The sequence below is a fragment of the Orcinus orca genome, chromosome 15 (genome assembly GCF_937001465.1).
Source record: "Orcinus orca chromosome 15, mOrcOrc1.1, whole genome shotgun sequence".
In the NCBI taxonomy this organism is placed as follows: Eukaryota; Metazoa; Chordata; class Mammalia; order Artiodactyla; family Delphinidae; genus Orcinus; species Orcinus orca.
This window is the reverse complement of record NC_064573.1, coordinates 11,447,208-11,591,386: the sequence shown is the minus strand read 5'-3', so window position 1 is coordinate 11,591,386 and position 144,179 is coordinate 11,447,208. Positions and strand designations below refer to the sequence as shown.

At 35.0% G+C, this 144,179-nt stretch overlaps 1 pseudogene; it reads right to left on the bottom strand.

Moving 5' to 3' along the window:
* Window positions 1–56,392: 56,392 nt before the first annotated feature.
* Window positions 56,393–135,197, bottom strand: LOC125961280 (serine/threonine-protein phosphatase 2A 56 kDa regulatory subunit gamma isoform-like; annotated as a pseudogene).
* Between the last annotated feature and the right edge of the window lie 8,982 nt (window positions 135,198–144,179).

Here is a 144,179-nt window from a genome sequence, read left to right as displayed (position 1 = left end):
GCACAAAGACAGAGACTGTGCCCTAGTTTCCTGGATCACTTCTGATGCAGACTGTTGGTTTGGGTCCACACAAAGGATGCTGACTTATCCATTGTTCAATATGAAAGACCAAGGACAATGTCAATGTTAAGCACATATTGTCTCTAGTACTGAGACTCTAAGAAGATGCTGGGCTGCCCATGTGGTGGTAGGGGGCTGATGAGACAGCAGTTTGTCCTTAAGGGATTAAGTGTTTTTAATTTATTCACGTAGTCCCAAGACATTTAAGTTGTCAGACAGGTACCTGCAATATGTCAGGGTTTATTAGCTGCTCTTGCAGGTGGTAGTGTGATAACACAGTCAAGGCTTTTGAGACCAAATTCTGACCTGCCAGCCAACGAGATATCATGTGCATGGTGAAAGCTTTGAACATCAAGGGAAAAGGCTCTCATGCTAAATCCTTAACAACCACTGGTTGCAAATGAAAGGGGGATTTAGGGAAGTGATTTTCATGTTGTATTTTTCCTATACTTTTCCTAATCTGGAGAATCTCCTGTCATTTATGTGCTGGGGAAGTACACACACATAACATTCATTCCTACTCTACTTTTAGATGAGAAACAACAACCCACCGCAACCCACCGTGAGGTCATGTTAGCTCTTCTTCACCACTGTGCTCAAATCCTAGTAGTTGAGTCTGGATGCCTTTTCCATCTGTGGTCTGGACAACACTGTGGTTTGGGCACACGTAGCCATCAAAGCCATAACAGTTTGATTCTCTCTCCTCCCCTAAATCCCCCAGCATACTTAGAAGGGTGCATATGTCTTTGATCTCTCTCTAGGGGTAATGGAGATACCGGCCTCTCCTCTAGTCATCTTTATTCTTAGAACAGCTGAGGTCAGGGTAGAGGGCATGGGAAGGATTGGTGACACATGGAAAGAAAGTGTTACCATGCCCAAGGATTTGCATTTACTTTTTGTTTTGAGCAGCAAGCTGGCAGCGCATGACTCAACCAAACTTCTAGTATTTGAGCCTGCTCAGTGCTCTGCATTGTAGAGCAAGATCTTCCTGGCTGACACCATCTAGTTCAGCCTTTAAAGCCCTTGGCTCAACATTTCACATCCACTTTCCATTTTTGGTTGAGATTATGGAGTTTCTGGCTGACAGGCTTGGTTCACATGAGGTGACTTTCTTTGAGGAGTTCACCTACATCTAAAGCATCTCCTGCCCCATTGTGAAGGTAACATTGTTTGAGTTCTGTCCCCAAGCTAGAGATGTTTTACAGATGCTGAGGCTGACTTAAAGAATGTATCTAGATTTATTTGGGTCAGTTTCTCATTCTATAGAGGCCACCTTCCTCAGTATTGAAAACTCAGGCAGTAAGGGCCCCTGAATATTAGTCAGTGCCTCATCTGTGGTTTCCTACAGGAGTCGGTCTGTCCCATGGAAATCTCCCACATAGGAGCAAAGCTCCCTTACAGCAAGACCTGCTGCAGAAAATGTTGACTTTTTACTGTCTTCTCTGAACGGATCTAAGATTGCCATAATAGACATGATGGATACAAGAGCTGTAGGACAACCCGGCTGCTTCCAGTCTTCCTGAACAGTATTATGTGCCCTGCCTCCTCATCTCACCAGCGACCGAGGCAAAATTCAGATGTTTCACTTGGTTTCTATTCATAGTTGTCCCATGTTTCCCCTATTTTATGTTCAGTGTGGAAGCACGTTTTTGTAACTATTGTCCAAAAGCAAGAAGGAACCTGCTGTTCATCTAGGACACATTTTAAGACTAATTGTTGCAACTGATGGTAAGAAGGCAGTTTTTCCTTAACTGCCAGAGGGATCAAGTACTTTGCATCCACTCCCGAAGAAATCTCAGGAAATTTAAATTGGATAGCAGGTCCCTGAATTTTGTCTGGGTTCATTAGCTAACAGGACACATTGACGAAGAAGTCCCCTACCCAAAGGACTGTTGGCCGTCACTGGGGCACAGTTTGGGCAGCTCTCTGGTACTCTGCCTGTAACCACCTCCCCAACTCCCCCTTTCTTTAACTGGCAATAAGATAGAGAACCATTTACTTCCCACTGGACTACACAATATTGTCCAAAGGTTTGCTACCGATTCCCAAGGACTTCCCTTAAATCTCATTAATTGGTCCACAAGGTCCTAATACTTCCTTTTTCAGAAAGTCATGTCACTCTCCTAATTCCATCTTCATCATTAAATCTATCAAGAAAATGGAAAGGTTTGTGATTTTATTCTACTTTCAAGCACACAGTTTGTATACTCTACTTTCGTTGATGGCAATAGAAGACACAAACCCCAGGTCAGGGAAGAAAGATGGGTTATTACTCACAGCCATAATAATAGCAAGAGTATCAGCCTGTTTGTATCAGTTCCTCAGCCTCAGTTCCCTCAGGGTATTAAGATAAGGACCAGAGGATGCCTGTACTAAACTGCATTACAGGAGAGGAACCCTGAGGTTTGGGATTTCAAATCTTCTCTAAATAGCATAAGCATGACTTTCCTTTGCTGGAGGAAGAGATTATCTCTATTATACTAGAGAGTAAGAATATGTACCCTTTGCCACAAAAGGGTGTGCTATCTCTGTTTTCGAAGGCTGTTGCTATACCAGCTATCTTGTAAAGATAGTCTGGAACAAAGAACAGTCAGTGCTTGGCTTGTAAGACTTGCAGAGTGTGAGAGACCCATGGAGAATTGCCTTCCAACATTGAATAATTCAATTAAAAATCAACTCAAGATTAAATAATGCTTCTGGTAGAGGTAAGAGTAATCAGCAAGTTTTAAGTTCTCATTGTAACAAAATGTATTAGTTTGATTGCCTTACATTGTCTCCTTCCAGCTTCTAGGCTTCGGTAGTAGCTCAAAACCTATTGGTTTCACAGATGCATTTTGTCTCAGGTTAACTGGCCTCCACTTGGGGTCCTCAAGCTCTCCGAGAAGGGCATTTTGGGAGCCTGGTGTTTTCATAATTTGAGTTCACATGGCCCCAATATTAGGGGAACTTTTTAAAAGTAAAATGCCAATTTTAGAGATTTACATAGCAAGGACATATTGATAACAACTCAAAAGTCAAGGAAATGGAACATTGGTTCGTATGCAAACAGTACTAAAAGAAGGAACATTTTTTAAAAACTCTGTCTGACCCATATTGTGGCATATACATAAACTCTATTCTTACAGGCTAATCAGATTGTATTTTCTGTGAAAATCTGTTCCACAAAAATGATGATATATGACAGGAAATGTCTCTTTAAAATGCTTATGCTTAACATGACTCAAAACCTTAAATCCTCAATTTGGAAGATAACAGTATAGTTGGGCCTCATGCCCCATTTCCTCCTTCATTAATTTTTGCTAAGGGGGGTTTCTGACATGAAGGAGAGAAGTCCTAGGGCTGCGCACAATGCTTTGCGCATATTTTAATACAAAGCTGCCAGATGCTTCCCCTCCAAAGGAGGGATGAAGGTCAATGGGTAAGTGTGCTTGTTGTGAAGCATTTTTACTGACTGCATTACACCTGCCATGTCAGCAGTACCCACGCTCACCTCTGAGGTTCAGCAGAGGGAGGATAAAGGAAAGGTGAATTTCAGGTGGTAATTTAGTGCAAAAGAATAGCACTCAGGGAATAAAGGTGGTGCTGAGAACTCTTTATGCCCTTATAAAAAGGTCATCGCATAAGGGGTATCTGTCTCTCTCTCTCTTTTTTGATATCCCTCCAAAAGGAACAAAAGGTGTGTTTTAGATGCAAGGTACATTTTTCTCCTAGTTATTATTCTACTTGACACCTCTGAATATCCTGTTTTCCCTCCAGCTAATCCAGGAAACTTGTTTCCTTGATGTTAAAGAAATACTGTATAAAATGATCGTATCTATGTGTGCTTGTCTGTGTGTATGCACGTGTGCTTGTGTGGATGTATTTGTTGTGCAGTTGTGATCAGAAAGCTTGGAAGCACTTGGGCAGTTTGATTTCTCTTTTTTGTTGTTGTTGTTGTTGCTGTTTGTTTACAGTGACTGGAATTCTGATAATTGTCTTATATTCCTTCTTTTGTCTCTTGGGCTCTGGAATCTTCTCTCTTCTTCACTGCCCTGCTCTCTGTGGTTTATGGCCTGGATTTAGCTGAGATCAAGAGACTGGACGGTAATTATGAAGCAGAGGATGTGCTTGGAGCTAGAGAACCAATTAAAGTGAGTTTAGTAAGATTAAATAATGTTCAAGGTAGAAGAACATTTATTCAATGTAAATGCAGATACTATGGTAATCGACTAAGTTCTTTCAAATCTGTCTTTCTGCATATCAGTGTGACTGCAAGTGGCATAATGAGACTATAATTTTCATTAGTATAAATGCTCACTGCCATTTCATGTGCGTGACATAACTGTCAAATTATGGTAGGCCCCTGGGTGAGGCACACAGCGGGGGTCTCAACTAGGATTGATCCCAGGAAATGAGCCAAGGGATTAAAGAGAAAAGGGTGAAGCAAAATCCTGAGATGGAAGTTAGGCAAGAGAAGCTTTGAAAATGAAGATGGGGCCGCCAAACAGAGAAACCGGGGTCTGAGCATTGGCTTTGGGCAGGGTTCAAGCTTGAGCTTTGTCAAAAAATAAAGCGAAGAACAATACAGCTTTTCTTTGTTTTGTTTTGTTATAGTTAATGCCTAAACTTATTTACTTGCCTGAGTAGGGAACTCATGCTAATGAAGGAATTCTCTGAGTAGAACTCCAAAGGAAAAAAAAAAAAAATCAGGGTCTTCAAACTGTTACAAACAAGCCATGCCAGTGTTTAAGCCATTTAAGTTTTGAAAACTAGAACTTTTAATAAAGCAGAATTCACAGCTGGTTAGATTTTTTAAAAATTATTTATGGGTAAAGAACATATTTTCACTTAAGGTCTGACATACCAAGGTTACCCAGTGTTCTTGGTGGTTTTATGATTTTCTACTGTTGGAACCAATTATGAAAAAGCACAACACTTAGTTTTATTTATCACTCATGCAGCTATAAATGAAAAATTTTAAAGAATCACAAGAAAAATGAAATGAAACAGGAGGAGCATTTAGGTCATGTTGTAGGTTGGGTTTTCTAGAAGCAGATGCTAAAATGGGGGCTGGAATGCTTATCAGGGATCAGTTCCTTTGAAAAGGAAGAAAGGAAAACAAGATTTGCAAAGGACAAGTCAAATTGCAATAGAGATCTAGCCAAACTTCAGCTAACCTGGGTAGGTTCTCAGATTTATATCGCCATTGAAGTGTTCCACATCAGACTAACATGGCCACGCCCTTTACCCTTGCCTTGTTCAGTCATTGCATCATGGAATTCTACAGGAATGGGGTGGCCTCCAGCCAGTCGGCTCTCTGAAACTAAGGCAGACCCTAAAGTTGCTGGTATTTGGACTCTGTCTGCTGACCAGATAACCCATAGCTAGGTAGCAAGTCCTAACCTACTAAATGTAAGATACAACCCAATAAAAACATGTGAAACGATACTTTACAAATGAACATATAGAATGTCCCGAAATGATCATTGCATACATCATTACGAGGGAGTATACTTGCCTATGTCATCATTAATTGGGAAAAATCAAATCACTACACAGCTACCTAGATGACTGCTATTACAAATCAGCTTCCAAGAGTTGGAGAAGGTGTGGATCAAAGAAATACTGGTAAATGGCTGATGAGATTTGTAATGGTACAACCAGTACTGGAAAATAGTTTGACAGTTTCATCAGAAGCTAAAAAACAAAAGCAGACTACCATGTAGCCCACCAGTTTCACTTTTTGTATTTACCCAAGAGTAATAAAAGTAGCCACACATATGTGTGTACGAATGCTTATAGTAGCTTTGTTCACAGTAGCCAAATATTAGAAATCTGCAAACATCCACAAAATTCATCAAGAGATGAATGGGATATGAATCATCAATGCAAGAAGGAAAAACCTGATAAATCAATCTTAAAAAGATGATATGCTGAGCCATAAAAAAGAGTATTGTATAGTTCTATTTACATGAAACTCTAGAAAATGATCTAATCTATAGTGACAAATCTGGTCAATATTTTCCTGAAGCTGAGGGTTGAGAAGGGGTTAACTAGAAATAAAGGAGTACAAAACAATAATTTGAGCTAAGAGAAATCTATACCCTGATTTTGGTAATATAAACATTTGTTACAATTTATCAAACTGTGTACCTAAAATAGGTATTTTATGTAAATTATACTTTAATAAAATTATTTAAAATCTTATCTGACATTTTAAACATATTTATTGTGATACAATTTACATACTATAATATCCATATATTTAAAGCATACTGATGTGTTTAAAGTATATTACAGAGTTGCACAACCATAGTCACAATCTGAGTATAGAATATTTTCATCACCCTAAACGAAACCTCGTACCCATTAGTAGTCTTTTCTCTCTTACCTCTTTTTCATTTTCTCTCTATATAGAATAAAAGTATGCAGTAGTACAATGTAGTTCATTTTTATACTATTTTGTAAGAATTTACTTATGCCATTAAAATTATTGGTAAATCTAAAGGCTGTATAATATTGAACTTTTTGAATGTATCATAATTTGTTTAAACATTTCTCCATTATGGGATATGTAGATTATTTTATTGAAGGCTTTTGAGAAAAGCATACAATGAGATATAGAACATATTAATATAATAGCTTTTGTTTAAGTGAAGACAATTATATTATTTTTTGCTCCCTTATTAATCTAGAAAAATGATCCCAAAGAATGATAATATATAATAAAGAAGAGTGGATATGAGTACAGACTGTTGAGAACTATTCACATTTTACATCAGTACTTCTTTTAGTACTAAATTTGTGATTAGTGAGGTTTGCATGGACTAGGTCTTAGGGAGAGCTTTTTAAATTAAGGAGTCAGAGAAAACTATGAATTTTTTGAATCATTTGTTCATAGATAAATTTTGAAGTAGAAAAAATACAGCAAAACAGTCAGTAGAAAGTTATCCATTTGCCTTCTACGGAATCATTGCATTCCGTCAGCATATTTCATGATTTGAAGATGTGAGAGTCATAAAGGACCAACACACAAAACAAGATTTCTTCTTTTCTTTACTTGTCTGGTTCACAGTGTTTCAAGAGAAATAGTGGATGAACTTAGGGGAGGTATGTCATCCACAGGACCTCATCCTAATCACAAAGAAGGGAAGTTCTGAGATGCTGGCCTTTTGTCTCTACATGCTATTGATCTTCAGTAGCATGGCGGTTTTCTGCTTGAATGATCTCAGTTTACTAGATCTTTTCACATGAAACTTTTTTGAATTGTCAAGGAACTCTATGCCTGCTGCTACTGGCACAATACTGTTTTGAAGTATTTGAAGTATTTGAAGTATGTTTTGAAGTATTTGAAGTATGAACGGTAATGAGCAATTGGTATTCTCCCAGGATACGTGGATAAAAAATAACTTCTGTAATCAAAAGTTTGAAGGCCTGGGAAAATCTTTTTACTTAGAGGTTACTCTTTAAGAAAACAAATCAATTATTTTCAAATAAATGGAAGATAAACTTGACATTGCTATCTTATTCGTAGAGACAGTTAGGATTTGTCTGTTAATGTATACAGGTCAGCCATCTCTTAGAATTGTCCCACTGAAGGGATAAACATTCTTCAATTTATAATATTATTTGAAATGTCAATCGGATCAACCTTTTAATTCATGTGTTAATTTTGTTTGCAGTTTTAGTATGCTTTGTTGTCATTGTTAGAGGTAGGGTGGTAGATAATTTAACCTATAAAAAGACCTATATATAGGTTGTAAAAACCTGGATAAAGAGATTTGTTGATTAGTACTCATCTCCTTGAAAAATTAACACTTCCATCTAAAGGACCAATCCAATCCTGTTCAGTTCTCTGTGACTGGCTATGAATATTAAAATAAACATATATCTAAGAATGTATTTGTAGTCTCAAATACTGTTTCTGGATTAGTTGATTCACGACACCTTTCTCTGTACAGTTTTTTGTTTTTTTCCTAGTCTAGGTTGCAGGGACATTTGAACATACATAAGGATTCCTTAAAATATTTCTCTATGCCACAAATAGATTCTAAAATGAATTTATAAAATTTAAAAATTTGATCTTTTTCCAAAACCCAAGGGCCCTATGGGGAAAATGATGGTATTCTGGGAATAGGAATGCCTTTTTGAAAAAGGATTAGTAAAACCCATGGTATGGCTATTACCTTTAACAATAAGATCAGTTTGGAGATTTGATAGATATATAGTCAGAAAAAATGTCTTCAGCCTCCTTGAAAGAAGATCTCTGGAACCCCCAAAATTCATAGACTGTGGGAAGATTTTTATTAATGAGAATTAACAATCTTTTGTTTCTTTAGGAAAACTGAATTCTGAGTGTATGAAATAAATAACCTTTTAGTGTCTTAAGTTCAGGGAGATCTAGTGATAATATCTTGCCTTAGAGCTTTCCTTAATTTGAAATGCTGTTATTGAAACTCATTGTTGTGGTGCTATTAGGGGACTTGATGTAACTCCTGCAGATTTAGGGAATTCGGTGGTGCTTCTTTGCTGGAGTCATTTGTCTTCTTTGATCTTGGAGGCATTTTTCCTGTACTTCTCTCAGATTACTCTGTATGTTCTTCCTGAGGACTTCTCAGAGTTTGATGTGCATCACCTATGACAGCTGGGGGACATAAGTAAGGTGCATATTAGCAGTGGAATTTAAGGGGAGTTCAGATTAGAATTCAGTAGATCTGGAGTAGGCACTGAGGACATGATCTATACTTTAAGTAAGCAACCCTCCTGATTAGGTGGTTCACAGACCACTCTGGAGAAGCACTGTTTTTGCCTTATGTTAGGTCTGTATTTTACCTTTCCAATTAGGACTACCAGGTTCTTGTGAGTGCTTTGTGAAGAACTCAAGGCACAGTCCATGGTTGGCATTGAGAATGCATTTCTTAAATGAATTAATGCTAGATCCAACTTCACCAATAGCCTCACTTGCTGCCTATTCATGCACTGTGGGTTCTTAGTTAAATACCTTCCTTCCTTCCTTTCTCCCTTCCTTCCTTCCTTCCTGTCTGCCTGTCTGCTTTTGTGGAGATAACACGAGTAGCTTTTGAAAACCATGAGACTGTATAGAAATAGTAATTCCTTCCATAGTCAGTTTGTACATGGTTATTGGAAATTTACCATTCAGGGGTCACTATCTTATCTGTCATATTCCACTTCAGAGCAATTATTTAGGGAGATGGTTTCTGTCTTGGTAGATAAGATGCAAATACCATAACATCTATTGAAAATTAAACGGGAAGACAGAGGTAAATTGAATAACTTAGCGGTGTGATTAGTTTGTTTGATTAGAAGTTCACAGATCAGCTCTGCAGTCTTGGGTGTTGAATGCAGGTTTTAAAGAATTAGAATGAGTTACAATACACTTGATGCAAGTTAAATATGAAGAATGGCATGTCATGATAAACTTAAAAAGCACTGCATATGAACTGTATTTTTAAAATATGGCAGTACAGTTAATTTAATAGCTTGAATTTCTCCCGTATCCTAAGAAAAAGGCAAAATCCAATAGGATATTATTTTTAACCTACAAAGAAAGAAAGCAGCAAAACTTAATTCAAATTTAACTGAGCCCATGTGAAATGTGTAGTTATGAAAAACTGGAGCCCCATTCTAAAACCTTTTTAAAAATAAAGATGGATGCTTATTTGTATTATAAATTGTAGCTACTTTTCTTGAATTCACACAAAACTTTATACAAAATATTCTTTTTGAGTTCTGTAAATGTCAATGTTATTTGTAGTTAGATAAATTGAGAAATGATAATTACTGAATGTTCAGTAATTTAGAACTCTGAAAGCTAGAAAATTTTGTGAGGGATATTCTAAAATATCCAAAGAATATAATAAGTCAACAGCATTTAAACCAGTCCTTATACAGATTTGGGTGAACATGTAAAATGTGAAAAAGTTAACACCTTTTGGTCGAAAACTTTTTGATGACTTCTCATTGCTTTTAAGATAATGTGCAAAACTTTTAACAAGGCTTTCAAGAAATTTTGCCAGTTGGCCTCAGCCTCACTGCTCACATCTCATTCTTTCCCTTCTTGACATCTTCCCTCCACCCCCAACCGTTCTGACTTTCCCTCATTTCACCAAAAGAGCTATTCTCTTTGCCTCAGCACTTTGCCCATCCCTGCTCAGCTCCTGTACTTGCCCTCTTTCCTGTCTGCCCTTCCCTGACCCCTCTGTTGTGACCTCCGATCTACTTTGACTAATGAGTTTTATCACAATCCTTCTAATTATCTGCTCAATTGCTTGTCTCCTTGGCTATGGAAGAGCAGATTTCCTACCCCTCTTCTTCATTGATGTAGATGTAACAGTGTTTCACATGTAGAAGGTGCTCAAAAGGTATTTATTGGGTGAATAAAAATTTAGATGCTTTAGTTACCGAAAACTGTATATCTGAAAAGATATATACAGTCTGCCTTAACTCAGAAGTCCCCATACTACCCCAACAGGAGGTCATGCTGCCTCTACTCAAATCATTCCAGCAATAGTTAATTATTTTCAACCAGCAGATTCCTTTTTCTCCCATAGAAACTTCCTTTTTTATACCCTCTGAGTTATGAGACACAATCTTTTTCACCTCCTAAACTATCTTGAGTATATACATTTTCAGGTTTCCTTCAAGACTTATGGCATTATCTCCTTACCTGTATTCACTGCTTCTACAGCCATGGACACTTCACTCTACATTCAAGGCAATTTTTCTAAAATGGCAGTTAATTCTATTATTTCTTTGCTTAATTAAAAGAAATTTCCCATTATATAGATGTTACTTTCTAAAACTCATTCTCATACCAATTTACAGTGTTTGCCAGACTGCATACCCTACCATCTCTACTACTGTTTTACTTATTATTTTTCTTTAGAGCAACACCCCTTTTAACTTAGATTCATGTAAAAAAAAAACCTTTCTGTAAATACTACAGGTGGAAAACATTTTCACTTATGCTAACAAAATGCAGCAGTTAAAAGAAAAGCAATGAAAACTTGACAATATTATTAAATTCTAGCTTGGAAATGCTGTTTGTTGATGACACATAAAGTGGAGATTACTCCTTATTAAAAAAAATATAAAGCAAATCCTAGTGAGGTGTTAATAGACATGTTACTAATAAACCAGAATATTTACTCTAAGATAATTGAGAATCAAAGGAGAATTGAAGGGAGAATAATTTTAGCTTAGAGATTTCATATTATTTGATGTTTTGACCTAATACTATGAATTAATATAGCCTCTATCTCCAGTAGTGGTTTTCTCACAATTTAGGTCTTGGCCTTTTCCTCCACCCCTTCACTGTATGCCATGAAAGACCCTTGATGATCTAAATCTAAATCTCACCTTGTATCGGAGCTTTGTGTCTCTACGTTATCTCTCATGTACCTGGTATGTCTGCCACGCTGAACTACTGCTAATCTTCTAAACCAGTGTTTCCCAGTCTGGACACTATTGACATCTTGATTCAGATAATTCTTTGTTTGAGAAGGTTGTTGTGTGCATTGTAATTGTCATATTTCCAATCATATACAAAACTTAGAGTGGATCATAGAGCTAAATGTAAAAGCTGAAACTATAAAACTTGTAGAAAAAAACACAGGAAAAATTCCTCTGACCTTGGAGCAAAGATTTCTTAGACACCACACCAAATAAGAATCCATAAAAGAAAAGCAGTAAGTTAAACTTCCGCAAACTTTAAAAATCCTCATCGTAAACACTGTTAAGATAATAAGAAAACAAGCCACAGACTGGGAGGAAATATTTGCAAAGCATATACTTGATAAAGGACTTATATACAGAGTATATAAAGAAGCTTCAAAGCCTAATAAGAATCAAACAAGCTGATTTTTTTTAAAAAAGGGTAAGATATTTGGGAAAAAAACCACTTCACCAAAGAAGACATACAGATGGCAGATAAGCTAATAAAAAATGCTAAACATGGTTAATGTTAGGGAAATGCAAATTAAAACCATATTCTGACACAACTGAATGCCTATTAAAATGTCTAAAATTAAAGACGGCTTCCCCGGTGGCGCAGTGGTTGAGAGTCCGCCTGCCGATGCAGGAGACACGGGTTCGTGCCCCAGTCCGGGAAGATCCCACATGCCGCGGAGCGGCTGGACCCGTGAGCCATGGCCACTGAGCCTGCGCGTCCGGAGCCTGTGCTCCGCAACGGGAGAGGCCACAACAGTGAGAGGCCCGCATACCGCAAAAAAAAAAAAAAGAAAGAGACAGATCATGCCAAGTGGTGAGGGTGTAGAGGAACTGGAACTCTCGTGCACTGTTAGTGAAAATGCAAAAAGTTAAAATTATTTTGGAAAACAGTTTGTCGGTTTCTGAAAATTTAACCATATACTAATCTTTGATCCAGGTATTCCACTCCTAGATATTTAACAAAGAGTAATGAAATCATATGTCCATACAAAGATGTACAAAAATGTTCATAACTGCTTTATTTGTTACAGCCCCACTCAAATGAGAAACAATCCAAATGTCTATCAACAGGTGAAAAGATAAAACAAAGGTGATTATGAAAACATATAGATGTGTCTAAAAATAATTATTTTGAGCAAAAGAAAAAGTCCAGAAAGAGTGTACACTGAATGATTCCAAATATGTAAAACACTGTGGTGTCAGTGAACAGATCAGTGAATGTCTTGAGACAGGTCGGTGAAACATTTGGGGAGAAGTAAGAGGAAGGGAATACAAAGGGACACAGGGAATCCTTTGGGTGTAATGGATATGTTTATTAACATGATTGATATGATGGCTTATAGGGTGTTATACATTGATAAAACTTATCAAATTATACATGTCAAATGCATGTGGTTCAAGGTATATCAATTATACCTCAATAAGCTATTAGAAAAAAACAGTTTACTCTTTATCAGATCTCTGTTAGACAGTCTGGTGCATAGTCTTTAATTCTTCTGAATATTACTGAAGGGTATACATTAGCATATTCCTTTTAAAAGTGAAGAAATAAAGTTCAGAGAGATTATATGAACTGCAGGTTATACAAGAAACGAGTTGCACATTTGGAATCAAACTCATGCTTTCTGGCTTCAAGCCCAAATTCTACCATGCAGTTTTCTCTTTCTCAGCCTGAGCAACTCCTTCTCCCCCTTGTTTGCTGGCCACTCCTCCAGTCTTTTAAGTCTCCCTAGCTTGGGCCTCATATCATTGAGCAGAGGGTCTTCCCTGGTGGTCCAGTGGGTAAGGCCCTGCACTCCCAATGCAGGGGGCCCGGGTTCAATCCCTGGTCGGGGAACTAGATCCTGCAGGCATGCTGCAACTAAGACCCAGTGCAGCCAAAAAAACAAACAAACAAATAAATAAATGAGTCTCCCCAGCTTGGGCCTCATATCATTGAGCAGAGGTAAGCCATTGCAAGTATACTTGTTCCCAATTCTTGACCCACAAAATTTGTGAGCCTAAAAAGTGTTGTTTTATGCTACTGATCTTATAGAGGTTTGTTATACAGAAATAGGTAACTGAATACTTATAAATCTAAAAGACCATGATTCGATGTCAGCTGGGTCCCCCCCTGTATTACCATTGCCTGAACACCAGGATTCAGGAAAGATTTCAAGACATCAACTTGAAAGACACATAGCTCCTGGTTGGACTAAGAATAGGCTTTACTGGAGAGAGGACAAATTAACAAAGTGAAGTCCCTAATGGAAGGGACAAGTCCCGTAATTTTCCATCCTCCCTGGTGGCACATGCCAGGGCTAGTGTGCTCTGCTGAACAAAGGGTGTATGTCTGTGTTCCTGTGGGCTCACTCCTCTGCTATCCTACTGTAGTAGTTTGCTAGAACTGCAGCAACTAAGAACCACAAACAAGTGTATTAAACGACAGGAATTTATCTTCTTATAGTTCTGAAAGCTAGAAGTGCAAGATCAAAGTGTCATCAGACTTGGTTCCTTCTGAAGACTGTGAGGGAAGGTTCCTGGCCTCTTTCCTTGGCTTGTAGTTGATCATCTTCCCCCTCTGTCTTCATATCATCTTCCATTTGTATGTTTGTGTGTCCAAATTTCCTTTTATAAGGACACCAGTCATACTGGATTAGGGCCTATGCTTAATGATCGCATTTTAATTTAATTATCTCTGTCAAGACCTCATCTCCAATTATGGCCATGGTCATATTCTAGGGTACTAGGTGTTAGGACTTCAGCATGTGAATTTGGAAGTGAGGACACAATTCAGCCCATGACATCTACTTTTTTTAATAGTGCAAGCATTGCAAAGTATACTTTGTTACAAGGCAGACTGCATTTGAGGGACCTTTTTTTTGTTGTTGTTGTTAACAAAAGTTCTTAGGGAATGCCAGGTGTACTCACCAAATTAAAGCCTCCCAAAATTTAATATTAAATAAGATTAGGAATGTATAGATTTTCTAGTATCAGTGACAAAAAATGTATCTGTTCTCCTACCTTGAGATGGAGGACAGAGCCCCAGACTTGGATTCCCTCTGGCCCTAACCAAGTTTGAATAGCTCTTACACCCTTGGACCCAAGTAAACAGAGATATGCCACACAAGCTGCAAACAAATTTACTGTAGAATATAGGGATCTCTCTCTCACTTAATCTATCAATAAACTCCTGCTTTCATTACTGATACTGTACAGGCTCCATGTTGCCCTTTATCCGTACAAAGGACCACCTAAAAGGTGAGTGGTGTGTGCAACTGCCATCTTTTGAAAGAGTCACTGACTCAGAGTAAGGGAAGAGTTCGTATGGTGGATATATTTAAGTAAGAGGAAGAAAAACTGACTTCTCAAATCATTTCTCTTCAGTAGCAGGGATGCAATAGATTTTTATGTAATCAGGGACTGTTTTCCAGTGCATTTACTTGCTTTTCTTTGTTCTCTCATTTGTTTTGGAGGTACAAATGGTTAGAACAGAATTCACATTAATTAAACAATTGAATGTGGCTGCTGAGGTTGGTTGGAAATAGGAAACATTACATATTGCTCTTCTGTAGATCCAGACATGATGTGATGGAAACATGTTTCTGATTATTTACCTTGGCAACTAAATGTATATTAAATACTTGACTTGTATTTAGTAAAAGTAGTTTTATTTTAATGGAAATATTTAATATAGTTTTTTTAAAAAATTTTTTATTGGAGTATAGTTGATTTACAATGTTGTCTTAGTCTCAGGTGTACAGCACAGTGAATCCGTTATTCATATAATCATATCCACTCTTTTTTAGTTGCTTTTCTCATATAGGCCATTAGAGAGTACTGAGTAGAGTTCCCTGTGCTATATAGTAGGTTCTTATTAGTTATCCATTTTAATTTTTTTTTTTTTGGCCACGCTGCACAGCGTGGGGGATCTTAGTCCCCTGTCCAGGGATCCAACCTGCGCCCCCTGCAGTGGAAGCGTGGAGTCTTAACCACTGGACAACCAGGGAAGTCCCCTATTTTATATATAGTATGTATATGTCCCAGTCTACCAGTTTATCCCTCCCCCTCTTTCCCTTCTGGTAACCATAAATTTGTTTTCTACATCTGTGACTCTATTTCTGTTTTGTAAATAAGTTCATTTGTACCATTTTTTTAGATTCCATATATGGATATTTAATATAGTTTAATTATATTTCAAACACATGATGTTCAGCCAGATTAAGAGTCTTGTTTTGATTTTGATACAGATTAATATAACTTGTATTATACCATTTAATTTTAATAGATAATTTAAGGAAATATTTAGAAGATGTAAAATAAATATGCAATTTTTTATAGTTTTGTTCATTTATAGTTTTCCAAAAATTAAATAAACATTTTTATATTTGCATATGGTTACTTCTTTTTGGTCCTTTAGATCAGGGGTTAGCTAACTTTCCTGTAAAATTTCAGATAGTAACTTGTTTAGAGTTGTGGGCCATACTGTTTTCAGTCACAACTAGTCAACTCTGTTTTAGTAGGAAAACAGCCATAGATAATACATAAATGAGTGAGCTTGGCTGGTTCCAATAAAACGTTAACTACAGACACTGAAATTTGAATATCATTCAATTTTCATGTATCATGAAATATAATTCTTTTAATTATTTTCAACCATTTAAAATATTTTTAAAAATTCTTAGCTTGGAGGCTTTGCTAAAACAAGTGTCACTGATAAGAGCTGATCGAACCCTATCCTGGATCATTATTCTCAGTATAACAAAAATTTTGTGGAAACTTTGATTATAACAACAAAATGAGTAATTTTGCAGAATTGAAATCAATAAAAATAAATTTTATAGAAGAAATACATAATTATTTATGAATTTTCTTTGCCTGTCTTTTCATCCAAACATAGCCAGCCCATCAACAAAACCAAGAAAGATGCAAAATAGATGTATTCCACTTTGATATTTTTCCAAATGTTAGTCAAATAGAAAACATTGCTTTGTACATTTTGTCTGAATGAATGCGTATTTGACAAGGTTGGAAGATGTAACATATTTTATTCAACAGTTCGTCTCTTGTTTTATAATCTTTGAAGCTAACATACTGTTGAATAAAATATGTTCTGGATGTTTTCTCTCCTTAAGTGCTGTTTTAGCATGTTCCCTGCTTTCCTGTTTGCCCTGACCTAGTGATTCTCTTTCTGGAATTTCCTTCTTGGTTAACCCTGGCTTTTGTATCAGCCCGTATAATTTTTTGTACCTCTTAGCTTCTCTGACAAATTTCTCAGGAATGTGTTCCAGAGCCAGACCTCTTTATTTCCTTGGTAACAGTCTGTTGTGAAGGGTGGAGAATAAGTGATGGGAAGAGGCAAGGATTGTCCTCCAAAATTTCCAGTTAATGAAATGAGCATACGTGTCCACCTCCAGATATATATATAATCAGTGCTTTAAACAATAAAAGCTTTTCTTTCACTCACACACAGGCCCACTGCTGCTCAGGAAGGGTGGATCTGCTCCATGCAGACCCTCGTGGATCCAGGATCAAAGAGCGGTGATCATGACAGTCACAATTCCAAAGGGGAATATCTGCAGGTTCTTGCATTCTTGCACAGGCAGTTAAGTGTGTTGTCCTTAAAAGGCACTTTCACATGGCTAACACCCATTGGACAGAAGGAGCCACATGGCTCACCCATCTCCAATGGGGCCAGGAAGATGGAGAGACAGGAATATTCGGAAAACAGCAGTAATAAGTACCACAGATATAAACAAACCTTTAAGTGCCTTAACAATTTTTCTGTTTAGGATGCCTTAGTTCCTGGGGAACCTCGTTGCTTGACTAGGTACAATCATAGCATGTCTTTACTATTTTTTGTTCCCCAAAGCCCTAGGTTGTCCCCAAAGTCAGGGTACCTCAGGTGAATTAACCTGGACTGTGAAATTTAAAAAGTGTTAAGATATTTATTTAGGCATGTTGCTTTGTTCATTTTGTCTCCTTTTGTGGGAGGAGGAGATGACAGGCATTACCCATAAACATGGTTTTTAAAAGTATGCTTGCTCTTTAGTTTGATTATTTCTTATATGTATTTCAGTTTTTATGTTACATAATTGAAAATTGTAGCAAAATGTATTTCTGGCTCTACTGAGGGCAGTGAAATTCCATCTGAGTATTTGCAGTATATCCTCTGATGTCTTAATTTAAACATTATGATTTAAAAACATTTTTAGTTTACATTTCACTCCAGCTAATGCAGTTTTAAAGGATGCAATTTGGGACTGATAATGCTTAACATAATTCATTTTTGATTTATTTACATTTAAGTATTAATTTATTTCTGCTAGTGAGACCTAGATATGAACAAAATAGAGCTAATTTTCTTTAAATGAGCATTGAGTTCTTTGGCAGCATTTGATAGCATTGCCATATAGCTAAGCATAGTAAGTCAAAAGGTGTTTTTGGTAAAATAAAAAGTAAACAAACAAAAAATGCTCATCCCTTTAATTTTTTGTAGGAAGGTGAGGAATATAAAGGTCATAGTAAAGCAATATGGAGTGCTGATAAAAGATGCCAACATCTATTACCAACATTAATCAACATCCATTGTAGGCTTAGGCACTAATTAGGCACCCTATGTTTGTTCCTTACCTCATTTAACCTTCACAGCTGCTCAGTGAAGTAGGCATCTGTTATCTCCACTTCACAATGAAGTATGTAGTCACCTGCACTAGCAGATTACAAGAGTAGACTCAAACCAAGATGCACTGGACCCTGGGGCTTTTTTTTTTTTTTTGTCACATTATTCCCAATTTCAGTATTATTCCCAGTGACATTTAACTGGGAAATCTATTCCCTCCTTGCCTGAACCACAGAGGGAAATAACAAGCTCTAGACCGTCCCACACTGTGTAGGTATCTCAGAGGGTCTGCTCACACAGTAGTGATGATGGGGGTTCCCCTCTTAGCAAATACTACAAATCTGCAGACCCTAAAAGGACATTTATCTTGAGATATTTGGTCGAAACAGTGATTGGAGAAAATAAAACCTCTCCTTAGTTCCTGAGGAGAGTCTGTTTCTTCTGAAAACTGAAGTGGCTGGGTAGGGGGATAGATAGGAAGTGAAGGATAGATATGGATTTGCTATGAAGTGGCGCTTATTTTACGGAGGAGAACATTTCTTTCTTTTGTCACAAAATATGATGCGATAAGAATTTTGGCTTTTCCTAGAGATCATCTGATACAATGCCTAAGCCACATTTTTCTTACTCTATGCGTATTTGCTTTCTGTGCAGAAATAGCCATGGAGAATTTCTGTCACAGAATATCTAATTTCTGAGGTGCTCTAATGGGGAAGATCGAGGAGACCAAGTTGGATTATTCAGGGATGAAGATGCAATCTTTTCTTAAACCTTTTCTTGCCTTTTGTCCATTTCAATATTCATTAACACCTACATTAAAGGATAAGGAGGCAAAAGGAGGTAAAAGGAAATTCTTTGCTTTCAGATGTTATTAATCTTTCATTAATGATACCTCTGATCAAAACCATGTTTAACCCCCCCCCCCTTTGCTGGGAAGCTGATGGTTTCTCGGTTTGTCAGGTATATTTCTATTCTACAACAACTGGCTGTTGGTTACTGTACTGCAAAATTAAAGTCATTTTACAGGTTCCTATATCTAATGTTGTTTATTTCTTAATATGCTGCATGCCACACTGATTATTTGTGATCTGCTATTATTTATGCTAATGATTTGTTATCATCACATTGTTTCTATGTATGTTTCAGTTGGTGACTGTATGAGATGTCTCTATTTAAAAAAAAGTGTTCTTTGGATTACATACATTGAATTCCTTTTAATAGTTGCTAGAAATATAACACTGTCAGTTATTTGGAATTAAAACAAAAGAAAGGCTATAACATTTAATAAAAAGATACAGTGAGCCACAAACAGGTATATTTAATCGTATTCAGAAATTTCTGGACTTGTAAGGAAGAAGTTCTTTTGGCTGAGTTTTATGTTTCTACGGATTAAGGGCTGACTTTCACAGAGACTTGTGCCTTTCACCCATTGTCCTTTCTACAATGTACTATTCTCACTCTTATAATCAAGTAACATGTGGTAGGAGCGGAATAAAATATGTTGCTGATGATGATTTGGCAAAATAATAATTATAATGAATATTTTACTGCCAGTGCCAAACACTGTGTTATTTGCAATTAATGCATTATTTAGTCTTCACACGTGATGTATGAGATTCGTATCATTACTGTTTGCATTTTATAGATGAGACAACTGAAGGTTAAGAGAATTTAATTAGTCAAGCTGGTGAGTGGTGGGATCAGAATTTAAACCTAGGCAATCAGATTTCTGAGCACATGCTGTTAGCCACTGTGCCAAAGAGCCTGAAATGTATGCTAAAGATCGCCGAGGCATCCTGTGTGAGGTTAAGGAACCTGTAACTTTAATAAGATTGTCTGACCACTTTTGGTATAATCACTGCAGCAGTCAGCACAGCGTCTAGAAAGAGGAAAGACAGAGCAAGGATTTATCAGTATTTAAGCAACACTTTAAAGAGATGATTGTCTGATGCTCCATGACTGGAGGATACTCATGGCCCTTGTACAGCGAACATCTTCCCAGTTGCCTTCTTGTCAAGCCACCTTTCATATGTAAGTTGGTCTCCAAACTGGATATGCCTTAAAATAGAGTAACCTATGCAGATGAGTACTTTTGGATGAAAATAAGTTGACATGCTGGCTTATGGATGCTTCTGTTGTATTTTTGATCACGCTGTTCACCCCAATGGAAAGCGTGAACTCAAGTTTCTGGATCTGAGCAGAGGAGTTTGGGTTCTGATGCCTGGTAACTCGGTTACAGTCCTTCCCAATTGTGAAATCTTTAATACTTGGAGGGCCACATCTCCTGGTTTTTGATGTTTCTGCAGGCTGCAGGTACAATCAAATGTGTTTCTAATCTTGCAAAAACAAACAAACAAAACCAGCACTTGGAAAATACAATTTTGGTTTAGGTACTTGTTCCACTCTTGAGTGGGGCTCCAAGGATCATCCAGTGTATCCCCAAGTCTGCTTTTCTACCCACACATTTCAATTTAAACCTCTTATCAAAATGCCCTTTGCCAGCTCTTTTGAACAAGCTTAATAATTTTCATAAAGGAAGCTGGCTACCAGATGATATTTTGGCCTGGAACATTGGTTCTTAAACTTGACTGCAAATTAAAGTAACTCCAAGGAGTTTTTAACAATACTGATGCCAGGCCACATCTCATAGCAGTTCGGTCAGTATCCCTGGGGTAGAACCCAGGACTCCCAGGTAATCCCAGTAAACAGCCAAGTGTGAGAAGTATAGATCAGATTGAACAGATAGGAATATATCTTAAGTTAAATAGTTAATAGTAACAGCTTTCCCCTCTTATATAGTAAAAAATTGAAACCAACTAATCTTCATTATTTTTTATTTACTCTTTTAAGGAAGTTAAAATGTGAAATAAACATAATCAAAATAGAGCTTTGGTTAGATTTTTCCAATTCTAATATTTGTGTTTGTTTGTTTAGCTCTTTATTCATTATATTCATTTGCAAATTTGGTTTTGGGAAACAAATCTGAATGGATTTATAGTAAACTAAGGGACGTATATTCCTGTTGTAGCTCTGGCATAGCCTTTCTTTATGATTTGGAAAAAGCCATAATAGTAACACTCAAATCCCTAATACTAGTTTGTGACTACATTTTAATAACAATTTAGTGAAATTATAAAAGGGTTCATACATTCATGTTTATATACATGCATTACTGTTTTTATTAATCACTCTGATATATTTTTAATATTAATTTTATGGAAATAAAAATAAAGGGCAGCCACTTTGCAGAATTTCAGGTAACATTGTTTACATCATTGCCTATGCAAATGGTGCCTTTTAGAATTATGCAAAGGGGAGTGAGGATAAGTAATTACTTTGGTTTTGTTTGTGTTTTGTTAGTGTTCAAGATCCTTCTTGAAAAACAATTTCCATGTGCCCTTTTGTAGATTTCCTTCTTCCTCTCTATTTAAAATCACACACACATACACACACACCCCTCCAGGACTCAGTTACGAAGTCGAAGTCTAAGAATAATTGATAGTCAGTGACTGCTCCCAGGTGACCCGCAAGGTATCTCACCTTGGCTTCTGAGACCTCAGCTTTATGGAATACCTCCCCTCGAGGTCCACATGAACTCTTCATCAGCTGAGATATTGACTTTTACATACTCATATTTCGTAACTTCTTTGAAAGACTCGCCAGTGTTGGCCATCTCTTTCCTCAATGTCCACAGCACTGCCCTTTCCTCATTCTCCTCTGGAAATACTGCCTTCTTAACTCACTCCTCTTTCTCCTTCTTTTCTTGCTCTACACATATAATGATCCCTAGTTTACCCTTCTTTCATGAAGGTTTTATTCATCTGATTGGATGCAGAAAATTGCCATGTAGAAGACCTAAAATCTCTTTTTCTAATTCCAGTATTCCTCTAAAAATTCATACCTACGTTTACAACTTCTTTCTGAAAGCCAACATCTACAAAGCTCTTCTGTCCTCTCTGCACCTAAACGTAGTTGAGAATCATTTATTAAGTTGAGCATAAAGTACATCATATGCATTGCCTAATTCTGTCTGTTCTGATGCACGGATGTTACATTTACCAGCGTATGGCTGTATTAAGATCCAGTGGAAAGAAGCATAAACCAAGAATTGAAGAGCCCAGCCCTATCTCAGTCTCCTGTATTGTATAACTTTACACATAGCTAACTTCTTAAGTTTTATTTTTCTGATACGAAAACAGTGGTTGATTGGCAAAAGGAACTCTAAATGGGTAACTCTCATCTTGAACCTACTAGTATTATCTTAGAGAATTAATATTTATTTCCCCCCTTTGAATTTATCTTGTATTATCTTTTCTATCCCATGTAGGCATCTCTCATTTGTTTCAGTAAACTGGTGGGCTCATGACAATCCTCAGGTTAGTTTAGCTTCTCCACAAACTTCCTTTCATGGGGGTGGAATTGACTGGACCTTGTGCAAAAAGACATAGACTTCAAAAGTTCTTGAAAGTATTTTGTTCATTTCCTTACTTGAAAAGTACTCACAGAATTGCCTTCTTTACTGGCTTCCCCAGGAAATGCCCCTCATTATGACTAGGCTGAGTTGGACCCCTGAGGTTTTCTTTAGTCCACACTTCTTCCAGACTGTCTGCTGCCCTCTCACGCCTCTTTAATTTGCTAAAGTGTTAGCAATTAGCACTGATTTGCTTAACGAGGTGCCAAGCCAGCCACATCAGCTTTTATAAAAAGAGAAGCTCAAACATTGGGAGGTCTTTATTTTTCAACTTTTTTGCCTTCTTTTGCCAAAATTTGCCACGGGGATTTCTGGCTTGCCTCTTAGATTGCATGTGACCTTATGTAAGAAATCAGATAACCAGATAACAAATGGGAATTACATGAGCATCTGGAAGAAATAATTAATCTGAAAACTTTAACACTTATACAATATCAGTGTTCCTCAAGCGTTTGAAAGAACAAAAAGTATTTTATTACTCTGAAAGGAATACATTGTAACATGCTTTTTATCCTCAAATAATTAAATGATCTCTGTTGATCCCCTTAGGCAGGTGGTTACTGACTTCCTAATTGTAAATATATTTCTCCCTGGCCAATAGCCAACCTACCACATGATATTCTCCTTTATTTAATATTTATTTAGTGAGCCGCAGTTATGTGCAAAGCATTATATTTCCAGGAAATTCTCTGGGGTTGTCCCTTTTCTTAGCCAGAGTCCTCTTGCTTCCTTTGTAGATCTCACAGACACATTGTCTTTAAATTAGCTCACATGGGGGGCTTTGGACTCTCTGTATTGAAGAAAGACTATTTTCTGTTTATTAATTGTTGGTTTGGAGAGGAAGAAGAGGCTACCTTATATCAAGAGTGAGGGAGCTCAGCTGGTAACCAGTCATGCCTCACGTGTTCACCAGACAGCACTCATGGCCCCGCAGACTATATTATTTTAATGATTTCATAAACAGTATTAATGAGGAATTACTAAACAAACAAACAAAAAGAAAAAAGAAATATTCCCTGCCTTTCAGTGGACTGATGCTGTGGTGTTTACAGCAGAGAGGAGGTCATTGAACAATAGGCTCCTTGTTTCCAAACTCAACACCCAGAAATCTCTCTTCCAGTTTGTTGTTTGTTTTTCTTATGTAAAAAGATTAGCTCAGGAAGTTTAAGTATTGGAGGAATACAGTAATTAACAATATTATGATTATACTAAGAGAGAATATTGAAGAGAGATAAGATTAGCAAAATTCATAAACAGTGTGCAACAGTAATGTGGAGTTAAAGAAATTTATCAAATAACTTTTCAAGGTACAAGTCTGGATCACTGGATTACACTTTTGTCTCTTTTTTCTCACCACCTTTTCTACCTACTACATACTTGACTCCCATTGCTTTGCCCAGGCAGATAGATACCCTGTACCAACTACAGAAGGTGGCAGATGCTGGTATACTTGGGTAGGAAAAGGGAGAAAATAATTTTAATTGCCTTGTTATGCAGTATATCTATATAATAAGCCTTCATCTACAAATATAATCTCAAAATAATGGATATCAAGATCTTATAAAAAGCCAGAGTGAAAAAAATAATACTTATTGAAAATCTTGACGGCTCTACAGCCAAATCACTGAGCTTGATACTTTATTTATTTATTATTATTATTATTTTTGATCTTGATACTTTAAATCATAGCCTTAAATCATGATACTTAAATCAAGCTGGGCTTCAGTACCTGAGTTGATCACAGAGTTGCCTTCACTAGATTATGTTTTAACGTTATCCACCGAGCTTTTATTGAAGAACACTACACCTCAAGAACCGTATCAAAATAGGAGTATACTTGCCATCAAAGTGTTAAGGGCTCTGTCCTCTGTGTCCTTCCTCATCTTCTTTGTAACGTCAGGAATGTCTAATAGGAAAGTGCTAAGAGCACCCATGCTTCCTACAGGAACTGGCTTTCTGTCTCCTGTCTGATTATGCAAGTAATCATCTTTCTTTTCACTCTGGCCACCAAAAAGATCAGAGTAAAATTTGAAACTGCAGTATAACAATTAGGTTTGACCTTTTTATCTGCATTTTAAAGTCTTCTATTCCCCGGTTTTGATTTTTCTTTTTCTACTTTGTCATTATTTTCTTGAAAGCACTTGAATAATCTGTGAAGTAGGCAGTGTAGTTATCTCCATTTTCCTGAGGTAAATTTTTACTATATGTTGATTAAGTGACTTTTCCAAGATTTCATTGTTAAGACTGAAACCTAGATATTTGTGTACAAAGTCACGTTCTCTTCACATGAAGCCACATGAAGCTGGGGTTGCTCAGTGGGAAGGGATGAGGAGGGTGATGTTGCTCTCCTTGAGACATTCGACAATGTTTGGAAATAATTTCAGTTGTCACAAACAAGGGGAGGATCGGTACTGGCATCTAATGGGTAATTCTACAATTTACAGGTCACATCTCCCCTTCCCCTAACTGTAAGGAATTATCCAACTCAAAAATGTCAGTAGTGCTAAGGTTGAGAGACCCTGCATTAAAAGAGAAAAACAAATACCATATACTAACACATATATATGGAATCTAAAGAAAAAAAATGAAGAAACTAGGGACAGGTCGGGAATAAAGACTCAGACCTACTAGAGAATGGACTTGAGGATATGGGGAGGGGGAAGGGTAAGCTGTGACAAAGTGAGAGAGTGGCATGGACATATACACACTACCAAACGTAAAACAGATAGCTAGTGGGAAGCAGCCGCCTAGCACAGGGAGATCAGCTCTGGCTTTGTGACCACCTAGAGGGGTGGGATAGGGAGGGTGGGAGGGAGAGAGACGCAAGAGAGAAGAGATAATGGGGATGTATGTATATGTATAGCTGATTCACTTTGTTATACAGCAGAAACTAACACACCATTGTAAAGCAATTATACTCCAATAAAGACGTTAAAAAAAAAAAGAAAACCGTAAAAATAAATAAATAGAACCAGTAGAATAAATAAATAAATAAATGATTAACTCTCTTCAATAGTACTTTTAAAACAGCTTTTGTGTAAGTTGTTATGCCTTCTTTCTCTTTTGTTATTTTACTTTCAACACCTTTGTTGGTTGTCTACATTTTATTAATATTTTACAATATACTAACTCTTTTATTACTTAATTTGATAGTGTTTTTCACTTTTCATTTTATTTAATTCAACTTCATGGTTTACTTTATACATTATTTAACAAGAAAATGAATTTATAAAAGAGGAATATAAAGTCTTTTGACTCCTGAAATTGAGAATAATATCTCTGGTGATGGGAAGTGCACAAGGTCCTTCTTGTTCCGTAATTCTCTAGACTAGGATAATACTTCTCCAGCAGGACTCCCAACTACTTGATTGTGATCTTCCAATTAAGCTCATCCCCTTCAGTGTTTAATCTCCAAAAGAATTGCTTTTACCTTGTTACCTTATAAAGAACACTGATTATTGAAAATGACTTCCAATTGAATTTTCTTTTTTTCTCACAAGAATTTATCCTCTTGAAAAGACAGTATAAATCTTTTGGGAAAAATGCCTTCCTCTCTGTGCTCTACACAAAAGCAGAGAAGGATATTGTGTTGAAACTACAATAAGTTAAAGCATAGATAGGTTCTAGGCAGAAAGATGAGGTAGATGGATAAGAAAAATATATTTTTAAAGATGCTGGTTCAGTGAGAACACAGAATAAGGAGATCCACCCTTGGAATGGTTATCTGGAAAGTTCTCTTTACAAAGTGATTTTTAAGCTGGGAGCTGAGAGTAGAGTAGGAGTTGTAGATCTTCTACTGAAGGATGCTGGGAAATCATTTCAGGCACTTGTGCACGAGAATATGAGAGTGACGACGTTGAGATGAGAAAGCATTTGGTGAAATTAAGGAATGGAAAGATTGTTATTGTGACTGGAGCTTGGTGAGGATGCAACAGGATTTGATTTGACAGAACTTGGTGATGGACCATTGTGGTGGCAGAGGAAAGAGAGATGTCAGCAGTAACTTCCAACGTCCAAGTGCAGTGACTGGCTGGATAATAGTGCCACTAACTGAGTTGGCAAAGACTAGAGAGAGATTTACCCAAGAAGATGAAGTGGTCAGTTTGGGCTATGTTTTGTTCTGTTTGTTCGCCCATTGTTTGGTTGGCTGTTTGCCTATTTTCTTTCTCTTTCCCGTGCTTTTTCTTTCTTTTTTTCTTCTCCTTTTAGATATCAACATGGATATTTTAAATAGAAAATTAAATATATGAGTCTGAAGTTCTGTAAGGTAGCTGGACTACAGTTTAATTTTGGAGTCCTTGACATATAGATTCCATTATAGCCATGGGAATGGATAAGATCACCTAGAAAAAAGTTTCCAAAAGAATACTGACAGCTCAGAATGGAGCCTTGGGGAATTCTAACATTTAAAGCTCAAATACAGGATGAGAAGGAGAAGGAGAATCAGGAGGATAACCAGAAAAGTGCATTATCTGGTGATCTTGCTACAGAAGCCAATAGAAAGGAGTGAGTGATTAAATGTAATATATTTGAATAACATAGAACTTTATAGTGTAAATCTAGTCCTAAAAGTGAAGAATCAAACTCTCTGTCTTGGTTGACAGATTATTTTCTAGTTTTTAAAATAATAGTATTTATTCATCTTACTGGTAATAAATTGATAGGGAGTATAAAGATGGAAATATAAAGCTGGACTGAGAGAAAAAGGAAAAGTAGATTACTGCTTAAATAGTAACCTGATAAAATATATTAATGAAAACTTACAAACCAAAAGGAGATTATAGAAATATATTAATCATAGGTTATCACACTATTTATTCACATTTCTTCGTGGATGGAAAGGTTATATATTGAAAAATACATATCCATGTTATTTACGTATATTTGCGTTACCTAAAATATCATAGAATTAAACCCACACATTCTGTTATCTGCAACTCTTAATCCATAATAGCTCTTTGATATCAAACTAGCCATCCCATATCAATCTTGATTGATGCCTTGATGTGTTTGTTTTTTTTTAATATACATGGTTTGACTGGGGCTGTACTTCAAAGAGAAATCAGTCTTTTAATGGAAAAGAGCTTTTTCCTTGTTTAGAAGTAAGTATGTGAAAGTCCTAGACTAGTATAGATTAAAAAACAGCTCTCACAGTGCCAGAAGATCAGACAGAGGGGCAAACTACGTAAAATTCAGAGGTCTAAATCCTAGTCAGCTTCCAAGAGACTGATATTTCTTTGCCCACATCATTTGAAAATTTTGAATCTTGGTTTGAGAAGAAAGTAGTAAGGCAGGATTTCCTGAGTTTGCTATTACATCAGGATTTCTGATTGTCCTGAAAAGATCTGAGTACAGAAGCTCAAGCATTTGAAAATCCCTTCAGTTTCGCACTCAACAAGGTGAAATTCCCATTTTCCCAAATTTGTATATTGGTAAGTTCTGAGCTTGGAATAATTTTTTCTGATTCTTACTTACAAGGATCATTATTTCAGTCCCTCAACAAAAACCAAAAATGCTTTCATATTATTTCCTGAACATCAAAGCAAATCAAAGTGTCTTACTATTTACAAAAGAATACTTAGGCATAATAGAGGGTAAAGTATCAGTTTTGCTTTTGAAGCAAGAACTATAGGTAAAATTTTTTAAACTAACATTTTGGGAGTGAGTGAAATAGTGTATTTTTTTTCTGTCAGGTGGGTAGAATGCTTAGATAAATTATTTATTATCATCTTAATATATTCTCTTATATCAGTAATTATTTACATTTTAAAAAATTCTTATCATGTGAATAGTTGAAATAATTTAAAATATGGCCATAAAATTCCCTCAATTAAGTATTATGGAGGTTCAATAAGTATATTCTGACTTTTACTTAACAGCTGTATCATCAGAAGACTATACTCTAGAAACTAAAGTTGTTCTTAAAGAACATGGGCTGGACACCTGTTTATTATTGCAGGTCTATTACAGCAGCAATATTTGAAATACAAAGTAAAGCTTAGAATAAAACTTCCCATACAGGCTTGAATTGTCCTTGCCCATTTTATTTAAGTCCAGAAAACAATTGCAAAAAGGAGATCATAATTATGGTGAAAATTATGTGGAAAACATGGGGATGTATACACAAATATCATTCTAATAGTAGAAATATGGGTAGTATATGTTGGTTGTCTAATTTGTGTTCCCAGGAGCTATTTACTGTCTATCAAGGAACCCAAATTAGGACGGCTCTAATGATTAGTGATGTTGAGCATCTTTTCATGTGTTTGTTGGCAATCTGTATGTCTGCTTTGGAGAAATGTCTGTTTAGGTCTTCTGCCCATTTTTGCATTGGGTTGTTTGTTTTTTTGATATTGAGCTGCATGAGCTGCTTGTATATTTTAGAGATTAATCCTTTGTCAGTTGCTTCGTTTGCAAATAGTTTCTCCCATTCTGAGGGTTGTCTTTTCGTCAGCCATAAAAAGGAATGAAATTGAGTTATTTGTAATGAGGTGGATGGACCTAGAGTCTGTCATACAGAGTGAAGTAAGTCAGAAAGAGAAATACAAATATTGTATGCTAATGCACATCTATGGAATCTAAAAAACTGGTACTGATGAACCTAGGGGCAGGGCAGGAATAAAGACACAGACGTAGAGAATGGACTTGAGGACCCAGAGGAGGAAGGGGAAGCTGGGATGAAGTGAGAGAGTAACATTGACATATATACACTAACAAATGTAAAATGAATAGCTAGTGGGAAGCTGCTGCATAGCACAGGGAGATCAGCTCGATGCTTTGCCTAGAGGGGTGGAATAGGGAGGGTGGGACGGAGGCTCAAGAGGGAGGGGATATGGGGATATATGTATGCATATGGCTGATTCACTTTGCTGTACAGCAGAAACTAACACAACATTGTAAAGCAATTATACTCCAATAAAGATATACAAAAAAAAAAAGAGAAACAAAAAATAAAGTGTACAAAATGATGATTTGAAAAAAATACCCAACAAATTAGGACGGCTATCTTCCTTTCATACTGCTCGCTATGGAAACTAGCAAAATTCACTTTGTTGGTTATGCTACTAAGGAGAACAAATCATTGAAACATTGTGGTAATGTTAGTTAAGGCTCCAAATTCATTATCTAAATCACACAGGCCTCAGATATTCCTTTTAATGCAAATGTGGACCTTGACTGTGGATCCTTGAGATTATCCTATAGGTCAGGAGCAAAGTACTCCTATGTCTGTATACATATATATTCACTTTCAAATGCAGACATCAGAGTAAAGCAGCCACACCCAACATCAACAATATCTTTTCTTTTAGTATAGCCATGGCTCTAAAGAAGTTTAAATAATATTTGAAAAAAAAAGTCTTTGTTCTCAGGATTTCTTAGGTACTTTGGAAAAATCCTCTGAATATTTTGGGAATAAAATAAAATACTTTCTTTGGATATATACACATTCATTATCATTTTTTTTTCACTAGAATACCCTGAAGTTCAATACAGAGTTATATTTTAAATCTTAGCCAGAACTAAAACATTGAGAGACAATAAAAAGTGAAGTGAAAATCAACTTCGTTCATTCTATGGTCAAAACTCTATTTTTTCCATAAGAGAACACCTAGGAACTGATCATATGGAAGGAAAAACATTGAACGAAAGGGCCTAACAGTCCATTGCTTTTGAAGAATAGAGTGCAAATATATTTGGGGCCCTGCCAACCTCCCACTTGAAGATAAAATTAGTTATGCCAAACAAATGTCTAACTTTCTCCTGTATAATTTTCTTTATGGGGAAATGACCTGACAGCATGGATGCTTAAAATGGGCTCTCCCACTTGACTGTTTTATTTATGATGCAATAGAGTACACATCTTTAAATTTAATGCTTTCTGAATTGAAACAGCAAAGGCAGATCTATAAAAAGAATGTCTGCACAAGCCAAAGACACGGAGTTAATGAGATATTATTTTACCACTCCTTAAGAAATGTGAACTGTATTGACACCATGGAGAAGAGTGAAAAGTAAAAGAACATTGAAATAAAAATGAACCAAACAGAATGTACCTCTTTCCCAGCCTCAGAGATAGTAACTACAAAATCACATTACTCCTTTCAGACATCTGGCCCTGAAATACTTCCTGGGCACCTGGAGTAGTAAAGATCTGGTGTCGGGTTTTTGTCTTCAGTCAATTCATTAAGCTGCAAGGGGCCTAGTATATTAGATCACATTAGTCTCATAAAGTTGCCACCAGTGTTAAACAATAAGTATGTTTGGAAAGGGAAACACATTTCTTTTTTTCTCCTAGAAAACAGAGCATTTTCCTTTCAGAGTTAGTCTTTGTTTTTTTAGCAGAGCCAAGAAATGGGTTCTATTTATCAAGCTATATTTTAAATAGGATTTAAAAATATAATAAAATGAAATGTTTTACTTTCTAGTTAATAAATTTGCTTTTGTAAGTTAGAAGTAAATGAAGAGGACTTATATTTAGTCCAGACAGAGATAATACGTTGGTGAGAGTGTAGATTAAGAATTATGTTTAGGAAAATGAATTAACAACCTATTCCTGGCTACAGAGACAATGCCTCATTATATATAGAAAGTGTACATAAAAGTAAAAGGGAGATGCTTTTTCTTCTTTTTTTTTTCCATTTTGTAGTACCATATCTTGTTTACGTGGTCAATACCCTTAGAATCCTTCTGATGTAAGTGGAAAGCATGATGTCAGTATAATGCTTGGTTTGATGTCGACAATTTGAATATGAGCATGTATTCTCCAACTCTGTGAATGTGAAGATGTAATTTGCCTGTTAGGAAATAAATGACTAGGCAGCAGGCCTGTAATACATTCTTTCTTATCTGGCCAGTTCTTAAAGCAGATAGTTCCTGGAGGTTAACAGTCTATACTCCAGGATTAAACTAAATGGTTTCACTGATTGCCTTAGCTGTACCTGATATGACAGAAAGTGCAATAGGCCAAAGAGGTATTTCAGGCTGTTATAGACCTATAAGCAAACTGATTTTCAATCCCAATTTCTAAATCGAACCGGGACAATTTACATTCTCATGTAATGGGATACAATATACATACAATATACATTTACACATTGCCACAAGGGTATTTTTAGTTCACTAGCCTAGTCCCATAATCTAGTGAAATGGAACTGGAACTTAACAACCATTATGAGGAACTTAGTGAAAAATAAGATGAGATCATAAGAATTGCCTTCTTAGAGAAAGGAGGGCAAAAGAGTTAAAAGCATAGCTACCTATAAGACAAAGTGGGTCTGACTGATAAATTCATTTAAAATTCAAAGCTAAGACCAGTCTTTGAAATTTCTGAGGATGATGTGGGCTGCTGAAATTGGGAGCATTCCTCAGAAGGTGGACGATAAGTTGCTACATGTCACAGACCCAGCCCAAAAACAAGATGCTCAGAGCCTAGGGGCTCATTTTCCTCATCTAGAAGCCCTTTCCTTTTGCCCAGTTGCCTTGCTATATTGTTGGCAAATAAGCCCTAAATAACTAGATAGTAAAGAACACACTTCTAGATAATAAAGAACACACTTAAGTGGAACCCTTATTTATAGAAATTCCTGTGTGAATGTAAAGTGGGTCATGTAGATGCCCACAAAATACATGTAGCTGAGGGCTCAGGGAAACAGACTTCTAGGGCAGATGCCTCAGTCCGATCCCAGAGCTGGTTACTTGACTTCTTGAAATGAGCAGGCATGGGGGTGCTCAGCCAGGCACTGGTGAGCAGAGTCACAGTGCATTGTTGTCATCATACCTGATGAAGTGGCTGAAGTGATAAAAAACTGCATCCAATGGCAACAGGAAAGAAATCACTTAGAAATGGCTGGGAGTAAAATTCCCCAAGGACAACAGTCTGCATGCAACTTTCAAGTGGATTATATTGGACCTCTATCAGGGACACCGGGAAGCTACAAATGGGCGTTAACTAGGTTTGACACCTATTACGCTCTCAGATTATCCTGTAACAGAAGCAACTTTGAAGAACACAGTGAGAGGTTGGAACATCGATTCTCTATTATTCAGCCGATCTGGACATAATATTTCTGATTAAGCTGGGCCTTTTAGTCCTACTAGCATGCAAAATGGGCAAAGAATACTGCATGGTCATGCCTCGTTCCTTATTCCCCGTTAAGCAAAGTGGGCCATCAAAACAGGCATTAAGTCAAAACATCTGGTAAAAAAGTTTTTTAAGGATTGGCATAGTTGTTTAAATAACATGTATGTCAGATTGATTATGGGAGGACTTGGAAGTTTTCTAGGATTAGGAGATGGCAGGATATAGGGGAGAATGCAAACAAATAGCTGCAGGTATTACTGACTTACCAGATTTTACTTTTATTTACCTGATATGATGTTCTCAAAACGTGGGGTAAATGATTTTCTTGTGTAAACCACACCATATACAATACCACTATATTTGACACTGAGTTTTGCTCAAAGTATTTTGGATTGTCATAACTTCACTGCACCTTCAGTAGTCAAATTAGTGCTGACTGTGACTGTGGCCCCTCTTGTGAGTATTGTTATTCTTTATCTGTCAAATCCTAGGATATCTGCGTGGAGTTTGAGCTAAGAAGAACCATTAGCAAGACTGCTATTACTGTTGGATATTAGGTTAAACACAATATCTGAGTGGGTAACCCTAACTGTGGGGGGAAAGTGTGTGGGTCAAAACAGGTAATAAATAAAACATGGGGGTGGGAATATACCAGATGGGAAGTGCCCTCATTAGTGGACCTCATCATACTGTTTCCATGAGGGCACTCTAGGGCAAGAGGCTTAGATCTGGAGCTGAGCAATTGGCAGTGTTGGGAGAAACATCCAGAGCTATGTTCTCTGGAGAATGGAAATTGAATTCCTGCTGCTTTATGGGCTCCAAACAAATAGTTAATCTGGATAATCTGAAAAGAAAGAAGTGGCACAGCACCTACTAATGATCCAATTTACAAGGAGCTGACCAACTAAATGAATGCAGTACCTAATAGTGAAGGACAATTGGATGTCCAGGTGATTTCTAAAGAACACCAGAAGCTGGATATCAGTGAAATAATACCTGAAAAAGCCTGGGAAAAAAAGTCACTTTAATTTTAAATGCAGAAAACATGTCTTGAAAGAACAAAGGTGATATATAGACATTTTCAGATAAAAACAGAGAGATTTCACTACCAACTGATCTTTACTAAGTGAAATGTAAAAGTATGTGTGTCCTTCAGGTAGAGGGAAAATTGTCCCAGGTCTAAGATGGAATTATGAGCAACGAAATCGGCAAATGTGTGGATAAACCTAAGCAAACATTGACTGTATGCTATAAAAAATAATAAAGATGTCTACTTTGGAGGGCAAAAACATTGTAAAACTATAAACTTGCATAATCATAATATTTGTTATTGGTTATGGGAAAATCCGAACGAACTTTTTGGCCCACCCAATAGAAAGGATTGATCACAGTTTATTATTCCAAGACTCTTACACTGTTAAGGGAGAGTATATTTATGAAAATGCTATGTTGGTTATGCAACTTAGAATTTAAAGATAACCTTTAAAACAATCAAAATAGGGATCACGAGTTGCAAAAGAGTAAAGTAAAAATATGTAAAACAAAAATAGTGAAAGTAGATAAAATGATACCAAAATTATTAGAGTGTTTATATCTGGATGGTGTGATTATGAGTAAATATTTTTATACATTTTATCATTTTGACGTGTGATTCAAATTTCCTACATAGAATATATTCCTTATATAGTGAAAAATATGTATAAGTTCATCAAAAGTTATTGAGGACTTGGATGGTCTAGGTAGTGAGTGAACCTTACTTCAGGGATTTAAGATTTTAAACCAATTTGTCAGTCATATTTCCACATCACAAAGAAACTACCTAATTTGAAACATAATTAAAACATGTAAAATGTCAATCAACAGTTTTAAGTGAGTCTGTGTTTCAAAATGAGAAGGATTTTTTCCATTTAAAAATTGGACCCTGGGGGCTTCCCTGGTGGCGCAGTGGTTAAGAATCCGCCTGGCAGTGCAGGACACACGGGTTCGAGCCCTGGTGGGGGAAGATCCCACATGCCGCGGAGCAACTAAGCCCGTGCACCACAACGACTGAGCCTGTGCTCTAGAGCCCACGAGCCACAGCTACTGAGCCCACGTGCCACAACTACTGAAGCCCGTGTGCCTCGAGCCCATGCTCCACAGCAAGAGAAGCCACCGCAGTGAGAAGCCTGTGCACTGCAACAAAGACCCAATGCAGCGAAAAATAATAAAATTAATTAATTAATTAATTAAAAAGAAATTGGACCCTGTAGATAAGAGGGCTTTTTAAATAGTGTTAGAAAAAGAATGTATTCATTCAAAAGTATTATTTCTAATATATTTAAGTTCATATAATATCAGTCTTTTGTTTCTCCTTTATGGACTAAAGGACAAGCTTCATTGCAAGTATTTTTGTTTCTGTTTTTATTTATTTGTTTGGACTCTGTAGTCATCAAGCTATTATTTATAGAATAAATATTATTTATGTATGTGTATATTATATTACATTATTTATAGCATAGAATTTGGTGAGTTTCTGTTTTTTTCTAACTATATTTTTATATGTTTATTTCTGTTTCTAACTATATATTATTCTCAAATCGTATGCTTAGAAAAGATGTGTTTATTCATGACTGCTGATGAACAACTGATTTACCTGTTAAAATGTGTTTTTTCCCTAAAAGAAAACAGTTTCAATGACCTTGTGTGAAGTGCTGAGGGACCATATTATATTTGTGATTAAAAGAAACAGAGAAATAGAGACAGCAAATGAAAGCTATCAGAAAGATTGTATCTGTGTAATTCTCTAGCTATATTTAACTCACTGGGTGCAGGCACAAAGTAGGTGGAAATTTGGGTTTAACCATAATTAGGATTTTTCCAAGGGAATGACAGAAATAGAGAGGGAAAAGGAATTGAGGGTTGGATAAAAGTGAAAACTTCTCATGAAAGACAATGAACTCTAAGCTGGGCTAGGATGGAAGTAAGAATTCAAGGAGTAGTGGAGAGTGAAAAGCAGATTCAGTGGACAGAGGTCAAGGCGGGATTGAGTACTTTTGTAGTGTGGTTACTAAAGTAAGTAAACTTGAAAGAGAATAGATAGTGCTCATATTGGACTGTTCTAAATAAACATCTTAAGGTGATGCAATGATTGCCAATGACAAGTCTGTGTTATTGTGACCACAGTAGTGGATAGCTGATAGAGGGTAGACTAAATAGAAATCAGGGAGTGAAAGAAATGAGAATCCAAATTCTGAGGAAGGTCATCTTCATGGAGTTTGAACTGACCAAAAATAATTTTGGTGTTAGTGGAGGGGAAGACAGTGATCCAGGTGGTAAATCTGAAGGAAATTAGGAGTGTATTAGGAGTCCCTGAGAGCTTGGTAGACTGCAGCCATGAAGGGTCACAGGAATCTAGTGTGGAGCCACAAGCCTCAGAGGAGCTGATGTTTTTGAGAGAGGAGAAAGTGCAAATGATTCTAGAAGCAGCAAGGTGGGTCAGAGAGGACATCACCTCCTTTTCTGGAGGAATATGAGAAAAAAACGCCCCTCATTTTAACGTGCTACAGAGGTGGTGCATCCTCAGGACAGTATCTGCATTTCAAGGAAGAACAAGAAAATGAAGAGAATGTTCAAAGCAGAGTTTGAAGATTTAAGGAATTTGCTGATGACAAATGATGCATTCCAGAGGACACCCTGGAAGGGTTTAGGGAGCTCATAGAGATACAGGAGATGCCACCAATTTTGAGGGTATACAAACTGATACAGGGATAGCAATTTGGGTGATGATGGGTAGGATCTTTGAAATTCTGTGAACTGAGGCAAACCAGAATATGAGGAATGATTTAATTGATGCTGAGAGTGTTTTAGGGAAGAGTGAGTAATCAGTTCTGATTATAGTTTTCAAGATTTATATTTGATAGGTGTTCAGTATTGAGGCTGATGAAAGGAGGAGGGGAAAATGGCATGAGGGAAGGATATTTGCTATTAGCAGAGGGCCCTGTTGTTGCTAGGTGACGGGCTTTGACTGGCTGTCACCCAGAGAAAGTCACAGGCTAGCATTACTTCGTGAAATTTTATTAACACCTAGAAAGACAGCCATAACACCTAGAATGTGATCGTTTTTATTCAATTGCCTAGAACAGCAGTCCCCAACATTTTTGGCACCAGGAGCCAGTTTCGTGGAAGACAATTTTTCCATGGACCGGGGGAAGGGAAGTATGATTTCGGGATGATTCAAGAGCATTACATTTATTGTGCACTTTATTTCTATTATTATTACATTGTAATATATAATGAAATAATTCTACAACTCACCATAATGCAGGATCAGTGGGAGCCCTGAGCTTGTTTTCCTGCAACTGTCCCATCTGGGGGTGATGGGAGACAGTGACACCCGAAATGTGTTGCTTATGTCCAGTCTACTCTGTAAGATGCAGCTTAATTGTCACTTGCCACTCACTGATAAGGTTTTGATATGAGTTTGCAAGCAATTGATTTATTATGGTCTCTGTGCAGTCAGACTTCTCTGCTAATGATAATCTGTATTTGCAGCCGCTCCCCAGCGCTAGCATCACTGCCTCAGCTCCACCTCAGATCATCAGGCATTAGATTCTCATAAGGAGCACGCAACCTAGATTCCTTGAATGTGCAGTTCACAGTAGGGTTTGCGCTCCTGTGAGAATCTAATGCCACCACTGATCTGACAGAAGGTGGAGCTCAGGTGGTAATATGAGCGATGGGGAGCGACTGTAAATACAGATGCAGTTTCGTTCGCTTCCTCGCCCGCCGCTCACCTCCTGCTGTGCCAGTTCCTAACAGGCCATGGACCAGTAGTGGTTTGTGGTCCTGGGGTCAGGGACCCCTGGCCTAGAGTAAAATGACAACTTTGATTTTTAATATAAAATGGTGCCTCTAACTATCACGTAGAATAAAATACTCACAGTAGCCATTCTCGGGGAGATAACTCAAGAAATGCATGCCTGCTCATCTGGAGATCAGAGCAAAGGCAGATGAATTAAGTGTTTGTGACACCAGAGTAAGCATATTGCACATGAGGGGTAAATGATCACGCCGAAGACTCTAGAATGTCTAAGTCTGAGGGTAAAAGTCTTTCTCCTCTGCACAGGGTTCCCATGGTCCTGCCCGAATTGACCTTTTCAATCTCATTTTTGATAATTTTACAGCTGACTACTCCCATTCTGATTGAAACATTCTTTAACTGTGTGATATATTCAAACAGAGTTCAGTCAACTCAGCAGGTTTTGAAATCATTCTCTCACTTTACCATGAAATTGCACATTTTTACTTGCAATTAATTCATTGTGTGTTAATTTACTGTTGATATCTCATAAGACAATTTTTTTCTTGTGATACATACACTTGAATGACTCTTCACTGTTGCTCTATATGATAACAATACGGTACAAGCCTAGATCTCATTTATTTTGATATCCACAGCACATAGCATGGACCTGATAAAGATATTCATACAGTGACTTTGGAGTATTTATTAAAGCGGGTACTAGAGGGTATTTAACACTATTTCTCTCCTTGATCTTCAGCACATGATGTGTATCACATTGTGTCTTGGTACTTAGTGTAGGATTTAGAGACTCCTCAAAGGAATATTTTTAGAATATTTTATAGTACATAAGTGTGTCTACTAATACCTTATTCATATATTCAAATCCATGAGCACATCAAGATCTATATCTGTACACATGTCTGTATTTATATAACTGTAATTTATTTTCCATCCTAAATACCTCACATTCTTCAGAATTCCTAAACAATGACAGAATATATTCCTAGTAATAAACAATTTCCTTTTTACCCAAATCCAGGCTTGGGATATTAAGTGGCAAGCCTTTTTTTCCCAAGGTTTAACCTTATAATCGGCTGTTACTTCAATTCTCTGTGCTGCAAAGTTTATACAGTAGCATATTTCATTTAAACATTTTCCTGGATGGGCCCACCTTCTCTACTTTTAAATAAGATAGTTATCACCTATCTTTTTTAAAATTGAAGTATAGTTGATTTATAATATTGTGTTAGTTTTAGGTGTACAGCAAAGTGATTCAGTTATGTATTGATGTATATATATATTTTCAGATTATTTTCCATTATAGATTGTTACAAGATACTGAATATAGTTCCCCCTGCTATAGAGTAAGTCTTTGTTGCTTATCTATTTTATATATAGTAGTGTGTGTATGTTAATCCCAGCCTCCTAATTTATCCCTCCCCCCGACCTTACCCCTTTGTCTGTCCAAGTGTTTTTACTCAAATGGCATTACTTCAGTCTTTTTTGTGGCTGAGTAATGTTCCATCTTCTTTATCCATTCTTCTGTCAATGGACATTTAGGTTGCTTCCATGACTTGGCTATTGTCAATAGAGCTGCTATGAACATTTAAGTGCACGTATCTCTTTGAATTAGAGTTTTCATCTTTTCCAGATGTATGCTCAGAAGTGGGATTGCTGGGTCATATGATAGCTCTATATTTAGTTTTTTTAAGGAACCTCCATACTGTTCTCCATAGTGGCTGCACCATTTACATTCCCACCAACAATGTAGGGGGGTTCCCTTTTCTCCACACCCTCTTCAGCATTTATTATCTGTATACTTTTTGATGATGGCCATTCTGACCAGTGTGAGGTGGTACCTCATTGTAGTTTGGGTTTGCATTTCTCTAATAATTAGTGATGTTGAGCATCTTTTCATAGGCCTATTGGCCATCTGTGTGTCTTCTTTGGAGAAATGTCTATTTAGATCTGCCCATTTTTTGATTGAGCTGTTTGTTTTCTTTGATATTGAGCTGTATGAGCTGTTTGTATATTTTGGAAATTAGTCCCTTGTCAGTTGCATCATTTGCCAATATTTTCTCCCATATAGTAAATATTGCTCCCATATTATAAATACTGCTGCTATGAACATTGGGGTGCATGTGTCTTTTCAAATTAGAGTTTTCATCTTTTGCAGATATATGCCCACCTCTGGCAAACCCGACCTAAGATTGAACTCCTTTTAAGATAGGTGATAACTGGTTTAGCAAAAATCAACCCACAAAAAAACCAAAAGCAAACAAACAAAAAAACCAGATAACTGGTTATCACCTATCTTAAAGGAGTTCTGTCTTATGTCAGATGTGACAGAGGCAGATATGGGACAAGGATTGATGTGCAAGTGAGTTATTAAGAAGGTATCTATAGTACAAATGAATTGATAAAGAGTTGGGGAAAAAAGACGGGAGGGATAGTGGCCAAGCATGCATGTGACTTTAGGCAGAGTCCCACAGTTGATAGCCCTTGCCTAATTCCTCAAGGAAACTCAGATGTGTAAGGATGCCTAAGAGCTGTTCCTTCCAGATCATGGCTGAGGTCTTTCTTGGTCTTGTACCTGTCTTTCACTTGTTAAGGACCTCCCGGAGTGGGGGTGGGCAAGGGAGAGTCCTAGGCACTCCTGCTCTCCAAGCATGAGCACAGTGGATCCATTAACCCTAAAACAGTCTTCAAAAGTGGTTTCAGCTTGAGGAATTTGGAAGCAAAACACATGGAAAATGGAGAAAGTTCACAAAGGAACAAGACATGAGATATGAGCAAAACTGGGCAGAGTGCCTAGAGTGTCCACTGAAACTTCCCTTGAACTTACTGCATCAGAGATCATTTTCTGATTCTACACATATTTATTGACTATTTGCTATGTGTCTGGCATTAGACTGAATGACGAGAACAGGAGATAGGTAAGGACAAGTTCCTGTCACTGAACAATTTATAATTTGGTGGGGACAGGGAAGGAGAAGAATGTGTGCAGAATGACAATCAATGCTATAACAGGTCATTTTTCAGGAGTTCTAGAAGCACAAATAAGGGGTACTAGTTGACTATGGGGTAGGGTCTTAGGGAAGATTTCTCTGACGAAGTACCTCTTGTTGAAGTATGAACAGGATTATTCTAGTAGTTACATTCTTTTTCTCATTCTTTTACTGTCAGAATTTTCCCACACTCTAACAATTTAAAGTTCTGCTATGTGGTTTCCTGGAGCACAACTCTCCTAAAACCTACCACTCATAGGTTAATTGATAAACGACCCAATGATCTTTGCTCAGCTGTTTTTTAAAACATCAGTTGCTGTAGCATTTTATATATATATTTTTTAACACTCCAGTCATCACGGAACTCTCTAGTTTTGCTGGTGCTGCCCTGCCCTGGCTTTCTTTGTGCCCACCTAATCTGCCTTTTTGCCCAGGTTGTTTGTTCTCTTTTATTTACTTCTCGTGTGTCATTTACTAAGGTTTACTCTCCTGCCCTCTGCTCTGCTTGCTGGTGTTTGGTTTTCCCCCTTGAGCAGTCTTTCCTTGTGCTTCAGGAGTCTTCATAATGATCAGGTCCAATTTTTTTTTTAAGCTTAACTCTGTTCTTTCTCTGAAATCTTAGTTTAGTTCTACACACTACACTTTAAAGAAAGACACAGTCAAAGGACTAAAAGCACATCAAATGATGTTGAACCTAGAGAAGAGAAAGTTCAATGGGACATGAAAAGTGCCTGCAATTATAGAGGGGCATTTTGTGAAAGAAGGATTACATTAATTTTTGTTTCCACAGGGAACAGCTAGCACCATAGCCTAGCATTTTAAGGAGACACATTTTTGAATCAGTATAAGAAGGACATTTATAAAAATTAGATTTGCAAAAGTACATTGAATTGATAGCAAAATAGGGAATTTTCCTGTCATTAAAGGATGTCAAACATGAGTTGAATGACAATTTGTTAGGAGTGATGTTGAAAGGGATTGAAGCCTCAGGTGAAGATAGAGCCTTATAGGTGTTAAAGTCCGTTGCAACTTGGAGATAATATCGTGCTATGATCCCCTTGGGTTTTCCATTGTTCTTTCAAGCCAAGCATATCTCAAATATAATTCATCACGTTCCTTTTTAAGCTGGCTTTCCAGATGACTTCCCATCTGCCAGTCAAACTGTCTTCCCACAGATCATCATACACGCTTGACACTTCAGCACCATCACTGGCTCATTTTTCTCTTTTGTTTCTCGTTTCTAGCCAGTCTTCCAGTCCAGTCAGTTTTCCCTCGGTAAAATTTCTTCAATTCATCCTTTATTCTTCCTGTGGTAACTGTTGTGATTGAGCACCTTACCTAGAACTCTGGCAAGGATAAAATTAATTTTATCTTACAGCATTTTTGGCTCCAGAGTCTCTGTCCCCACAATCTACTGTGTAGAACATCCCTCAAGAACTTTAAAAACTTCATTTTCTGTAATAAATAAGAGGGATATAAATAACAACTATTCAAATAAAATTAAACTCCTTTAAACTGATTTTAGACCATACTAAGTATCATTTCATCAACTTCCCCTTTAACCAATGTTCCATTATGTTAAGAGCATAAACCTTCCATTAAACAATGTTTGATTATTCCCTAAGTTGAGCTGGCCTTTCTATTAAGAATTGCAAGAACACTTTATCTTGAATACATCTTTCTAATTCTTTCATCTGTGCTTTAGTTTCAACCCTTTTTGTACTTTATCTCTTTGTAAAAACAAATTTCGTTTCTATTTTTTTCCAGAAAGTAGCCCTCACTTCTGCTTAATATATGCTAAATAAACTAACCTCTTGAGAGCAATACTCTTGTACTAAGCACAGTGCCCAGTATTTCAAAACCATTTGTTAGAATATATATGTTACAGTTACAGATTTAGCATACTGTTCACATGGTTTTTAATTAATATTAAGTGAATCAGGCACCAGCTTCTCCTTTATCATAGGTACAGCTGAGGCAATCAGGGAATATTGTTCACTGAAATATTCTGACTTGCAGTTATTAGTGCTTTGTGGCTCCACATTTATATTAAAAATCCACACATAAATTAAATGAAAAAGTCATAATATCTGACCCTGTCCCCTATTTTCCTATTTGGCATAATATATTTGGTTATCTTTTGACCCTATGAATAATAACATCAAAAATCCTACTGATGCAGGAGGAAAAGACGTTTAGTTTCTGTTTTACTTTGTTTTACTTTGACAGTAGAAGGCTCCCTATCATGATGGATCTTAAGCACATTCTGTAGCTGCAGGTCTTTGGGATGACCCTTACATAACTGGTGTGGGAAGCACACAGGTTGGTGTCATCACAGAGACCCACCAGCTAGGTCTCACTTGGCTCTTGCAAAGCACCACTAGCAATGCTGTGGAAGCACAGATCTCTTTTGAAGTCCTGGGCAATTTCCCCCATCATATGCTGGAAGGGATGCTTCCATCTGATGTTAAGGAGGTGTCACAGCACTAGGCTGTAAGAGATGCCTTCATGCTTAGCAGAGGGTCACCTTTGCAAGCAGCTTTTGTATCTAGGCCCTTCCTGGTTACTTCAGCCTGTTGTCAATGACATATTTCTTCAGTTTTTTGCTTATTCCTTTCTCTTTCAGTTACACATCAGCTAGTGAGGTACCTCAGACTCTGGGAGGCAAGAACAATACAAAGAGTGAAGTAAATTGGGGATGTGGTGCTGCATGCAGATAAGCACCCTCCTCTCATCTGACCTCCTGGGCTTCAGCTGCCCAGAGTAAACCTGACCAAAAATAATTACTTAACAGCAGCAGAATCAATACTCCCAATACTTATCTAACTGTTCTTCCTACCCAATTTTTAACTTTTTAATTAAGTGAATATTCTTTAAAAGATGAACACTTGGAAATGAAAAATTTCAAGAAATACTGTTTTTATGTAGACATGCTAAATTGTTCAGAGCTTCAGATTCTCCACCTTTAAATAGGCTTGATACAGGACCATGTTTGTTACATTCTGTGGCCAAAAATGTGCATTAAATTGAAGAGAAAATTTAGTACATGCTCAAGCAGATTTCTTCTTTTTTTTTTTGGCTTTAAAAAAATTTTTTTTAATGTTTATAGAAGTTATCAGTTTAATCCTTGATTTTTGAAATAATTTTAAATCCAAGAAAATTATTATTATTATTTTAAATTATTTTCTTAAAAATAGGTTATTGCTCACATAGATCTATAGAAAAAGGATCTTGTTTATTGCAGTTGGATTGTAATATTAAAGCTGAATTAATAGTGTGTTCTTCAGCTCTCGAGACTATCCTGTGAATAATTCATACTATCTAATATACCTCCTTTTAATTTGGTATCACCAGGACATTTACTTTATGGACTGAATATGAAAGCAGCTTCTTCTTATCTGAGGATTAATTAACTATGAATGGGAAATGATCTTGTAAGTTAACTTTATGCTTTATTTTTTTCCTTTATCATTCATAGGTAAGGAAATGACAAAGGATTATTTTTTCCTTTTGGTCATCATTTTCTTTTTTCAAAAATATAGAAATATATATTCTATGGATGATTGCTATATTGTGGAATTGTAAGGACTCTATATCCGAACAAACATTTGTCTTTGGTCTTATCTTCTGTTAGTAATTTTACTCTCAAGAAAAACCTATGTCTGCAATCCAGGATATTTTTATTTCCTCATTTTCACCGTGGTTCTTAAATGCCCATGGTGTCCAAAGGGTTCCCCAAGAATGTGTAGTTAAAAAGCTACTTTTCTGGGCTTCCCTGGTGGCGCAGTGGCTGGGAGTCCGCCTGCCGATGCAGGGGACACGGGTTCGTGCCCCGGTCCAGGAAGATCCCACATGCCGCGGAGCGGCTAGGCCCTTGAGCCATGGCCGCTGAGCCTGCGCGTCTGGAGGCTGTGCTCCGCAACGGGAGAGGCCACAACAGTGAGAGGCCCACGTACCGCCAAAAAAAAAAAGCTACTTTTCTTTTCTTCACAGATATTCTTTTAGCAAGTGTGAAGATAAGGAGCCTTAGGGGTTTTTCTTCTCCCTCTAAAAAAATACTCAAAGTTCTTCATTTGATTGTATAATTGTGAAGATGATTAACTTCACAGCAACAGCAGAACTTTAATCCCAGCACATGAATAGTACACTTTGATCTTATTTATGACTATAATACTCCACCCATTCATTTAAATATCATAGGAAAATCAGTCGACTCATGGGAACATGAGTTTCCTTCTTGGCCTGATTATAATAGGTATGGTATGAATTTAATGAGTTTAAAATATTAAACATATTTTCTTTAAGTAAAGATTTATTCTTTTGTTCTCATGATACAAGTAGATTTTATAGTATTTTCTTCTGAAATATTTTTATCCATTAACTTTTTCATTAGGACTTTATCTTAGCATCTTTATAAATTATGAAAATCCTAAGAAAATATGTTTGTCATCAAACATAAATAATATTAAAATCAGTGTTCTCTGACAAACTACTTTTTATCCAACAGTTTAAATTCCAATACTTCCTATGGGCAAACTAAAAGGATCATTATGAGGTCAATATATTATTTTTTAAAGAAAAAAGAAGAAAGAAAAGACTAAACTGGACAGTAGTTCTTGGGGATCTGGGACCAGTAAATGTTAGAAGAGGCCTACTTGAAAAAAATTTTCTTATGAAAATAAAAATTTTGGTATCTTCTGTCAATAATTTTAAAAAAGGATATAGCAAAATATTTTTCCAGAATTCTGTTCTTTTAATAGTTGAAGTAAGAGGCAATGTTGATATCTATTGGTTTAACCTGGGAAGAGTAAACAGAATTAAGTACAATCATCAAATGTAACACACAAGAAAAAATGACATTGAGGCAAATACCCCAAGAATAACTGGTGCAGAGAAAGGAGTAGGCATGTAGGAATCAATTGAAATTTGGAACCTGACTCCTGTTTGTCTATAAGAATTTAGTGTCCTTGCTGAGACTCAATTTCACCACATGAAAATTGGAGATAATCATTAAGGATATCCGTCTGTGTGTGTGTGTATGTTATATGTGCGTATGCATGTAGCAGTGATCTTTTCCAGTATGCTGTAAGGTGTTTCTCCGAAATCGTAACCCATCTGCAAGATTTTTTAATAGACTGTTTTTTAGAGCAGTTTTGAAGTTACAGCAAAATCAAGTGGAAAGTGCACAGTTCCCATGTACCCCATGTCCCATACTTGCACAATCTCCCCTACTATCAACATCTCATCCATTGAAGCATGTGACTGTGTCCAGTATGCATTTAAGAACTTGTGAACTTTTATCTGTGGATCCTGAATTAGTAGGCTCTTTTGTTGAAACAAAGAATAAGATATAATCTTCTACAGCAGTGACACTTCTGGTTTATATTATGTATTGGTGACTTCTGTTTTAAAGAGCCTGTTTGGTAATATTTAAATCAAATTAAAAACCAAAATCTTCTCTATTGCATTTGAGAAGATTTTACATACGAGGTATGTTTTCAGGCAATAAAATGTGTTTTGATTTCTTTAGTGCGGTGAAAATACAAAACTCTTGTTTGTGTAGCTGTTTTATTTCTGTTTTACTTCTGACTTATTGAGGCCATATTTGGCTGTCTAGTCACCTGGCTGTGGAATAGCTTATCACCTCTCGCCACCAGTAGGGGCTTTCTGCATGCTTCCAGGCATAAATAACACATGCAGGGCAACAAAGATGTTCCACAAAATAAAAATAACAACAGTAAAGAAAGATGGGCATGAAACCAAATGGATATTAAATCAAGTACCTGAAGTCCTTATTTATAAACAGAGTTCAGTATGTATTATTAGATTTGTTTTATAAAAACCATTTAAGCATTATAACACTAGGTTATTTAAATTTTCTTTTTCTTTTTGAGGGAGGGTACTTTGAAAAACTCAAACTGGTGTTTTCAAGCAGGAGAAAGAGTGTCTGAAAATGTTCATCCTTAAGCTAATTGAAAATTAAGTCATAAGTCACTGTGAATTTACTCACAATGGATTTGTGAATTCTGAAATTAATTAAGGGCACTTATGTGTAGCACTGCTCTTGGTACTAAAGTTGAAGTATCTTATTCGTTCATCATTTAACAAATATGTTTTTAATATTTAATATATATGCCAGACACTGTGCTGTGCACATGGTATTCATAGTGGACTTTAAAAACAAATTCTGTTCTAATGGAGCTTACATTCCAGGGGCTGAAGGGAAACAGCAACTAAACATATAAACACATCAACAAGATAATTTCAGAGAGAGAGAGATGAATGCAATGAGGAGAATATAACAGAATGCTGTGACTGAGGGAGACAGGGAATGAGTTGGGGCTTGTTTATGTGGAGTGAATTGCATAGAGTGGGCATCAGGGAAGATCTTGGGATGAGAGAGCTCCAGGCAAACAGAACAACTATAGCAAAAACCCTCAGGTGAGAACAAAGCTGCACTGTTTGAGGAGCAGCAGAGTGGCCTGCATGCCTGGAACAACTGAGCAGAGGACTATTGTGGTAGGATACACCCTCTGAGAGATTGTCAGGGTCCAGATTAAGGACTATGGACTTTATTCCAAATACAATGAGAAGACAGTGTTGACATTTCACTTAGGCGAGAGGAAACATCTGATTTATATTTTTAAATGGCCACCCTGGCTTCTGCAGATTTAATGGATTGTAAGGGAGAATTCTAAAGGAGAGAAGCAGATGCTAAGTAGGAGACAACTGCAGCAATCCTTGGAGGGATAATGGTACCTTGAACCCTGGGTCATAGCAGTAGAAATGGAGAGAAGTGGGCATAATACGTTTTGAAAATAGACTTGACAGAACTTGATGATGACTTGGATTTGAGAAAGAATAAAGAAAAAAGAAAAATCAAGAATAGCTGCCAGGATTTGGAAACTGAGAGAATACTGTTTCCATTTGGTGAGTTGGCAGTGGCCGTTGGAAGAACAGATTTTGGTTTAGCAATCAAAAGTTCGGATGTGGACACAATAAATCGCATCTCTGTGGAGATTTCTAGTTGGAAGTTGGAGAAATGAATCTGGATTTCAATGAACAGGATATAATATTACAGTTTAGATCAGGATTAAGAAGACATTTTGTGAATTTATTTTTATAAATCTTTCTTTTTTAAAGTTTAACATTGTTTCCCTAGTTTGGTATCAAAATATTATAGCCTTTGAAATAAAATGACTTAAGGCAAAGTCTTCTACAGCAGGTAAATCATTAGAGCTTATCCATGTGTCATAAATTCATTGTTAATGTATTATTAGAGCAAGGCAGACAAGAACACATTTACTGATGAAACACAAGACATTTTCTTAAGGAAAATAAATAGTTGAAAGGAAATAAAATATATGTAAGGGCAAGAAATTCTTTTGATACTATTTGGAGATCTTTTTTGAGCTGCCAAAGGGATTATTAAATAGCATCTCCAGTTTACAAGGAAGATAAAATGTAGGTCCCACACATTGTCCAAAAAACTTTTACATTTGGGTGTTAGCGATTCATTGCTACTATCTTGGCCAAACCTGTATTAGGAGAGATGTTTTCTCCCAAATGCATTTACTTTCTTAGAATCTTGTCAATTTTTAAGCTTTGAAGAACTCAGTTTATAATGTATGGATTTAGATTAGAAAGCCTGGGAAGGAAATAAAATTATATTTGTCACAGATTCAATTTCTCTGAAAGAAAGCCCCCCCCCAAACCAAACAAATAAACAATAAAAAAATCAAACAAACGTAGATTTGCAGCTTCTTTGAATATATATTATCTCCAGTTTAGAAAGCGTAATCCTTAAGGGCAGTGACCTAGTTCCATCAAAGGCTACCCAAGTGTTACTATCAAACAAGTCAGGATGGTTTTCATTTTCAGGTCATAGAAAATTACCAGTTCTCTGGAAACAGTAAGTCTTATCTTTATGACTTGCTTAATGTGCATTGGGCTTTCTTCCCACCCTGTGGAAATGTGCTCTGCTAGTCTTCTAAAAGAAGCCAGGTACAGAAAAACCAACCAAGGTTTGCCACCCTCAACTTGAGCCTGTAGGGAGGTGTCATAGATTTTCAGGTTATTGGAAATCAATGCTAATTGGAATTCTTCTCAAAGCAGCAAAAATATTACCTGGAGCAGCCTTGCAGACATATCTAGGTTTAAGTTTAACAGTCCCGCCACTGAACTAAATATTGTCTGGAGAGAGACTTTTGATCATGCTTATATTTCAAAGGAAGATTCCTACTCCTTGAATTTGTATCGTATTTCTAAGAGTCTGTGAACCTAGAGAACTAATCATTCCTGGTTGATGGGACACAGAAAGCAATACAATTTGCTTTGCAGTAACATTCAGTTGATGTTTTCTGAATCAGTGATGCTCAAATAACAATGCCTATTCAAAAGATTACATGTGCATATTTGAAAGCAAAGTTGACCTGATTTCTACTATCACAAATAGTAGAAATCCTCAAAGTCTTTCCTGAAAGCGCATATACTCCTGCACACATGCAGGCATGCACAGGCACTTCAGGAACTGAAGCTTGCCTGGTAAATCATTCAGTTCCAAATTCATTAGCCCCCCCAAAAAGCTGAATTCATTTTGAAGTCCAGGAATGTTAGAAGAAAGCAAAACCAAAAACTGCCTGCCCAACTTTAAAACGGGGTTTTGAAAATTAAGGATACATCAGTCAGTGGCTTATACCTTTAACCTTTCACTTCTGAATAACTTTCTGGTGCAGGGCATCACTGTGCCTGTTTCTAGCACAATGTATCATTTCTAAACATGTAAATTTCTTGGATTCCAAGAAAGGAGTCCTGGAGGAAATGAATCCTGATTAAATCTAAAGGCATTCTAGAGTTGTGTAATTACTGTTAATTATAAAATTATAGCTGTTTATGTTCCATTCTTTCCGAGTAAGAGAGTAAAAGTGTGTACTGATTCTTAGGCTTGTTCAGGTACTGCTGGGGTGGTATATTTGTGTTCCAGAATTACACTAAAAGCCATAAATGGCCAGGGAAGTCACCAGAATGACTTCAAATATCACTTAATTGTGAACATGCTTATAGGAGAAACTTATGTGAGCAAATATATTTTTTATTACCATGCCATTTTTACTTTTCCAGGTGAAGGTATGCTACAAAGGATTTTCTTAAAGTCTTATTTTATACACAGTGCTTACTTTTAAAAATTTAAGTCAATATTAGCCTATAAAATTTTAGAATGTTAATATGAAACATTCTCGGTATAGATATTGTGCTTCCTGACGGTGGTTCCTTAAATGTTATGGAGGTGATGAGCACTGCATTGACCTCACTGCTTATGGTTAGGGGTTTTACAGCCTCTAGCTCTGAGATGACAATATGGGTTATAAGTTCCTGTCCATTAAGTATATCTATCCAAGAATATAAAAGAAACCTGTTTCTCATTTGTGTAATCATTTCCCATGTCAGGAACCACGTACCATGTGGCAGACTGAAACCTGGAACTTCTGGCTCCAACATTTTGGTCTGAGGACAATTAAAGTGACTATACCAATAATCTGTTAACTACAAAGTTAAAGAAACTGTGAATTGTGAAAAAGATTGTGAAAATCCTTTTAGTGTCGTTCCTGCTTCATCTGGCAAAGGCATGAACTTTCTGTAGCTCTTTGTACTCTAACTTCATGGGCTGCTAGGTGGCTGAATTAACAAGATGAAAAAACCTATGCTCTTAAGATCACTCCATTCCCCTTTCTGGGTTCTTATATTCATTCACAGATATTTAAGAAGCCAGTTTTGTGTCATATTCTGAGGCTTTCATGGTTATCAAAAGCAGACAATATGACTGATTTCATGGAGCTTACCATCCAGTGGAGAAATCAAATATTAATCAGTTGATCACTGAAATAAATATAAAGTTGAAAAGACACTAGAGAGGACAGTATTATGAAAGCATATAATAGAACAAGCAGAAATCATCCAAGGCCAGGAAAAGCTTCCCTGAGAAAGTGATGGTTTAAACTGTGATGTGAGAGTAGGTAGGAATTAATATATTCAATGAAAATATAATAACAAAAGGAAAACATGTCTTGTGTGATGCTGATTTGTTTTCTTTTAAAAATTATTTGTATTAGAATAGTTTTAGATTCATAGGTAAGTTGTAAAGATAGTGCAGAGTTCTCAGATGCTCCACACCCCATTTCCTCTATTGTTAAGATATTACATCAGTGTAGTTCATTCCTCACAGTTAATAAGCCTATATTGATACATGACTATAAACTAAACCCCATACTTTATTTGGATTTTATTAACATTCCCATAATGGCGATTCCTCTCCCAGATCCCTTCCAGGATATCAAATTGAATTTGGTCCCCATGTCTTCTTAGGCTGCTCTGGGCTCTGACAGTTAATCAGACTTTCCTTGTTTTTGATGACTTTGACAGTTTTGAGGAGTACTGCTCAGGTGTTTTGTAGAAGGTCATTCTACTGGGGTTTATCTAAGTTTTGTATCACGTTTAGACGGGGGTTATGGGTTTTGGGGAGGAAGATCACAGAGGTGAAATGCCATTGTATCCTCATCGCATCATATCAAGGGGCCGTGCTATCAACAATCCACATGAATGTTCACTGATGATATTCACCTTGATCACCTGGCAAAGGTAGTGTTTGCAAAGTGTCTCCACTGTAAATTTACTTTTCCTTTTTCATACTCTGCTCTTAAGAAGCAAGTTACCAAGTACAACTTACACTCACAGGATTTGGAGATAAACTCCATTTCCTTGACCAGGGAGTAGCTACATAAATTTTTTGGAACTCTTCTGTGTGGTAGATTTGTTTTAACAAATTTTAAAATTTGTTAAGTTTTAAATGGCTCACAATTTAACCATAAAAATATTGACTATACCTTTATCTGTGCAATGTGGTTTAAGGGGATTTTAAATACAGTATATTTGGCTGTACGTTTCTGTATTTCCAAAATGTGTACAATGAATGTGGTTTTATTATAAGCAAATGTCATTTGAAATAAAAAAGAAACCAAGATGTGAAATAGTCTAGCATATTTAAATTTGGAATCTACACATATACTGCAATTAGATTTTTCTTTAAATTTTTTATTTTGAAATATATTCTATGAAGAGTGTGTATAAATTACATTTACAGCTTAAAGAAATGAAATTTATGATAAACATCAGTGTACCCATCATCCAGCTTAAGATATAACAATACCTTAGAAGCTCCACATGCCCCTTTTGTGATTGTAATTCTCTTTATTATAAATGGATTGTCATCTTGATATTTGTGTCCCTCGGCCCTTTGTTTTGTTTTGTTTTATAGTTTTAACAAATATTTATGTATGCTTAGACAGTTTTCATAACAATATAAATGGAAAAGTACTTGTGTCTTTTGCACAATATTATATTTGAATGATTCAACCATAGTGTTGTATATAATTGTAGTTCATTTTCACTGCTGTATAGTGTTCCAATATATGAATTTATCAATAGTATATTTATCGTCTCTACTATTGATGGCCATTTGAATGATTTTAGGTTTATAAACATCATGAACAATGCTGCTACAAACATTCCTGTGGAATGTGTCTTGGTGCCTGTGTGTAAGAATTTCTATAAGGTATATATCTAACAGTTAAATGGATAGATTACAAAAAGCTACATTACTAAAATATGCCAGATTATTTTCCAAATTTTTTTGCCCAATTTGTATCTCTGCCAACCGTGTATGAGTTATGATTGTGCCATAGTCTTGCCAATTCTCAATATTCTTAGAGTTTTAAAATATTGCCAGTGTTTTGTGTGTGAAATAAAAAGTGGTTTTAATTAAAAGCAGTTTTAATTTTACCTGATTAGTATTCAAAAAGAGCATGTATTTTCTTTTTTAATTGGCCATTTCTTTTCCCACATTTGTGAAACACTTATTTTCACGCTGCTTATTTTTAATGCAGATTGCCTTATTTTCACGCTGCTTATTTTTAATGCAGATTGCCTTTATTCATATTGATTTAGATTTCTGTGTATATTCTGAAATCTTTTCACTGGTAAGTATTACAAATATCTCCCAATTTTGGGTTTGTCTTTACATATTTGTTATTCTATTTATCATGACTTTTAATAAACAGAGGTTTTTCTATTTATCAAATATCCCTTTTATGGTTTATATTCTTTGTTTAATCCTTTAAAAAGAGATTATCCCAACCACGTGATCCTAAAAGTGTTCTCTATACTTTCTTCTAAAAGTTTATTTTTCTTTTACGTTTATCTTTTTGTTTCATGCAGAATTGATTTTTGTTAATGATATGAAATAAGGATTTTTAAAAATAAATTTGTTTATTTATTTATTTATTTTTGCCTGCATTGGGTCTTCGTTGCTGTGTGCAGACTTCCTCTAGTTGCGGCGAGTGGGGGCTACTCTTCCTTGCGGTGTGCGGGCTTCTCATTGCAGTGGCTTCTCTTGTTGCAGAGCACGGGCTCTACGTGCACAGGCTTCAGTAGTTGTGGCCCGCGGTCTCCGTAGTTGTGGCTAATGGGCTCTAGAGCACAGGCTCAGTAGTTGTGGCGCACAGGCTTAGTTGCTCCACGGCTTGTGGGATCTTCCCGGACCAGGGCTGGAACCCATGTCCCCTGCATTGGCAGGCGGATTCTTAACCACTGCACCACCAGGGAAGCCCAGAAATAAGGATTTTTTTAAACTTGCTTTCTGTATAGTTAGTGCATTGTCCCAGCATTATTAAGTGGTCCGTAATTTATTCCCTATTCTTCAGTGTAAATTCTTTATATATTATACTTCAAGTTTATTTAGGTCTATTTCTGGGCTTTCCGTGCTGTTCTCTGGTTATTTATCTCTGCCAAGATCAGACAGATTTTCATCAGTTTGACCTTATAATCAAGAAGAGGTTGTCTTGTATAATTAGAAGTGGTTTCATTATTCTCAAACCTTAGCCTCCTGATATCCACAGTATTGTCAACTTTATATGTTCACAAAAACATCCCTCTTAATTGAAATTGCATTGATTTTTAAATCAATCTGAGTAGAAGTAACATTTTTAATACATTGTAACTTCCTATTTATAAAATACATATACATGGATATATAATATAATAATATAAATAATATAAACAACAATAGTATATAATCATGTACATATTTGTATAGATCTCCTTTAATATATTTAAAGTAATTTTATAGTACTTACTTAAAGGTCTTGATAACTTTTGGGAAACTTATTCCTGATAATTAATGTATATATATGTATAAAATTTATAATTAGTAATAATATTATACAACATATAATTATATTAATTATATAGTTTATTAATATATAATAATCAACAACATATAGATAATATATAATACAACGCTGACAATATAAATGTTAATTGTTATATATAACAGTATATATATTTATATAGGCTTCTTTTAATATATTTTAAAGTAGTTTTATAGTACTTACATAATAGCCTTGATAGCTTTTAGGAGACTTATTCTTGATACTTCATATTATGCACTAATATTGTGACTGGTAGGTATTTTTAATAACACTTTCTAACTGTGGGTGGTATATAAAGTGTAATTAAAATTTTATATTGATCTTTTATTTAGCAACAGTGCTAAAACTCTTTGTAATCAAATAATCTTATGGATTATTTTTAATATAAATAAGCTTATCAGCTGGGAAAAGTGGTGGTATTTTCCTTCCTTTCCAAATTTTGTACCTGATCTTTATTTTAGTTGTCTCATTTCAATTGCTGTGATGTCTAGTACAGTATTGAATAAACATTATTTTAGCTATCATTGTAATCTTGTTCTTGATTTTACATTGTTATTTTATATTATTAATATTTGTTTATAATTATATATCAAATGTATATCAAAATAATATAATTATACCAAACTACTGGTGGCTGCAGTTTCTTTTATGTTTGATTTGTATATTAGATCAAGAAATGTCCTTTAGTGTAGCCAGAGTGAATCTGATTCAGATGGTAAGATATGTTCACATTAACTGTATTTGTTTTGTGAATATTTTTAAATATACTGTTAGTGCTAAAAATAAATACTAATATATGTATAAAAACTATATTTCCATATATATTGATATAGTTCAATATTTAATCTAGATTAAACATACTAAGAATCTATGTTACATATATTGATTTCAAACTTTTCCTCTATGTAGAAGCTACACATTTAACTAAAGTCTGTGTTACTCAATTACTCAGTATGTATTTGGTCCCTTGCAGATTCATGTGTATAGTGGGTAGTAGGACAGAGAGAAAACTATTTGGGCAATGGATTCTGAAGAACATTAATATAGAGCCTAAGTGTCACTAATCTTACCCACATAGGTGTCTAGGAAACTATTTCTCTCTAACTCACACATGTGGCCATCACCAAGTTCCAAAAGAAATCAACAATATTTCACTAATATACATGAGGTTGCAGATTCCTTAGGTCCTTCGCTGGGGAAAGGTTACCCATTATTGTTTCCCTTTGAAGGAGAGAATGAAAAGAGATACAGTGCAAACTAGGCTCTTTCAACCCTCCTCCTGACCTTTATCCCTGCATCCTACTTGTTTTAAAAATGTCTTTTTGATCACTCAATGGAAATTGAATTTGGAAGAAAATGTTTCCCTGTAAGTAACCATTGTTGACAGGGGTTCAAAGTGAAACCAGTGAAAGTGTTTTAAAAGGCGACATCCTATCCTATTGTCAGATTTTGCTTGGATTGTAAAATATTTGCAAGTTGAATGCAGAACAATCTTGGAATTGACAATAGTATTCATCCTGCTTTCTTTCCGCTTTATGTACAGAAAGTTATCTTGTTGTGTGTGCATGTACATGCATACGTTTGAGTGTGTATGCATGTGTGCTTTCGCCTAGCTTTTCCTTCCCTGGGGAGTGAACAGCCCTGGTAACCGCCACTGTTACTTTGTCTCTCTAGCTCCTCAATTTCTGTTGCATCACTTTCCAATCGTGTCCAGAGAGGATTGTGATATTGAAATAGTAGTATTATGTAAGAATTCCCTGGCCACATTACCTACTCATTCTTATGTGAATTAAAATGACATTTTAAATGGCTGAATGTACAGACTGCACAGAATAGCTAAGAGTAGGCAAAGAAACATGTTTTTTTCAAATTCAGCTATTAAGTTGTAAGATAAAGAATTACGTGTATTTAAACAGTTTTTTCAATAAATGACCAGTGTTTATATATGTATGCCCCCCTCCATATTCTTTCCCATTCATTCAAGAAAAAACAAGATAGAACAAAACAAAAAGAGGTTGTTCTAATATTCCAAAAATATATTCTTTGAGATGTTTGTACCGCATCTATTCTGAGGAAGGACAGTGAACAAAATACTTTGTTGATCCATTCTATTCCAGTAGATTGGGACTAAAAGTAGGACAGAGTTTTGTTGAAATTCAGATTTATTTTGAGGCTAAGTCTATTTCTTTGTAAGGATAAAAATAAATCACCGTAATTAAATGATTTTAATGATGAATTTTATGTTCTTTTTTGTGTCTGGGACATCCTTCTCTCTCTTTTATGGCTTAAATTCTTTCCCATTCTCATGAACCAACTTCTGCCCCATCACTTGTACAAAAACACCTCAATCAATCACCTAATAATGACTTTCTTTTCTTTAAAAATCCAGTGGCTTTCTTTCAGTGTTTGTCTACTATCTTAAAGCTCTTGGAGCCTAGGATTCCTAACTGTTTAAAAACTTAGTAGCCATTTTTAAAACAGTTTTAGTTTTATAGAAAAATCGAGGAGAAAGTACTGAGAATTCTCATATGCCCTCTTCCCTCCCATACATTTCCCCCATTATTATTATCTTACATTAGAGTGATATGTTTGTTCAATCAATATTTTTTAAAGTTGAAAAGTATTTTTATTGCAGATAGTTTCATACACAATGTTAGTGATATTGATTTCCATCCCCTCCCACGATGGAGCCACATTCCGATCTCATAAAAACATTCAAGTTACACGATAGACGTTTTCATGTTTCTCTCTTTTTTAGTACCTGGGGGTTTGCTTTCGCTAGGTTTTCTATTTTAACCCACGCTTCTTCTCATTCTTTCATTTTTAGCTTCTCTCTCAGTTTCTCTGCTTTAAACTGCTGGGTGCAGTCATCAAATAGTTTTTGGTTCATCTCCATGAAGAGTTTCAGCGTGTTGTATTGATATATCAAGCCACGCCTTGTCTTGTTCCAGTGGGTCTTTCAGTTGTGGTACAAGGATGGAAACATGATGGGCAGAATCTTTGCTGCATTGTCACTGATTAGACTCATGATGTACTCGTTATTCCAGCAATATGGCACTTACTCTGCCACCTGGAAGTGGGGGCTAGAGACACACTTGGCTAAACGCTTAATGATCTTCACAAACTCTTGACAGTTCAATGACATCTAGAATCTCTTCTAATTCATTTAAGAACATTACTTCTTTTAGACTGTGAGTCTTTGGCCAGTGCTTGAGAAGTGCCATCACCACTGGTTCAGTGAGGGTGCTGTCCTTTTCTAAAAACTGAACGACACAGTGTGCCAGCTGAGGATGGTAAACGATCAGAGACTTCACTTTTTCCAAAGGTAATAACATCTTCAATAAGAAAATCTTGTGCTCTTCTTTCAGTGGTAAGGCAAATCCTTTTTTTAATATTTTATTGAAATATAGTTGATTTACAATGTTGTGTTAATTTCTGCTGTACAGCAAAGAGATTGTTATACACACACACACACACACACACACACACACACATATATTCTTTTTCATATTCTTTTCCATCATGGTTTATCACAGGATAATGAATATAGTATCCTGTGCTATACAGTAGGACCTTGTTGTTTGTCCATCCTATTTATACTAGTTTGTATCTGCTAATCTCAAATTCCCAGTCCTTCCTTACCCCACCCTCCATGCCCCTTGGCAACCACAAGTCGTCCTCTATGTCTGCGAGTTGTTTCTGTTTAATAGATATGTTCATTTGTTGTTTCTGTTTAATAGATATGTCATTTGTGTTGTATTTTAGATTCCATGTATAACTGATATTATATGGTATTTGTCTTTCTCTTTCTGACTTACTTTGCTTAGTATGATAATCTCTAGGTCTACCCATGTTGATGCAAATGGCATTATTTCATTCTTTTTCATGGCTGAGTAATATTCCATTGGATATATGTGCCACATCTTTATCCATTCATCTGTTGGTGGACATTTAGGTTGTTCCACGTCTTGGCTGTTGTGAATAGTGCTGCTATGAACATAGAGGTGCATGTAACTTTTTGAATTATAGTTTTGTCTGGGTCTATGCCCAGGATTGGGATTGCTGGATTATATGGTAACTATTTTTAGTTTTACAAGGAGCCTCCATACTGTTCTCCATTGTGGCTGCACCAATTTACATTCTCACCAACAGTGTAAGAGGGTTCCCTTTTCTACACACCTTCTCCAACATTTATTACTTGTAGACTTTTTAATGGTGGCCATTCTGACTGGTATGAGATGGTACCTCATTGTAGTTTGAGTTTGTGTTTCTCTAATAATTAGTGATGATGAGCATCTTTTCATTTGCCTATTGGCCATCTGTTTGTCTTCTTTGGAGGAATATGTATTTAGGTATTCTGCACATTTTTCAATTGGGTTGTTTCTTTTTGTTACTGAGTTGTATGAGCTTTTTGTATATTTTGAAAATTAAGCCTTTGTCAGTTTCATCATTTGCAAATATTTTCTCCCAGTTCATATGTTGTCTTTTTGTTTTTTTTTTTTCTTGCTGTGCAAAATCTTATGTTCAATATTGATGAACCAATATTAAAACATTATTATTAACTAAAGTCTGTGGTTTACTCTTTGTGTTCTACAGTTCTATGGGTTTTGATATATATATATATTGTCATGTTTCTACCATTATAGTATTACAGAATAGTTTGCCTAAAATATCCCTTCTGTTCCACCTATTCCTCCCTGCCCACTGTCTCTGATAACCACCATTTACTCTCTGTTGCTGTGAGTTTGACTTTTTTATATTCCACACGTAAGTAAGGTCATGCAGTATTTGTCTTTCTGTGTCTGGCTTATTTCACTTAGCATAATGTCCTCAATCTCCATTCATGTTATTGCAAATGGCAGGATTTCCTTCTTTTTAAGACTGAATAATATTCCATTATAGGTATATACATATGTGTGTGTGTGTGTGTGTGTGTGTGTGTGTGTGTATGTATACACATACCTCCCATTTTCTTTATCCATTCATCTGTCAAGGGACACTTAGGTTATTTCCACATCTTGGGTACTGTGAATGATGCTGCAATGAATATGTGAATGCACGTATTTCTTTGAGATAGTGATTTTATTTTTCCTTTGAATATACCCTGAGAAGTAGTATTGCTGAATCATATGGTAGTTATAGTTTTAATTTTTTGAGGAACTTCCGTACAGTTTGCCATAATGGCTGTACCAGTTTATAATCCCACCAGCAGTATATAAGGCTTCCCTTTTCTCCTCATCCTCAACATTTGCTATCTTCGACATTTTGATAAATATCCATCCCAAGAGATGTGAGGTGATATCTCGTTGTGGTTATAATTTGCATTTCCCTGATGATTAGTGATAATGAGCATCTTTTTATATACCTGTTGGCTGTCTGTATGCCCTCTTTAGAAAAATGTCTATTCAGGTCCTTTGCTCATTTTGTAATTGGGTTATTTGTTCTTTTGCCATTGAGTGTTATGAGTTCCTTTTATATCTTGGATATTAACCTCTTATTGTACATACAGTTTGTAAATATTTTCTCTCGTTCCTTTGGTTGCCTTTTCATTTTGTTGATTGTTTCCTGTGCAAAAACTTCTAGGTTTGATATAGTCCTACTTGTTTATTTTTGCTTCTGCTGCATGTGCTTTTATTGTCATTGAAAACAATCACTGCCAAGAACAATGTCAAGGAGATCTTGCCTCTTTTTTCTTCTAGGAGTTTTACAGTTTCAAGTCTTCGGCTTATATCGTGAATCCATTTTGAGTTGATTTTTTTTATATGTTATCCTTCTTTTCTTTGCTCGAAATATAAGCATTCTACTCTTTATGTATATTTTGGCAACAACTGTATTCTGTAAATTCCCCACTTGTATTTGTGGCCCTGGTTTCTATTCATTTAATACAAATTCAGTCATAATTTTTGTATATTTGTAACATTGACAATAAAATTAGGTTTAAATTAACATTGAGCCAGCTATGTTTTCACAAGGCACCACAGTGGCTGAAAGCTAATGTGTTTTCTTTTATTTCTTTTTCTGTATTAGCTAAAATGTTTTTGTGAGAAAGTGCTTTTCAGTTCATGGGTGTTTATACTACTTTCTGTTGCTCAACACACTTGTTTTAATCCTCTAGTCATGGTCTAAATGATATAATATGCTAGCCCACCGGGCACAACTAGACTTGAAAAAAACAGTTTCATGCTAGGTGTGGCTCATATGAGCCTTTACTGCTGGACCTTTACAAAATCATCCCAGAATATCTGCTTAGTCAGTAAAGATAATTTGTCCTAGCATCTCAAAATTTGAAAAGTTATCAGGAAGAAGAACATAGTGCATGAAAGTCATAATAATTTTGCCACCTGAAGGATACAGGTTAGAGGTAAACTTTATGATTTTAATAAGAACATGCAAGTTGTCCCATTTTTTCTTTTCATAGAGCAATCTCCAGCTTTCTACATTTAATTACACTTGGCTTTGGAAGACCTCATAGAACTTCCGAAATGCTGTGCATCACACCTCTGTGGAACTTGAGGAAATGATTTTATTTTCCCTTTCTAGTTTTATTCCATTGGGGTAATAAAATAAAGACTTTAAATTTGAGATTTATGACTGCCTCTTTAAGCAGTGCTGGGACTTCTGTTAATGGTCTGACTTACTAGATTGAAAACTTTATAAAGGGCTATATTTTTTAAATGCATGATTGTAAGACTGTGTTGTACAATTATGCACACATGAAAGAAAAATACAGAGCTAATAAGGATATCTGTGAAATGCATACTCCTAGAAACACCAATCCTCACAATATGGACAGAATTCTTTATTTTCCTCTAAACAGAGTTGATCACTGTTTTATAATCCTTATGGATAGCTGGCTTGTCCTAATTATCTTCTCAGTCCTGAAACATGTATTTCTCATATAGCAGGTATTCCATTTAATAACTACTGAAATAAATTTTATATACATAGAATTTTCTCCAAATACCAGAAGACTTAGAAAAAATGGGAGAAATTATGCTGTTCCACAAAATATATATGTAAAAGGAAACATTTGAAGGAAAGTATACTTAGTGCATTATCATGAAATGTAGAAATACAAAGTTGGAGTGTTAAATTATTGCAAGGATTTGGAAGTAAGTCTGACATATTTTGTTTTAATTACGTGCCTCAATACTCACCACATAAGACCTCCCACTGTGTTGATCACATGATGGTCAACATTATTATCAAATATTTTTTATTGCTAGGCAAGATATGGAATAGAATCTTGAAATTATCTAAATAATTTAGTGTACATAGACTCTAAATTCAAATATGTCAGGCCAATCTAAATAATTCAGTGCACATAGACTCTAAATTCAAATGTCAGGCCAAATAATACACTTTCGACATTTTATTCATTAAAGTATTTCTCAGTCTCAGCTGTACTCAATGATGAAATTAGCATAAATCATCACTTCTGACTTTTGTCTCAAGCCTTTTGAGAAGAGCAATTGAATAAAAAGGGAAATTGTTTTGCTAGATTCAAGTAAGTAATGTAAAATATTATTCTGATTCTCATACATTTTCAGACACTTATGAGAGCATGCAATGAAATAATAGATGTAAGATGCTTAGTCCTACACTGATGCAAGGCAAATATGCAATATTTGTTTGAAAACATTGTTGTCAGTTTTAAGTGGAGCTATCCTTCCTTTAGAATTCTAAATCATTCCATTAAAAATTAGAGACAATACATTGGAACACACAATGAACTCCAACCTGTCTTTATAAAAACATCTCTATACTTGCCTTTTGATCTGCTGGAAAGGGTTTTCTGATATACTGTATATTGATTATACATAAAACATATTAAATATATTAATTTTCTCCTTTTAATAAAGAGGTTATTTTCTACAGTTGAGTTTAAATTTTAAATTGACCAGTAAATATAAATTTAGTTAGGATTTCATCTTTTCATAGAGAAGACTAGTCTTAAAATCTTCACAACTTAAAGTATTTTACATTTGTATAGGTACCAACCAAGATATGTTGCTTTATTATTAGTGATTCAGCTTGAGATCTCATAAATTCATAATTTCAGTTGGTAGTGCCTAAGAAATATTTGTATTTTTTGTTAGTTTCAACTGATGATAGACTATAACAGAAATTAATAACATCACCAGAACTATTTACAAATATCAAAAATATTATTTAGATATAAGAGAAATCATAGATATAGTCATGCTGCCAAATCATGTCACACAAATGCAAGGTAACGGTCAGCATATATATGTGAGGACATTCTTACAGCACTAATTCCATGTGTCTATGAGTGAAATCACTGCACACAAATATTCACATCAAAGGTAGTATTTTACTTTTGTAGCTGAGATATGTTAGTGCTGTTTCGTTTGGTGTGCTTTTCTATCTTACCTACCTGTATTATGATTTTGGGGGAGGGAGGAGGAGATATAAATGTTTACATTTATTGTGTTATATGATGGCATCTTGTTCTAAATGTGCAGCTCTTCCTCTCTCTCTAACCCTTATGTTTGAAATGCATTGTTGAAAACAACATTTTTCCTTCTCTTGCCTAAGAGGCTTGGGGACTAAAAACATGCAATTCCAAGTAAAGGATTAGGAGAGAAATGAAGTATTTTTGAGCTGAAGGGTATCATTAACTGAGGCACTGCTGAGATTGCAGCAGTTCAACACCACCATGTCAACCAAAAAAAAAAAAAAAAGTTTAAGATACTGTAAAGGAATCAGCCATTAAAGGAAAGATAAGAAATATCAGAAAAAATTCTGAAAAATGATATAACTACTCTGGTTGATAGTACAAATCGTGAATAAATCGTATACTGCAAGGGAAACATGAAAATAGGTTAGTATCTAGGACATTGTATGCTGAATTCCTAGAGAAAAAAAAGGTGATAAACATATTGTCCCTTGCATTTCCTACAGCAGTAGAAAGACCTAATCTGTTGAAATTGTTGACTTCTATTGGACTCTAATAGGAATATGTTGTTTTCTGAAGGCTAGATTACTTATTTATGTTTTAGAAATGTATTCTCTGTGGATTTAGTCAATGTCTTCTTTTTTTTTAATCCCCAAATGATTGTACAGCAATGTCAAGCATGTCCACAGATTTGTTGGGTGACACTGAAACCAAAACTTGCTCTCAGTTAATGATTGAAGTTATTAATTACTAATTAATTATGAATTTCCAGTATTGATATTTTCAACTTTCTAAATTATCACATAACCAAAGGTATTAATTTCAACTCAGAAAGTTTGGAGAAAGAGTATAGAAAATTGATATTTTCCCTATTCAGGAAGGAGAAGGGGATAAGCAAGAGTCTCACAGGAAAGTGAGATGAAAATGCTGGAATAATTTCTATATCCAGCAATTAGTAAACACGGTTAGAATTCCCTAATTTTATTTGTAGTTGGATTAATTCCTATTATTTCATAAATGTCAGTACTTGTATATACACCCATGTATAAAACTCAAATCCAAATGATGAACTTCCCACAGCATCTGCATAAGCATATTTTGTTGATTTCCCTCTCTTCTCCCCACCCTTAGACTCGAAACTCTTTGATGCTTCCTCTTTACCCCGTTCTTAAGCATTTGACACAGCCACCAAATGTCAATAGCTCATGTGTATATTTTGAATAAAATTAAAACAAGAACTGAAAATGTTCCCATGACTGCCACAGCTCATTATGACAGAGTTGTGAAGATGTACCTTTTTGACATAAATAGATGAAAGTTGAGTATGTGCCAGGGCTTGGTTTGAAGCCATGCCTTCTTTCATTATTTCTTATTCTGGATAGGAAACTCCAAAAATTAAGCTTCTATAACGTGTCCTAAACTATTATCCTTCTCAAGTTATTCCAAAAATTTGAAGAGGAAGGAACACTTCGGAACTCCTTCTATGAGGCCAGCATCACCCTGATACTAAAACCAGACAAAAATATCACAAAAAGAAAGATTACAGGCCAATATCACTGATGAACATAGATGCAAAAATCCTCAACAAAATATTAGCAAACCAAGTCTAACAATACATCGAAAGAATCATATAACATGATCAAGTGGATTTAACCCAGGGAGGCAAGCATGGTTCAATACCTGCAAATCAATCAGTGTAGAACATCACATTAACAAATTGAAGAATAAAAAATGTATGATCATCTCAATAGATGCAGAAAAAGCTTTTAACAAAATTCAACATTCATTTATGGTAGAAACTCTCCAGAAAGTGGGTATAGAGGGAACATACCTCAACATAAGAAAGACCACTTATAACAAACCCACAGGTAATGTCATACTCACTGGTGAAAACCTGAAAGCATCTCCTCTAAGATCAGGAACAAGATAAGGATGCCCACTCTTGCCCATCTTATTCAGTATAGTATTGGAAGTTCTAGCCACAGCAACCAGAGAAGAAAAAGAAATAAAAAGGAATCCAAATTAGAAAGGAAGAAGTAAAACTGTCACTGTTTGCAGATGACATGCTATACATAGAAAATCCTAAGGACAGCATCAGGAAAATACTACAGCTCATCAATGAATTCAGTGATTTCAGGATAAAAAATTAATATACAGAAATCTGTTGAATTTCAATACACTAAAAAAAACTATCAGAAAGAGAAATTAAAGAAACAATCTCATTTATAATCACACCAAAAAGAATAAAATGCCTAGGAATACACCTACCTAAGGAGATAAAATACCTGTACTCTGAAAACCATAAGATGCTAATGAAAGAAATTGAAGATGATATAAACTGATAGAAAGATACACCTTATTCATGGTTTGAAAGAATTAATATTGTTAAAATGACCATACTACCCAAGGCAATCTACAGATTCAATGCAATCCCTTTCAAAATACCAGTGACGTTTTTCACAGAACTAGAATAAATAATTTTAAAAGTTATACAATTTTAAAAGTTGTATAAACTAACACAACATTGTAAAGCAACTATACTCCAATAAAAATTAATTAAAAAATTTGTATAGAAACACAAAAACACCTGAATAGCCAAAACAATCTTAAGAAAGAACAGAGCTGGAGGTATCACACTTCTTACTTTCAAATGATTTAGCAAGATGATTGATAAATTAATGGCTGGATGGCTGGATGGCTGGATGGATGGAAGGAGAGAGCAAATATGGAAACATGCATTTAATTGTTGAATTTAGTGGTAGGTACTTGGATTATTGTATAATTCTTTCCAATTTTTGGCATGCTGGAAAACTTTCAAAATTGTAAAGCAAATACTAAAGGAAAACGCAAAAAGTGCTTTATATTGGCCTTATTAGTAGCAAATCCAAGACAGGGATTTTTGAGCAAGTGATATATATAAGGGAGTGTGCTTATGCAAAATCTTTGACAGAGTGAAGGAAAAATATATAGATTGATGCTAACAAACTTAAAGGTTAATGATTTTAAAGTGGCTATTTGTTTTTCCCATAGGTAATGAATTAATAAAATAAAAACTAAAATTTTCTGATGAAACGATGATTTTTATAATTCCAGTTTTTGCTTGTGAGTAATCATTCTAGTCAAGAAATTGTAATTCTTCAAACTGACTCCCCCCCCTTTTAAAGTGTTATTATATCCAAATAAGATTGGCATTAAATGTTGGCTGGAACACTCAAAGCTCACATATAGATAAAACAGTATGATTTGCCTGTTTGTAAAGCATCATATAGCACACACACATCATACAATTCAGAACTGCATGAAGTATGCCACTGTTTGAGTATAACATGGCATTTTTCGACTTGGGATTATTAGATCATCTAGTAATAGTGGTTCTTGAAAATGGAGGGTCTCAGAGGTTAAATGAATTGCATAAAACCAGTCATTAGTCGTTAAGTCAGAGTTCAAGTTCTGACTTTTGGACTACAGATCTCATCTAAATCTACTCTGCCACCCTTCATTCCCAAGTAGTTTGGATCTGGGTGGACCCTGAATTAATAAAATTCTCATTAGATCTTTCCCCCTCCCGGCTGCGAGAAATTAATTTGAGCTACTGGAATTGGCAGGGACAAATCTCTTTCCTTCCTATAAAAAGAAGATCAAGTTGATATTACATTTCTGGGCTTGAAATAAATCTAATAGTATAATAATAGTCAGATTGAAAACAAATAAATGTTATATTTAAATGATTGAATTTCACTAAGTTAGAAAGCTAAAACATAATCATTACTAAATAAATCCTACAGCTTCCCTAAGAATCTTGGATATTTAGATACATATTAACTGTTCAGCTGGAGAGAATGTTCTTTTTTCTTCACCCATATGTATGAACTATTCAAGTTATTATCTGATAAGGTTACTTTTAAAAATCACTATACTTCTGAGGTGGTACACTTAATATTGAAAACCTGGAAAATTATTATTTGCAAAAAAATATAAAAGCTAAGTACATTTGCTGTGATTTAGGAAGTACTGTTAACTATCCCTGAATAAACTGCTTCTATAAATACGTTTTTATTTTTTGTTTGCTTATTTGTTTACAGGTTGATAAAATAAAGTTACACATGACACAAATCTGTTTATTTTGATAGCTGAATCACGACTTAACTACTTCTAAAATTATACTAACCAATGCTTGGCTATTAAGGTTGCTGTCTATTTCACAAAGTGCAGGTTTAATTCACTGTCAACAAGGTTGGTTCATTCATGTACGGCATTACATAAGATTCTAGGTTCTTTGTTAAAAAACATAAACGGGACTTACTGCCTTCTCCATTTTAGAAAATGCAACTATTTTCAACCTCCCTTTTTGAAGACTTGTTATCTTTATATTGTATTTATGTTATCAGTAGGGAAGATGTAGATAAACATTCGGCTTTGGGGTAGAATGGAAGGGGTAACAGGTGGTTCTAAAGGTTTTCTCTAGACTCAGGGATACCATAAGCTTTCAGTCTTGGTCCATTCACCTTGTAATGTGAATCCAAGAGATTATTAGGAGCACACCTATATACCAGATTCAAGATCAGTGAAACTCCAGTTAAGGAATACACACCTGACATTGCACCTGGTGGCCATGATTGTGTATTAAGTCCTGAGAACCAGCACTGATGAGACCCAGATACTTAAAGGGTGGAGAGTTGTCTGTATTTCACAGACTGTGTTAAGGGCCCATCGTGGACACCTGTTGGGCTACATGACTAAACAGGTTTAAACACTAAAGGGATTCCAGAGTCCTGTGTTGGATTTGTAAACACACACTCAGTCCCATTTCTCATGTCCAAGCACATCCCAAATTCCGATTGACTTGAGCATCACGAAATGGGCTCAGGTTTCAGAAGACTCCTGTTGTGACATTTCAGGATGTGCCATGATGTTTTCTGTCTTCCATCCTGTCTTTTCAATAGCTGTCTTTGGTGCTGAGTACAGCCTATTGTGCCTTCTCAATGCATTTATAAATCTGAATCCAGACCATCCTACTAAATCTAGCAGAGTTGGTGTTCAGGAGGGCTAAGATTTTTTTTCCCTATACATTAGAATTTCTTTTCCCCTATACTGATATTTTCTTACCTTAATGAACATTCTGTTCATACTATGACTCCATGTTGGATAAGCACCACTTACTCCCTTCCTCAAAACATACACATAAAATCACATACTTTTAAGCCCATGCTCTGGAGATCTGCTGTAACTTGGAGTGACTAAAGAAATAATGTACCTTGAACCACATTCAAATGCGTTTAGTCATCAAGCTATTGGAAAGAACAGTGGCTTTAAAAATTTAACAGTCCTTACAATCAGCGGAAGTGTTTTTTCGGCTACATGGCCGCATCCTACCAATTCTTATTATTTATGGGTGAGGGCAGTGAGGTGCTTTCCTAACAAGCACCTTCTGTGATTCTTATGAAGAACCTCAACATGCATGAAGTTGCTTGCTTATGTTTAGTTTTCTGGTTTACTCTTTTTGTGTGGAACACCTTAAGGATTTAGGGGGGAAAAAAAACAAGAGATGATTTCCATGTACATTCTTAATGTGACATAAGATGGCTTTTATAGATGTGAATTCAATACTCCTCTTTTAATCTTGGGATGAAATGTGGCTATAAACTGTGGTATATAAAGATAATTGCATGCACTAGAAATCTTGGAAAGAAGATCTAAGCTTCCTTTCTCATGGGAGATACTAAGGACTGTATTATCCTGTAAAATGGATAGGAAAGGGATCCCAATAATATGTTATACTTGCTCTCAAAAGACGCAGCAAGATCCTCAGCATAACATAACTGCGCAGAGACCCACAAACAGTACAGAGCAGGCCGCTGCAGTGGGCGTATAGATGCTATCCTAGAAATAAATAACAGTGGCCATTCTACTCTAGAGTCTACTATCATGACTAAAATTATAAACTAGCAATGTTTAATCCAAATACTATTTAAAACTTAGAGGGAATCTTTTTCCTAAATTGTATATTTACAATGGGCAAAGCAATTCAGAATGGCTGAATGTGAAGGACAAATATATTCAAATAGCATAACCAATTAATATTCAGTGTTTTTGAAATAGATTGTGGTTAACTCTTGCCTTTCTTCTTTTATAAGAGTGTTGATTTGATCATTTGCATTTAGAATCTTTTTGCATCATATCTGTGTATCTCCATCTGAGAGTAAAGACATTTAGAGTGAGGAGGGTTGTTGGGAGGCAAAAGAACAATTGGTTGCCTAAAGAAAGGAAAAAGAGACTATCTAAATTCTTGGTCAAACATAAAGGGTACTGTATCCCTGACTATAGAAAATATTTGTGTTAAAATAAGTCATTTTTGAAGTTAAAGTATCCCACCTTTTCTGCATATGGTAATATATTATTTTCTATAAAATCTGTTGACTTACAGGAGATTCCCAAATACTCACAGTTGGGAATCACTAGGAAGAAAGATGTGTGGTCAGTGGCTATAATTTATTGAAAAATATATATCAATACACACACACACACTCCATATACATCCAGCCCTCCAAAGCACCCTGAGGAGTAGGCATTATTAATCTTCATTTTATAGATGAGAAATCCGGGGCTCAGCATACTTAAGTAACTTGCTTGTGGTTACACAGCTAATAAATGCTAGTACTGAGTTAACAGAAAAACAGGTCTGCATGGTCCCACACTTATTCTTTTTTTCCCCGTATTTGTCATTTTATTTTACTTTATTTTCATTGAAATATAGTTGTGTTAGTTTGGGTGTACAGCAAAGTGATTCAGTTTTACATATATAAATATATATGTATTCTTTTTTTATATTCTCTTTCATTATAGGCTATTACAAGATATTGAGTAGAGTTCCCATGCTATACAGTAGGTCCTTGGTGGTTATCTATTTTATATATAGTAGTGTGTATATTTTAATCGCAAACTCCTAATTTATCTCCCCCCTCCCCACTACCCACTTGGTAACCATAAGTTTGTTTTCTATGTCTGTGAGTCTATTTCTATTTTGTAAATAAGTTAATTTGTATCATAAGTGATATCATATGATATTTGCCTTTCTCTGTCTGGCTTACTTCATACTTATTCTTCACCATTATATGCTGTTCCCAGAGACAGAAACGATGCCAAGAGGTAGAAACAGAGGATCTGAGTCTCATTGTTGACCAAGAAATCCAGAAAACAATCCCAGACAGTCATAGAACCATATTACTGTTGAGGACCCAAATGATACCTTAAAACAAGACCCCTTTAAGTGGGATAACTTTAGTGAGTTTCTCTTCTTCGGAAAAAGAATAAGTAAATAAAATAATTAAAATGAGGCATGCAAGTGGGAAAAACACTTTTTCCATCAATGCCTTTCCATCAAAGATACATGTAAACAAATAATTTCAATGCAGTACTTCACGTAGCAGAAATCAGTATTTTGGGATACAGAGAAGAGGAAAAATCCAAAGGCTGTATGTGACAAGGAATATTTTGAAAGGAGGTACCATTTCAGGTGGGTATACAAGTAAAGGTCGGAACTTGTTATTTGTAGGAAGGGGGAAGTCATTTTCTTGCTAATGCAAGAAAAATGATGTGCTCTATTGATATAATTAAGTACAAACGTTGTGCATAATTTGAGGACTCCTTCACCTTTACAAATCACTTAAGTGACCCTACATTTCTAGGGGCTTCCATAACTTCTGAACCATGAAACCTGAGTGATTAACAGTTTGAAAGAATTAAGTTACATTTCCAAAGCAAGACAGAGGTTTTTATTTTCATTTGTCAACTTTCTCTATTAAAATGAACCCCAGGCTTTCAGAGATCACTTCATGGTTTTGCCCTTTTTCCTGCTGATCCATGTTGCCTTATACTGAATTTAAGGAGACTCAAGGTAGGTTAATTAAATTTGCTGAAGCTCTTTGCAAAGCCACACTGGGGGCAATTTAATTTTTTTTTCTGTTTAGCTGGTTGAGAAAAGAAATTCAGGCACAACTGTATAAAATACTGTTTTAATTAGATCCAAAGAGAAATGTGGCCTTGGATTCTTATTAAAGTTCCTTAATTATGAAAATTAATTTTAAAAGACATAGTAACTTTGTTTTACAAAAGTGAACATGTTTGTGAAGTTACTTTGCACTGTCCATGAGAAAAAAGGTAATGAGTCAAATTTTGTTCCTTTCATTATTTTTGTCAGTAAACAAAGTCTCAAATCAAGACAGGGTAATTTTCAGGAACTCCTGAAAAAAAATAAAATAAAAAAATAAAAAAGAATCAGACATAAATTCACATCTCAAAGTGTTAAAATTTTCCAAAGCAAGAAAGGGGAGCCACCCACTATGTATCCAAATGAATTTCTGAAGAAATACTTGAGCATATTTTTAGGCAATTAATATATATAGTTTGGCCTCTCTTTTCTAAAATATATTTCTTTTTAATAAAGTAAAAATCTCAGTAACAAAAATCAACAATAAATAAATTCAGTGCTAAATATTATAAACATTTCTCACATCTCTTCAGATGTCTAAGTAAATTATCATTGAAATTGTCTTTTCTCAATGAGATTGGTGAATGATTTCTGTGCTTTGGCAACTTGTACTTTCTCATCCCAACACACAACAAAGAAATATAGATCCACATGCCTGATAAGTTGCAAAACTCTAACTAGTTTTATGGTTTCCATATATAAAATTGACTTAACATTAAAATAATGAATTTAGAACATCTTCACTATATCAGTGCACTGTGATGTAACCAAAATATTGCCTGTGATACTCCTGTGTGCACCATAGCCAGCTTAATTGTTTGAACAAAGTCAGTAACTTGTCATTGGTTTAAACATCCAATGTAATACAGTATACATCAGTATATAATACAGTATTATATACAGATTGTATACAGTAATATACAGTATACAATCAGTATATTCCAGAACTAGAAACACATTCAAATAGAGATAGAGGGATAGATTTCAGAAAAATGTTTACACACTTACTATACTAACATATTGTCTCTCTGCTCTCTTTCACAGACATACATACATTACAAGTACATACATACCCTACTCTTTTCACTTTGCATACTCCAATTTGCATTATGTGAATAGTGCTACAGTTTGAAGATTAGTTATGCTAAATTCACTGGATAGTTAGATATATAGATAGAGGTATAGATATCAATATAGATAGAGATGTAGATATAGATGTAGATGTATACATAAATATTGATTTTTTTGATTAGCTACTTGAATTTACACATATAGATACAGTTTGAGATAATGGATTTCTATGTTATTTCTCAGATGTGAATTTTTCATACTTTCCAATAATTTTGTCCACTGTTTACTATTTATGGTTATAATAAAATCTTGTCAAAATAAAGCATAAATAAAATATATTTCATTTCAAATTTCTATTAATTTTTGAAAATCAAGATTTGGCATGTAATTTAACAGACTACTTGGTGGAAAGATATGGCTTTGGAGCCATATCTGGACTGAATATATGCTTCGTCACTTAGAGCCCATGTAATGTAGAGAAAGTTGCTTAACAACTCTGGGATACAACATCCATATCTATAAAAAAGAGGATAACTCATACTTATCTCACACTCTATAAATGTTATTGTTTGACTCAGAACCACTTATTCTCATGTTCTTATGTTTAATTCTTATGTTGAATATAAACATTTATTATTGTAGACATATATTTATATTTTTCTATCTCTCAAATTCTTTTTCAGTTCATTCAATGCTAAATTTCATTAGTGAATGATGAAACCATCATATTAAAACAGAGAGAAATATAAAAACACTGAGCTGAACTGTATGAGTTTTAAGTATTATTTTGATGTTTATATTTGTTTTACTGTTGGGGAGTGGGAAATTATCTAATGAATATAGTCTGAGGAGAGATTGATAGCACATCATGGTAACACACATTTAAGTTTCTACCTCATCTTGTTTTCAGTATTAAAAAGGAGCAATGACCAAAAACAATTCCTAAAAGTGGTTTTCTTAATTGTTCACTGTTCATCATATCTATAAAATCTCCTCTAGGATTGAATTTATTACTTTGCCTTTGTGGATTAAATTTGCTTTGCTGTATCTCCAGTTTTTCATCTTGTCTTTTAAACAGTTTGCTATCAAATTGTGGCCTGAGCTCACAGGGCATTATCTTCATGAGGAGAGTTCACCTCTGTAACACTGGAAAGTTGTGGAACTGAATTCAGGCAAGATGAGAAAGAGGTTTCAGGATTGTGTATTAAATTCTAAGGTATTTTCATAAAATAACTTGGCAAGTGTTCATAATTAGGATATCCTCTCATTGTTATTGGGTACTTTATAAGAGACTATCTGGTATCAAGCTCAATGAAAACAATCATAACAATTTCTTTTCTGAAGTATATATATAGGTTAAAAATAATTTATTTTTTCTTATACATTAAAGTTGCATAAGTCACTTAATCCAAGAGTTCCTTTCACACATTTTATGTAATTTTCTTATACTCAGACTTTTCCACTCATGTCAAGTTAAAGTTTCAAGTTGAACACATACACTGTTGACCTGAAACAAATAGACTGCCAGTTATTTCTCCAGCAAAGATGGGTTTGTTTGGGATTAGCAGAGAGTCGCAATTCAGGGTCTGCAACCATGGTAAGCCAGTTGTGTGTCCCTGCAGGGGAAGGGAAGGAGGTCATTTTACAGAGGGGAAAAGGAAGTTGGAGGGCTATGGTAAACAGAGTCCATGGCTTTTCATTGGCTGAATCCTTGCCAGGAAAAAAGGGTAGTCTTTCTTCATGTTGGGCTTGGCTGTTGTCACAGGATATGAGAGTTCCTCTTTCTGGTCTCCCAACACCATTTAATTGAGGTTTCTGTTTATTAATTTTTACAATACTTTCCGTAAGCCAAAAGGACCATGTTTAAGTAATAGTTTTCTAAGAAATAAGAATAAACATCTTAAGCTAAGCTGGAAAAGTAATTAAAATTGAAACCAACACAACCTTTTTTCTCATTCTAAGAAATTTCCACTCAGAACTAGGCATGTCATTTTAAGGCAAAGCTATGTTGATATATATATAGAATATTTTGAACAATAGTTTGTAGTCATTTTGCCAGAATGGCAGTAATGCCATTGATCTAGTGAAAGAATTTTGTCTCATTTTTATAAATTTTTATCATTTATTTGCTTAATGTAGTGATAATCTGATGATATGAATATAGCCAATTAAAAATCATCCATTTTTTTTAGATTTACCTTCATAAAAAATGAAGAATATGTTTTGACATTTGCAAAAACTTCACTAGTATTTTGTGAGTGAAGTTAGCAAGAGGCAGAATTCTTTTTTGCTGAGTTATAATTGCATATAAAATAAATATAAATATGAGAAAAGTAAGAGAATTCCAGAAATGCTGGAACTCTTGGAATATCCTTGGGTGTAAGCTTGTACAAACAATGCTGCTGTGTTTGAGGGGATAAGGATTGCTTTAAAGCCATTCCTTATTCAATTCCAGAAAGATAATATCTAGGGGAGTATATATGTTTTCACTTAATCTCCTTATGCTAAGTGTGTAAGAGAAGAAATAGCCAGTGTGGGCTGTTATGTGCTCAACACTCACAATGAATTAGTTTAAGATGCATTTTGAACTTCAAGAAATAAAAACGATAGCTACAACTCTATATTAATATACTTTTTAACCATTTAAGTGGCATGCATTTTCAGTGCTAAACAGAAGGCCGTAAAAATCAACACTAGTATATTATTTATGCTTAGGTATTAATTGCTTGGGGATATAAAATGTCATTATTATTTTTATACCAGCTAACTGAAGTGGAAAAATGAGATAATTCTCACAAGCAGAATTCACATTTGCTTCAATTATGTGGATACTTCGGATGAAAAAAACTTTTATGTTATAATTACTACATCTTTCAACTTTATTTCATGTCTTGTCACAACTTTAATATGTCAGTTCCGGTTCTACCAATGCTAGGTTGTTTTTTTTTTCTTAGCACAATATGTTGTACTTTGCCGAGTATGTTCTAAAATTAAGTATGGAAATCTTAGGTATCAAAAGGCATTGGAAGAAATAGGATAACAGTTTCAAAGTTATCACAAGAAGGTGTAAATCTGTGGTGACATATACAAATAAGCATCTTAAGGATAGTCTTTTTAAAATGGACTCTTTTAAAGGTCCTTGTTTAAAGTATCTAATGCAAGCAGATCGAATTTTGGAAGTAAGCATCATCAGTTACTTGGTAGAACATGTGGTTTAAAGATTTCTTACACAAGGCACAATATTGCACAGCTTTACAAGGGCATAAATATAATTTAACACACAGTGATCTAAACCTTAACTTGATTTATGACTGCTGACAGCATCTAAGCACAAGAAATAAAGGCAACAAACTTTCCTCAGTCGTTGGAATGCTTAATGTTAATTTTGTGTGCACGTAATTGGTTTTTTTTACCTTGTACCATAAAGAAGGTTTTCCTCCATTATTTTCAGTTTTCTCTATATCACATTTCAAGGGCATTAGTATTTGAGGCACATTTTTGCTAATCCCCTTTTCCATGCTTGGCCCTATCTAGGACAAAGGACACATTTTCCCCCAAATCTTGGGAGACTAGTTTACATTGAAGTCGAAGTGTTCTTATATAAAATAAGATAAACGAGTTAGCATTAACTGTTCTATTTTTACTTAGAACTTTAAAAATTGAGAGACTGGTTAAAAACAAAATTGTTATAAATGACTGTGATTTGGAGGAGAAAAATATATATATTAGAATGTTCAGTATTCATTCAATAAGTATGCCTCAATTAATGACTGCAGTACACAATAAATGTTAGTATATCAATCAGGTCACCAAAGAGAATTGCATTATTAACATTCATTAACTTTGTAACAGATAACTTAATTGTACAAATAACCCAAAGCTATGTAATTAGGATGTGATTATATTCACATTTCTTTATGACAAAATGAACTTATAGTTCAAGTAACTGGTGCAAGTAAAAAGGAAAATGTGAAATGAGGTTATAAATCAACTATTAAATACTTATTCTCCTTTGCTACTGACTAGGTACAAAAGGATGTTTTAATTCTCTGTGTTTTAATAACAATTTTCTATTAAGTAATTTTGTAGAATTGAGCTCAATAATAGTCCCTCTTTTCACATTATAGTCAAAATGTTCCCTCTTTTCTCATTATTTGGGAAAGGCGGGACTGTTTTCTTGTTGCTTTAATTATGTTTATATTATGTGTATATTCATGGGCTAAAATAAGGAAAATTTAAACATTAGGATGTACTGCCTTTTTTTCAATCTTATTATAAATCTTCATTTCTTGCAGGGAGGGAGAAGTAGTCATTTATGGGTTAATTAGTCCTAACTCCATCCTTGGACAAAGAGATGTTGAGAATGCCAGCATCTGATAAAGACTGATGAAAGCTTAACTCTTGGTTTCAGGTGAAGTACTCGTGCTCATCTAGTATTTATATCTGTACTTCAACATTCTGGAACAGGACATCCATATCAAAAAAAAAATAGTTTACTGGAAATACAATAACTAGTACACTCCTTTTTATTGTGGCAGATAATTTTCTTTCCACTCAAAATTATGCACAATTTAGAATTTTCTATGCTTTAGATTGAATAAAGAACTAGTTTGACAAATAAATTGAAATCATATGAATATCTTAACCCCGATTTATTAACTATGGTACAATTGGAAGTAATGAATAAAACTCTCTGACTCCTAAATCATTGAATGAGAGAAGCAAAATTTAGTAGTACAGTCTATTCTAACATCATTTATTTTTGTGTTGTCCCCCAATACCTGTCTTTTTGTAATCCACAGCGTTGCTTGACATAGGTGAACTCACTCTCTTTCCGATATTTATTTGAGCATATTTTAAATTTCAAAGCCACCTGGCAAGTCAGCTCAACTTTCATGACTGTCTCCCTTCCAGCAAGATCTCCCAGGTTCACCTTATTAAGAAGAGATAACGTGTACCGCAGGTCTCCGATATGCCTGGCCCTAGGCTACCATTCATCAGTTCTGCTTCTCTTTAAATACAGTTTTCCATATTTTTGGTTTTTCCATGTCATGCTTATTAATTTTCAACAAAGAGATGAATGTTTGGAATGGCTACCAAGATATGTTTGTTTTAACACTCCCTGGTAGTTCTAGAGACAAAAATTCCAAAGGTTTGAAATCTAATTTTAGCCCTAATATTAGATTAGCAGTCTTAGGGTACTTTACTATTGTAACAGCCCTAAAAAGATTTTATTTTAGAATTTTAAATTTTTTAATGAAAAGTGATATATGTATACAGAAAAATGCACATACTGTAAGTATACAAATTAAATTTTTGCAAAATTAACACACCAGTGCAACCAGATAGAAATAAGAATTAAATCATTACCAACACCCAGAAGTCCCCTTCCACTCACTGCTGACTCAAGGAGAGCTATTTTCCTGACTTCCAGCAGCATAAGTATTTTTTACCTACTTTTTTAATATAAATTGTATCATAGATACTTTTCTCAGTGACTTCTTTTACTCCATGCTGTGTGATGCTCATCTAAATTTTTTCATGAAGTTGTAATCTTTCATTCTCTTTGCTAAATAGTATGTCATTTTGTGAGTAAACCATGATTTCTGTAGCACTGTATTTATCCAGTTTTCAGATATTATGAATTATACATTTATAAGCATATACATTTCTCTTGGGTACATACCTAGGAATGGAATTGTATCATATGGTATTCATATATTTAGTTGTTTTTTTAAAATAGCTTTACAGTATTCCAAAGAGTGTGAGCATTGTATGGAAGTTCTTGTTACTCCAGATGTGTGTCAACACTTAGTATTTTCTGTCCTATGACAAATGAAGTTGAGCACCATTTCATTTCATTTCAGTCCCCTGAAATTTGAATAAATCAACATATATACACTACCGAAGGTAAAATAGTTGGCTGGTGGGAAGTGGCAGCATAGCACAGGGAGATCAGCTTGGTGCTTTGCGATGACCTAGAGGTGTTGGATAGGAAGGAGGGAAGGGAGGCTCAAGTGGGAGGGGATATGGGGACACGTACATGCATATGGCTGGTTCGCTTTGTTGTGCAACAGAAAGTAAAACAGTATTGTGAAGCAATTATACTCCAATAAAGATCCATTTAAAAAAATCTTAAGTTATTTGGATGCTTCAGAATCCAATGATAACATGGAGAAATGGTATGAGTAGTCCATTAATTTCATAGTGATTATATTTGTTTCATTTTGGGATTTTCTGTTTCTAGTTTGTGTTTGTTGAGGACAACAAATAACCCACCAGTTTTTCATTATGTTAAGCTCCTGGGAAAGGAAAACCATTATTGCTTCTTTTTCTTCTATTTCTTAATTTCCAAATTACTTTTTTTGCATTCATGGGAAATAGAGCCCAACTATATTCTGGATGAGTTTTATCATAACATACAATTTCACCTCAACCCATAACAAAAGAAACATGCACTGAGAGCTAAGTTACTGAATATGGCAGGGCTACTTATAGTAGCTTTTAAAAATACCTCTTCCATCATTCATATTTCTACAACCATTATCTGACCTCAGTTCCCATTAATTTTCATATTGTTTTAATAGAACACTTTACTACCTCAAACCTTCTTTCCAGTTTCTCCAGCTGCTAATCTGTTTGTTGCTTTGCTTCCAAATGGTTGTAGTGCTTTGTTGATTTAGTTTGCACCATTTGAGTCTGAGAGATGTGTTATAAGTATGTGCATGAACAAGTTTATGTGCGTGAACAAGTTAATCCTACTTTCCATGCACACTTTGTGGTTGCTTTGTTAGAAGTAGTTTGGGGATGGTGGAATTTGTGGGGCTTGCTTTTTTATAGAAAGTATAAAAATCACCAGAATCAACCCCATTGGTTTTGACTAATTTCCCTTTACACAAGCTGCTGCTGTCCAATGCGACTATGAGTTTTGCCACTTCTGCCAGAAGTATGACTTCTTCTCTGTTTAGGAGCAATTGTTTCATACAAGGAGTAGTATTTTTTCAGGAGTAGTAGAAAGGGATTCATTCTAACTTGCTTTTGTTACTGAGAGACCATCTGTGACAATTGAGGACAGGGATAGAGGAAAACAACACCCTCTCTTTGTCCCCCCATACCCCACTTGCTTACAAATAGTTGAGACTATCTATATGCACCATCCTGACCCTGTCAAACTTTCATATTGGCTCATATGAGTCAGCAGCACAGATTTGGCTTCCTGAAAAACAGTTCTGAACATGTTAGCGACCTCAGAAAACTTCAAGATTTATCTCGATTTCTCAGACTGCTTTAAAGAATACTCCCTCTTTAAAGTCCATTTCAATCTCACCTGCAGTTATTCCTTCTCTCATGCTAAGCTCCAGCCAGATAAACCCTCTCGCCATCCCTTGAGGATCCTTTCTGTTTCTGCATCTCCAAATCTTTGCTCTAATCTGATTTTGGCTTTAAGTATCTTTCCCTCACCATCTTCACTTATCCAAATTCTATGTCTCTTTCAACTTCAGAGGAACTGACATCTTCCTGTTCAAGTGTGTGTTGGTCTCCCCAGCTTCAAAGCTTATCTTCTTTCAATTTGTTGAGTATATTTTTTTTCCACCCCACCATACTTTCTGTGTTCTCATAGAAGATTTGGTTATACAAGTCTTGACCACAAGTACATTCCTTCCATAATTTCTAACAGCATAGTTTCTTGCATGTTGTGGAATTCAACAAATATCACAGTATATTGTTTAAGATCTTCTTTTTTCACATTATGCTGTCTCTGAAATATGGATCATTATTTTTCAGTCAATGACATCTTGCAGTCACAGTGGCTAAGGAATAAGTGTGAGCCAGTTGTCCTTGCTTATGCATGCGAGAACTCCATCAAAGCTGGTCATGTTTTTGTCACTTCAATCAAGTTGTGTGCATTGTTGTCACTTTAAGTGTTGATTTTAATTGCCATTTAAATCTTCCAAAGATTACAAATTGCTTTAGCACTGAAACAAGAAGTTATTGTGTTCAAAGAAAGGGAGAGAAAGAAAGCAGTGGGGCATCACATTGGTAATAGCGAAACAAATAGTCTTCACGGGGGAAAATGACAGCTATTCCATATTGTCCTGCAAAGCTACCTCCAGCTGCTTTATAGCCACTGAGAAAGGAAAATACCCACGAGCAGATAATGTTTAACTATCATACACATGGGAAATGATCACCAGTCCCATGCCAGGGAATGCAAACTGAATACAGTTAAAAATTACAAAATTCCTTTGAATAGATGAAAGAAACCTTAATGTAATGAAAGGATTGTGTAACCAATTAATTTATTACATGGGCTTATTGTTAATGTATGCAAGATTTGAATTCACAAGGTTTTTTTTCTTAATTAGTGATTCATAAAGTAATGGCATATCTTATAATTGATGGCTTATTAAAATCAAAGGTGAAGGAATGTATGCTAAAAGATTGAATGAAAACATGCAAGGATAAATGGTAAAATCTCATCTTGGTACTATAATTCTGAAATTATGTTCCTAATACTGCAAGTCTTCAGCCCAGGACATAATTTGGGCTATACTTTCTCTGATTAGAAAAAATATAGGAAAATCAACATTTATTCGGACTAAATAACTCTTTTTGAAATGTAGTTTGTTCAGTAACACACACACACCAGCTGTGTGTGTACATATACATGAAATATGATTGTGGGTATATTTTGTCAATAATTGATTGTGCTATTACTTTACAACATGAAATAGAGATGAGCCATTTTTTTCCCTTAATGTGAACATTTAGAAATCAGGAGATGTTCCTCTATAGATGATATACCTATTTCATAGTGGCCCAATACATATAAAACATACTGCCCGAACTCCCCAATTCAATGCACTCTACCTGATAACCACAAAACATGCTGATAACTCTATCACAACTAAAATACTCTTCATGAAGAGATGAATGATAGAAAATGAAATTTACAAGTACATGCCTAGTTGACATATTTATAATAAAAATATATTTGTCGAGGGGTATCTTTGTTTAAAAAGTTGAACTAGACTTAGTTTTCCCCTAAAGCTGCAGCCCTACTGAGAGTTGCTTGAATGTTTTTCCACTCCCACTTGAATTTTAGAGATGTAACATTCTCCTTTCCCCCTGTTTAGTGCTAACATTTATCTGTTTTCCCTCTGAACTTAGTATTAACTCCAAACTTGTGGGGAGGGACGAATCATGTATCACTTTATACATACAACCAAAACCAAAATCACTCTTGAGATAACCTCTTTACAATTCATTAAAGTTATTTTAGTGACTGAGGTAAGAAAGAAAATGCTAAAATGTGAAGAGTTTCAAAAAAGAAAAACACAGTTAAATTCTCTGCATTTGAAATTTAAGAGAAATTTCAGGTAGCAGGCAGAGAGAGGAAAGAGAAAAGAGAGATTCACAGGACACTTGGTTTGTGCCTTAAAGACATTTAACAACAGAGGTGTCTAATAAAAAATTGGTTATGCTTCTGCAGAACATCCCTCTCCCCATCAGTGTTCACTCTTCCTTCCCCAGGCTTCCTCCCCTACCTTAAGCCACTCTCCATCTCTACCTCAGTGATCCCCAGGAAATGCCATTTTCTACAGAGAAAGCTGAAGGGTTGTGTGTGTTTGGAAATGGAGGAACGTGGCTAGGATTCATATCTGGGTCTAAGGTGAAGAACTTTACATACGAGAGAACAGACAATCCATAAGCTAAACTGATTCCGTAGCAGTAGAAGAAAAGTTCCAGAATTCATCATGAGAATGTAAGCCTGTCTGCAGAAATCTTAGGGTAGGCACTGAACTTCTGTTTGGTGTAGGATTCGAATGGTTCATGATGGTTGAGGTTAATAGATTGGAACTGAACTTACTCGAGTGTTAAAGGCAAAGAAAGAAAGCTCAAAAGACATCTTGGTTATATTTGCATGACGGGGGCAAGAAATCAGGCTGAACTGGCGTAGCTGTACCACCGATTTGTCTTTGTCTGTATCAATCACCTTAGACAGAAGATTATCCGTGTAGAGATCAATTAAGCCAATCACATAAACTGACCAAAATTCTCATTACTTCTTTTGATAACTTGCAATACAAGATGGGTATTTTTCAATAACTGAAAATATCTAAAATTATAACTCTTTGTCTGTTTCTGAAAATTTCGACCCCAACTGTCTCTGCCTTGCTTTTTAGCTGGCTTGGGTGGTACCTGGTTTAGGTTAATAAATATGCAATTTTCACATTAAAATTAGATACCAATTAAATCCAAACCTTCCCCATTTCTAATCATGAATTCTCTGTTTTCAATCCTGTCACTTCCTGCTTTGCTCAAAACTTCACATAATTAAGGAATAAAATTTATTTTATAATTTTTCTGTAGTCTTGAGTTTTAAGTATAGGGAAGAGAAAAAAACTTTACTTGGCCCTAATAAAACATGTGTCAATGTAAATGCATTTTTAGGGCACAGCGAAAAACATCCAATGAGATTGACATATTAAAATGAATGAATTCTCTCCAAGGTGGTAGTTTATTCAAAATATCTTAATTGACTTAAGATTGACTGACAGGATGGAGGAGCATCTGCTTGCTGGTGACTGAGGTTAATTTTAGAGTTCCATTATTCATGTAATCTCTCAGCATCATATAACTTTGTCATAATTCTTGTGTTTGACTTCATATATGAAATTAGTGTCCTTGTTGGTAGTGAAGCACAGATGATAAATTTTCTATTGTCCCCATAGTCCTTTGACTAATTTAGACTTAATATGCAGTAACTTATTTCCTAGTTTTTGAAAAATTGAATTAATTGCATGATTGGCCTTTTTCAGAATTCAGTGCTATTTTAAGTAACTTGTTTCTGATTTTAATACCAAATTCTTATTCAAAATTAAAAAGACCACTATTTAAAGGAAACTATTAATGTTATGTGGAATGAAATTTAGTGCCATAGGTTTCCTTAAGGAGCCAATTTACATATTCTGGTTTCTGTTAATACTACGCAGTCAGACTTAAATATGCTTGCATATTTCTTTCCAAAAATAATTCTGACTCCTGACAAGTGGCCATAAATTAACCTATTATCATTTACTCTTGTGTGTTTATTATACGTATATATGTATATATACACTGTGTGTGTTTATGGTATGTGTGTATGTATGCGTACTCTGCAGTCATCCCTGTAAGCATGCTGAGGTTCTATGTTTTTCATTTTTTCTGCCGTGTGTAAGTTAGGATAATTATAGCTTTATCAAAGGGAGAATCATATGAGAACTAGCAATACAGTGACCACAATATGTAAATACGGTATGTGTTGGCATTTTATATTAGACCAGACTTTGAACTGAGCTATTCCTCCCAGGGAAACAAAAAAGCATAAAATAGTTTTTCCTTCTTTGGAGGACATAACAGGTAATTACTTAAATTAGCAGCAAATGCAATATTTTAATAGCTCTGATGTGTCTTCTTCATGATACCTTATCAGCATGTTGTTGCAATTTAGCCTTGAAAAATAAGTAGTAATGAAACTCGTGATTGGAAAGAGACAAGGTATTATTAAGAAGATACTGAAATGGGGTATGTAATTATGACCAGGTAATGTTACTGTGATGTGAATATAAGAGTAAAAAAAATAACAGTCTGGAAACTAAATACATACTAAGAAAACCACTCTGTGTTAGCATGTTGATTTAAAAGGTGATAATGTACATGTTTGCATATATAGTGCTAGAAAAAATAAGATAAAAACATAATACTTAGAAATAGTGCATTTAGTTTCACTTTTTAAATTAATTAATTTATTAATTAATTACTTTATTTTTGTTGTGTTGGGTCTTCGTTGCTGCATGCGGGCTTTCTTTCATTCATTGAATCGAGGTGGGGCTACTCTTCGTTGCGGTGTGCTGGCTTCTCACTGCAGTGGCTTCTCTTGTTGCGATGCACGGGCTCTAGGCGCGCGCGGTCTCAGTAATTGTGGCTCGTGGGCTCTAGAGCACAGGCTCTGTAGTTGTGAGCACAGGCTTAGTTGCTGCGCCGCGTGTGGGATCCCCCCGGACCGGGGCTCGAACCCATGTCCCCTGCATTGGCAGGCGGACTCCCAACCACTGCGCCACCAGGGAAGCCCCTAGTTTCCCTTTTAAATTTGAAAAATTGTCATCATTTTGATATAATTTGACAGAGAGAGTTTTAACTGCTCTTTAGTTTGTCTTCTTTAAATAATTACTATAATGGAGAAATATTATAAGGTGTATACACAAAAAATAAGATCATAAAGCCAATAAGGTAAAAATCATAATATTCTCATTTCTAATGTGTTTTATGTGTGCAGATTGGGTATACAGAATCTAAGATATATAAAGGAATATTGGCTCTTAGCATAACATGTAAAATATTTTACAGCAGTTTCACTTACACATGTAGACATCTTTAAAAACTAATTGTTTAACTTTTGATTGATTTTAACTAAGAAACCAGGATTACCTCTTTTAAATATGTGAATATCCCCCTAAAAATATATGAATAAATTAATTAATTACCTTTAATAAAGATATTTCAGTATGTTTATTACAATTTAGAAACTTAAATGTATGGTACTCTAACTTATTAATAAATTAATCTTTCTGATCATTTTAATATTTCTTGATTAGCAATAATATATATTTTAATGTAATAAATTATAGCTAGGATTTAGATAATATACAAAACAGAAATCAGAAAATTGACATTTTCAGTAATATACATTGATAGAGAATGTTTTCATTGTTATTAAAGAAAAAGGAAAAACGTTTTCATTAATTCAAGCATATTAATGAGAGATTAAATTTATTTCTGTAATGCTGTCAGCAGTTACTAGGTTTTTAACATGTTTTTATTGAAGTAAAATACATATAACATAAAATTTAACATTCTAATGTGTACAATTCAATGGCATTTGTTATTTTCACAATACTGTGCAACTACCTCCTCTATCTGATTTCAAAACATTTTATCATCCCCAGAGAAAATCCTACAGCCATTAAGAAGTTTTACCCCATTCCTCCCTCCCCATAGCAGACTGACAACTACCAATCTGTCTTCTGTCTCTGTGGATTTACCAATTATGAATATTTCATATAGCACTTTGGTGGTTCCTCAAAAAGTTAAATATAGAATCACCATATGACTCAGTAATTCCACTCCTAGTATATATTGAAAACAGATAGTCAAGCAAATACTTGCATAGACATGGTTCATAGCAGCACTTTTTACAGCAACTAAAAGGTGGAAACAACCTAAATGTTCATCAGTGATTGAATGTATAAACCAATTGTGGGATGTACATACAATGGAATATTATTCTGCCTTAAAGATGAATGACATATTGATATATGCCACAACATAGATGAAACACTGAAAATATTATGAAAACACCATGCCACTTGAAAGAATCTGCTATAAAAGCTCACATATCACATAGCTTTTAAAAAAAAACTATGGTAAGAACAGTTAACATGAGATCCAACAATACATTTTTAAGTGTACAATACAGTATTATTAATTATAGGCATAGTGTTGTACAGCACATTTCTAGAACTTAATCATATTGTGTAACTGAAGGTGTCAAAATATGTCAAACTGTACATGTTAAATAAGTGTTATTTATTGTATGTCAATTATACAAATATGTGTGTAAGCATATATATATTTGTATGTCATTATTGGCATATAATAATCAACAAATATGTATTACACAAGGGGAAAAATAAGATTCTCATGAAAATATAAACTGAATATGTGTCAAAGATTTTATTCAACTCATTAATTAATGAGGAAATTATTAAAATGTTAAAGTGGCTTCAAAATGCATTTGAGGAGCTGAATATTTATAAACAATAAATGTTGTTTGCTGAGTCAGATTCCAAACTGGTTAATGTTCTGCACAGTCATAACAGTAAAATGTGGATATTTAGAGACAAAAATATTTGCATTTCCACTAGACAAAAATCTGTAACTTCACATTAGCCTTTACAGAGCTATGAAGTAGCCTAGTCAACAGTAAGTGAATCAGAGGCACAGCCCAGAACAGCACCTAAAGAACCTCCAGTAATCTTTTGTCTATTTCCAAGTTTCTCGTAATTTTTCTACAAATAGATTTCTCTCTGTCTAATGTTTATATTGTAAAATGCTTCAATTCATAATTCGAAGTATTTGCTATAAACAAAAAATAGAATTTTGAATAAGTTCAACAGAATTCTCAACAGTTGTTATAGTGTTTTTCTAAAATGTTGTCTAGTTCATATCTCAGGGAATAATACATTTGCCCTAAGGCATAAAACAAGAAAAATATGTTAATAGTCTTGATCAAAAACCCTAAGGTAGGGGCTTCCCTGGTGGCGCAGTGGTTGAGAGTCCGCCTGCCAATGCAGGGGACACGGGTTCGTGCCCCGGTCCGGGAAGATCCCGCATGCCGCGGAGCGGCTGGGCCCGTGAGCCATGGCCACTGAGCCTGCGCGTCCGGAGCCTGTGCTCCGCAACGGGAGAGACCACAACAGTGAGAGGCCCGCGTACTGCAAAAAAAAAAAAAACAAACCCATAAAAACCCTAAGATATAATGTAAATACATTGATAGGACCTATTAAATAATACCTTGTTTATTTATATTTAGATGAGAAAATTCTTTGCTTTTATTTTCTTATATTATAAATCTTTATGTTCATTTGCTTTCTGCTAATCACCTAAAGTTTAAAAATTAGCTCATTTCCCATCCGATATATATGTCAGTTACATTTTTCCGTATCAATGTAATACAGTCTATATCCTGCTGAAACTCATTTAGTATAATTGTGTATGCTTCACTTGTCTAGAATTCATCTGTGTATAGCATTTCAAAGAAAATAGTTATGTGGTAAATTACTTTTTATCCTCAGATGAGATCAGTTTTTATAATAAGTGAAAATTTCATTTCTTCCAATTGTCATATGCTTTATTACTTCAAAAAATACAATTATGCATGAATGAAGAGGGAATTTAAATTAATTTGTGTATTAAAGTTAAGTCAAAGTCCTGACCTCACACTATCTTTGAATACTTCCTGAAGTTCCACAATATGTTAATTCACTTAACAAATATTTACTTATGTAATGTGAGCTATGTGCCAGGCATTGTTCTAGGCTAAGAACATAAAAGACCAAAGCTCCTTAGAAACTACATTCCAGTGCATGGAGACATATATACCAATAAACTAGTAAGTAAACAGTATATCAGATGGTCCTAAGTATAAGAAGAGGAAACAAAAGTGGGGAAATATTAGGGATGCAGATTAGATAGTTGTAATTTTATTTATATATTTATTTATTCATTTTAATCTAAAATGCTTTATTAATTTTTAAATTTGTCTTTTAATTGAAGTAGAGTTGATTTACAATACTATTTTAGTTTCAGGTATACAACATAATGATTAATGTTTTTATAGATTATACCCCATTTAAATTTATTATAAACTAATGGCTATATTTCCCTGTCCTGTACAATATATCCTAGTAGCTTATTTATTTTATGCATAGTCGTTTGTACCTATTAATCCCCTACTTTGCTATTACCCCTTCTACCTTTCCACCTCCCCACTGATGACCACTAGTTTGTTCTCTACATCTGTGAGTCTCTTTCTGTTTTGTTATATTCATTTATGTCTTTAAAAATTGTACATATAAGTGATAACATACAGTATTTGTCCTTCTCTGTCTGACTTATTTCACTAAGCATAATCCCCTCTAGATCCATCCATGTTGTTGCAAATTGCAGAATTTCTTTCTTTTATGGCTGAGTAATATTCTTTATTCATTTATCTGTTGATTAACACTTGGGTTGCTTCCGTATCTTGGCTGTTGTAAATAATGCTGCTGTGAATATTGGAACATTGGGTCCATGAATCTTTTCAAAGTAGTGTTTTCATTTTCTTCAGCTATACACTCAGGAGTGGAATTGCTGGATCATATGGTAGCTCTATTTTTAGGTTGTCAAGGTAGGTATCACTGAGGAAGTATGATATTGTGATTTATAATAAGTATGTAGTTGGTCTTCCTCCCCATTTCTGACACAGAGATCCTAAAATACTTAGCATTTCCTGAGGGCTGAGAGTCATAATATTTTTTATCTCCCTCCTGTCTTTTGTGTTATTTTCATATATTTTACTTCTACATTTATAGCAATCCCAAGCCACTTATTTTTGTGCTTCTATTGTCTTTTGAAAATATAGTAACCAATTGAAAATAATCTAAATTTATCAACATATTTAACTTTACAATATCTTCATTTCTTTCTGAGACCTTTTATATAGTTTTTTTTTAACATCTTTATTGGAGTATAATTGCTTTACAACAGTGTGTTAGTTTCTGCTGTATAACAAAGTGAATCAGCTATACATAAACATATATCCCCATATCTCCTCCCTGTTGCATCTCCCTCCCACCCTCCCTATCCCACCCCTCTAGGTGGACACAAAGCACCGAGCTGATCTCCCTGTGCTATGTGGCTACTTCCCACTAGCTATCTATTTTATATTTGGTAGTGTATCTATGTCCATGCCCCTCTGTCACTTCGTCCCACCCTACCCTTCCCCCTCCCCGTGTCCTCAAGTCCATTCTCTATGTCTGCGTCTTTATTTCTGTCCTGCCCCTAGGTTTTCAGAACCTTTTTTTTTTTTTTTTAGATTCCATGTATATGTCTTAGCATACAGTATTTGTTTTTCTCTTTCTGACTTACTGCACTCTGTATGACAGCCTCTAGGTCCATCCACCTTACTACAAATAACTCAATTTCATTTCTTTTTATGGCTGAGTTTATATAGTTTTACTTTAGCCTGAATGGCCAATAACTACATTTCTTGATCTCTTGGCAATGAACCTGTTTGGCTATTGCTCTTCTGAATGTGTGCTTATTTCATCTTATTTTCAGTACGTTAAAGCTGTTCCATTTTTTTTCTGGTTTCCATTATTTCTGATAACATGTTAGCTGACACTTTTATTATTAGTCCTTTTCATATAATAGCTCCCACTGCTGAGATGCTTTCTAGATATTTATATTTACTTTAATTAGAATTATAGAATGTGCTGTCCTTAAGCTTATTTTTCTATTTATTTATCTTATATGGTTTTGTTAAACTCTTGGAACTATATGTTGCTTTTAAACAACTTTGAAATAATTTTAGCCAATATTTCTTCAAATATTTGTCTGTCCCTTCCCCACTTTCAGCTCATTTTCTCTAATGCATATGTAAGTTAGACTATCTTATACGCTTACAGATTATTGAAGTTTTATTTTTTCTCAGTTGTTTTTTTCCTTGGGGAGGGTTGTTTGCTTGCAGAATTGCTCTCTAGTTTTCTGAACTTTTATTCTGCATTGACTAATCAGTTGACTGTTCCATGCAATGTTATTTTTGATTACAGATATTTTATTTTTATGTCTAATATTTGCAACTACTTCTATTTTTCATAGTTCTCTTGATATCCCCATTTCTTCTTTTATTATGTCCATCATTTTCTATAGTTTTAAGGATATATTTTTGATGGTTATTTAAAATCTTTGTCTTCTGATATAAGAATCATCTCTGGTTCTCTATCTGCATTGTTTGTTTCACATCTGATTATCTTTTTATCACATAATGGAGATTGTAGATGTTACCTGGCAAAGAACCTGGATATTTTTGTCTTCCTCTGAAGAGCGTTGATTTCTCTTCTAGCAGGAATTCCCTTACTGACAGATAACCTTGATAATGTAGAAGCTTAGTTTTATGCTTGGTTCAGCTGGCATATTTCATTTTTTTTTTTCAAATTATCAGTGCTGTGAAGTGATCGTTAATCCTAAGGCATGGCTCTTTGATGATTTCGATAGGGATCCCAAGGTATTTATCTAGCCCCTCAATTATTTAGACTTGAACTTCAAATTGTAACTTTTATAGAATGGAGAAGCTGTTGAAATCTCTGCTCAGTCCTTTTAGCCTATTACTTTTCTCAGAACTTCTTGGATTCAGGTCCTTCATGTGTGCAATTTAGGTGTCAGTCAAGACTTTGAGTCAATCTTGTACATAGGATCTTTGGGCCTTCCCACTGTGGCATCTTCTATTTTGGGATTTCTTTCCTAAATGTGTAGCCACTCTGCTTCACCTAAATCTTTATTTCTATTTTTCAAGCTAATAATATTCTCACTTTCTGCATAAACTATATTACTTGAGAACCATACTGACCAGTGAGTATTTCCAGGGGGAAATTAGATTAAAATTGACTATTTAAACACTGCGAATTCTGTCCTTCAAGGGCCTTCAGTTTCTACCTGTATGCTCTCTAGTACTTTCAGACAGTTGATTTTTTTTAGACTTTTTAATTGTATTTGTTAGAATAATAGTCTGCTACAAACTACTCAGTCATTACCAGAAGCAAGAATATAATGTACATATTTGAAATAAGGAGATACATTATATGTGTTTAAGCTTGTATCGTTCTCATTGAATTACTAGCAGTTTGTTATCCTGTTGGGTAAAGTTTTCACATTTGATCGATCGATGAATTGTTTTAGAAGTGTGAGAACTGGGCAAGGAATTTTATTTTAATCATGTCTTTTCTAAATTTTGGAATGCTGTGTATAGAAAATACAAGATAATGATTTTCTCCTCATCCAATCACAATATCATTTTCACATAATGGCTTATGCAAGTCTTATAAAAAGTCACAAGGGATTTATACAAACATTTAGGGCTATTGCACATAAACTGTTGGGTGAATTCATTTTGCAAGTGTAATTATTATGATGAAAAATATAATTGAAAGGCTTCCCTGGTGGCGCAGTGGTTGAGAGTCCGCCTGCCAATGCAGGGGACGCGGGTTCGTGCCCCGGTCCGGGAAGATCCCACATGCCGCGGAGCGGCTGGGCCCGTGAGCCATGGCCGCTGGGCCTGTGTGTCCGGAGCCTGTGCTCCGCAACGGGAGAGACCACAACAGTGAGAGGCCCGCGTAGCGCAAAAAAATATATATATATATATATAATTGAAGATTTTAGTCACATCCTTGAAAGGAGAGAATTTTATTAAAAATAGATACTTATCTACATTTTAAAAATCAAGTTCATTTTAAGTTTTTGATAGCAGAAATTGGAAAAAATGGCATTTTATCTTTTACAACTACCCTTTCACAGTCTAATATCAACAGCAAGTAGTTTGGTAGTACTCAAAATATAGTCTAATTGTGAGAGCTGGTTAAAAATGCAAATGTGTAGAGTCTAGAATTTTGAATTTATAAGTTCTTCAGGTGATCCTCCTATACAAAATTTGAAAACAACTGGTTTAATAATAGATGATTATCCAGATTAGTGACAAAATTCTGATTAATTTTCAAATTACTTCCTTTCTCAAGGAGCTTCCAAAATTTCTCATATCTTATTTATAAAATATGGAAATAATAGCACATGAGCCAACCTTATAAATAGGAATTAAAAACAGTGGGCTCCTGTGGAGCTAATAAAAATGGCTTAAAAAGCAGGGCAAAAATAAGAGTGTCTTGCTTTACGTTAAATGTTGTTCTTCATGAATACAGCACAATGAAAACCATATAATATAGTATAAACAATATAATAAAAGTATTCAAAATAAACTTAGTTCAGCAAGGAGAACCTGGCATGTGGCACAGATTAAAAGAAAGCTAGGGGGCTTCCCTGGTGGCGCAGTGGTTGAGAGTCTGCCTGCCGATGCAGGGGACACGGGTTCGTGCCCCGGTCCGGGAAGATCCCCCATGCCGCGGAGCGGCTGGACCCGTGAGCCACAGGCTCCACAACGGGAGAGGCCACAGCAGTGGGAGGCCCGCGTACCGCAAAAAAAAAAAAAAAAAAAAAAAGAATAGGAGCAAATTTTCACAGCTGTCCTTCACTCCGTTTATTTTTTTTTTTCCTTGTGGACCCTTTAAATCAATGATTGCCCCCTGGTCCTCTGGATGCTCACGGAATAGGCACCGGATAAATGATTTCTGAATGAATCAGTCCTTTTGATGTATTTAAAGAACTTTTTAGTATTGGGATTTGTATTGCCTTGAAAGGTACTCCTAAAATTTTCTTTTGACTCACTTAAGTTTGAATTGCCCCTGACCTGCCACATTGTGTGCTTTTAGGTTCTCTTTAGGAAAGATACCCATGATGGTTTAAAAAAAATACGTACTGGGGTGGGATAGGGAGGGTGGGAGGGAGGGAGATGCAAGAGAGAAGACGTATGGGAACATATGTATATGTATAACTGATTCACTTTGTTATAAAGCAGAAACTAACACACCATTGTAAAGCAATTATACTCTAATAAAGATGTTAAAAAAAAAAATACGTACTGCACTCACCCGTCTCCGCCTTCAGCTGTCATAATGGATTCTTTGAACTTTACTAGTTATCTGCCCCTACATGGATTCCATTTTACTATCTCATCTTTGACGAGAAATGATACAAAAAAGTAATCATTCTTTTAAGTTAGTACTTATCAGTACAGATCAAAATAGGATAAATTAGGTCATTGACTAGAGAAAGTAGAAGAGCCTCTTGGATGCAATAAGACTTTAAGTCCTTTTGAAGTGCTCCCTGCATTTTCCCAGAGTTTTTCAATACTTTTTATCATCTAGGTGAATGCTATTTTGCATGCTTGATGTGCACGTTTATCTGCATACACGTGCTCCTTAGATTAATGAAGTTTCAGTCCTTTTGCTTTCTAACTCCAAGCGTTTCTGTGTGTTCTTGAACCATTCACTCACTTTCCTGATTCCCTTGCTATCTTAAACATTCAATTATTTTCTCTGGTCTCATCTTTTTTAAAAAAATTCTTTTTTCAGTCTTCTCATTCAGCCATTTAAAAGTGCTCAGATCTCACAGATTGTGAGAAAGACACATTGTCCTATCTGTGTTTTCCGCCTCAAATGGAAAAAAAAAATCTCTGCAGCAGTTTATATGCACTCTCTTGTACTCTTTAGCAACTACTGAGTCTTTAATTCTCTAGCATTTATATCACTATTATTCTACTGAAGCTACTCGTTAAAAAGTTCCATTTACTTATTAGCAACCAAATTCCTTAGTGTTCCTGTTCATTGATGTCTCTGGACAGTTGGACACTGTGGAACCCCAGCTTCCTAGAAACCCTTCTCCACTCACGTCCGTAACATTCTAACCTGGGACTATTCTGACTTCCTCAACTGCCCTGTTTATCACCTCTGGTTCCACCCTTTCGACCAACTTTTTAATGGGTTCTGACTTTGACATTCTTATTACTCCTTGCCTGTACTCTTTTCCATGTCTTAACAACTATGCCCTTTGGCTTTACTAACCACCCATAGGTAATGACTCTAAAATCTACCTCCTTCCTTGCTTTTGCCCCTGAGCAGCAGTCTTTCCTTACTGAGCTTACTGCCATATAGTTTTACCAGGATCTTCCAAAAATATTTCAAACGCATTTCCAAAATTAAACTCATTCTCTTCATTCCTCAAACTGATCCTCTCCCATGTATTTATCAGTGTCAGTGATACCAACATACTTCTTTTTATTGTTTCAGTCCTTCTCTTCAGCTTGCTTTAAACAATTCTATATTTAAGATCTGTCAACTTTACCCATTTTTTGATGCCCTTTATGTTTCCACTTCCACTAACCCTTTCCAACACTCACCTCTTATAGACTCTGGTAGTCACCCATTATTGGTAGGTTCATCTGTTTGTAAGCACGTGGTAAACTTAGGAGAATTTAGCTCTAACCCTAGTTAAGAGCACTTGCTGCCCTTATTCGGATGGTGGCTGGTATTTGCCATCAGAGTTTCAAGGTCTTTATTGAGATGCACAACATAGGAATTTATGTTATTGCTTTTCGTTGAAAATAAAAGAAACATACAAAAAGCACAGAATGTCTAAGTGTGATGACTCTAAACATGTTGTTCGACTTCAGTCCTATCTCTAACTTGCTTCAGCCTCTGTGCTCATCTTTGCGCCCTGTACACACGCTTCTTAATTTACCACCAATTCTGCGTCAGTGCAACCAGAGAAAACTTGACATGGACTCCAGCCACACCCCCAAGTTACTGTGTTGGCTCCGGCCAGGCTGTGTGTGGAATAGCTTTGCACAGACAAGGTCTGAGGGATGAGGACATGGCCTTGTGTGGAGAGAGGCCAAAGTCAGAGACAGAAGAACAGTTTAGGGTCTCAGATTCAAGGAGAAAGTGCGAATCCACAGACACTGGAAGAAGTCAGAACTTGAAGGGATTTGAACGAGCTTGAAAAATAAGTGGGTGTCTGCATAAATGGAAAATATTGAGGAGTCAGGACAAGCAAAAATGCAAAAATGCTCATCTAGATATGGGACTAGGAGATAAGTTGGCTGAGAGGTGATCAGGGGAAGAAAGATAAAAGTTGGCCCTGGGTTTTTCTACCCTTTGAGTTTTTAATTGATGTACTAGATTAATATTATGTTTCCTGGGACCTAAATTGGAGTTATTATCAGTGAACTAGTGAACCCAGTTTAAGCTATCCAGTCTTGAAAACTTTGTCCTTAGATACTAAAGTTGAATTAATATCCTTAGACTCATTCTTATTCCAATATAATTATTTGGTTTTGAGAACCCCCTTCATTAAATTGTTTCTGAAAGGCCTATTTTCTATGTCCAGGAGTCTGACCAATAGCTTTAAAACTTCAAATACCACTTCCCTATAGTGTAAGAAGCTTTAGCATGAAACTCCATGGCTCTGTGAACTCTAAAATTACATGCATTTCTGAATGACTGTGCAAATGTGCATGTTCCTGGGTATCTGCTTAAATATTTTAGCAGACCCTTAAAGACACAGGAGATCTGAAAAAGCTGTTGTCCCAGAGGTTTATCAATGTGAGCAGGATGCTGGAAATCTCTTAAAATATAAATCGGATCATGCCCTGCTCCTCTGTTTTATAACAGTTTGGGTTTCCCTTGGCGCTTGAATGAAGACCAGATCTAAGGAATGTGACCTATAATACTTGAGGGGTATGTCAATTTTGAAATCTCTAGACTAGGTTTGCATTGCTTTTTTTCCTGGACATGTGGCTCGAGAATATATTACTTCATTTCAATTCCTTTAGCAAACTCTGCTCCCTCTCATCTCAAGGTCTTGCATATTTTTTGGGGGAAGGAACTGTCCCCATCATAATTTCCCAACCTGCTTCTACCAGCCCTTTCCCCCAATTACTTTCTATCTCACTTCTCATCTCAGCTTAAACACTGTTTTCTTGTTAAGTCTTTCCTGACCGTTCTGACAAAATTGGGTTTTACTTATTCATATGTTCATAATTGCCCTCTACTTTTATGTCATGATGTTTATCACAGCTTATAATTATAAATTTGAGTCAAAATTTTATTAATATTTATCTTTTGTGTGTGTAAGCTCAGAGTGCAGGGAAATGATGGTTAATTTTCACTGTATTATTTGTAGCACCCAGGATGGAGTTTGGTACTCAGTACATGTGCAGTACAGATTTGTTGAATGAATACATGCTTTGATTTACTATCTTGGAGCTCGTCACTTGAGTGCGTAGTTACATTCATACACCCCACAGCATCCTTCACAGAATTTTAGTACATAGTAAATCCTAATTAAATAATTGTTGACTGAATGACAAGATGCTTTCCTAACAGAGAAATGCTGCTTTCCTGCAGTTACCTTAATCATGTGTTCTTTTTATTTCCCATATGTAAAAATGCTAAATGGTGTAATTTCTAGGTCAATTGCTTAAAAAGGTATTTCCAAAGTGATGAACTCTAATGATCATGTCTAAGTCTGCATGAATTTCACACATTTTCCATACCTGCCTACAGCATTTGTATACATGAATACATGGAGAACTTATCATTTGATTTTTCATATTCCGTAGCTAATGTGAGTTGCTATGCAAATTAGACCATATAACTTTCTGCACATTTTAAAGAATTATATGCATGTGCCTCACTGTATGTTAACTGATATATGGAAGCAGTAAGTACTGACAGAGCACTTAATTGCTTAAACCATCATCCTGGCACAGTGAACCTTTCATAATTCTTGATAATATGTTTCTGATTATTTGTTGCCTGAGTGCCATATCGTAAGAACGTATGTGAACGTAAGGGTCTATGTGTAGTTAGGTCATATGCCATTTTATATAAGTGAGCTATAAACCAATTCGATTACACTGGAGTTAAATTTTGAAAAGGTGATTCATAAATAGAAATGAATGTTTTCACAGTTATGCTTCTCTAACATTGTGAAGGCATAACATTGTTATACTTCTCTATTACTGTTTACAGTAATAGATGCCTTTACTGATAAGGCTAAACTTGTCCAGAATATTCACAACATTGTAATATTTGAACAATATTTTTTGTCTCATAGAAATGACTTTGAGAGGTGTTGTTAGCTAGACAGTGCAATGCATACTGATAAATTAGAGAAAGTATAAGAAATGAAAGCCCACAGGAGACGTTTTATCTGTTTTAAAAATCATTTTGTAGTTTGACAATGCCTAGTAGCTAAACTCAGTGTCCCAGGATCTATTGAACTGATAGAAAGTGGAGCTTAGCAGTTGCACTATCATAATAAGACAGTTGTCAGCATGCTAGAATCTCATTTTGACTGTGGTTTGATGGAAGTTGCCCGCAAAGGTGTGTAGTAGCTTTATTGAAGACACCCACATATGCAATACCACGTAATTGAGCTAAGAATCAAGTAGTATAAAGTAAAGTTCCTGGACTTTCAAAAGTAAATACACTCTCATTGATTACCTCTCACCCAGCGTCTCTGTGGCAATGGAGCTGAAGCACTTGTGCTTCAATTAGGACTTAGTGGCAATTCACAGCAAAGATGAGAGATTGAACATGAATATTGAAAACTAGAAGCTAATTATGCTTTTTCAGAATAAAATGGTATCTAAATGTATGGAGAGTCTATTATGAGTCATAAATTGTGCCGTAGATTTTACATGGACTATTTGAACTCTTCACAGCAAACCTATGGAATAGGCACTATTATTATCATTTCGGTATTACTATCAAAATTAATAAAATGATGCTAAACTGGCCTTCTGCCACAGAGTTTACATGACAGAACTTTGGAGCCCAGTCTCAGAATTAAAAGGCCAGGCTTCTAATCACCACACAGGCAAATGAGATAAAACCCAAATGGCTGTTCATGAAGATGGCTGCCGCAGGCTATTTGGGAAAGATATTTTTGGAACCACATTGTCTAAACTACGCAAGGTTTTTAGTTAGTTTGTTTGTTTTAAATAAGTAGTGGACCCAGAGCTATTGAAGCTGAGATTTGGAGAATTAAGATAGTATAGGGGCTGGTAGATATTCTTAGCATTCTTACCCTTCTTTCATTCCCATTCTCTCTCTTACCATTCTATACATACAAAAATGAATGAACCAAACCTATAAATCCCATAAAAGCTATCCTTAATCTGTCCCTTTTTTAGTGTGTTTATAAAAAAAAGGCCAATAGCTTTCAAGCAAATATGATATGGACTGAAGCAGAGAGCTCTGCACAATTCTTAGGATGTGGCTTGGCAAAACGTGTTCATTTTTTTCTCAGGAGCAGGAAATACGTGCAATGAAGCAGATTCATCCAGTGCATAAGCAATGCATAGAGTACATGTTTTTCTGGGAAATTGACTGATATTGCTGTATCATCAATATTCTTTTATATAATATTGTCAGCTATTTTTATCCTATTGTCCAGAATCATAAGTAGAAAAAGTGCCTGCATTTTTGATGCTATAACTTAGAAGTATTCCAAGTGTAACTTTTAAGTTTTATTAAAAATGAAAATAGTACTAAAATTTTCCTTACCTATTTTAAAATTTTCACATTTAGAAGAATCTATTATATTTTAAATTTTACTTACTGCAGCCTAAAAGCTGCAACTCTTTAGCGCCATAAGCAAGAATTGTTACAATACATGCTTCAGGTTTTTAGGTTTTTCCACCAGGGCTTGGGGTATATAAACACTAAGAAGTATGTGAAATAATGAATTATATCTTACATCGAGTATATTTGTGCCACCATCCTATACTCATAAAGAATATTGCAGTGTTTCCTCTTGCTCTTGGACTTAGCCTAGTGAAATTACATTCTGGACAGATACTACATACTTACTGACAATAGTGGGGGATATGAAGCCTGTTGCTTCATATACCCCATGAAGATTCAATCAAAGCCAAAAGGAAACAAAAATAGCTTGAATAAACAAATGGCAATTTACTCCAAAATGTATTATACATTTGCACATGAAATTTTCCCCAAGTCTCCATTAAGTAAAAATATTGGAGAAAGTAATACAGTTCATGGGGTTAATTCAAAAGCGGGTAGGTAATTGAATGAAAGATAGTCAAACAACTGATTTGAAGCGGCCATTATAAACCACTTAATGCAGATTTGAAGAGAAACAAATAGTAGGGAAATTTTCCATTTAAAATGAATAATCTTAAAAGTATACAATTATATGTTAATTTCAAATATATATATATTGTATTTATAATTCACAAAAATCTTAGATGTTTCTGTGTGTGTATCTTATAGTGAACTTCTGGGAATCTTAAAAATTCAAATCTGGATGATGAAAATTAGATCAAATCAATATTTAGCAATATTCAACCAATTTGTAATAAGCTTAGTAATTTGTAAGTATAGTAAACATATGTATCCCAAGTAAAGACAGGTGAAAAGCACTACTCAATATAAATTACATTATATTTGGAATTGTAACTCCATTTCTAGTTCATTCTTACCTAATATCATGCTAATAAGCTTCTGTGGTATAGATACTGGTTTTAAGTTTCCTCCTAGGATTTGAACTGTCAGTAAAACTTTAACAGAAACAACTCTAAACTACTTAAACTACTCAAGGCTAATTATTAAAAGGTGTAATGTGCAGCATGTGACTATAGTTAATAATACTCTTCTGTATATTTGAAAGTTGTTTAAAAGTTCTCATCATAAGAAAAAACATCTGTATGTATAGTGACAGATGTTACCTACACTTATTGTGATCATTTCACAATGTATACAAATATTATGTTGAACAACTGAAATTAATATAATTTATATTCAATTATATCTTAATAAAAAATGTATAAAGGAGAGCAATCAATACTTGGAAGTTTGTTTTCAACATCTTAGATATTCCACCTCTTTAATACAAATAGGACATTATGTAAAAAAGCTTTACCTTAATAATATAGTTCCTAGTTTGCCAATATGAATGTTAGCTAGATTTGTCTGAGTCATATTAATTCTCAAAAGAATATAATTCTCAGAAAACTAATTCCACTGAGGAAAGTAAGTTTAATTTTTCAAACGTGGAGAGAAAACTAAGACCAGAAAAGAAATATCCAGTTTATTATTTTTAAAATGATTGCAGATTAGCCTCATTGATTCCATAAATTTCTGTTGAATGCCCAATAAATACAAATACACACACACATTGATTTATTTAAAGTAATATGCAATGTCTATTTCAGTTGTTTTAAAAAATGATTGAGCAGTGAGCAATCGAAGTCAGATATGAGAAAAGATAATGCTGGTTCTTTAAGTATTTCATGGTTACTGAAAGAAAAAAAAGAGTTTTTCTGGTTCTGAAGGGTAAAAATAAGTATCTGGAATAAGATATACTACAAACAAATCCTCTAATTCCTGTTTCATTGATATATTGGGGCAAAGGTTTCCAAATGACAAACTTGTAATAATACTTCTGTTTTACCACACTGATGAAAAAATATCAGTAACATTAACAATGATTTAAATAGAATAACCATCTGAATAGTTTAAGAACACTGAGTGAAATCTTAGATTTCAAAACAGGTTCCTTTCACAAGCAAAAATTTGCACGCTCACATTCAAATGCACATTTCGAAACTATCTCCTAAATTATTTCTCATTCTCTCTGAGTTCTTCTTTAAAAGTAGAATCAAATTTAGCAATATGTGTTAAATTCTGTAAATAGGATTAGCTAAATTCACCCTAGTTTGTCTGAATTGTTTTGAAACACAAAACACCATTTTGAATAGCCACAACCTCTTTTCATCACGTTCCATGTTCAGCTTCCTATTTTTGCTCTTTGCTGTGGCCTTGAGCACAGTGTTCTTTTTTGCTTCACTTTTCTTCACTTATATGATGAACACAATCATGTAGTATTTGAGAATGTAGATCTACCCCTGTGGCTATGTTGTCTCTGTAACTGTTCTATATCTTCTTATTACTGTGTCAGTTTTCTTAGATTGTAAAGTTTTGAAGTTTACAATTGGAAGATTTTTGTTTTATTATGAAAAAATTTTCTCTGATACCATTTACCCTAACCTGAGTTACCTATCTGTGTATTATATAATCTGTTTATTGGGTCTATATCCCTCTATTTAAAAAGTGTCAGGGGGCAGAAAATGTAGACGCCAATTTTAATTGTTAGCTAAAAACACTTTTTCAAACATCCTCTTTGCCAAATATATGACTTGAATACCTCTTTTATTCCTCTTTGCTTCTGTTCATTTTGGTAGCAGCTGAATGGGAGGTAAATGATCTGCATAAGTCACAAACTATATAATAGGATCATGCATATCTTATTTTTTATTTTAGCCAAGTTCTAAGTAATTGCCACCCACAGCCGGTGTTTAATAAAAGTTACTAAGATGGAACCACTGAGGGCCAGGCAAAATTTAACTCCACCTGATAAGTATGTCTTCAAGATTAATAACATCTCAAAGCAAAAGGGATCCCCAATCTTTATAATCATTTTCAAATTAAAATTTTACATAATTAGATTTCAAAAGAATTATCACGCATTGCCTATAAAACAGAACTTGCTAATCATTCCTGTACATTTTGTACTGACTTGCCCACTATTAGCCCGAGCTATATTTACATTTTAAAGGATTAAGGAAAAAGTAGACGTTGTGTTTGTAGTTTCTTTTTTCATGTAATTATGTTCAAACTAGGAATACATTTTTCTCAATTTTTTGATACTCTCCCCTGCCCCATCGCATGACCTAGACACGAAAAGCTCTATAATCTCCTTCACTAATTTAGAGAAAACCATAATTCAGTTGTTACAAGTATAATTCATGCGAGAGCACTGAGAATCACTAAGCAACTAATTCAAGAATTTAATGATTTAGGGACTTCCCTGGCAGTCCAGTGGTTGAGACTTCACCTTCCAGTGCAGGAGTGCAGGTTCGATCCCTGGTTGGAGAGATAAGATCCCACATGCCTCATGGCCAAAAAAACAAAACATAAAGCGGAAGCAACGTTGTAACAAATTCAATAAAGACTTTTTTTAATGGTTTACATAAAAAAAAATCTTAAAAAAAAAGAATTAATGATTTATCTTTTCCTAAAATTTTAAACTTTAGAGGAACAAGATGAATTTTCTGGTCTACTATGGCTTTCTGTGTTTTTCATTTGCATCCATATTATGATGTAATTTGGGTTCTAGATATTTAGGAACATGCTTTGGAAACTGTGTTGGGGTGAAAGTATCAACAATAGTTTAAAATATATGTAAGTGAAATTACTCCACTTTTTTAGTCACTAGAGAGTGAAACAATGTTTCATAAAATGATTTCTTTGCATTTGAGAGAAAGAAAATTTAAGGAGGTAGGATTATGCGTTGATAACTGATATTAGTGTATGCTAACAATGTTGAATCCATAATTTGATATTGATAATTCTGCATATTTCTTCCTGAACTACACCATTAGCATGGTGTGTGTAAATGCTTACTCTTAAGTATAGTGACTATAGTTTACCATTAAAAAGTAGTGTTCTTTATGGAGAACAAATGCGCTTAGTCGGTTTCCAGAAGCTATAAATTCTATAAGAAATGTTTAATCCTTGATCATAATGATTTTATTCTCTAAATGAGGAAATGAGACATATATGAAACAGTCGATAAACAGTTGGATATGCTAAATGCTACAAAGCAGTTAAGTAAGAACAGAGTGATATGAGATCAGGTTGTTATTGCACAGGTTTGTATATGTGTCAAAGGAACAAGGCATGTGCCTTTTAAGTCTGACAGCTGGCTATCTCTCTTGGACTCACAGGGTGTAATTACCTTAAAAACCAGAGGCTGCAAGAGAAATAAAGCATCTTCAGTAAGCATAAGTTTGGGAAACAATGGCTTAAATAATGTTATGTGTCTTTAGCAAGACTTTTCTTTTTCAAAATAGGCTAATGTACATTGGGATATTTGAAAGTAGACATTGTCTATAGTAGTAGGCATAGTACTTTTTAAACCTTTGTTTTCACCTGATATTCCACAGAATTCATTTTAAAAATGCTCTTAGTGAATTTCCCATGGTTCGTGTTGGCACTCAATCTTGATGCTTAGGAACTGAATTTCATCATTAAGCAGAAATTAGAACCATCTTTTAGTAATAGATTTGCATTAACCAATCTCCTAAGACTGATCTATGAAATCAGAATGTCAACAATTTAATTAAGAATGACAAGTATAACTGCCAGAGAAACCAAATACAATCTTCTGAGTAGTGTTTTCTCCCCCATACGAGCACAGCATGGGAAAATAAGTTGTAATTAGGAGACTGGTTGGTGAACATGAAAACAAAACACAACAAGGTAAGAAGATGTACGTTTCAAATGTGTAACGTCCTTGCACTAAAGTAACCTAATGTTGTCATCACCCTTAAAAGGATATGCCCGTCATTAACACCATACAAGTTGCGTCCTTGGTCCATGGGGTACTTCCCTGCGGACACTGTTCTAATTGCATTGCCAAACTTTTTTCAGTCACTAACCTTTCTCCTTTGTGGATAGCAACTTTCCTCCCTTTCAATGGAGCATTCTGTGATTAGCTACTTTAGTTAGTCTATTTGATTAGATAACTTTCTAGTCTTGTTGATTTGTGAACTTATTCATTTACTTTGTCCCTTTAAGGTGATTCTGTCTATATATGCTCTGATAAGTGAAGATATAGTAAGTTAGTTTTAGAATACATTGAGTTAGTGGTACTGGAAAGTCTGATTCTGATTTTCCAGGAAGAAAATGGAGAGATGAGACTCAAGAGCCAGACAGAATTTAGAAACATATATTTCGGAGTCTTTTGTGTAGATGTGGATGAGATTGTCTGTTTGTTTAGGATAAACAAAAAAATGCACAAAGAGTAGAATATTGGAAAATACTTACATTTAGTAAGTGGGGTATCCAAAAATAGATAGAATATGGAGAGCCATAATCATGTAGCACAGTACTTGTTAAGGATGTATATCTATATCTGTATTTATACATTTATGTCTGTGTATCTATGTCCCTATCTATCTATCTATTTATCATCTATAATATCTATATATTCCCCCCTCCCTGCCCCCCCTCCCCCACCCCCGCTCCTTTCTCACCAACTTCTTTTAGGTCTGGGATAATACAGAATGTCACCTTAGAGCATCAGATTGGACTAAGGAGAACATAACTAGTTGAGTGGGATGAGGAGACACTTTTTTCTGCTTAGTGATTGGAAGTAGGACTAAATCCAGAAAACCCAAGTAAGCTCTCAGGGTTTGGCTCCTTTTAGTTTAGCAAATCCAAATTCAGCAATCAGTCATGACACTGGATCTTTGCTGGTCTAACAAAGCTTTCCCTTCCTCACACCAACATCCCTTGGGGCAAATAGGTGAAGGAAGGAGAGGCTGAAATCTGCACAGAAGCCAAGGAGCCTCCAGGATATAGGATTGAGGTTGCCCCTTTCCTTTTGTGATTCAATAATTTAGAGCTTGGTATGTTTCTGACAGAGGACAGCTAGAAAAAAAAAGGGATCTTGTGTTTTCCAAGGAAGCCCACCATAAGGGGATCCAGATTTAAATTTATCTAAGGACCTAGAGTTTGATGGGGTTCCCCCAGACTCAGCTTTGTGTTTGTACTTTGGGAACGATGGATGAGCAGTGTGGGTGTTCTAAGAAGGCTCAAACTGGCAGTAAAAGGATTAGGATAGAACGAGCACCGAGCCTGCAGCATGATGGCTGACGTTTGAAAGCAAGACTATATACCCAAACTCCTAGGGTGCAGGAGAAATCTTTGGGGAGGACAGCAGGACTTCGGAGAGAGACTCTCAATTACACACAAATGAGAATTAAGCAATGACTTGGAGAAATGAGAGAATTTTTTCTATATCTGTTCTGTAAGTTGTGGAAGAGATTCATGTATGTTATAGCAGTGCTATGCTGTGAAAGCAAGAGAGGAGAGCACTTAAGGAAGGCATGCTCACCAGACAGTTTTTGTAGAACAGTCAAGAAAATGAGACCTGAAGAAAATATCAGTCATTTGAGCATTTAGAAGTCAGTAGTATTTTAAGAGACATATTAGAACAACAGAGTATGTACCTAGATGGTTAGAGATTAAGCAATTAGGATTCTGGGAAAAGAAGGAATTTTATCAAGCAGAGACCACTCGTGGGGAGGTTTTTTGGGCTTAGTGGGATAATATTTTAAAATCATTATTGCCTTTAAAAGGACAGAGTAGGCAATGAGAAATAATATGAATTTTTCTAATAAATTCTATTAATTATTGAGCTTCTAGAATGCACTTAGCACTGTGCTATTTGCTAAATAGAAATGTTAAAAGAACAAACATGCATGAAAATGGCTGATGAAACCAGCTACTAAAAAGGCAAGATGGAATGAAATCAAGTTGACATTCTAAGAATTTCTAGATAGAAATGAAAGTCCAGTTGAATTTGGAAAGAAGCATTTTTAATTGGAAGCTTTGCAGTACATGGAAATAACATGGGCTTCAAAATCAGGTTTATGTGAATACTGTTCTGGTAGGTTTTTATAATATACTGGGAATTTCACAGGGAACAGTTGGACTCCTAGGACCAAGATAAGAGGAGAGTAATGTAAATTCCATCTAACTGATGGCAGAATATCCTGATTTTTACTTTTCTAGTAGCTATGAGAATGATGGAGCAAAATGTCTCTATATTTTAAAAGGTAAGTACATACATACATACATAAGAAATAAATCAAAACGTAAGAAAATACTAAATTTATATTCAAGAACTTCTAAGTAAAATTTTGAAATTTGCATGCTAGGTTTGCTCAAAGTGTAGAAAACCTTTCCATCATCTCATTACTGAATTACTAGACTTTATAACTTAGTAATTTTAATCATTACAAGATTGAAAAGTACTCTAAGTAAGCATTTCACACAACCCCCTATTATAGAACAAAAAGTGAAGTCTTAAAACATTGAGTGGCTTCCTCTAGTTTATTCATTTTCAAAGAATTTTTGGCAAATTCAGAATTGGAATCCAATACCCTGACTTCCAGTGCAGTGTGTTTTACTGAAGTGAGCTTCAGGTGTTTTAATGGGTGTAATTGTTTTTCTTTAGCACATAATATTAAATTATTATTTTCTATAATTTTTTGGAAGCAACATACATTACACATGAAGGAAAATCATTATGTTCTATTTTTGTGAATTTACTGGTTTATTTGTGCTGATTTTGATATTCCCATATCTGAAACAAAATTTTTTCAGGATGCATAATGACATGCAAAGCATGGTGATTTTTTTTCTCGACTGGTTTTCATACATGATTAGAGAATCTTTTCAAACTTCTGGAACTACATTTGAATCCTGTCAGAAATAAATGAACAACCTCAATGAATACTTTAGTCTCCTTTGAGCTCTTTGAATTAGATTATCCCTCTCTGCAACTTTCAGTTCAGATGGAAAAAACCAAGGAGATGCAGCTAGATTGTTAATAGCAGAAGTGGTCTGATTCAGGTACAGCTGTACAAACATTCCTCTCATTATAGTTTTCAAATGGACTTTGCAAGATATATGGTAATTTTTTTAGCTATATATGTGGGCAAGTTTGCAATTAATACCAATAAAGGGAATAGTCCATTTAAAGTCAGTCTTTCAGAATGCACAATTCTATATTTATGACCTTGATTTCATAATGTAACGTAAAGTGGAGTTATTCTGCAGTAGTTTTATTTATATGTTTCTTTTTGGTATAAATATAAGAATAAAGAAATTTTTCACTTGAAATGTTGACTGTAGTATATACAGAATATCAAATCATTTTGGTGAATATCTCACTAGAGAATTAAAACAATACTACCCATTTGTTTATTAATCTGAAACATGATTATTGAATCACTTTACAGATTCTGACTATATCAGGAACTTCTGACTGTTTCAACATACAAACTGGTATTGATCACTAAAAAGTTGTCCAAAGCTGTATTTAAACTACTAAAGTTGGGGAATTGTGAAACCCAGTTTTTGAGTTCACATAGTTATGTTTATCGGTTTTCATTTTGTACATATATATTTTCTCCATTGATTGTTTCTTTGTAGAGTTTACATCAAATAAGGCCATAAATTAAATATCACATTACGATAGCCTCTGAATAAGTGCACATCCATTTCTCTTTATATGTGTATCTCATTTGATTTTAAGGAGTGTGTGTGCATGTGTGTGTGTTTGTGTGTGTGTGTGTGTGTGTGTGTTTGTATGTGCATGAGAGAGGGAGAGAGAGAGAGAATCTTCATAGGTACCTACCCCAGTTTGTATAAAATAGACTATCCAAGATATAAAAATGATTCTGACACAACATTTACTGTAATTTACAGCTAATTTTACCTATTTAAAATGTTTTTATGATGGTATACTAAAAGTGGGGGGCTGTGGAATAGATTGACTTGGTGTTAAGGAACCAATCAGAACAAAATTTCCTTTGTTCACACACTTACAGGAGCAATTAAAATTGAAGGAATCACTGAGCACCTACTATGTTCCAATCTCCTTACCAGATATTGTGCATATATTATATCATTTAATCTTTACAACTATATTTAGTTGGCTTTATTTCCACACTTTAAGGAGGAGGAACTGAGAATTAGGCAAATAGACCAACTAAGTTGCTTTGTGATGCCAAAATGAGTGATGAAACCTAGGATCCAAGGCCATGTTTGTTTGACTAATAGATCAACTGTCATTCCACTTTATTTAACTGATTGTATATTCTGACACTTAATGGTTCAGTGGGGAGAAGCTATTTCCTTTACTCTTCTTAAAAAATGTTTTTATGTTGTAAGGATTGCTTTGTTTCTGTAAACGCCATAAAACTGCATAAAACCTGAAGCATTAAGATTAGGTATACTGTTTTGGTTTGGTGAGCAAAAGGATTAGATATATAAGTGAATTCCAAAATGAATGAATATGAATAGAAATAGAAAAACAAGGAGAGCCAGGTAATTGAGAATAGGAAAGAAGCAAGTATCAAGGCAAAGAGAAAAGTAAAAGCAACAATGTTTATTTACAGGTGGCTCTTGTAGAAGGGTCTGGAAGCGTGGGGCTGCATGCTACTCTCTTCATCCATACAGTTGCTTTTTCTGAGAGGGCTCTGCAAATCTGAGCGCTTTGTGTCAGGTTACATCAACTGTGCAAACCTCCTTGTTTGAACTGGATAAATGTAAAGAGATCTGACTTTTGAACACAGACAATAAAAGAAGAAAAATCCTATTAAATCCTGTACGGCAGTGCAAAACTCGAGGCTTTATTAAAGCTTCCTTACTCAAGGAACTATGCAGTACTTCCACTGGGAAACAAAATATCGGACGAAATCACAAGGAAGAAAAGCTGTCATTGTCAACAGAGACTTTAATTTCAAGTATATTAATAAGTGCACCATGAGCTCCCAAGAAAGAAAAGGTGCCAGGCAGTCACCTGAAGGCTGTTCTTCTTCTCATACTTGAGGCTCCTGAGCCACTTTTCAAGTGGTTTGGAAATTTGCCTTGTTGATGACAGTTATCGCTCACCTTCCTAAAATTGGTCTTTAAAATGACTTTGTGCTTTAATGCAGACAGAAAAGTCCTTCACTCTGGTGATCAGTTCCAAAACCTCAGAAACAGTGCAATCAATCACATGTAGTGCCTGATGGATGTGTCAGGTGATAAGCGTAGCTATAGCTGTTTCAAGGCCACTGACTCGGAATCTGCAATCTGACTCAATTTCTTTAAAGCCTATGGCTTTGGGGTAAACCAAGGGTCAGCAAAAGTGTCCTCTTGTGCACTGATCATTTGAAACACCAGAATGTCAAGTTAAGAAGATCGAATATTGATTTAGAAAGCACTTTCAGGTTATTAATGATTTCGATAATTCTGATTAATGAAAAAATTAAATTTCATTTGATGACAGCATTTTAGCTGTGTTCATTACTTTTCTCAAATACTTTTATAATGATAAATTGGCAACTTCCATAAAATCAACAAATTCCTTGAAAAACATAGCCCAAATTGTCAAGTACTCTAGTAATCTTTTTAAATATATACTTTAAATTAAAAAAATATATATGTTTAAGGCATAAAAGATGATGATATGATATACATAGATAGTGAAGTGATCACTATCGAGCTAACAGATCATCTTCTGACATGGTTACCATTTCTTTTTGTGATGAATGCATCTGAAATCTACTCTCTTAGCATATTTCCAGTACTCAACACAGTTTTATGAGTGTGTTGATAACTCACACACTTATCATGCCTGTCTATGAGATCTCTAGACTTATTCACCTTACATGACTTCAAGCTTGACCAGCATCACCCATCCCACCCTCCCTGCCCCCACCCCCTGCAACCCCAGCTCCTGATAACCACCATTCTACTCTCTGCATCTATGAGGTGGGTTTTTTTGTTGTTTTTTTTAAGATCACACATATAAATGAGGTCATACAGTATTTATCTTTGTCTGGCTTATTTCACTTAGCAAAATGTCCTCTGTGTTCATCCATATTGTTGCAAATGGCAGGATTTTCTCATTTCTCAAGGCTGAATAATATTTTAGGATTGCACTCTGTCTCTATATATATATATGTATATATATAAAATCATATCTTCATTCATCTGCGGGAGGACACTTGGGTTGTTTCTATATCTTTATATCTTGGCTATTGTGAATAATGCTGCAGTGAACATGGGAGTACATATATTGCTTTGAGATAATTTCATGATTGTGGAAAGAGTTTATTACACAGCATTTCTTAGAAGAACATTGTATTTGATCTTGACAGATAGTTTACTACACTGAATTCTGTATTATTTCTATGAACAATGTCAGAAAAAAACTATTTACATTGTCCTAGGCTTGTGTTTAGAGCCAAATGTAGCCAAGACTAAAGAACAACAAAATTCAAAATGAAATGAACAAAAGAAAAAGAAACAACAAAAAATATATATGAAAGCAATGTTTAAGTTTGAAAAATCTGAATAACAGAACTATCAAAGCTATTTATTACTTGAATCATCTGTTAAATTTTTCATTGTTTTTATAGATACCTCTGATATTTTAAATCACATAATATACACAATTACTTATTTTTATTGCTTGATTTTTTCTGTCTTTAACTTAGCTTTTATCATTTTATTGAAAAATGTTTATTTTATGCCTGGTGTGCATCAGACACTCTGAAATATTACATTTTAGCTTCTGAGGCCAAATGACCAAATATTAGATTCTGTGCATATAAAATATTCCTGTAGAGAGATCAGTTAGAACTTAAAATTACAGACATATTTTGACAACAAAAGAATCTAGTCATTAAGCACTGACAACCCCTATTGTTATTCTAAATCCAGGTGAGTCAATAAGAAGTTTTACATCCTGCTTAGAGAAAGAGCAGTAACCTTTAAATCAGTGCTCCACATGAAGGAGTAATTAGGTGCTCACTTTTGGAGAGGTCGAACCATCACCGATTGTAGAAATGCCTGCCTCTGAAGCTGTATTCATTAACGTAGTAATGAGCTGTTGAAATAGCAATGCAGAGCAAATCTAAAATGCAGGGAGACTAATTGGCTTATGGATACTTTCAGCTACCCTGCTGTTAGAGACACAGACACTTCTTTATATGCAGTGGACATTTTGAATTCCATTATTGGTGAAACATGATGCTGTGTTCACAGGTCTCAGACTCATGAATTTCTGAAACCTTGAATTGTGGCTCTCTGGATGTTTTTCAGAAATTTAACCAAAATGCCCCATGAAACTTCCTTAGTGTTAGCCAGGGACGTCTTTTTGCTGAACAAAGCGGGATCTTGGTCTCACATTTACAGAAGCCTCTGCTCACAGAATGATCTCATCTGTTTTGTCCTCAGCTGTGAAGTTGGTTAACAGAGCCTACCTCAGCTCTGTTACACTGCACAACCCCAGGTCATTACAACACTGACAAGCCATCTTGTAAATATAAGTCATCTAATAAGAATTAAAAAAAAAAAAATCGGTAACATTTCTGTATTATTCACGGATAAAAGAAGACACCTTAAAGAACACACAACTCTGATGGTGGCTGAATGCCAAACCCTTTACATTATTATTATGACATGAATTGATAACTAGTGACAGCAGCTTTGTTCCTGCATTCTGTCTTGAAATATCTCATCTGGTCACATAGACATAGATTCCATTGGATGCTTAAATTTTAATAATAATTTATTTCCCTGCAGTTGGACATTTAGAAATAAGCTTGCTAGGAGCTAGATCTTTATATGAAAGGCCTGAAGTCTACTTCGCCTTCCTACATCCTTCCCTTTCGAATCTAGAGCTCCTAGGTGCCAGTTACCTCTCCATCTAAAAATCAGGTAATTGCTCCCTATCATTTATCTCCTATTCTTTCCCCCACTCCAATTTCCTACTTTTGAATCACTTTCTTTCCCTTATTAGTATGTAGGTTGATTTCACATTTGCTAATCCATAGCTTATGATACACACTGTGCTGTAGGCTGTAAATCAGTTACATAGATCTTGGTCATAGTGCTTGAGAAGCTCATAGCCTTGTTTCCTATGTGCAAGCATGACATAATCCCGTGGTTATTCTGCAAGAGATTCTAAATTTGCACAGAGGAGGTCATTTATGTACATTCTGGTGTAATGGATTAATGCTCTTCTGCGCTCCCAAGAAGGATGACTTCCTACACAAGTGTTCTCATCTCCAGCTTAACCCTGACAACATGGTCTTCCTGTGTTTTTCAGATGTGATTCATTTGGCCACCATGCAACTCCTAGATAGGTCATTATGGCCTATGTGTAATGGGAATATTGAATGCAACTAAAAATGATTAAATAACAACATTATGTTGCAGGCCACCATTAAACCTTGATGTAGCCTCATTACTAACATGTTTCCTGTCACTTTTGCTTTGTATTTTATAGCAATAGCCTGCCAGGGCTTATTTTGCTTATTAATTATGCCATTTGCTGATTTGATGAATGATGAAATAGACTGAAGATTAGAATAGAAAGAAAACTAAATAATTGGAGAACCAACCACAAAATTGTACCTTTTGAATTTCGCTAATTAGCACAACTCTTTGCAGTCATTTGTTTCCTACGGTTCAAAGTCAGGTTTGTCATAGTACTTTTAAGAAGTAGATCTTAGTTACAGATCTAGAAGGGAGGAAAAATTAGGAATAATTTCTATGTAGAATTCATATTCTGGACTTTTTTCATCTCGAATAAGTTAAATTCTAGTTTGTTGAGTTACTTGTTTTAGTGAAAACACTGGCATTTTGGTTAGATGTTTATCATTTCCTTTTTCAATTCTTTTATGTCTATATTTTATAATGTTTTTGTCTATTAAGTCTCTGATACTGAGACCCTGTGTTTAAAAATAATTTTCATAAATTGGGAGAGGGTGGTGGTGGTGGGATGAATTGGGAGATTGGGATTGACATAGGTACATGAATATGTATAAAGTAGATAACTAATAAGAACCTGCTGTATACAAAAATAATTAAATTAAATTTAAATTTTTTTCATAAATCAGTGGGACTCTTCCTTTATGAAGTAACAATGTATATGCAAGGCACAAGTCAGAGAAAAAGAATCATATTAGCTGAGAAAGAGAAAGGGGAATTATACTTAGTATTTATTGTGCTACTTCAGCCCAAAGTATAAGTTCAAAGAGACCTAGATGATGGTATTCTCTTGCCTAAAACATCTAATTTAAATAATACTGACCTTACCTATGACTTTCCTATCTACCCACCCCCATAAAAGAAGAGCCTGGCAAACACTGGCATCAGGCTTGTTGCATACTATGTTTTCTCTGATTAAGAACCATTTTTCTTTGGAGTATAACTTTAGATAGGTCAGTAATAAAACAACAACAGCAACAAGGGTATTTTTGATTTACTGTTGTGGCCTAGAGCCCACTAATTACAAAACACATTATTTCCTTCCCTAAATTATCAATAATAAGCTTAGATTCATTTCTAATTTGAGCTACAAAAAGAGTTATATACCGGGCCAAGAAAGTATTTTAAAGATAGGTTTACATAACAGTGGGGTAAAATTAACTTCCCTGCAAAAGAATAACAAGGTTCAATTGACATGGAATGCATTAAAAACTCTGCTTCCTGGCTTTCTCATGGTAGCAGTTTGCCAGAAATCCATGTTGAAAAATATTGTCATCTGCCTAGCTTCTGTTCCTAGAAAGGGTGTATGGCTATGATGTAAACATTTTTATACTATAAGCTTTTAGCAAGAAAAAGGTGTAAGGTGATTAACATCTTCTCTTTACTTCTGGGCTAGAATCTCAAAGCTTAGCTGCACTCCCCTGCATTTCTCTTGAGTTACCCCAAGTCTGTAACTCTATAAATCTATAAAGTCTGTAAATCCGTCATCACTGATGAACTGGATTACCAGCACACGGAGATGATCAATGCATTTATGATTTTAAGGTAGTAGAGATATAGTTTGTAGAGGTTCCATTTTGATTTTTGAAAGCACATTTTCAACAATTTCTGTAACTCCTTTCAAAGACATATTGTGGCCCAATTGAATTGCATGTTTTACAGGAGAGTGCAGCAATTAGTTGGTTCCCAATAAATATCTGTTGAATGGCTAGATAAAGTCTTCCTCATAAACAGCTAAGTTGATAGAACCATTGATACCATTTACACAGGACACAAAGTTCAGCCTTCTCCTTGTTGTTTCATGAAATGTTCTTTTACATTAAGTGAGAACCACCATTCCATAACAGTGTTAATTGAATATGACATCATCTTGAAAATTATAATTAATATCTATTTGAGAAGATTCCAAACATCAAATAGAAAACAAAAGACATGTGACAGGCACTATTATATATAACTGTATTAACTATGATTATCAATTTGAATAAGTAAAGTAGAAAACAAATATTTGAATCATGAGACTAGAAAGAACACAGTCTTTCATTTAGGTACCGGTTTGAGCTCTTTCTTAGAAAGGCAGCTCTACTTTCTGATCTCTGACTACTTGATTGAGCTTACTCATGGAAATACAGCAGACTCTCCCTTAAGGAAAGTCAGAGGGGAATGCTGTTCTCAGGTATAAATGAATATTGCACCTACATTTATCATGTGTTAGTAAAAGCATCTCTCTCAGTAAAGTATCAATTCATTTTCTTCCACTGCTTATACTGTGACTCCTGTATTTCATTTCTACTAAAATATACTTCTGTCAGTGATGCGATTAAGTTCATCTGTTTATAATTTTATCTGTTTATATTATTTCAATTAATATCACTCATCTGTTTATAATTTTATCTGTTTATATTATTTCAGTTAAAATAATCACTGTGTTGACAATTGAGATGTTGAATCAGAGATTGTGTCTGGGTTTTCTTGATATTCATATCAGCACCCTTAGTACAATTCCGGTTGCTTCCCTTAAAAGGAAAATATTAGTTATGCTTTATAGCTTTCATATTGGACTGTGATGTCTAATCCAGCATACCAAGTGGCATGCTCAGTTAAACCTCCTTAATCCTGCTTTTATATCACCCAAAGCAAGATTATTGAGTGGACTTAATAGGTTAGTGCAACATAAGGTCTCTCTTTGCTTTCTAGTTTCTGAATAGAGATGATTTGTACAGAATAATTATAAAACAGAATAGAGTCTGTCATGTTAATGGAATACCTGTGTAACACACAAAACAGGAAGTAGTTTTAAACCTTTCCAAGGAGATTGGAAGCTGGGTAGAATTAGTGGTTCTACAAACCAAGAAGATAAATTCTTCTTTGTCTTGATTGGGTTGTATAGGAAATCTCTTCTATAGCTTGGGACCTCTGTGTTCTTTGCGAATGACTTCTGGAGCTCAAGAAGGTGGGCTGTGATCAGAGGAATGGGGAATAAAGAATAAGAGTCCCAGCAGTACATCCTCTCATGAATATTTTCTTTCAGGTTCCACTCTAGGAGTATCAGGATATTTTTAAAAAATCATTATTCATGGCAGGATTTATTTTAATATAATAGCAAGAGTAGTATACATATATAAATAAATCCCACAGCTACTCTTATGACATTTACGAAAACTTCTTACAGAAATTGTCAGTAGTTAAAATATGTAGATCAATACTTTATATGTGCTGGGCAGTGCTCTAAGCCATTTACAAACATCAAACAGGGAGTATATGTGATAATTCATTAAGGATGGTCTATATTAGATAGCGTTTATAATATTATAACAATATTGTAATGTTAATAATGGTGAAAATGATGATGGTGATGAAAATGGTGGTAATTATAAAAATACTTATCTTTTTTTAAATAAAAAAATGTTTGTTAAGTCCACTTGCCTTGTTTAAACCTAATTATTTAGATGTAATGTTAATGCAGTGAATCTCAACCCTGTCTGCCTGTTAGAATCACACAGCAGTTTTCTTTTGCTTTGTGTTTTACTTTAAAAAAATTTTTTGTAAATAATTTTATATTTTACAGAAAAGTAGCAAAGATAGTGCAGGAAATTACCAGATTCCCTTCACTGAGATTTTTGTAATGTTAACATATTATATAATCATGGCAAACATCAAAATTAATAATTAAATTTAGCACAATACCATTAACTAAACTACAGACTTTATTTAGATTTTACCAATTGTCCCACTATTGTCTTTTTCTGTTTCAGGATCCAATCTAGGTATTTGATTGGTATTTCTCCTTAGTCTCCTCTAATCAGTGGCAATTTATCAGTATCTCTTCTTTCATAACCTTTATACTTTGAAGAGTATGGTCAGGTATTTTACAGAATGTTCCAAATCATTCTGGAATGGGTTTTCTGTTGTGTCATGATTCACTTAAAAGTATGAATTTTTGAGAAAAACACCACGGGTGAAGTGCCCTTCTTTTGGTATTTTAACAGCAGGTCATGGTACCAACTAGACTTCTTACTAGAGAGGTTAATCCTGATCACGTAGTTAGGGTGGTGTCCCACTGTAAAGTCACTGCTTTTCCCTTTCCATTCTCTGCTTGTGAGAAGGGAGTTCAGCCTACACTCAAAGCAGGGGGTGAGGGAAATTAAATTATTTCGTAAAACTGTGGATATATGTTAAAACTACCACTGTAATTAATATCTCTCATTTTCAGCATTTATTATGTTCCTAGAGTTGTACTGAAAACTTTACCTGTATTTTAGAATTTAAGTTAATTTTCACAACAGACATTGTGTCTCTTTAAAATTTCTCTAGTTTGCTTAGAATGTTTTGATATTCCTAAAAGTTATGAACCTTATTTTTTCCAGCAGTTATTTCTGCACATCACATATTTTACCCATACCTGACTGCATGTCCTTACCTGTCCCCAGCTCCATGTCTAGCCAAAACTTAAAAAACCCAGTCTACTTAGATCCATTATAAATCTTGATGCAAATCATGGAAAGATTTCAAAGCCCTACCATAAACAAAACAAAAACAAACAAATAAAAACCATCTTCACTTCCCTGGACTTTACAGTTCCCTCTGTCTCTGTCTCCTGTCTCACTTTACGGCAAACCTTTTCCTAATAACTGTTCATACTCCCCCTCTCTACTCCCTTACCATTCTGTCTTATACATACTTATACATACTTCACTTCAAGTTCTGTCTCCACTATGTCACAAATTGCCTCTTATTCTTTATTCTCTATTTGCAAAGCCACAGACCAAGCTTCATCAATTTATCCAACGTCTAGGAGCATTTTATAGCTTATTAATTATTCTCTCCTTAACAATTTCTTTTTTCCTTTTCACTTGGTTTACACAGTCTTTACTTTCTTCATCTTTTTCCACCCACCACACTGCCCACTCTTTAAAACCCTTTGTAACTGGTCATTTTTCTTCTTCCAAGTTCTAAAAATTAGAGTTGCTTAGTAAACAATCTTTTTAAAAATAAATAAATTAATTTTATTTGGTTGGGTCTTCGTCGCTGCTCATGGGCTTTCTGTAGTTGTGGCGAGTGGTGACTACTCTGCGTTGCGGTGCACGGGCTTCTCATTATGGTGGCTTCTCTTGTTGCGTACCACGGGCTGTAGGCATGCAGGCTTCAGTAGTTGTGCCTCATAGGCTCTAGAGCGCAGGCTCAGTGGTTAAGGCGCTCGGGCTTAGTTGCTCCCTAGCATATGGGATCTTTCTGGATCAGGGATCGAACCTGTGTGCCCTGCATTGGCAGGCGGATTCTTAACCACTGCGCCACCAGGGAAATCCCAGTAAACAACCTCGACTCCTCTAACAGGTTGTTATTTTCATTCAGGTCAACATCACAAATGTAACATATCTTGGACAAAAACTTTGAGTTTCTTCTAATCTGCTCTTCATCTAGGTCCTGATCTCAATGAACGGCATCATTGTTCACTTGCTTGCTCAGATTATAAGATTAACCGGCATACCTGACTCTTCTCTTCTCTAGTAACCAATATCCAATGCCTCACAAATCCTATTGGCTCAACCTTGAAAATATTTTCTGCATATGACTACCTGTCACTTCTACTGCCACCGCAGGGGTTGAATCCACAAATACACCCTTACGAGGCAAATAATTTTTTCTTTGCAGTCTCCTAACTAAGCAGTCCCCAACTTTCTGGCGCCAGGGACCGGTTTCATGGAAGACATGATTCAGGCAGTAATGCGAGCGATGGGGAACAGCCGATGAAGCTTTGCTCACTCGCCCGCCACTCCCCTCCTGCTGTGTGGTCCAGTTCCTAACAGGCCGCGGACCAGAACCGGCCCATGGCCTGGGGGTTGGGGACCCCTATTGATTTCCCTACTTCCAAACTTATTCCACAGTAGTCTCCTTCCCATAAGGTAGCCAGTGTGATCATGTAAAAATAGAAATAATATTTTTTCACTGCTGTTATCAAAGTTCTCCAAATTTCTCTTAAACAAAAAATAAAATTCAGATTCTTATCATGGTCTGAAAACCTTATGAGATCTGACCTCTGGCTGCTTTGGCAAGTACATTTCTACATTTCATTTCTCCCTTATCAAGTCATTGCCCTCACTTCTCTTATTTGAATATGAGTTCTTGCTGCAGCCCAGGACTTGGCACCTCCTTGATCCACCTGTAGATAACACTCTTTCGTAGATATTATCATGGCTTCCTCTTATGCTCCTTTTATTCTGTTTTGTTCAAGAATTATAACTTCAGAAGGGGCTTTCTTCACCGCTCTATCTAAAAGAGCACACGTCTAACTCTATATTCCCTTAGTCTACTGAATTTTTCTTCATTGCTCTACTATTATCTCACATTAAGTTATTCAGTTTTTGCTGTTGTTGTTTTTTATCCTCACAAGAATGTAAACTCCATCACAGGAGTGATTGTGTCTGTTTTATTCTCTGCTGCATGCTCAGAGTCTGGGAGAGGGTCTGGCACACAGTGAGTACTCAATGACTATTTTCTGCATGATTTTTTTAAATAAACATTTTAAATGATGTAAATAATAAAATAAAATAAAAATTATCATAAAATAATAAATAAAAGAAGCAAACAAAATTAGCTTTGTTGTTAGACCTATAATTACCTTCTACCCCTACTTTACTTCTTAGGTTTTCCCTTTTTCACTTCAATCATATCTGATTTAGTTCCCATCTTCAGTCTTCTTGCTATACTGCCAGCATCTGTGGTGCTCCAGCTAGAAAGATTTGCCTTACTCACAAGGTTCTTTTGGAGACAAAATCTCGCTTCTGAAATCTGGCCTCCACTGGACTTATGAGGCATTGGTTTCTATTCAATAAATAAGCTGTAATATTACCTCTCAAGGCTATTATAATAATTAAATGAAACAAGGCACTTGAAAGTACTCTCTAAACTAAAAAATCCCTAGGAGATATTATTTATTAGTTGTATGCTTTATTATTTTCTACCAGCAGCCACAAACCTATGTCCTTAGTGAGATAAATCTGCACAGCAAAAATCTAAATCTCTAATTAATTATGTCCATTAAGATACACGTAAATGAAGCATGTTGCATAGTGTTTTGGATAGCTGGTAGTTCTTTTTCGTACCTTTTCCACTTCATACCTGTTGACTTTCTCATCTTTTTCTTGAGAATTATTGTGCAGTAGGAGCTAGAAATAACTCTGAAATTTTTCCCTTTGGAATTTTGTATAGAACTGATGCTCATCAATTCATTTATTTTTAAACTTCCACCATAAGTTTACCTGATTCATCCATCTACATAAACGTAACTATAATTTATTTGATCTTATTTAGAAATGCATCTTCCCCTCAAAAAACATTTTCTGTTTGCAATTTTTAATTTCTCTTAATAAAATAGTAATAATTATCTAGAATTTGTAATCTCTAATACTATTTGACCATGTCTATAATGGTTTCTATTATAGAAACTGGCTTAGCATAATAAATGCTACATAATTTCTCATATCAAGTTTTACACATTTATTTTACTACTTTAATAAGTCATGCCCACCACCAATGACAGTAGTACTAAATCAAATACAAAGATCTTTTGGTATGCTGTGATATTTTACTTTAACATTTTATAATGGAACATATTCTGTAAGTTAAGTTCATTTTCCATTACTGCCAAAAGCAGACTTTTTTATCCTTTTACCACTATCTCAAGTATTCTGTTTACAAATGTCATTTCAGATAAAGTTATCTGATTAAACTAAAAGCTTTTGAACAGCAAAGGAAACCATTGACAAATTGGAAAGACAGCCTACTGAAAGGGAGAAAATATTTGCAAATGATATGACCAATAAGGAATTAATGTCCAAAATATAAAAACAGCTCAAACAACTCAATACCTATAAAACAAACAATCCGGTTAAACACCAGGCAGAAGACCTGAATAGAAAATTTTCCAAAGAAGACATACAGATGGCTAACAGCTACATGAAAAGATGCTCAACATTGCTAATCATTAGGAAAATGCAAATCAAAACCAAAATGAGATATCACTTACACTTGACAGAAAAGCTGTCATGAAGAAGTCTAAAAATTACAAATGTTGGTGAGGTGAGGTTGTGAAAAAAAGGGAACCCCTGTACACTGTTGGTGGGAATGTAAATTGGTGCAGTCACTATGGAAAACATTATGAAGCTTCCTCAACAAACTGAAAATAGAATTACCATATGATACAGCAATTCCACTCCTGGTTATATATCCAAAACATGAAAATACTAATTCAAAAAGATACCTGAACCCGAATGTTCATAGCAGCATTATTTACAATAGCCATGATATGGAAACAACTTGTGTCCATCGATGTATATATTTACAATGGAATATTAATTGCTCAGTCTTAAAAAGAATGAAATTCTGCTATTTGCAACAATGTGGATGAACCTAAAGGGTATCATTCTTAGTGAAGTAAGTCAGACAGAGGAAAACAAATAGTGTATGTTATCACATATGTGGAATCAAAAAAATAAAAGAATCGAATGTACATAACAAAACAAAAAAACTCACAGATATAAAAAACAAATTGGTTACCAGTGGGGAGAGGGAATTGAGGAGGGACAAATAGGGGTATGTGATTAAGGGATCCAAACTACTATGTATAAAATAGATAAACAACAAGGCTATATTGTACAGCACAGGGAAATATAGACATTATTTTGTAATAACTTTAAATGGAATATAAACTATAAAAATATTGAATCACTATGTTATACACCTGAAATTAATATAATATTGCAAATCAACTATACTTAAATTTTTAAAAAGTAAAACAAAAGTTGCTTTTAAGTCGATCATCAATTTTACTACAAGATGAAAGGAATCATTATCCTTTAATGGCACGGTTATGCACAGAATCTTGTTGGAGCTCTTATTCTACAAGGGAAGTTCTCTGGATTTTGCTTCTGTTCTTCAACTGGATGTACTATCTAAGACCTAATAAGGTTCCATCTCTAGATCATCAATATGCAGCTATATTGTCAGTTATTTCAATCCTTCTGGTCTCAGGCAAATTAGAATGTCTCCAAGATTCAAATATTTTAAAGTTTTGTTCTGTTTTGGTATTTTAAAAATTATCAGGCAGTGTTGCATGGTAATGTTTTTCCTATAACATTAACTCACTGCATCTCTGAATCTTTTTCTAAATTATTATTGACAAAAGGATAAAAGGCAAAGGAAGCCAGATAGCAGAGGTATTTCTTTATGAGAAGTGCATATTTCAGATCATGTTGACCTCTTTGTGTTGCCTATTTGGAGCTGTGCTGACATTGCCATAGTATTTGTGCTGCTAAGTGTGAAGATAGAATCAACCAAACCCTCAGATGATTTGTCCTTTGGGTGCTAATGACATTGAATCTCACAGTGATTCTAAATTTTCCATGGTCACTTCACACCCCCAGGCTTTTCAGCCACAGCAGTTGAAATAAAACCTTTAGAGTCTTAGTTATCCTTTTAGGACTTTGAGATATATTTTATGGAAAATATTCACATTTTCTGACCCAAAAATATAGAAAATATATGTTCAGATTTTAATAAAAATGAGAGTCATGTACAGTTGGAACTTGCCTTAATCGACCTCAATGCAGTGGATTCACTGGATCAACAAGTGAACTCCATTTCTTCTGTAAAGCATGTGGAATGATGCTCTTGGTGCGCTGTGTTCTCATTCCTCGTGCTCCACTCTCTAATATGTTGGCGGCCTCCACTGTCATCAGTTGAGCTGTATGTTTGAGAGTTACTCATATTTGTTCCCAAACTGACTAATGCCTGCTGTCCTTGTCATTGCAGTTACGTAACTTAATTAAATCTTACATGAACCAAATAAAAAGAAAGAGAATAAATGTTTCTATAAAAAATACCAAATCTTTTGGAATTCTTGAAAAGTCATGGCACTGAATTTAAAACCAGTTGTGCCATACAACTATTAAAGGATAAAAATGCGCACACACAATACTCTAAAGGATGCTGAATTGGAAACTGTAGATGTTGAATTATAGGTGATTTATGCTAGAAAGATGAGTCAGAACTGTAATCAGCAGTAGTATTACAAAGAAAAATTCTCCCATATTGCATAAAACACTGTTATTTTGTTGAATAAATACAGAGACAAATGTTTTAAATTAAAATATTTGAGGTCTCTGGATATTTTTAATGATTCTCATCTTTAACTGAATTTTGATAAACTATCGGTTATTAGCATCCAAGATATTTTAGGTAATATGTCATTATTGTGAACAAGAGGGTGGAACCATGACAATAAGAAGAGACTGAGACTACACAGTACAAGTATTGGGTTGGTCAAAGAGTTCGTTCGGGTTTTTCCGTAACATCTTATGGAAGAAGCCAAATGAACTTTAGGGCCAACCCAATACAACTATATTAAATGAAACTATTTCTTTTAAGATAATAAAACTATAGAATTGGGAAAAATTTTTTTGTCAATATTAACTCAATTGAGTGCCTACTTAAACTGGAAATTGCTCTTTTGAGACTGCACCATCCTTCCAAATTCTTGCAAAGATAAGGTCTGGAGCATTCTGGAAATGGAACCACAAACATCATATCTTTGATAATACCATCCTGTTGCTTTTATTTCTTACCCAGTTTATATATTTATATTTTTATATATATATATATGCAAAATATACATATACATGTATGGGTTTTATATATTCTTCATTCTACTAGAGCAGAGGCATTAGTCTGGCATTTTTTAATGAACTCAATATTTAAATAGAAATTAAATGTAATTGAAACTCTGTAAGATACCCAGAGAAGCATTATTTCAATAGGATTCAAGAATACTTAGAAAAATCTTAAGTACACTCAATAAAATAATCAGTTTTTTAATTATAGTTTATAAAAACACTCATGAAAATAATAAAACATACATCACATCAAGAAAAAGGAGGTCAGCAAGGTTATGAGTAATTTATTAAAAATAACATACAAATTCACAAAATATTAAAATCAATGCACCATGAAAATATTTGTTTACTAATTAAAATGAGGTCAGTATACTCTCCTGGAATTCAGTTGAGTGGAACATGAGAAAAACATATCTCTGCAGTTCAACACACATTTATACAAGAGCAAATAATTTCTGTTTTCTTATTCAGAATCAATGAAACAAAAGATTAAAACAAGTCCTTAATTTCTACCCATTTGATTCAATGTATTGTATCCTATATTAAGTGATAATTTCTCCTGGTCTAAATAATAGTGTTGAGTTAGCATTACTTTTCTTAGTTTTATTCTTTATTTTTTAACAAACCAAGAGTTTCTAAAAGGAAAAAAGACATAGGAGCTTAATTATTAGATGTAAATTATTTTTCTTAACTTGTAATAAGTTATTTTCTGTATCTTGTGAATATTATTGAAACTTCAGATGCTTTCGCTCAGTGTTAGTTATATGCTTTGGAATACATTTTTGAAATATAGCATATATGCATAAAAGTTCAAAGATCAGAAATGTTCAGTTGTATAAATTCTTGAAATGTTGAGCACAGCTGTGTAACTAGTATTCTAGTCAAGGAAAACAATATTCCACTGACCCATAATGCCTCCTACTCCATTGGAGTCACTACCTTTTGAAAGGTAAACACTATGCTTACTTCCAACACTAAAGATTAGGTTCTCCTGTTTTAAAATTATATATAAATGGAACCATGCAGTTGTTAACCATTGTGCCTGGATTCTCTTGCTTATGGTTTGAGATGGATCTATGTTGCTGTGTTTAATGCTAGATCATTAATTCCCATTACTATGTAATATGCTACTGTCTACTGCTGGGAGGCATTTTCTTATTTCCAACTTTTCACTATATAAATATTTTAATATTGTGGTGCATATTTTTAGTGACAATTCGCATACAGAGATAAACTTAATGTTATAACTGGCATGTCAGTTTGCTCAATAAAATAACATAAAGTAGTTGTCAGTAAATTGACTCACTCATGTGTCTCTATTATTCATGATAATATTGTAAATAATACACTTTGTCTATGTTAATCTTAAAAATATATTTGTATTGGATTAGGTACCACCAGTTCTTCGATATTATTGTTCTGATTAGTATCATAACGTTAGTAGCATGGGAAGCAATATCTGAAAGAAATCAGAGCACGTGCCATAACTTATTTACACTACTTAGGGAAGTCTCAGATTAACCTGACGCTCTTGATGATGACAACCCACTTAGGGTGATACGTCTATGCCAAATGCTCTTCATCTTACATGAAATACTGATTAGAAAAGATGCTTTACTTCTTAAGTAAGTTAATAATATGATATTGCTGTGGACTTCCATTATTCTATGGTGTTTTTGAATTATTATATTAAGCAAAAATACATCTGTAACTGACTAACACAGGAAATTATGCCTTCATTTCTACATCATGAAGGTCAGAAATAAAGGAAGAAAACTAACATTACTGAATTATTTCACCTTAGTTTTCATTCTTGATGGAATATGAAATTAAATTTCATTATAAGCAACGTGTACAGGGGGTGGGTAGAGAGTTGTGCAAAGACACAACTAGGCATATAAACAAATTGAGCTGATTATAGAAATAGTGTCTATAAGCAAAATACAGGGCATTTTTATAATATGTAACTGGTGATATTTTTGGAGCTTCTCAATTCATAGGAGGGATTGAGCTAATTAAAGGAGCCATGCTAAGAAGTGTGTTTCTTATTTATAAAATCATTAGGTTTTTCCATTATCGAAGAAAGGTTTCCATTTCCATTTCCCCCTCTTAAGCTTATTAACATTCACAGATTTGTCAAGGTTATAAAAAGGTTATTATTTGGATTATCTGAAATAGGTAAAAAAAAATGAGGCTTAATTAGTCTTTTTTTAAATATGTGAACTTGTTCAGAAAATTATTATTTGGTATAATGGAAAATACTTTTCCAGTGTGCACCTCTAGGGAATGTTAGGGGTAATTTCTTCATGGTTGTAATGAGACTAAATACAAACTAGTGAAAAAAAAATATTTGCTATGATAACTAATATTTCATAATCAACTTGAAAAAATAGCATTTTGTTACAGAAAGATATATGTTAAGAAATTTAAATCATACACACACACACGTAAACTCATCACTTATCCTGAAGGCTAATTTCTGAGAACTTCATCCAAGCCAGCCACTCATGGATTAAGTTAAAAGATAGATTGATTGCTTACTACATGAAAGTCATTCTGTTATGTGCTAGGAGTGCAAAAAAGGAAAATGCATGTTTTTCTTACTCTTAATGTTCCAAAATATCATTCAAAGAGATAGTTACATAATCAGATAATTATAGTTCAGTTTGTAATGCTGCAGTCCAATAACAGGGCTATGGGCAAAGGTTTCAGAAGTCAAGCAGACACATTAGAAAGTGTTTTCTAGAAGCAGTACCCCCAAACTGAGTGATAGCTGGAAGAATAGTAGAGAAGTTAAAGGAAACTGGTCTTGATATTAGACAGATCTGGGCTCATAACCCAGATCTAACCATTTAACCCCTATAATACTAGTGAAAACTACTGAAGCTTTGTTTCCTTATCTGCAAATGTTGACAAATCACATTTCTGTAGTGAGAATCAAATGGAATGAAGTATATGAATGACTGAGCAAAAAAGTAGTACTCAGTAGCTACTTCAGATGGGTCAAACACCCTTCTCAGCTCATTTCATGGTTAATTTATATAATTCATTCAACACATCTAAAAATAGGAAGGATGCCTGCCCTATGCTTCAAAATTGTACTTCACAGCCTAGAGGGAGTCCCAGTTTTAAAGAAAAGATGCAATTAACCCTTTACAGTTAACCCTTGTAAACCCGAATTTGTATGATTTCAGAAGTAGTATAAGAATTAATGGATTTTGGGCTTCCCTGGTGGCGCAGTGGTTGGGAGTCCGCCTGCCGATGCAGGGGACGCGGGTTCGTGCCCCGGTCTAGGAAGATCCCACATGCCGCGGAGCGGCTAGGCCCGTGAGCCATGGCCGCTGAGCCTGCGCGTCCGGAGCCTGTGCTCCGCAACGAGAGAGGCCACAACAGTGAGAGGCCCACATATCGCAAAAAAAAAAAAAAAAAAAAAAAATATGCAAACAACTAATACACACAATGACTTCCATGAATCTCAGGAGAATTATGCTGAGTGATGAAAGTCAATCCCACGGGGTTACATACTGTGTGATTCCCTATATATAATTCTTTTGCATAACATTTTTTTTAATTGAAGAAAATAGAGATTGAGAACAAATTACTATTAGTCAGTGAATCAAGACAGGAAGGTCAAGATGGGGAGAGGGTCGGAAGGATATGGTTATGTTTATAAAAGGGCAATACAAGGGATCTTTGTTGACAGAACTCTGATGTTGGATATACCAGTCTACACCTCTGATAGAAATGCATAGAACTAAGCATAGACACACACGTGCACACATGTGCAAGCACATAGATGAGTACATGTAAAACCAAGGAAATCTGAACAAGATTGGTTAATTATGTCAATGTCACTTTCCTAGTTATGATATTGTATTACAGATTTTCAAGTTGTTACCAATGGGGAAACTGGATAAAGTGTACACAATATCTCTTTGTATTATTTCTTACAATTGCATGTTAACTTAAAATTATTTCAAAATAAAAAGTTTAATAAAAATGACAGCTAGGAAGAAAGGAGCATTCACTTAGAGTATAAGAACCATTAATGGAAAGCTCTAAGTCAGTAAAGATACCTTTAGTATCTTATTTAAAAAATAGCCAATAGCCTAGAATTTGGTACCTTGGACATTTATATGAAAAAAATGTGAAATAATACTTTTCCCACACAAACAAATCCTTGGAGATTTTGCCACACATTGCACAATCAAAATTTCTAAAGGAATTACTTTGCAAAGAAGCAAAATGATCTTAAGAGTGTCTGAGTTGCAAAAGGGAATAATTGAAGATTCTGAAAAACACATGAGTAAACACTCATTCAACAAACAACAATATCAGTGTCTAATTTGTGAGTGTAGACTAAAAACTTTAGACAAAGCATACTGTAAATTGGGAAGGTTAATCGCTGTTAGTGTTTCTAGTATTAATACGTTCAGAAGAAGGATAAAAATATATTTACTAATTTAGACTTTAAGTGTGAATATTGAAAGAGCTGGAAAACCCTCTGAAGAGAGAAACAGAGTACTACTTCAATAATGTAAAGGAAAAAGTTAGAAAAACTAGAAGAAAAATATGAATTATTGTAAAAGAAGAAGAAAAACTGCATAAGTGAAGCTCAGAAGTTGTTGGCAGAAGTAAATCTAAATGTGTCATAAACCCTCAAATAAATATCCCATTAAAAGAAAAGTCTTGATAAGTTTGAAAAGAATTTAGCAATCTTTATTTAATGAGAATAAACTAAAATTTAGAACACAAAAATATTAATAGTAAAATTAAAGCATTACCAAGGTTAAAGGGTATAACAGAATATTCACATGATCTTAAAGCATCACCTTACTAATGTAAAATGTAAAATGTATTGCTTCACCTGATGATGCTTGAAAAAAGCCTGAAATCCACAGCCCAGGGGAAGGATGAAATACAACACAACGATGAAAGTGAATAAGTTGCCCAACAATGGATTAACTTCACAAATATTCCACTGAGTGGAAAAAAAAAGAAAACTGCAAAAAAACTATACTGTGGTACAATTTATATAAAAGCTTAAAGCCTGCAAAAGGGAAGCAATATATTGTTTGGGGAATGTGCACATATGTGGTAAATCTAGTGAAAGCAATGAGGAGCAGTTACATACAAAATTCGAGAAATGACTTACTTCCAAGGAATGAGATGTTAGGGGAGAGGAACAGTGAGGACCCAGGGTCAGAGGGTGCCTAGGAGATTGGCATAGTTCTATGTATTTAAGTGTGATTAAACCTATGTATGTGTATTTGAGGATGATCACAGGAGTATTTGCATTATTTTCCCACTCTCATTTATATTCTCTGTGTGCATTTATTAAATATTCAAATAGTTTATAATAAAGGAGTATTGGGTAGAATGAAATAAAAGGGAAATAAAATAAGAGTAAGGATTAAATACTGAAATGAGATTATAATAGGAAGTGTAGGTAACTGAAAAATTATGAAACCTGGCCAATTGTCAGGTGAAACTCACCAGGAAGGGAAAAGGGAATTACTGTATAAACAGCACATTAAAGGAGTGACAGAATTTTTCCCCATATATTGCAAAGATGTGCCATGCCTCTCTAAACCAATTACACTCCTACTCCCTGAATCTCCTGTGTAAGAGTCGCCTTGAACCACCCCCCAGCCCCGCCCTTCATGTAAGGCTAGGTTAGTGGTGATGAACTTTTTTTTTTTTTAAAGAAGATGTTGGGGGTAGGAGTTTATTAATTAATTAATTTATTTTTGCTGTGTTGGGTCTTCGTTTCTGTGTGAGGGCTTTCTCTAGTGTGGCAAGTGGGGGCCACTCTTCATCGTGGTGCGCGGGCCTCTCACTATCACGGCCTTTCTTGTTGCAGAGCACAGGCTCCAGACGCACAGGCTCAGTAGTTGTGGCTCACGGGCCTAGTTGCTCCGTGGCATGTGGGATCCTCCCAGACCAAGGCTCGAACCCGTGTCCCCTGCATTAGCAGGCAGATTCTCAACCACTGCACCACCAGAGAAGCCCCGATGAACTCTTTTTTGCTTTCGCTTGTGTGTAAAAGTCTATCACTCCTTCAAATCTGAATGATAGCCTTGACAAATATAATATTCTTGACAAATAGAATATATCACGCTGCTCCCTTCTGGCCTGCAAAGTTTCTGCTGAAAAGTCAGCTGATTGTTTTATGGAAGTTCTGTTCCATGTAACTAGTTGCTTTTCTCTTGTTGCTTTTAAGATTCTTTAACTTTAATTCTTGCCATTTTAGGTGTAATGTGTCTTGGTACAGAACTCTTTGGGTTCATCTTGTTTGGGACTCTCTGTGCTTCCTGGACCTGGATGTTTGTTTCCCTCCCCAGGTTAGGGAAGTTTTCAGTTACTGTTTCTTGGAATAATTTTCTGCCACCTGTAGGAGATAGATATTTACAATGTAGGCCTGAAGTAGCACATATAGGGGTTCAGAATGGGCCTCCCCAAAATGTGACATGAGGATTATTTTTTCTTTTTGCATGAGGATTATTTTGAGCTAAAGGCAATCATGATTCTGCAGGTTCAAGTGAAACTACTGCTCTTTACGTAGAATATTTTAAATATATATATAAATATATGATATAATGAAGCAATACAGCTTCTTTTCAGATGATTAAGTAAAATGTGCTTAGTGAAGTATTCAATGATATACTTGAAAAATATTTAATCCAAGGCATCTCTCTCTGTCTGTCTCTCCTTCTTACACAAAAAATTGATTAGACCTCAAAGATATGTTGTGGTGTTTTAGAGATGGTTAATTAATATAACAAAGGTGTACACTTTATCTCAATAGTGCTTGTAATCATTTATGAAAACATTTATATCAGTCTAAATAATCTACTTCAGGAGTTTCAAAATATCCATCTCTTGCTTAAGGTACAATGTTATATCCAGATCTGCACTCACTTTGGACCAACTGCATTCCTCTAAATATTTAGTTTACAAAGCTGTCACTAGGCTTTACAACTGCATGAAAGGACTAAAGGTTTCATTCATTTTTATGTAAAGCAAGATTATGACAAGAAAAATGAAGTGGAGGTTCCAATACATTTTTTGCAGACTGGAAGCAACAATCTTTATCTGTACCTAATGAAGAAGTAGATGTAAAACCATGCAAAGAAAGGATGCAAGCAACTGATACAGAGAAAGCAGAGATGGAGCAAACAGGTGGTTTGGACACAGCAGGAGCTGATAATGACTGGATTAATGATGGTGGAAAAATATGACCAGATGCAATAAAGTCAGATGTATTTCAGCACAGGCTACTGAATTTTAGAGGACAGAATCAGAAACCCAACTGTGGCACTTACGGTTGATACAAGAAAGTTGCCAGCACTTGAAAACAATGCAGTGTTTCTGTCTTATTGAACAAAGTATTCAGTATTAGCCTCCAGGATTGATAAATTATTTCTACACTTTTATTGTGAAACTTGTATGGAAAATCTAGTTATTGGATAGGAATTTAAGAGGGTATTTGTATGCAGCTAAAGAAATGAATATGTGTTTTCTATGGAGCACAGTAGCATAAAGTGTAGGAAAAAGGGCAAAAGTACAAGGAAGAATGGCCATCTTTAACTAATAACCCTTGATATGTCACCAAAATTTTGATTCAGTCTTTCATACAATGAAATACATCAATCTAAAAAATTTCGTAGTCACAGTGTGGTAAAAATACTAAGACTTTTCGTATACTATGACATTTTATTCCTCGAGAGAGAAGTACAAAGAGAAAACTGAATGTAATTGTCCCCTTTTTCTTTTCTTATTTCCTTCTACAAAAGAATTTAGATAAAATTATTTTAAGTATTTTAACCACCAAAGTATTATTTAAGTCCTAAATTAAAAATCAGTTTTAAAAATTTATCTTATTTCAAGTAATTTAAAGTTAGCTTCTAGGCTATATAATATTTGTGCATGGTATATATCACTTTTGAAAACTAAGAACTTTGTTGAAGATTTCAAATATAGTAACTGTTACAGCACCGCCTCAGACAACTTTTACCTGTTTGCCCCTCCTGTTATAAAAGAGTTACTCAGGGAAAAAGATCTTACATTTCTACATAGATTCTAAGTGCCTGTAGATCACTAAATAACGTGAATCTGGCCAGTGATTAGCACAGTAGAGTAAAAGGTCTGTACATGTGCTGTCTGTTCCCTTAGTCTATATCCATAAAATGCCAGTCAGAATTTTGAATGATTAACCTGACATAACATGAAAAGTTAACACAGATGGATGCCCAGATTGCATGCTGGCATTATATGTCAGTAGTTAAAAAAACATTAATATTAATATAGTATGTGGATATAGAAAAAATCATTTATTGGGGAAATGGGTAACTCAGGAGTATCAGGGATAGGGCAGAACAGAAACAGAGAGTGTGGCATGAATTCTAATTCCAGTTTTCTCACTAGAATGTAAACACTATCAGGGCATGCTTTTTTCCTATTTTGTTTACTGTTGCAGCCCCAGCCCCTAGGAAAGTTCCGGATATACAGATGGTGCTCAACAATATTTTCTTTAAAAAAAACTTGTGGATCAGAGGCTTATAATAAAGGCCACAAGAGTGCGTGCACGCGCGTGCACATGTATACACACACACGCGCGCACACACACAAATGCCACGAGGTGAAGCGGAGTTAAGGATCCTGTCAGGAGCACTGGGCATCTGAGAAATGGGCTCAGCCGCCAGTATGGGTGGGGACTCGATGGTGAGCTCCACACCTCTGCCCCCCAGGGAACTGGCAGAGATCCTGCGAGGACGCTTTCTGTCCATAGATCACCTATGGTTTTAATCAAAGAGAGTAAAACAGGAGTGTTCTCAGATCCCTGAGAGGACATGGAGTGGCCGTAATCCCAGTGTGGTACCGATAGAATCAGGAGAGTCATTCCCTGCTCTCCTCCACTGGCTCAGTGGAGAAAAATTAAGTCTATGCACCCTTGCCTGATTCAAAGCCTCTCCTGGTTACTGTCTGGGAAACAAAATGATCTGAATTCCGGCATCTTACTCCAGCTGCCTGTGTGTTCCTATTACCACTACCATTGCCTTACCCTAAAAACTGCAAGCCATTTTCTTCCTCATTTCTTATATTTGCAATTCCCACAGCTGTATTAGTCTACTTAAGTCGATTCTACTACAGGATCCAGAGCCCAGTGACAACACAGACATGAGTTCTCTGTCTCCTCATGTGAAAATATTTCTCCAAAAATGTCACATTTCCCTCCTAAGCACCAGTGAAAAGTGAAGAGGGAGGACACTTGAAATAGATCAATAGTCATAAAGAATCCCGAGAGGAATCCTGTGAGGAAGAAAGGAAATGGAAGGGATGAAGCTAGAGCATCCCATACCATCTGGTTAACTACGGTAACAACACAAACACCCCAAGATCTCAGTTACTTAAAGTATTACAGCTTTATTGCTCTCACATGGCACAGGAGGGTTCTGCAGTGTGCTCTTATTCAGGCTCCATCAAATATGTGGATTCTCCAAAGCTTTGGACTCAGACTCCCACCCAGTTTCCTTTGAATCCAGCCAGGAGGTAAGGGAAAGGGAAAAGCTGTGGGGGACTTTTCAGGTTTTATGTTCTAGGCATGCAGACATCATTCATATTCCACCCATATTCCATTGGTCAGAGCACAGTCACATGGTCTTAACTGCAAGGCAGCATGGAAAAGGCAGTATATGCACCCAGAAAAAAGAAAATGTGGGGTTGATAAAAACACAACATTTATCCTGCAAGCATCTGCTCATCTAACTGTCAATAATTGATTTCATTCTTTATCACACAGAATGTGCTCATTCCTTGCAAAGGGACACATCACAAAGTCTAATATCTAGCTTTAGGCAGTCACTTTAGCTTTAAATCCAGGGTTTCCAGGTGACACACACTCCTTCCCATCATGTCCAGACATAGCTGATGCTTTTGTGTTTGAACCATAACACATATTAAATATGCAGTACAAAGGATAGTATAACAGCAGCCCAAACTCCCATTTAGAATAAAAGAAGAATGAAAGATGAGGAAAAAACCCACCAACACAGTAGTCATCAGTCCACAGCTATCTGAAATCCTCTGGACAGACACTGCAATGATATCCTACCTGGGGAGTGGGGACGTTCCTTGATTGTGCCCCACTTCTGCGTTATTCTCCAGGTTCCTGTCTTCCTTGTCTTTTTCCCCCTATAGCTGAGGAGAATATTGCTTTTATTAGTCAGGGTCCTTTAATTACCACGTGAATTTTGGATCTGTATGAATTTTGTAATTTCTGCAAAAGAGCAAGCTTGATTTTTTATAGGGATATAGGGATTAAAGTGAATCTGTATATCACTTTATGAAGTATTACCATTTTAGGAATATTAAAATTTCCAATCCATGAATATGGGATGTCTTTGTATTCACTGAGGTCTTTTAAAATTAACTTTAATGAATGTTCTTACATTTCTTTTGTGAGATTTATTCTTAAGTATTTTTTGAAGTTATTGTAAATATAATCGTTTTTCTAATTTCATTTACGGAGTATTTGGTATTAGTCTGTAGACATGTAATTGGTGTAGCTTTACTTCTTTCTTTCCAATCTGGGTGTTTCTTTTTTATTTTTCTCTCATAACTACCCTGACTAGAACTTCCAATACAGTATAGAATAGAAGCGGTAAGAGTAGATATCCTTGTCTTGTCCCTGGTCTTACGGGAAGTTTTCATTTTTTTACCACGAAGTTTGATGAGTTTGATGGGTTATGGTTTTTCATAAGTTGAGAAAGTGCCCTTCCATTCCTACTTTGTTGACTGGTTTTATCATGAAAGGCTTAGATTTTGTCTAATGTTTATTATGTATATAGTGAAATATTCATGTGTTTTTTTCTTTATTATATGAATAGAATGTACTATCCTGATTGATTTTTGTACACTGAACTAACCTTGCATTTCTGGGATACATACTACTTGGACATGGTATATATTTTTTTAATGTGTTGCAAGATCTATCTGTTAGTATTTTTTGAGAATTTTTGTGTATATATTTGTAAGGGATTTTGGTCTGTACCTTTCTTTCCTTGTGATGTATTTGTCTCATTTTGGTATCAGGATAATACTAGCCTCATAGAATGAGTTAGAAAATATTTCCTCTTCTGCTGTTTGGAAAAGTTTGTGAAGGATTTATATTATATCTTGCTTAAATGTTTGGTATATCTCACCAGTGATGCTATCTGGTTCTGAATTTTTCTTTGGGCAAGGTTTCCTTCCCCTCTTTTATTAATTGTTAATTAAACTAGTAGAATTTTCCCCCAGAATTGAGATATAACTAACATTTAATACTGTATAAGTTTAAAGTGTTCAACATAATGATCTGACATACGTATGTATTATGAAATGATCATCACACTTAGTTAACATTCATCACCTCTCAAATTTTAATTTTTTTCCTTATTATGAGAACTTTTCAGATCTACTATCTTGGTGACTTTCTAATATACAATATAGTAATAAAAATACTGTATTTTAAATTAATAGATTTTATAGAGGAATTTTAGTTTACAAGTGGGAGTTTTTTGATTACTAGTTCAATCTCTTTACTTGTTATAGATATATTCAAGTTTTCTATTTATTTGATATCAGTTTCAGTAGTTTGTTTCTTTCTAAGAACTTGTTAATTTAATCTAGGTTGTATAAATTGTTGCCATGCATACATTTTTGCATTTTACCTTTTTTATCTTTTTCTAAAATTTCTGTAAGATTTTTAGTAACAATCCCTCTTTTATTTCTGATTTTAGTAAACTTGAGTCATTTTTTTATTTCATCAGTCTAAATGTTAATTTTTTATCTTTTCAAAGAACCAATTATTGGTTTTATTATTGATTCTCTATTCTCTGTCTTATTTTTCTGCTCTAATTTTTATTGTTTTCTTCATTCTCCTTGTTTTGGGTTTAATTTGCTCTTTAATTTCTAGTTTCCTAACATGTAATCTAATAGTTAGATTATGAATTCAACATTTTTTTCATTTACATATACATGTACTCACAAATTTTCCCATAAGTAATGTGTTAGCTACATCTTGAAAGTTTATGGTATGTTGTATTTTTGGTTTTGTTCACGTCGATGTATTTTCTAATCTTTCTTCCTTTTATGACTGCTTCATTATTTAATAGTGTTGTTTATCTTCCACATATTTGTGAATTTCTCAAATTTCCTTCTGTTATTGATTTCTAATTTTACTCTATTATGATCAAGGAACATATTTTGTATTATTTCAGTCTTTTAAAATTTATTGAGGATTGTTTTATGGGTTCATATATGGTCTGTCAGAGAATGGTTTATGTGCACTTGAGAAGAATAGCAATTGGAACACTCAAAAGTTATATTTGTTCTAAGGGCGCCTGGTTACACAATAAGTATTTTCAGTCTCCGGCCTCTCAGCAGGAACTTGGTCGAGGCTGTGAGGAGCTGTGTCCGCGAAGAGAGCTTCCTATTTGCAAAGAGACCCTCATAGCATCACTTTTACCACTTTTTAATGTCCCAGCTATCTTCCCTGTTCATCCCTATGTAATCTCTCTTCACCCAGAGCAAAGGTCAAACTGTAAGATAATATAAAGAGGATTTTCCTAACTCTTTGCTCACAAAAACAAAACAATTAAAATTTTGATCTTCCCAAGTTATATGATGTAAAGGAGAAATCAAACAAGTTAACTTAACTTGAAGGTCAGTATGTTTATGATTTTATGAGTTACAGAATCTTAATGAGAGAATTCTCTAAATCATAGAAGCAGAAGTAGAAACATAATAGTACCTGTTATTTATTTTGTTCCTGTGTTTAAATAACAGTAATCATCTTGTAACCCCCATGTATTTCTGATTTATTCAGTATAGTCCTTGGACACCTGTTGGAATTTTCAAAATCTTTGGTTTACAATAATACTTTCAAGCAATTAAAGCTTTGTGCACATATTGTATTTTTAAAGACCTTTGTATCCAAAATACTATGCTGTTGAATGTGGGCAACCTCGTTTTGAGGTCTAAGGTTGCCTCTAATGTGTTTCCATAATCTGTTGTCCGTTGACTCAAATCCAGACCTGTTGTTCTGCTCGACATGTCCCTTCAACATGATGTAATATTATTTATCATTCTTCTTTGATGTTAAGTCTCTGGCTTTGTATTCTCTTCATGTACCTGGACATGTTTCTTTTCTGTCTCTCTCTTTTTTTGTTGTTTTTAAGCAAACACGAGACAATACCTTTGTAATTCTATCAGGAAGTTTTCGTTTCAAGGAAAGATTGTTTCCCTGATGTTTATTTTAGATTAGGGCAAAGAAAATGAGCATATAATGTTTAAATTCTACTTCCATTTTTGAGAACATTACATATTATACCCCTAGAATTAAATACTTGATATCTTCCATTTGCAAAAAAATTATACCCTAGTATTATTACAGTTAACTGCTATTTGTATCTTATTTAGCTTTTCAAAACTATGTGGTAAATTCTTGTTTTAATAATATTCACTGAGGCATTTATTTTGCTCCTGTTTTTCTACATCTTGTCTTTAAAATAATATTAAACTTAAACGGATGTCCACTTAAGCCCCTATTAGTCGATACATGTATATACATATGCATCTCCTTAACCTTACTTAATTTCCAAAGAATAAAAATGACCAGGTCATAATTCCACCTAACACGATACAACTTTCTTGTGTACAACTGAAAATGTACTAATCCCTTCCCCAGAAGATGAGACAAAGTTCTTGAGTGACGTTTACTCTTCTCCTGGATACCTCATAACTTAAATGCTCTGATGTAAAATTAACAAAACTTAAATACTATGATATAAAAGCAGTTCATCTTATGTTATATGATAAAGAAATAAGAGAGAAAGGAAAACAAAGATACAGATAGGTACATACACAAACGTATTCATAGCAGAATAAGGAAGAAATACTCATGACAATTATAGTTTTTGTTTCTTTAACTGACTATGTGGTCATAGCTGACATTTACATTTACCTTCCTCCATTACCCATTCCGATTCTCTTTGCCTTTAGCAAGCACCTCCGCTGGTCATTGTTCTTTACCTGGTAGGGTGACCCAAACTTGTATTCCTGAAGGGTCTGGGCCACTAGTAGTCCTGCCTGGATCGCACTGTTGTAGTTTTCCATTGACCTTAATCACAGGACATGGTAATACAAAAGGACATCCTAAGGAATCTCCTGTATTCCAGACATACTCTCTTACCTCTGCTGTGGAGTAGTAGTCTAATATCTCCTTGGTAGTCAGAATGAATCACCCCAACCCACATCATAATTCCCTTACATTTCAGTTCAATGGAATCATTGTTGTGTCTCCTGATAGAAATGTTATCCCCTCTGGAACTAAGACATCTAGGCCAGCAGAGCAGTGAGTCATGAGAACAAAAATTTTGTTAGTGGGTCACTAGGGATAATATTGAGTAGTACTACTCCCATTTCACCTCTTGATTTCTGGACCTGTGAATCCTGGCTATTGGAGAAGTAGCACTGTATATTGGAAGCTGATTCAGAGCTTATAAAGACGTTTGGAGAAGATGCTCCAGCTCTGCAAGGTGTTGCAACCTAGCTGACACTATGACTGAGTCTTCAAAAGGTCACTCTATTATTTTATCAAAACAGCTGCTTCAGGTTGGTAAGGAGCATGGGAAGACCCGTGAATTCCATAAGCGAGGGCCCACTGCCACACTTCTTTTGCTGGAAAATAAGTTTCTTGATCAGAAGCAATACTGTGTATAATACCATGACTGTGGATAAAGCATTCTGAAAGTCCATGGATGGAAATTTTATCCAAAACATCGTATGTAGGGAAGGCAAATCTATATCCAGAATAAATATCAATATATTCCAGTAAGAATAAAATGTTGTCTCTTCCATAATAGAAACGGTCCAATGTAATCAGTCTGCCACCATGTAACTGGCTGAACACCCTGGGGAGTGGTGCAATATTGGGGACCTCAGTGTTGATCTCTCTTGCTGGCAGATAGGGCACTCAATGGTGGCTGTAGCACATTGGCCTTAGAGAGTGGAAGTCCGTGTTGCTGAGCCTGTGGATAACCTCCATTCCTGCTACCCTGGCCTCTTTGTTCATGAGCCTACTAAGCAATGACAGGGATGGCTAGGGAAAGAGGCTGGTTGGTATCCACAGTACAGGTCATCCTGCTAACTTGATGATTAAAATCTTCTTCAGCTGAGGTCACCTGGCTGCTTGTGCCTCTTGTGTACACATTACTTTTTATAACCTATTTAGACGATGCAAGCTACCATAACTCCTACTCAAACTTCAAGTCACAGCTTCTACCACTTTCTGCTGGAAATCTTTCACTTTCTGTACCATGTCATTGTTTGGCCAGTGTGATCCCAAACCAACTTCTTACATCTATCATTTGTCACTATTTTCTCTTTCTGTTCTTGACTGGTGTTTCACAAATATTGGTCTACACACTGGTCAGAATCTATGTTGAAGTTATTATTCTTTTACAAATAAATGAACAAATAAAGACAACCTAAGGAATTTTCCATAAAGCAGTACTAGGAGATAAAATGCACCATCATTCATTCTCATCTTAAGTCCTCCTAAATATGTTTTGGTCATTAAAATGTCCAGTACTTTATAAAATGATGATGATTGTGGTAGATGCAATTTTTCCCCTTCCTCCCTCCTTCCCTTCCTTTCTTCCTTCCTTCCTCCTTCCTTCTTCTCTGCCTTCCAAATCCCAAATATAACAAAATAAAAAATGTTAGCAACACTATTTAGACCTGCATTTTAAACTTTTTTTTGCTCTAAACTTGGAATTGAATTTTTTAAAAATTGTCACTATTTCCCTGGCACCTTTATCAGTGTCCTGAACATATAGTAGATGCCAATATACCTTGAATAAATGAGTGATTACACCCTCAGATAGGACAAGGCGAGTATAATCTAAGAAATTTCCAGACAAGGGAATAAAATGTGTACAGATAATGTTAGCACTCAGGTTCAGGGGATGCTGTTTGGTTTGTAGGCTCAGTAGGCTCCTGGCCTGAGTATTTTAATTACCGCCTAGCAGCTTCCCTGGTGATTCCATTACTTACTCTGCTCAGCACCCTAATGAACTCAGTGCCCCCATAATTAAAATTCATTGTTTTTATGACAGTCCAGCATATTCTGTGCTGCACAGCTAGTGATCTGCATACAAACCACTGAGTTAGATGAACATTTTTTAACTTCAATCCAGCACATATTTAAGCCCCACCTCAAAACCTCAAGGGAAAGTAATAATTATAGAAAGGGGGCAGTAGACTGTTTTGGATCCGACATGCCAGTTCAAAATCAGCAGCGTACTAAAACAACGATAAAGTGTGACCTTTGGTAGCACTTATAACGGTGGTACTTAAAGATCGTTCTCTAATCGTTTCAGTTTTGCCAGTCGTTTGAAAACATCCAATATAAAACAGATAAAGTGATTAAATTACCTTTTGGCCTCTTGAAGAGCTATTTTTGTGCTGAATTTGACTCCACCTACAGGTATCTGTCTGTATGTCCATAAAAATAGGAGATGGAATCCTTTGGGAAAGTACAGAAAAATTGTGCAGACACTATAAACCACATAATAGAGCGAACTCATTACCTATCGTCCACCCCACTGAAGCAAGGTGTAAATTCAATTTTAAGGAAAGCTAACACTTTTATTCTGTTTTGAAGCAGTTTCTTACCTGGCAGATGGGTAACTCTGTCTTCGCTTACATTTCTTAAGGTGCAAATTAATTTTTGGCTCAGATAGTAACTCATCCTGTGTAAGGAAATTGTAACAGTGAGGGCTGATCTCTTCTTCTCAGAAGGACAGTTGAGTCAAACATAGACATACCAGATTCTAGAAATGTTTGCATTGTTTAAAAATTTGTCTACCCCTAGATTATTCCCCAAAAGGTGATCATATTTTATTTGCTCAGCATACATTGCGATTTATTTATTTATTTTTGAGGTATCGACAAAGCAAAAATAAATGGGAATTTTTATTGTGAATTCATTTGGCTAATGCAATTCTGAATTTTAAGGAAAATATATATCATTTATACTGCAATAAATATTTACCCCATTTATATGATCAGCTACTGACAAGGCATATTCAAATAGTTATTCTTCATTCTGAGTACATTTAATATATACAATTTTAGTTAGCAATTTGAAAGTTTTTTTTCAGTATAATTTCAAATGAGGCATCATTCACTTTATACTGAAGTGGGAGGATTTTTGCTTAGAGGAGGGAAGTTTCTAGAAGTGAGTATCCACAAGCAGATGCTGTTAGACATTGTGATATTGAAAACATAATAATGTTCCATGTATTGCAAATTTAGAGTTGTGGAATCTCAATGCAATATTTAGTTTGGTTGATGTTAGAAAGACCAAAAGTGAAGGATCAGATTATTTCAAAATTTTGTATATAATGGAGAAAGAAAAATAAATTACAATGGAATTACGTCTGTATGAAAATGCCTGGCACCAAGTAGACCTTTTCACCATATTAACTCTTCTTAGGAAACTGTTTGGTTTTATAAAGGAAAGCAGTGAAAAGTGTATATTGACTTTCAGAAAGTTTCTTTATTTCGAACTGGATGAAATGCATCTATCCTATTATGTGAGAGGTACATTTGTTATGAATAAATTTTTAATTGATAAATGTCACTCACCTGCTTAGAAACTTTCATTTGTCCATTACTCTTAGAATAAAAGATTAGTTCCTGAACACTGCTTGCATGATATCATCTCACATGCGCTCTTATCTCCCCACTCATCATCGCTCTGTTCAGTCACTTTGGTCTTCCAGTGTGCTCAGGGATGTTCAAAGCTCAATGTCACTTTCTCAGAGAGATTTTCCTTAAGCCCACTAATTTCAATTATTTTTCTCCTATTCTCTCAAAACAATCCATTCTTCATCGTACTTACCATAACTTGCATTGAAGGCTTATATATTTGTTTGTGTAACGTCTGTCTCCTCCATTACCTCTTTTCCATAATGGAAAAGATCATATTCATTGGTTTTTCCCTATAAACAACCATGTATGAAAAATCATACATGGTAGTTACTTCTTAAATATTTATTGAATACAAATTAAAATGTTTTGCCATATTGTTACTATTATAAAGAACATGTATGATAAAAGAATTATTGAATCTCTATTTATTTTCTTAACTTGTAGTTTTCAATTTTAGCACATTGAGTGCCACATGCTCTCTCCAAATGTTCCAGTGAACTTTCATCAATACATAAAACTTAGTTCTGTAACAGTTAACTATAAACAGTATTAAGGCAGGATCTTTAAATGAACACATCATGGTTTTAACCTATAATGATATGCTGCCTTCTTCAAATAAATGATAACATTAAGATAATTCTAAGAAAGACCACCATGACCAGAACATAGGTGAATGTTACATTGTCAGTCTCTGAGAGTTAGCCAAGGGAGTCAGTGGATCTACGCTATAGAAAAAAGTGAGTAATTGATGTTAGTCATGAATGCTTGTATAGACGTGGTAAGATTTTAGTTGTGATTATGTTGTAATTGTGTTTATGTAGTATTCTTTAAAATTTTTTCGTATTTAGAAATGTGTTGTGTAATAATCTAGTTTTTGAAATAGAATGAAAACCATTGTCTACTGTGGTCTGGGTACCTTCATTAAACAAGAATTTGGGGCTTCATTGGTCTGATAACTGCTGTAGATATGTGATTTATTTTATTCTTCAAGAATCCTTCCATAAATATTAATCAAAATAAGAACAAAAAGCCTCAGGCATGAAAATTATATATAGATAGGAGAATATACCAATTTGTCTTGTTTCCCTTAATTTGAAGAATGAAAACTAATATTTGTTTAGATTCTGCTAAGAGCCAAGTTACTGTGTTGGGTGTTTCTTAAACTCTGTATTAATCCTTACAGGAACACTGATGTACCAATAGCTTCATTTTGCAGATGGCCAAACTAACTTTAAGGTTTAAAAGATAAACAAATATTCCCACATGCACAAAAACTTATATCTAGTAGAAACAGAATTGAAAACATTGGTTGTCTGGTTGCAAAGTGAGAATTCTTTCCTTCTTGCCTTGCTTTCTCAAAATGACTAATTGAAACAAAACAGGTGATTTTCACTTTATAACCCTCTGTATAGAGTTCCACAAAGAAAAATTACCTAATACATTTAAATAGAAATTATTGTTCTAATAATGTTAATATGTTACATTTATGTTCTTCATTTCAAATATTAAAGTGCATTTTTAAATGCTTCTTAAGTAATGCTGAATTGTCCGATGACTATGCAAAATAATCTCTATTGACTAGTTGGTAAAACAGCACATAAGCAAACATAAAAGATTTTTCTTTATCAATATTTTGAAAATATCACAAAACATTAGCATCATCGGTCATCTATTTTTTGCCATTTTCATAACAGCCTTAGGACAACTGGATTAGTAGTGCCTATTATGAAGATAAGGAAAGTAAGACTCTGAATGGTTATATAATGTAAGAGTGTTTAGCAAATATGAGATTAAAAAACAATTATTTCCTACCACACTAGAGCCCACGGTTTGTACCTTATCTTATGTTGCATCTCAAAATAGTGTTACTTCTTTAAGCAAAATTTGAACCAGCTCCTAAGTATTAATGGAATAAATCTGCTATACCATTCCTTGCTATCAGATGGGTGGCAGAAAAATTCCTAAAATGTACATAAACCTAGACAAATATAGGCATAATGTTTTAATAACTAAGGTAGGAAAACATGTCTAGCTTCCACAAAGGCCTTGAATGCCTACCAAATCTAAAATTAAGAATAAAGACCCCTGCAATGATCAAGATACCTTTTATGTTTTTCTAGGATAATTCTTGCAGCAATCCTATACTACTTCCATATTCTTTCAATATGGCATGTAAAATACCAGATGAATAGAGTAGTGACAATTTGAGCATTGGGGAAGAATATAATCTAGAGACAATCTGGTGTTTCTTTCAACTGAACTGTGCTTTTAGAACAATAGTATTGTCAGTCATTTACCTAACTTGATTAAAATAAAGAAAAAAACCTATTTGTCTTTTATTATATTTCAGAACAAAGGAAGATCTCTTCGGCCAGGTACTGCTGTGACTTCATAAACAGTAAGTTAATTCCTAAGGTTGTATTGCATATTTGAGATATGTAATTCAGGATTTTTTCCGAGCTCCTAATTTGCTAAATTCAGTACTAAACCCTTCACAAAATAATTCAGCCAAATTGCTCATAGTTTGATATCACCAAGTCTTTAGTACATACTCTATTTAAGAGGCCACATTAATATATCCACTCCTTCCGCATCAGGGTTTTCACTATTGAAAATATTTCATTCTAGACTGCAACTCCCAGAAAAAGAAATTAGTTTTTGTATATGGTACCTGGAAACAACTTCCAGAACCTTCTTCACTGTGTATTTTCTATTGGAAGAAATCAAAGTCTTTTTTGACTCCAAAAGGTCTTGGGTCTCACTTTTGTCAATATTGATGGAAACAATAGAAATTACTAAAAATCAAGGAAAGTATCCTATGAAATAAAAGTTATTTGCATAATCTTTTAAAATGAATTCCACTTTCAATATAATAACAGGAACTCTAAAGAATTTCATTAGCCAATATTGTATAGGCTGCTAATTATCCATTGTGAAAAATACCTTGATTAGAACTAAAGGACTGAAAGAGACGGATCAGCACACATTAAGTACTGTAACACAAAGGAGCTCACAGGGAACATCATAAAATTGTTCTACTCTTTCTTCTTTTATACAACCACACATATGCACACATGTAACACACACACAAACACTAAATACAACACAGGCCTTACAGAAAAACTTCAATTCTTGTACATTGAGAAAAGGTTTCTTAAAATTTGTTATGGACTTTATATTCAGAGTTATTCAAAAAATTTGGTTGACATTGGCAACATTTATAAAGTTCTACAAGTTTAGGTAAATGTTAGAAGAAACTTGATTAAATGACTCTATTTAATAATATTAAATAAGAAATTCAGTCCCATTGGTATAGACAGATATGTTTTTCTGAATATCAGGTTAGTCGTCTGTTAAAAAGAATAAATATTCATCTCACAGGTTGGCGTAAGAACTAAATCAATGTGCTTGTACATAATGTCTGCTTAACAGGCATTCAAACTATTATAGCTAACATAGCATTAAAAAATATCTCCCCTTTTGAAAGTTGACCTAGAGGCAAGATTTTGAATCTATTGATCTCTTGTGCCATGTCAATCCAACCTTTGACTCACAGATTTGAGATCAGAATGAAAATTTATCATAACTGCATGATACCCTCCCAAGCAAGACTCTAAGAAGCATAATAAAGTGTCTTGGTAGATAACCCTACTTACCTATCCTTTAGTGGCCACATTCCAATTTTGTTGGCACTGTTCTCAGCTCTCTCTCTCTCTCTCTCTCTCTCTATACACACACACACACACACACACACACACACACACACACACACACACACACACACACACATATACATATATTAAGCTTCAGAACCTCTAACTGTTACGGTTTCTGCTAGGGTGATGGATGACATACAAGAAGTTTTCTGCATCTGCATTGGTCATTTGTAAAATATTGGTTCACTTAGTTATGAAGATCTCTCAGATGTTGACACATTTCACAATACAGTATAGAATAACCACATTATGTAATTTACCACTGTCCACCTCAGAAAAATCTTTAAGTATTATGCATTTCTCAAGGTCATAGTGGGTGGACCTTATGACTTGTTTCTGAAGGGTAGAATACATAAAATTATCCCCTCTATTTTGTAATTCTCTCTCTTGCTGACTTCGATGGAACAAGCTACTATACTGGGAACTGCTCTGTGGAGAGGCCCACATCATGAGTAACTGAGGGCAGCTTCCTGCTGAGAAGCAGCAAGGAACTGAGGCCTGTACATCCAATATCATGTAAAAAACTAACTCTGCCAAGAGGCATCTGAGCTTAGAAAAGATCCATTCTCAGTAGAGCCTTGACATGAGGCTGCAGCCCCGGCCAACACTTCGACTGCAGTCTACGATACATCCTAAATCAGAGACACATCAAAGCCATGCCTAGACTTCTGACCCACAGAAAATGTGATTTCCTTGTGATATTTTTTAACAGCCATTCTAACAGGTGTGAGGTGATATCTCATTGTGATTGGCATTTCCCTGATGATTAGTGGTGTTGAGCACCCTTTCATATATCTGGCCATTTGTACGTCTCCTTTGGAAAAAATATCTATTCAAGTACTTTGAACATTTTTAAATCAAATTCAGTAAAATTTCAGGATACAAAATAGACATAACAAAATTTAGATGTGTCTCTATATACTCACAATGAACTATCCAAAAAGAAAATTAAGAAAACAGCCTCATTTATGATAGCATCAGAAAATACTTAGTAATGAACTTAACCAAGGAAATGAAAGACTTGTACATTCTGAAAACTACAAAACATTGATGAAATAAATTAAAGAAGACATAAATAAATGGAAAGACAACCCATGTTCTTAGATTAGAAGACTTGCTACAGTTAAAATGTCCATACTACCCAAAGCAATCTGCATATTCAACTATATCTCCATCAAAGTCCCAATGGCATTTTTTACAGAAAGAAAATAAATCCTAAATTCACATGGAAGCAAAAAAGACACTGAATAGCCATAGCAACCTTGAGAAGCTGGAAGCATCACACTTCCTAATTTCAAAATATATTGCAAAGATATAGGAATTAAAACGGTACAGTACTGGCATAAAGACAGACATATAGACCAATGGAACAGAAGAGAGATACTAGAAATTAACCCATGCATATATAATCAATTGACCTTCAACAAACGTGTCAAAAATATACAATGGAGAAAAAATTATTTTCAACAAATGGTGTTAGGAAAACTGGATGTCAATGTGCAAAAGAATGAAGTTGAATGCTTATCTTATTCCATACACAAAAATTAACTCAAAAAAGATTGCAGATTTAAATATAAGACCTGAAACTCTAAAATTCCTAGAAGAAATCATAGGGAAAAATATTCTTGACATTAGTCTTGGCAATAATTTTTTGGATATACCC